This window comes from Silurus aristotelis (genome assembly GCF_946808225.1).
Source record: "Silurus aristotelis genome assembly, chromosome: 1".
NCBI classification, from domain to species: domain Eukaryota; kingdom Metazoa; phylum Chordata; class Actinopteri; order Siluriformes; family Siluridae; genus Silurus; species Silurus aristotelis.
In genome coordinates, this window is record NC_139574.1 from 27,666,642 (window position 1) to 27,809,900 (window position 143,259).

Consider the following 143,259-nt stretch of genomic DNA (forward strand, 5'->3'; position numbering starts at 1 on the left):
GGAGTTGTTCAGGTTTTTTAATGTGATTAAATCATTACATACCACAACAGCAGTTGTAATAGCAAAAGCAACCAGATTTATAATAACTTTACATTTATTTTTTAAAAGCTGTTTTTTTAATAACTACTACTTCTTCTTTCGGCTGCTCCCATTAGGGGTCGTCACAGCGGATCATCCGTCTCCATACCCCCCTCTTCTCTACATTTGCCTTTTTCAAACCAACTACCTGCATGTCCTCTCTCACCACATCCATAACCCTCCTCCTTGGCCTTCCTCTTTTCCTCCTTCCTGGCAGCTCCATCCTCAGCATCCCTCCTGTGCACATGTCCAAACCATCTAAATCTCTCCTCCCTCACCTTGTCTCCAAAAAGTCCTACATACAGTATGCACTGTCCCTCTAATAAACTCATTTCTAATCCTGTCAATCTTTGTCACTCTCAACGAAAACCTCAACATCTTCAGCTCTGCTACCTCCAGCTCCACCTCCTGTCTTTTACTCAATGCCACTGTCTCTAAACCATACATCATCACAGACAAATCAACAAATTTCAAGTAGGGTTTTCATGTGTCTTGTTCTGAGGAGAGGTTTCTCCACTGTAAAACACAACTCAGTGGAGTGTTGTAGTGATGGTCACCTTCTGCAAATTTCAACATTCTCCACACATGGTCTCCGTAGCTCAATCGGAATGACCATTTTGTTTCTTGGTCAGGTTTCTTACCAAGGTGTTTCTCCTCTGATTGCTCAGTTTTGCCAGGCGGCACAGCGGAGGGTCCTGATTGTTCCAAACTTCTTCTTTGTAAGAATTATGGCGGTCACTGTGCTCTCGAGCCCCTTCAATTCAGCATTTATTTTTGTTTTCTAAAACTGTTCCTCAATACAATCCTGTCTTTGAGCTTAAAAGGCAAATTCTTTAGGCTTCTTGCTTGGTTTTTAGCTTCGATATGAATTTTCAGCTGTTAGATCTTATATAGAGAGGTGTGTGTTTTTAAATCATGTCCACTCACTCTGATCCAGAAAACCTGAGCTAAATCTGGTTTTAAAGTATTTTATTATAAAACTGCAACATAATAAAATGTTGGGGGGAAATGGAAGGTCTGGATATATTCTAAACACACTGCTTCCATTAATACACTGTTTTTAAATGGTAAGTACCAAGAGACTTTGCTCTAAAAAAAAAATAAAAAATGTATTGCCATTTCCAAAATATCAAGAATATAAAAAAATATTATATTATGTTTAATATTTGAATGATTCAAATATTTAATTATCATGAGCATTTTAAATACAGTCCTGTTTTCAGTTCTCAAATATTCCAATGCCGGATTCCAGAGCTGCAATGATCCTGAGCAGGATAAAGCAGTTATTGAAGACAGTGATGATAAATAAGTATTTCCAGTGCAGGTATCAATTTATATTACAGGTCACACAAACCATCATTATTCAGGAGAAGCTGGTGCACTTACAATAAGGTGACAATATTGAAACACCGAACGAAACACTGGTAAGCAGTTAATGTTTGCAAATAACCACTGTAAATATAAAAATGTGATTTTATATACTAAAATAGTTCTTGTAACTTTACAGAAACATGCATGCAATAATGTACAACCCTTTGCCGTGTCACATTAGTGCCTGAGCAATTTCTCTTCAGTATCTCTTTCTATTCTATTCAACATTCTCTTCGAAACGTCTCGCTCTGCGCCTCCCTCCTCCTGTCCTGACGTGTCAATCCAATCAGGGTTGAAAAGGTCACAGTTACCCTACATTTATCTGGATGAGGAATCCTTTGATGCGCTTGTGGGCCGAACATCCTGTAGCTCTACTCATAAACACCCCAAGGGGGACAATAGAGCCGGGGGGGGGGGGGGGGAAGAGGGGTTTGGAGAGAGACAGCCTGTGGCCTTTCCAGCCAGAGCACGCTCAGAGAGAGAGATAGAATGAGAGAGGATGACGGGAGGGAGGAGAGGGTGTGGGGTTATGGTCACTATTCCGTCTCTGATCTCTCAGGCTGACAATGGGAGGAGGGCTTGACACCTCGCTCTCCATAAAAGCAGGTATCTCCTTCCCAGTCCTGAGGCAGGGGGAAGGAGAAAGAGAAATGGAAAGCCCCTGACAATTACTTGTTGTCTGAGTGCTTACTGTTAGAACCACAAGCACTTGTGAACAACCGTGAATCCTCTTCACCCCTCCTAGATTCACTGCTGACCACCTATTTGTTACCCTCTGGAAATCTACATGATGACAAGCCTTGCGTATCTGATTGTGGGTTTGGACTTGCAATGTAAATTCCATCATTGGCTGCAATCACTAATATAATTCTTTGAAATGTATGCATTAAGATACATAGACTGGTTTAAAAGGGGAAATGTGTGTAAAAATACAGTGCATTAACATTTTTCAATGAAATCTACGTGCCAATATTTACAACTTTGCCCACAATATGATGTGTTAGGAAAATAATTGCATGCTTTCACAGACCTAAAAAGCTGTATAAGTCGGTCATGCTGTATTGTAAAGCTGTATCTTCTCAATTCACCTAAACTACCAAAATATATCAGGAAACTTTTGTAGATAGTTGCATAAATCCTTTCAGTGGCCAGTTTTCACTTTTTTTTTTTTTTTTTTTTTTTTTTTTTTTTTAACCAGTTAGTCAAGAAACACTTTGCCCTGCTAGTGATATTAACTTAGCAGATATGACAATATGGAGCAAATTGCAAGGCTGCATTTCAGTGCTGAATTGTGCATTAATAGAAAACAAAATGTGCCGACCAGTTTTTTTGTTTTATCCCTGATGAGTAATTAACCCTCTAACAAGCTGTGTAGAAGTGGATTGCTGAAATGAAAGACATATGGTGAAAATCAAGAAAAACAATCGCAGGCAAATGTCGAAAGTGGACAGTTGCATAAACACAAACGAGCAACACGGTCCACACATATCCGGCTAAAAAAGGACAGTAAATGAAATGATATTTACACAAGTTTTGATGTACGAATATCATCTCTTGGTTTAAAGAAAGTTACAAATGTTTTCTGAAATAATCAGCTGAAATCCAGATAATAATAATATACAAACAAGCTGTTTCGATATATAGCAAATTAATTACTTATACACAGCCGTACGTTTTCTTGAAATCAAGAAAACCAATCGAATTACAATTTGCATTTTTATTAAAATAAAAAAAAAAATTTATTGGATGTTTTATAAGAATATTAGATGTTAGGATATTCCAGCACCCTAAAAAAACTAGATACAGTAGTTTTGTCTCTGCAGGTTATATTACAGCCAGACCACTACTTAATAACATACAAATAAATGAGATATATATATATATATCTCATTTATTTGTATGTCACCACACTGAATGAACTAAAAGAAAAAATTATGAGTTAAAACAACTAAATTGTGTTCTGAAACACAATTTTATATATATATATATATATATATATATATATATATATATATATATATATATATATATATATATATATATATATATATATTTGGTGTATGTGTAAAAGTGTATACATCAGACTTGGGTTGAGGTTCACACTGTGCAGCCTGAAGTGCTCATAAAGTATCAGCTGTTCTTTACTAAACTCTAAACAGCCAGTGGATGCTGAGACATATATCTGTTTTATTCTTTTCTCTTTTTCTCTTTCTGTGTCTCTTTGAAGCTCTCCTCTCATTGTATTTTAGGGGCCGTCTCCATTTGTTGCCCTCTGAAGTATCCAGAGCTCATGTGGTGCATCCCTGCGGCTTTACGACCACAGCCACTGACCGCTTGTTTATCTAGAAGCCCTTCAATCGCTCTGATTCAAAAAAAAGACTGGACTATTTGTCTCAAGTCAAGACGAGCATACAGGTATAGACGGGACGGGTCTCCCACACACACACACACACACACACACACACACACACACACACACACACACACACACACACACACACACACACACACACACACTATCCAAAACCCTATAATGAATTGGCATCATATTCAGGGTCTATTCTCAACACATACATTTTCACCACAGCAACTACTTACAGTAAAATCACATAGATTATATGATGTGATTATGTGAATAATATATAATGCATGTGAAAATCATGTTCAAATGAATTTTCCCAAATGAATTGCATGTCCTGGACATGTGACATCATGTAAACAATATGGGATGTGTGGAAAATATATTCAAATAAAAAAATATATTATATTAAATATAATCTAAATTGAAAAATAAATCCTCCTTATATATAAAAAATACATAATAATGACAAATAAAGAAATCAAGTCAAGTCAGGTCAATAAGCTTTTATTGTCATTTAAACCATATATATCTGACGCAGTACACAGTAAAATGAAACAACATTCCTCCAAAACCCTGATGCTACATACCACAACAATCACAGAAACAGAAAACACAGGGCTAAGGACTAGTAAGTGTCCTCGCCACATAAAGTGCATGTGTGCAACCTGGTGCAAACAGTGCAAAGACAACACACAAAATAGCTCTGCCAGTAAACCTGTTGTAACGAGACAAAGTGAACAGTAGCAAAAACATAAACAAAATGTTGTGCAAGAAGAGCAAATAGCAGCAATCCAGGAGAGATGTGCGAAAACAGCATGTGAACAGTTTATGGTAATGAAGTGATGTAATGTGAGTGGAAATCACATGAAAATCAGATTCAAAAATCCATGTGTAAATTTTATGTGACTCAGGTGATGTGACATCATTATGTAATGATTAATAATAATAATAATAATAATAATAATAATAATAATAATAATAATAATAATAATAATATGTAGAAGATTTAATAACCAATTTGCTAGTGTAATTTCTCTCACTCTCTTTTAACAAGTAGGCCAGCAATACAATGATACGCTCATTTATTCATCCCTTCCTCCATCTTTATTTTACCCTTCCATCCATTCATATCTGCATCCATCCCAACAACCATCCTTTTCTTTGTCCATCCATCCATCCATCCATCCATCCAAACTTTTCTTTACCCATTCATCTATTCGACCATCCTTTTCTGTACTAATCCGTCCATCCACACGTCCCTTTTCTCTCTTCCTAACCCTGTCCACACATTTCCCCTCCATCATTCTCTCTCTCTCTCTCTCTCTCTCTCTCTCTCCCGCCCCACTCTTCTCTCTGCCCAATCATGGACGAGCACAAAGTGACGTCAAGGCGGACCGCCGAAAGCGCCTCAAAAGCGGCTCGCGCACACTTCAGTGTTGTGATGGCAGTGCGCGCGGAGCGGAGTGAGTCCGAAACTAGTAATCACGGAAACAGAGTGAAGTCCTACAGGAACCCAAACCGGGATTATTCATCACTCACGTCTCGATGTTTATAGCGTAGAAGTGTTTCAGGTTTAGCGGGTGTAGCTTTTAGAGTCTCCTGTTAACGCGCGCGCTCAACCACACACACACACACACACATCACACACACACACACCTACGATCTGTGATTCTGCGCGAGCCTAAAAGCAGAAGCCCGAGATGAAGTTCATCGCTGCGCTTCTCCCTCTTTATCTCCATCTCACAGCTCTGAAGGTGAGTACAGCAGCAACGTGCTGCACTGGAACATCTCCAACATCCTGCTTTTCCAGCATTACTTCTGCTTACCAATACAGTGTGTTCTGTTACATGATCTCTGCAATGTCAAAGGCTTTCTATAACATTACATGTATAACTGTAACACTTAAAAAAAATAATCAATAGTCTAAAAAAGTTTTTAAATGGGTACAATAAAAGGGGTTTGTACTCATTTGTACGACTTTATCACATCTGGTCATTATTAAGTACACGGTTTGTATGCTGTAAAAGAATTCTTGATGGATCTCATTTAGCTGTGTAACTATTGTAGATGTACACTTGTAGCACAATCGCAATTACAAATCATTTCATACAACCCCATTTACAGAAATATCATTTCATATTATTGTATTATCATGGCATGATATATATATATATATATATATATATATATATATATATATATATATATATATATATATATATATATATATATATATATATGATTTGTGTATAGATAGTCAAAACCGGACAATAATATATGCTACATCAATGTGATTTTTCCTTTCAAACTATAGGAATATACCAGCAACAATAAATTAGCTATAAAACTAATGCTGTTTTGTTAAAGAAATCTGCTGTTAAATGCTGGTCTTTGTATTATTATTATTTTTTTTTTTTTTACACACCTCTCATTTCTATCCTTTTGTGCCATATTGTTCCCAGAATTCTGTATACATTCTCTCTCTATTCCCTGTATCAAAACATGGCATTCTGGAGAACTTTGAGAACAGGGAGAAAAAAAAAAAAGCTATGATCTAATCGGGTTGTTATGCTCGCTATCTTCAAAGGAGGACTCTGTTCTTGTGCTCGTGCGAGCTTTTTGTTTTAGGCATGAAATCGCTGTAAGGCAGATGCGGGTCATTCGGTGCATAGAAACAGTGTGAGGAATGAGGACAGTGCCACATCTGTCCCTTAAGTCAGCACATGGTGAAAAGGCAACCACAGCATAAGCACGGCTGGTTCTGTGTATGTGTATGTGTGTGTGTGTGTGTGTGTGTGTGTGTAGAGTGTGCAGAGTGTAGTAATTATCCTCATTTTCTCCTGGTCTGTGGATGGCAAGAGGGGGGGAGTTTGTAGTTTGGTAATTTGACTTTCCGTTTTGCTGCATGGCTTTGGTATGTGTATGTGTGGTTCCTCAAAATCCCCTCCCCTTCCTCAAACAGCCTCCTTTGAGGCGATTTTTTTGGGTCCTTAACTTCTACCTGGCAGGTCTGTAAATCAGGAGCTTGAAGTTTTATTGGAGAGAGAGAGAGAGAAAGAGAGACAGAGAGACAGAGAGAGAGAGAGAGAGATCAGCAGGGTAATTCATTGGGGTCCAAATAGGATGATCCATTTGTGGGAACACGTGTCACATTTTCACATTGCTACAAAATACTTTATATCATTTATGAGACTGGTGCAGTATCTACTTCTTTTCAGTTCGTACATGCAGATTTTTTCCCCTTTTATTACACATTGAGGATACTTTTGTACCACTAGTTTAGATTTAATTATCAGTGTGTATGTTAAAAAAAAAAGATCCCATGGATTTTGGTACATTTGACTTGATTTCTTATTTGAGAAAAGTTCACACGTCTGCAGTTCGGCTGCTGTTGAAGGTTTGTGACAGACATCTGGGTGTGAAGCTGTGGCAATAAATCCCATTTTCTGACTGAGCTGCAGTCTCATGTGCCCTTTGAAGTGTGTCTTTCAGTCCTGTCATTAATCCCTTACACACACTCCACATGCGCCCATACATCAAGTCCAGTCAGCAGCGTGTGTGTGTGTATGTGAGAGTCAGTGTGTGTGAGAATGAGTGAGTGACCAGGACAGCCGCAGAGCAGAGCTCGCTGATCTTTGGTGGTCCTTCTTTGGCAAACTGGTGGAAACAGGAACCTCTTAAGCTAGTGCTGAACAACTGTGCTCTCTCTAGGGGCCCTATCCTGTGTCCCTCGGAGCGTAGGATAAAATCTTTGTTGAGAGACTTCAGGATCAAAGGCGTGAGCCCGATTCATGCTAACTGACTTCTTTCGTATGCGACGTTTCCACCTCATCGAATCCGCTCGCAGACCCTGTGGTCGTTCCGACGATGTTTACCCGTCTGGAGTTTATTCAGTGTTTGATTTAAGTCGGAGTGTTTGGAGACAGTTAGTGCCAGCATAGTTTATAGAGTAGGCAACATTTAATGCCATATTAGGAAATTAAAAAGGGAAAATGTCCTTAATTGCCTAATATGGCATTCAGTGTGACCGAAAACAGCTTGTGCCGCTTCTCTCGCACGCTTCTCTCACACTATTCGTTTTGAAATAAATATAACACGGTTCCTTTATAACCCACCAATAGAACACTAACAATTGTACTATTGCAAAACCTTTCAAATGGCCATATACATAGTATATTCCTTTCTTTGATATTCTGTTTTGAAAGAGAGTTAAGCACAAAACAGAGGTTTAAGGATTTATTCTAAACGCATGTCTGTTTAATACCATACTGTGAAGTTCATATCCTGTTATTACAGCTCTCGTTCCCTCCATCAAGTTGAATCAGCATTGCGTCTTTTATGAACCGTAATGCCAGCTTAATACAGTCTGCCAGGATGATTATGGAATGAATGCTCAGCCAAGGCTGTAGACTGGAACTAGTTTTAGCCTGTGGGTATAGCTTTGTGCGTGTGTGAGTGTGTGTTCACGTTTCGACAGGTCAGTACACGCGGCCCAGAGATCAGAGAGAGCGAGAGAGACATCAGAGAGGTTGTTGAGGTTTTGCTCCCCCCCCTGCTTTGCAGGAGGTTGCTTGTTAGACATCTGTTTGCTCTTGTCAGCTCCCTGGAGGGCAAAAAAGGCCAGTCTGCCTTAAACCTAGCACACGTTTCAAGCACAGCAGTACCGACCTTTTCTCACACATCTGCAGTACTGCAACAGGGGGACACATCAAAGGGCACACACTCACATGCTAGACTCGCTTCGTCTGTCCGCACCCTGTCCTCAGGACTGCAGCCGTGTCCCCTCCCCGCTGCCGCATTTTCCTTCTTGGAGCACATGCGAGGACAGCTGTGGTATTTCTGCTCATATCTACGTCCTGTGCATTCATCCTCCTCTTGCCCTTTCCTCTGATTAATTTTCTCAGGTCTCTTTTGTTCCATTTGCATTCACACCCATGTGTGTAATGTTCCAGAGTGGCAGAACGGCCTTACCCTCCTCCCAGAACCCCCCCCCCCCCCCCTCTCTGCTGTTTTAATATCTTCTTTCCATTGTGTGTGGCTGTGTTTGATTAAAGCCAGTCACAGCTGTTAGACAGTAAGACACACTGGAGACATACCGCAGGGTTCAGGACCACTCAGGATCAGGGTCGGTCGCCAATCACTACAGACCAGAACCAACACTTTGGGGGGATTAGAAACAGTACACTTATATTTACAGTTAGTCACTTGGCAGATGCTTTTATCCAGAATGGCTTATAAGAGCAAGGCTGAGCGGTTGAAGGATAGTGGTGTTTCTCGAAGGCTTTTATTGGTTGTCTGACCGCTAACATAGCTCTCGTTTTCACTATGAGGGGGGGGGGGGGGTCGTTTGTACTTATGTGCCATGTTTTCTACTCGATGTCCTGAAAATGTAGCGTATTGAAAAGTGGGCTGATTTATTGTAAAGTAAATCGTTTCTTGCCTGACAGACCAGTGAGAAGTTTGAAGAAAGAGGTTCTAGTGTAATGTTAAAAGCCTCACACCAAAAGGTTATCTGATCCCCTGTGTTCTCCTCATCTGTCTTTTGAGGCGACTGTTGATCCTCTCATTTGCATTGCTAATGAATCATTGTTTTCAACACAGCCCCCGTTTTAACCTGCTAGACCACTCAGAACCACTGATATTCTTGTGCTACAGAACAGTCATGTAACAACTTCAAATAATTGTGGGTTTTTTTTGTTGGTATTATTATATTTTTCTAGGTTTTTCTTACACAGTTTTTCATGTTTTTATAGCACCAGTGCACTATTACATATTCCTTGAACATGTAACTCATGATACTTGGTAATAAAGATGAATCTGATTTTATAGTAGCGCTGTCATTAGTGCTGCTCTCCTTTACTATGAGAAACGTATCATTTGTCATTCAGCAGTGTGTATGTGTGTGTTTCTGTTTGTGCAGGTGGTGGAAGGTGATGTGTGTGCTAGCGGGAAGTTTACGTCTTCGGGTGAGTGCTGCAGTCTGTGTCCCGCGGGCACAGGAGTGGCGTCCAATTGTGAACAAGAAGACACCAAATGCCAGCCATGCCATGAGGGTGAGTGTTTCAGATACAGCTCCGACATCACGTGTGGGCAACAGTTATTTCCTAGAAGCCATTTATGTTCTGGTTTTTACAAAATCAACCCTTTTTGTATTTACTGACTCATTTTATTGAGCTGTTTAGTCACTTAAAATTTGTGAGGTTTCAGCTGGATTTGCAGTCATGTGCAGTCTGATTCCTCAGCCAGCAGGACTGTTACATTTCCAACATGATTTGATTGAGTATGTTTACATTTTCTTGAAAAGTAATTGTGTGTTAATACGTTTTATAACGAGAGAAAAAAAAATCCAAAGCTTTTTTCTCGTTTACATCATTTGGCAGACGCCCCCGTTCGGAGCGACTTACAATTATCTGTGGGTTAAGACCCTGGCTCAGGGGCCCAGCAGTGGAAGCTTGGTGGAATTTGAACTCGTGACCTTCCAATCGGAAATCCAACTTCTTAACCACTGGGCTACCACTTCCCTTTTTGCATAGTTCATGGCTAAAATTCAGCCAAAGAGCTTTTCTTTTCTTTTTAAACCAATGTATGCATATTAACAGTAATGTAGTGAAAAGTTTAGAATGTGGACTAAAAGTGAACCATTTGAGAGTTTCTTTGCCTTTGAATACATAGAATGACATGTTCCGACATGCCTAGTGCATGTATGTACTCAGTATAGGCTGTGAGGTGGTGCACAAAAACATTGAATTGAATTACTTTATTACAGTTCAAATCAGGAAACCTTTACTTTAAACTCTACATCTCGGAATAACCTGGCGTTCCATACTACCCCGAAGTGAACACATACATTTTGTTGAAGTTTGTTTGGAGAAATCGTGGATATAAAAGCAGTGTCCTTAAAAGGGTATAAAGCTCATGAGACTGAAACCTTGAAATTGTATAAATGATTCATGTTTAGTTCTCATAGATCAGTTAGTACATAAATACATTCATATACAAGTACTTTTGCTGAAGACATATTAAAGCAGAGTGTTTATACATTTGCACAAGTACTTCATCCATAGCGGAATGCTGTGAAAATATAAGCATGTGTTGTAAAAGCCGCTCCACATCTTAATCCTGTGTGTGTGTGTGTGTGTGTGTGTGTGTGTGTGTGTGTGTGTGTGTGTGTGTGTGCAGATATATTTGTAGGAATTAAGATGTCAGTAGAAGCTCATTCTTTAATCTCATTGTCCCTCCCTCATACACAGGTGTGACGTTCTCAGGCTTTGAAGGACTGTCAGGATGCCAGCCTTGTTCTCAATGCCCTTTAGGCATCCCCCAGCTGGCACACTGCACCGTCACCCAAGACACACATTGTGACTGCGGAAAGGATTTCTTCCTGTGGAAGCGATCGAACGAAACCGACTCAGTCTGTGCCCCGTGTGCCGCTTGTGGGCGTGGAGAGGGTGTAGTGCGAGCGTGCGGCCCAGCAGGAAACACGGTGTGCCAGCCGTGCGGTCCAGGCACCTTTTCAGAGGACAAAAGTTACAGCCAGGCCTGCATGCCATGCTCCCTGTGCAGCGAGGACGAGGTGGAAATCCGGTCGTGTCAGCCCGAATCAGACACACTTTGCATGGGTTGGTACACGACTCTGAAACTCTGATCTGTAGCATTTAATGTTCAGTTTTGATGTCACAATCCTGTCAGTAAATTTAGTTAAATAGAGCACCAATACCAATTACAACTAGAACAAAATTCTCAATAAAACACAAAAATACAGAAGAAACGTCTGTCTATTAAACGGTATAAAATAGCGGGAGCTAGGTAAATAATCACTTGATGAAAATGCATATTATTACCCAAACCAAAGCAACAATAGGCTGCTGTGTGTGTGTGTGTGTGTGTGTGTGTGTGTGTGTGTGTGGTCCGTGTGTGCTCGCTTGTGGATAAACACAACGCTGCTCACAGGCGTTACAGAATATCCAGCTCTTCCACTTGATATAGTTTCTGCTCTAATTTGCCACACGCATCGTTTATTTTATTCTATTTGAATTTGGTTGCTTTTGGTCAGCCGAACTCCTATTCGCGTGTGGAGTCGGTAACACAGGCCAGGCCTCTAAATATAACACAATACAATTTAACAACATAGACACATATAGACATGTATGTGTGTGTGTGTGTGTGTGTGTGTGTGTGTGTGTGTGTGTGTGTGTGTTAGTTATATAATGAACATGTGGCAAGCAGCAGCAGCACTGAGAGAGAGAGAGGCATTTTCTTCTCATATTAACTATCAGTGGTGTGTATAAGCCTGAATCAGGAGCAGGAAGAACGAGGAAAACAGGGTTAATAAACCTGTCACTGTGATGCAGTACCTTCATTATGTTTATGCATGTAAAGGTAATGCAGGAATGCAGCAGGTTTTGCTACAGATCTGACACCTACACCAACCGCCTCAGTTTGAAACGTGTGAGATTTGTTAAGTCGGTTAACAGGTTTCGAGGCAGCTGGATAGCGGGTCATGACCCACACTGACTGCTGGAGGGCTGCTTAAGACACAGCATGAGACAAAACACTCAGCCTGAACAGGGCAAGGCTACAATGTTTGATCTGCATTCAGTGATCCCACAAGGGTGTGTGTGTGTGTGTGTGTGTGTGTGTGAAATATTAATTTGGTTGGAGGGGATTTCCGCTATGGCAGGACTGTGAAGCTTCACTGAGTGATATTTGTGTTGTGTTGCATGCCTGTTCCTTCCTTACATTTCAGCGTACAACCTGGTACTCCAGTCGTGCCTGGCACGCAGGCGGGCTCTGACCATGTGTTGCTCACATTCTTATCTTGTGTGTGTGTGTGTGTGTGTGTGTGTGTGTGTGTGTGTGTGTGTGTGTGTGTGTGTGTGTGTGTGTGTGTGTGTGTGTGTGTGTGTGTGTGTGTGTGTGTGTGTGTGTGTGTGTGTGTGTGTGTGGTGAAAGCGTCATCTTGCTCCTCTTAATGTGGCTGTTGGAATTCTGCATAGATTCCATCCCTCTTGCGACCAGATGTTGTTCCCCGTCACTATTAATAAAGGTTATTAAGTATTTTAAAGCAACGGGGTACAGTGACGATATTTCGGATCGTCATGCGCGAAACATTTCTAAACAAACAGATTTATTTTCCCTTTTGTGAATCCTAATTAAGGTGTGGAGAGTTTACAGATGTGAAAAAAATCCTGTGTCGAAACTGAATACATATGAATGATGCGGATTCTTTGCCTGCAGATCAAAACCTGCACATCTTTTCGAGGAACGGATCCGAGGGCCCGTGGGAGTTTCCACGCCGACCCGCTGTGTCGGACGAGGAGCGTGAAAAGAAGAATAGAATTGTGACAGGATCGGAAGCTCCAGACCTTAACTCTCAAGACCATCAAGGAGGCAACAACATCCTGATCTACGTGTCTGTGCTGGCAGCCGTGGTGCTGGGACTCCTGATCTACGTCGCCTACAAGTGGTGAGAAATCCGACTGCTTTATTTTTGGAAAAAATGATATATGTGTCAATGAAATGTGCCAGTCTTACTGATACACTATGTGGACAAAAGTATTGGGCCACCTGACTTATCTAGCCATCCTTTTTTTTTTTATTTCCTGAACTGATACCACTGGATGTTTTAAATCTTCCTTTCCTTAGACATAACAATGTGTAGCAATTGTACACAAAGCAAGCTGCATGAAGATATGGTGGGTTGGAGTGGAAGATCTTCAGTGGCCTGCTATAGAATTCAGACATAAACCCTGTTGAACACCTTTGGGATGCTATAGAACGTCTCACCCAACATCAGCACCTGACTTTACTAACATCCTTGTGGCTGAATGAGCACGAATCTCCACAACCACACTCCAAAATCTAGTAGAACATCTTCCCAGAGGAGTGGAGGGAATTATTATAACAGCAAACTGGGAATAAATGCAGAACGAGGATAGTCAGGTGTCCATGAAGAACTCTTACTTGACTGTATTTCTATAGCACTTGCTTGTTTACCCACAGGCAGCTGTTTTATCCGACCCCAAAAGCCTGATGGGTATTAAACTGCTTAATGATTATAAGCTAATAAATATGTCTGTGTGTATTAGCTGGAAATCTTTCCAGCAGAAGCGGGCTCTGGGGAAAGCCCGTGCTGCAGAGCTGAACAACGTGGTGGAGGGCGAGAAGCTACACAGCGACAGCGGCGTGTTCCTCGACTCTCACAGCCTGCAGGAGAGCCAGCCGAGCAAAGGTAAGCACAGCAGTCTCACCTCCACGTGCTCTACACTGTTACCACTGCTACAGTACGTCCAGGCCGAATGCCAAACCAACACTGTCGTCTCCACTGCAGGCAGCAAGCAGAACGTGCGTTACGCGAACCTGCCCCCTCACAGGCAGGACGAGGTGGAGAAGCTCCTGGCTGAGGGTGGAAGCCGGAGCTGGAGGCAGCTGGCCAGCGTGCTGGGGTACGAGCAGGAAAAGGTGGACATGTTCGGCCGTGGCGAGGACCCCGTCCACACACTGCTGACTGACTGGGGGCTACAAGACGGCTCCACACTCGAGCTGCTCTCCAGCGCACTGACCAACATCGAGCGCCAGGACGTAGCCAAAGCACTCAGTTCCCCCAGTCAAGGAATCAGCATGGTCTGATCTGTTCATTTCACATGGACAACAATTGACCCGAATGAGGAAAAGAGCACAGCACTCGTTTCTGCATTACAGAAAAAAAGACTTTAGCTTCCAAAAAGAAGGAAAAGAACTGTATCCTGCTTGTTTTATAATCATTATAAGTGCCTTTTTGCTCATTTCTGCAGCGCTTTCCACCAAGATTGGATGCTCTGCTCATCTTCCGTTAAAGACGGTTTTGGTATTTATGTGCAGAAGACGGACTTCCATTTCAGAGTATTGACAAGCCGAAACAAAACACGGTACCTCTGTAACAGGAGGGGAGAAAAAGAATCTGTGGTTCAGATGGTTTTGGTTACTGCCTGCAGGTCGTGTTTTCCTGCTGTTTTCCACTCACTCCTGCAGGAGAGAAACTTATTCTTCTGGGGAAAATAAAATGCCCTTAGTTTTTACTAACGAAGGCATTCAGACTCATCGAATCCCGAGTCACACGAGCACACCATCAGGAGCAATGCGTGTTTTATAGGGATGAGGTGTGCTGTGTGGTAGCAGGAACTGATCATAAAGCACTGTTTCCGTGTGTGTGTGTAAAACAGTTCATCAGCATCTACAACTTGAGGGAGCAACATCATGCGACTTTGTGTTTTGTTTGTCCTGTCAATTATGAAAACATTTAGTCTTCTTTGTCTTTTAATAAAAAATAAATAAAACATTTTTAATAACCACCCGTGTGAGCACAGAATGGGAGTATTTGTTTTTTCTTTTCTAAGCATTAAAAGATTTATTTAGCACCGAAGGTAACAGGAAATAAATCACTTTACATAACGAGTTAAGGTTTACATCATAAAGTCTTTACAGTGGAAAATGGCAGGTTATTTTTTTATTATTTATTAGAATGCGAGTATTTTAATGACAACCTTTTTATTGATCGTGACAACGTGAGTTCCACAGGCAGGACTGTCAGAGAAGTGAAGTACAGGATGAAGGAAAAGAATATATGACGAGGTCATGTGTGCGATACGTTCAGCGTTCCAACCCTGCAATGTTTTATTCCTCATATACCGTAACATCCTGCTAATAATTCGTTTTTGATCTTTATCACTTATACTACAGCAGCTATAAACAGCTCTCCCATTACCGGGACAACAAATGTACATTTCGATGCCTTTATCCAGAGCAACTTACATCGATATCATTTATACGAATCATCACTTGAGGGTTAAAGGTCATGCTCCATGGCCCAGCAGTGAAGCATGGATTTGAACTCACAACCTTTTGATCAGAAGTCCAGCATCCTAATCGCTGAGCGACCATTTCCTTCAAATCATTGCTGAAGATTATCCTGTGGTGCAAAACCTCCTGGATTTTTACAAACAGCTGATACGGAAAACTTTTCTATAAGCATTAAATTTATATCGCTGTACAAATGACACTGTAGGGGAACGTTAAAACCTCTACAACCGTAATCACAATTACAACCAAGCACAGAAACCATGAACCTGAACCTTCATTTTAGTCTGATTTGGAGTGAAAGTGCTTTGTGAGGAACTGTGATAAGACACACACAGCCAGTGTTGGGCAGTAACGCAGTTACTTTTAACAGTAACTAATACTGTAACGCGTTACTTTAAAAAAATAAAGTAACTCCGTTACCGTTTGTTGCGTTACCCGTTACTTTTTTAAATGAATTAATTTGGGCTGAAGTGTAGACTACAGTCTAACCTACTTACAGCAGCGTCGCATTGTAGGATTGGTGGATGAACCACTGTAAACACGAAGAAGATGCACTGTGGGCGTGTCTCCGTTTATTCATGTCTGTGCGGCAGTAATGTCGAGTCGAGGCGAGAGCAAGACGAGTTTCTCAAAGTGGAAATATGCTCATTATTTCACTTTAGTTGAGCAAAAAGACAAAAACTTTTAAGTCAAATGTAAGCTGTGTCTTTCTGGTTCGAAGCTCGTATCTACTGCGATAAACAGCAACTCCAATCTGTTGAAACACCTCCAGGACCTCCATGCCTGAGGAGCTAGTAGCTAGAAGCTAACCCAGTGTTCTACATTGTGGAAAGTTTTCATACTTCAGCTGTGAAAGGAACATTTTAAAGACACAACACAACAGCAGAAGCCACTTTAGTTTTTGATTGTGAATATATTATTCAGCTTGTTTTGTTATTTATTTCAGAAATCCTTGTGATATATTCCGGTTGTGTTGGTCTGACTTTAATAAAATAGTGTTTAAAAATGACTGTGTATAAGTCAGTTTTGTGTTTGTAGACCATAACACATAAAAGGGCATTAATGGGAACATTAAAGAAGGTTCTTCAAAAAAGTTACTAAAAAGTTACTTTTAACAGTAACGCGTTGGTGTAAGTAATCAACAAAGTAACTAAGTTACTTTTTAAATGACGTAACGAGTAACTGCACAACACTGCACTGCACACAGCACTGGTATAGGAGCTGCAGGTAGCTGCCACTCACTGGAGTTAAAAAGGGAGAGGTGGCAAGAACGAAACACTCGTGAATACAAAAAATACCTTTAAGTCATCTGAAACACGTGGAATTTATGTGTTATGATCTAATAATACCAAGATACCTTATAACAATAAAAAACCCACTAAGCGTATGTAGTGAAGCACGGTGGTGGCAGAATCATGGTACAGCGCAAGCTTCTCTTCAACCTTTCCTTCAGAGATTTCATCAGGTTATTATTGCTGAGTCAGTACGCTATGAGCGCTCACTAGGTCGTGTACACATTAGCGTGTGTTTCCAGAAAAGCTGCGCTCTAGAGATGGAGCAGGAGTGCTGCAGGCCCAGCTGGGGCCGAGGATCTGGTACTTTTATGCAGCGTTTTAGCTCCTAGCATCGACCCCCCCAACACCCACCCACTCGCAAATCTGTTAATGATTTCTTAGGCCGCTCTGTTAAGCAGGACGTGAGAAGCGCCTGAGCTTTGGGTGCCTTTGCATGCTTCTACATTCTCCAGATGGATCTGCTTAACTGCGGTCTGGAGCAGTACTGAAGGAATGCCCGGCACTGGAAGAGAAGAAGAAATGAAGAGGAAAGAGAGAGGGGGGAGAGGGAGGGGGGGTTGTTCACTGTTAAGAAGACAGAGAAGTAAAGTTAGCTGTATTCATCCAGTCTCATAGTGAATCACTTTGATTCTAGAGTTACTCGAGCCATACATCTGCTGTGTTCCTGCACACTCTATAGTGCAGCTTTAGGAAGCTCTAGGCTTGAAAGCGCTCTGAGCGTTACGGTGCCGCTCGACACGTTCGTATAAAACGCGACAGGCGGCTAGGGCGCGAGTGCTCAGAGAGACCGCAAGTGCTTATTTTTACAAAACAGTTTATTTTAAAATGTTCTTTACACTCAGTATGACAATGTGCTTGCACAGTACTTACAGTGGAGCGGGGCTCCGTTTTATACATAAAAAAATGTCTTTCAATAGAGAAAGAAATAAAAAGGGAGGGGAAAATAAATGAACAACAACAAGAAAAAAAAATTAAAATAATAATACACCACCCACACACCCCATTAAACCCAACACAGAGCTGTGGGAAAGAATCCTGGTTGCTATGGGAGCACTAGAGCTGCTGGCTGGACTGAGGACTGACCATATTAGTTAGTTTGGTATTCACATATTTACACAATAAACCACAAGCTCCACAGTCCGATTACAATGTCTCTGATTATTTAAAGGATTTCAAAAAACTATTTCTCAATATATTCACATATAAAGCAATATAATACATGTCGGGGGGGGAGGAGGAGAGAATTAATGCAACTTAAAAAGACGTGAGAGGATTTCATGATGTCGTTATTGTACAAGAACCCTGATGAGCTTTACCGCGGGGAAGAAGAAAAAAAAAAAAAAAGGAAAAAAAAAGGAAAAAAGGTCATACGCCTGGAAAGCTTCACATTGAACCGTCTTGAATCTTAGTAAAAGAGCACTAGTTAATGAGAGTTAATGTAAAACAGCGAGAAACAAGTTGATAAAACAACAAATGCTACATGTCTCTGCTGTGAGGAGAGTAAAAGTGGCCAAGAGTGGCTTAGAGTGAGTGGGTACATTAACGAACGTCCTTCACACGACAATTCTCTAAAAAGGTTTGTTTTTTTAAAAAAAATGCAGCTAAACGAAATGATCCCGAGATCCTGCGCAGTAAAGCCACACGCGACGCTCCGGGGCGAAGATGGGCGCAAACCTCTGATAGCCTGAGCCCCCTCCTCCCCTCCCCCACCAGAAAAGAAAATAAATAAAAAGTCGTCACACACTTCATCGTTCCAGCTCTTCCTGACAGGCTCGGCTTCTCCTTCGTCTGGAAGTCTTGATTAACAGCTGGTAATGAAATGCCTGTCTCCTTCGATAAGGGCCGCTGACACAAGCCACCGCTGACCGAGACTTTTCAAAACACGAACCAGGGCAACGCTCGCAGGCAGATAACGGAGGAAATGGAATGAGCTCTCGGGTTCCATGTTCTCCCCGGAGCTGCAGCGCGTCCTGCGAGTGAACGTGACGCTGTAATGCGGAGGTCGACGCGGAGAAGACGGAAAGCGTAAAAATGATATACGGGGGAGAAAAGTCTGTGTAGCACCCTATTTGTGCGTTTTCTGCACGTTTATCTGCTTGCTGGCTGTGAGAATTTTGTATGTTTTTTTTCCTTTCTTTTTTTTCGGCATGATTATCTTGTCTCCGTGCAGGGGCAGAACTTTCAGAGCAGCAGTAAAGGACAAGGTCAGAGTGTTAGTATAAAAAAAATCCAACAAACAAACAAAACAAAACACCACCAGATGGACTCTGAGGCTCCAGAGATGCCGGCGCGGGTGAGGGGGAAGGAGCCTACTCCAGTTCGGTGTCCTCTTTAGGCCTGTAAATAGTTCCAAACTTCTGCATGTATTTCTTAATGTATTCCTTGGTCTTGTGTTTAACGTTCTCGTTGCACTCCAGGTCCTCGGGGTTTTTGCAGGATTTGAGCTCCTTGTTCATTACTCCATGAGTCAACTGTAAACAAACACACACACACACACACAAAAAAGTTTTTAAAAACAAGGAAAAAATCACAAGTATTTATGAATATAACAGTTTATCTATCAGGGTACGAGTGTGCAGACGTAGCACGAGATATCCACAGTATGAAGATGCTCAAAATCTTATGCGCATGACAAACTTGGAGAGCTTCAGATTGATGATCCTAATCAAATGTTCAAATGACACCAGCCACGTTTACACGTACACTGTTTTGCCATTCCGATTCGAAAGATTCGGTGGATATGAGACGTTATCTAATCCGATGTGGTGTTTGCGTGTGCTGGCACTTTCCAACCGAATGACTCTGTGGCATGCGCACATTAGCCCATGTCCTGTTTGCCGCCTTTTATTCCTGTCAACATGGAGTTCCATTATTTCAGAATAATGAAAAAAAGGATGCAGGAAGCTGTGTTTTTGGTGGCTGTGCGTCAATACGTGTGGATGGAGGTCCGCAGTAAGGACCGGGGGGGGAGCAGGTTGCATTGCTGGAATTGAAACTAAACTTTCGAATGAATCGCTTGTTTTTCACACAGGTGCAGGGATTTATGGTCCCTGAAGAAGAAACCGTCAGAAATCCAATTCCGCCAATTATGCATTTCGCGGTTGTTTTATACAAACCCGGAAGTCGTGTTGCGGCAAATCATGTGTTCACAAGAGCACAGTAAAAAAATAGTGTGTGTACATCTTCTGCAAGTAATCGGTTTAAAGCGTTTACATGGCGGAATTTTATATTTCGTTCGAGTTAAAGAAAGGTTTATCTCACCCCTCTCAAACTGATCACAACTTTATACGGTTTGGGCATTTTTATTCCGATTGAGGTGTTTACACTGTGCCACCTGCAGGGTTTGGACCTCGTTTCTAAATAGTGTGTAAACCTTCCAATGCAAAATGTGGGCTTCATCAAAGTAATTACTTAGATTGATGTGTATATTTACATGCGGCTATGACCACACACACACACACACACACACACACACACACACACACACACACACACACACACACACACACACACACACACACACACACACACACACACACACACACACACACACAAAGACCTGGCGATGGAAAACAAGCATTCCTGATCAAACATATTCCACGTGTGGCTTTTACATAAGCGCTTGTTTAATAACGGGTCTGAACTGGTAAATGAAAAACATTAAACTGATCAAAAGTCTACGTTTTCCTACAACTTTCCTACGTACCCAACCAGGGTGTGAATACAAAAATACTTTTTCTGTATGAAAACTATTTTAGTCTTTTAGTAGTGGCAGGATTTCCTATGCAGCAGCATTGCCAAAAGCATGCCTCATTAAAAGCATCTTAAAAAAAAATAATAGAAGTAATGAAATTTATTTGAATTTAAAAAAGATTTTTTTTGTAGACACCCCAACAAATGTAAATGTATGTATTACCTTTAATTAAATGAAATTTAAAAAAAATCTTTACACGTGTAATTATCATGGAGATTCAACAGACATTCATATACAGTGACTTGAAGAAAGATAAACAAATATATATATATATATATATATAAAAAAGCACTTGTTTATTTCAGAAAATAGCAAACGGAACAAAACAAAAACAAACTTTCAAACTGAACTCCTCCTTACCTTCCTGGCGAGGTGTTTAAAATCCTCAGTGTTGCTGATGCGGCCCATTTTGCAGTCAGGCTTTCGAAATGGATTAAGGCATTGTACAATAAACTGTGACATCTAGGTATAAACAGGATGAAGCAGAAAGGTAAGTGAACGAGAAGAAAATGGAGAATACACTTCTGTAAGCATGAGTGTGTGTAGTATACCTCTTTGCGGAAGACCTCTTTGCTTTTCTTTGCAAGTTCGCTGGACGTGTCTGCTTCAGCTGTCTTGGTGGAAAACTGTTAACATATATCGAGGTGTTATATTTTACGATGTGTCCAATTATTTCTTCAGGGCAAATATCTTATAACTACAGACAGATGGGGTTTTGTTAGGATAAAAAAAAAGAAAAAAGAAAGAAAGTAAAATAAAGATTTTTTTGGAAAGCAGATCTAAAACAATAAGTAGAGCCAGAAGGAGCAAACATCTTCAATCTTTACTGCACAGCAGTCTGTAAGGAAAAAGGGTATGACAGATGTGGCATGACAAACCCCCAAAGGCCTTCATAAACAATTCCTAAAGTTTCTAAATGCTACCATAGATGCAGGCTGCAAAGGAAAACCAGTGCTTGGGGGCTCAGAGTAGAGCAGTTCAAACACGTATCCCTTTGCATAACAAAAAGTGCTGTCTCTCTCTGGGGACAGGTTCCAGCTGCTGTCTATTACACTGTGAAGCATCTTCAATTTACCACAGAGCTCAGACAAACCTCAAATGCTGTAGAGAACTCCAGAACAATGCAGGCAATTTTTCGGACCGTTCCCATTTAAAGAAACATGAGCTTTGGCGAGCCGTGAGTGAGAACAAGATCTTGTTCTAACCTTTGATGGATTTTCATCGTATGTTGGTGTCCCCAAGTCCATCTCAGCCTCATGCTCCACAGGGGCCTCTTCACCAACTCCGTCCCAGCTAGGAGGATCCCACTGAGTTTGCCTAATATACACAAGCAAAGTTTGTGATATCTTACACCCTTTATAAAAGAGATTTATTAAGCACTTGACTGAAAAAAAATAATATAATTACCGTGTGGAACACTTTAAACCTCGCTGCACCTCAGAATCCAATCTGATTTATATTAATGATGCTATACCATGATATTATTTCCATAGTCTACATTATGCCTGCTAATTATTTACATTTACAGCATTTGGCAACATTTTATACTTCATAATATACAACTGAGCAGCTATGGGGTTAAGGGCCTTGCACAGGGGCCCAGGAATGGCAGCTTGGTATGACTGGGATTTGAATTTGTGTCCTTTTGAGCCAAAGCTCGATGCCTTAACCACTAAGCTACCACCTCCTCTAATGAGAACAAATGCTACTTAAGTATTCATATTTACATATTCACAGGAAAAAGCCACTTTTGTAATGATGAGATCTAATGGCATGATCAAGCCATTGTCAAATTTTAGCATTAGTCAATAACCCCTAATAAACATCTCATTAATTCACTAATAACTGCTCCAACCTATTTAATACACCAAACAACTTCATATACTTATTTGTTCGAGAACACTGTTGATCTCAGTCCAACACGGAACACGGCATCAAAGATTCTCACTATCAAAAAGATTAGTGATTGAATTTGTTTTTTTTGTTTTTTTTTATCTGTAAATGAATGGTACTTTAGGCATGAATATTAGCAATCAGGATATCTTCACATCAGGTACACATCAGGTATATAAGGGGTACTACACAAGTTCTACAATGTCACCATGTTTACGAAAGAAACAAGCCCAACGAAAGTTATTTTCCCATAAAGACTATATCTAAGAAACTGAAGTATATTCTAACGATTGCTGTACTGTCAATACACAAGTAAGATACAAGACTTACACAACATATCAAAGAGTTATTTGGGACACAGAGTAAGATCTCGCTAGCAGAATTTTATACCTGGTGACTATATGATAGTAGTAGATCTTGCCCTCGGGATCCCGCGCCACCTTCCAGCTGGGAGGCAGGACAATGGTTTTAGGTTTGGGAGGTGAAGGAGGTGGAAGGTCCATGATGTTGTTGGGAACAATCATTTCCTGTAGGTAGGGGAGTTAGGAGTGGAATTACAATATTTGAACGGAAAAAAACAAAAACAGTGATTTCAGAGTATCAGTGTAAATCTTTTCTGTCCTTAACAGTGAACTGGGTCTTTTATTTGAAATATCGAGATCAATTTGAACATGTTCCAATGTGGCAAAACACATTCCTAAAACAAAATCAGCAAAAACAAATTACACTTTCTTTAAAAAGGTGCTATTTAATCCACATTTTAAAGAAATAAACTTCATGACAATTCAAAACTACTAGAAGCTTTTGTTCCTGTGTGGATATGTAAAAAAAAAAAAAAAAAAAAAAAAAAAAAAGGCCCAACAGCCCCCTCTAGTGGCGTTGTAGCCTTCATTACCTACCTGCTGTACAGTCTGCGATGTGACTATGGTGGTTACTGTGCCACCTTGCTGGACCACCACCCCCTGCTGGTGACCAGCATAGACCTGTTGCCCATGTAGGTAGCCAGTGGCTGGCTCTGTATACGTCTGCAGTGACACACGGACATGAGACAATTAGCAGAAGAAGTATTAGTACATACAATATGCCACCTTTTTTCAATTCTGCAAGGGCATGTTGTAGTTATATTATATTATGTATGAGTAAGATTTCCTGAATAAATAAGCTATATGCTAGTTAAGTGTCAAGTTTCCTACCTGAATGACAGGAGTGTTGTTCTGTGGGTAACCTGCAGGAATGCTGTAGATCGCCTGGCATGGCTGACCTTGGTAATAGATGGCAGTCTGTGGCTGGGCTGCGTTTGAGTACTGCTGAGCAGGCTGCACGGTCACTGCCTGCTGCGTATTGGGATCCCAAAGGGTTGCATAGCCTTGCTGGCCCTGCACTTGGGCGCCAGCTGTCTGAGCAGGAACCGACAGGACAGTGACGCCAGGGTCCTGAGCTGGCGCGGCTGGCTGGACAAACTGCTGTGGTTGGGCAGACGATGCCAACTCCAGGGTAGCAGGAACATGTGCCAGGGTTGTGGCTGAGCTAGCCGGAGTGGTGCTGGGAGACTGAGAAGCCAGAGTCAGGTCAGCTGCCAAAGTCTGATCAAAAGCAACTGTGCCAGCTGCAGTCACACACATAGGGTCTATGGGTGGTGTAGGTAATAGTACCTTGCCCGCATTGGGGTTAGATGGGTCAACATAGGTCTGAATAGGGTAGCCTGGTGGATAGTTCATGAAGCTTGGGCTTGCAGGATACACAAGCGGATTGAATGCTAGTCGTTGAAGCTGCTGCTGCTGCTGCTGTTGCTGCTGCTGCTGCTGCTGCTGCTGCTGCTGCTGCTGCTGCTGTTTCTGGGCTTCTCGTTGAGCCACCTCCTGCTCAAAGAGCTTCCGTCGCTCTTCTGTCGAAAGCTTGGTACGAGCCTCTTTGGTACGAGATTTTTTACTACTGCTGGATGAATCATAGCTTTGAAATAAAGCCACACGGTTAGGCACATGATATAATTGAGGAACTATATAGTGGTAGTGTCAACGTGTACTATGCATCTCACCGGTCTTCGTTTCTACGACTGCTCCTTTCATAAGGAGATGGGTACGGGGGAGAGGCAGAGCCTCGACGACGACGCCTTTCGCCGCTACGCAGCAACGAATCTTTTTCTCTGTCCCAGTCTCGCTCTCGCTCTCTCTCCCGGTCCCAGTCCCGCTCTCTCTCCCTGTCCCGCTCCCTCTCACGGCTGCTAGAGGATGTGCGAGGTGTCAGCATCGCTTCCCTGTCCCGACTACGGTCTGTTTATCAGAATTGAGAACGATTTGCATATGAAATAACAAAAAAAAAAAAACATATTACATGTCCAGGGATAAACTGGTTAAAAAAAATAAAATTACAACACAGTTCAATACATACGCTAAACAATACAGTTACATAAAATTCACATACCATTTGATTCTTTCTCTACCTGACTCTTCTTAGGGATCCTGTACACCTCCTGATTGATTGATTGACGAAAAATTATTATAATCGTTTTTTCCAATTATATTACCAACAACATTTAAATATCATTAAAAATAATGTACTAGTTATTGGCTTTTTTTTATGTAATCTTGCCTTCAGGTCTTTCCAGCTGTCAAGTAAGCGAGTAGCCATCTCACTGATGTCAGCAGCTCCAATTTGAGGCTCTTGGCTTCGTTCACTTTCCACATCAGAAACAGCCTCCTCCTCATCCTGGGAAGGTGTGCCCACCACAGTGCCCTCTGTTGCCACTATTCCCAGTGACAGCACCTCTGCTGTGCCAACCGCTGATACTGAAGCACTGCCCTCCAGAGTAACAACACGATCAGTAGCTGATGGGTCCTCTGCAGAGCTGGTGCCAGAATTAGGTGGAATGTTGTCAGAGTTGAGAGGTGCAGATTCTGGGTTAACTGTAGACTCAGCAGATGTGGTTTCAATTCCATCTGAAGGCATGTTGACATCAAGGGGTTCTGTAGGCACACTGCCGATGATTGAAGGAGCCATGATGTTAGCAACCGAAGGCACGATGCTCTCAATCTCAGAAGTCGTCTCAGAGCTGGGAGTGTTTTCATCAGGAGGATGCATAGAAGGGCTAGTGTCTTCTTCAGCTATGACAGGGGCAGGATCATGAGCTTGCTCTATGGCAGGTGTCTGTTCTTGACTTTTCATTTCAGTAGGCTTAGCTTCACAGTGCTCCTCCATGACAGCAGACAGGTTCTCATCTGTCTTGCTAGTTGGTTGCTCTGCAGAGTCCTCCACAGGTTCCTCTGCTTCCGTTTGATCCTGCTTAACATCCTCCTTTATCATCTCCTGTTTCGCTTCACTACTCTCCACAGCACCCAAAGCTTCCTGTTTAACTAGTGGCTCTGGGGTTACAGTCAGTTCCTCATTTGTCTCACTTTTTTCTGCTGTGCCCATTGTGACCTCCTGCAAGGGCTCCTCCTCCACCTCCTCCTCCTCTTCATCTTCCTCCTCTTTACCATCAGAGACCTTGCTTCCTTCTGAAAGAGCACTGTCCAGGCTGTTCTCGCTGATGATCTTTAGTCTGCGGTAGACAGCACGTTTTGGTGTGTCTCCGTCCAGCTCTGGTACAGTTTTGGCAGGGGGGCCGTCAGGGGTGTGTGGGAGAGGTGTGTGGGCTCGGGAGGTGCTCTCACTAGAGTAACCGTCTTGCTCTGTAGACTGGCCAAGTGGATGGCTCTGGGCCCAGCGCTGGATGAATTGGAGCACACGGCTCTCTTCCAGCATGTTCTTAGTAGAAATGGGCAGCACTGCCAGTGCCTTCATTATCTGTGCGGAGATACAGCAGGACAGTACAATAAGGAAGGATTCAGTTGTTATTTTACTGTAGTGTAGACAGTAAAAGCGTGTGCACTAAATATCGACTGCAACTAAATGTTTAATCAGAAATGGCCAAATATAAAAATCTACACACAAAAAACTAATGTAATATGTAGTAAAGTCAAAGATTTTGAGTATAACAAAACCACCACCCATTACAAATCATATCAATAAAATGCGAAGTTGAAGACCATGAAGAAAATCCTTTTCGGAGCTGGTTGTGCGGATGTGTATGTATGTACTCCGTGCACATTTACCTCCATCTGCAGTTTGATGTTATTAACAGAGTTGCTTTTGGCTTCAGATAAATCAACCATGAATATCCACAACAATGAGAGACCATGATGATCCAAAAACTGCTTGAGGCATGAAGAGTTTGAAGTGTTCTACAAACATAAAACATGGAAAATTAATATGAAATTGAGCTAATACATCATCATCATCTATTAAATCCTTTTACTAATATAAAATCGCAATTATGTTTTCAATGTGGGACCTACCTGAATGAGTTTTACGCAAGTCAGCCTCTGCTCCATAGTTTCCACACGCACCATAAGTCTGCAGAGTGAAACCACTTGTTTCTCATCACTCAGACCTTCCCCGTTCTCTAACAGAGCCTCCAGCTCTTCATCCACCTGTAACATGGGGAGCCAAACACACACAATGAGTTCTAAGGGCAAATAAATAAATAATAACCAACTGGTTACATTAGCAATGGAATGTTGTGAAAAGAGCCCAAATGTTGTCTGCAGAGCTTTAAGTTCATTTCCATTATAGCAGTGGAATTCACGTGTCAAATTTCCTTCAGCGCATATCATTTCCCGAATGGTATCGATGGACCAAAAGTGGCACTTAAAGTCTCAGAGCAATTAACATGTTCCTAGGTACACATCTGACCCAAATCAGCCCAGTATACTTTTCTCAATACTCCGGTCATTGATGCTGCATTGACTGCAGCGATCATCCAGATAAGAGAAAGTGTGTGTTTGTTTGTGCTACACACAAATAAAGCACTATAGGCTGCCATGATGAGATATTGTTAGGTTCATCTTGTTCCTGCTCTTAGATAGCTTGTACATTGTTAGGGCCGAAGCCACTTACTGTAGTCAGTGCACTGACTGCTTCTTTCTTCCGAGACCGCTCCCTTTGCTTTTTGCCTACTGCTGCCCGTACGCTAACACGATTCTCACCCCCCAGGAAGCCGCGACAACTTGGTGCTCCACAGTAGCATTTCTGTGCCTCTTTCCTGGGAGATGAAGATAAACATAATTCACAATATTAACGATACTTGAATCCTGTAAGAGACTGAACTAAAATGTATTGAAGGAAAATGAGGCAAATTTACCCATATCTTTGGAACTGGTAATCAAATGTGAGTTCTGTCCCAGCTTGCACAGCTTTGGTGGTAAAGAAACCAACCCTGAGCTGACCATTCACAGTCCACTGTTGGAGAGACAACAAACGGTTTATTAAAAACAAACAAACAAACAAAACAACAACAAAAAGGTCCTGCTTGAACAATGAGAACTTCCAGACACCATGGAAATTAGCCCTCAATAGCACTGACCTTCTGAGTTTCACAGTTGGGCTCACAGCTGTGGTTCATAAACCTTGAGCAATTGCCTTTCAATGTGGCATCAATGATCTATAAATGAAAAAGAGTACTTTAGGCAATTTCTAAATGACGGCGATTAAATGATTGAATCGAATGCTGCTGTTGGCGCATGTTTGTGTTTGACCAAAGGGTACAGGTTCACCTCATTGTTCTTCAAAGCCATGAAGTAGTAGTGGACGTTCTTGCTGCGAGCGTACTCTTTTACCCGTGACTTGAACTCCCTGTGATCCAGAACCTCTCCGCAATACTCCAACACAAATGTGTTCCTGGATTCAATCAACTTAAATTAAAATCTGTCTCTCAATAATCTCTGAATAATGTCCTTTATGATATTGGGCTCATTTGCACTTGGTACTCACGACTGTAAGTCTCTGGCAGCCCGCAAACCCCAGCCTTTGCTTTCAGTTAGAATGACTTCAAAATCTGCGTGCTGCTTCATCTGAAAGCGCCGGTTTGAGCAGTATACTCCATTTAAGCACCGTGATGAGCTTATAAAAAAAAAAAGAGAGGAAAAAAAACACTTCAGTATTGTGAATACTACAGTATTGCAGTGATACAGTTTTGTTTTACAGTTGTAATGTTAATTGATAAGCCACGTTAAAGCTAAGCAATTGTGCACAAGGCTTAAGCAAAACGATCGAATATGAGGTCACATACCATTCGATCATCAGCAGGCGATTCAAACAATCTTCTCCGCACGCCATAACTCCCTGTGCCCGCTCCTCTCTGGAAAGGACCGCGCACTCACACTGCATTCGCTTAATATCTCGATGCGACTTATTCTTCTTGCTATTTTTAACAGAGATTTGATGGATTGTTAGTAGGGCTCCACGATTTGGAAAAAAGAAATTTCATGTTGCGATTATTGTGGTCAATACTGTAATATGCGATTGCGATGTAACAATAGTATCGTGAGTCCAATTGATTGTCATCAAGGAAATTGCACACAGATCAGTGATAATGCTGAAATGTGTTTTTGTAAAACTGTAAAAGGTTTTCAAAAATAATACTTTTTTTTTTTTTTTTTTTTTTTTTTTTACAAAATTTAATAACAAAGTACGGCTAAATTAAATAAAAACAATAAACAAAAACATATAAACCACCTTCACAAAAATAAGATATTTGAAACATTTTGTCCAAACAAACAAAAGTAAGATACAGTATACGTCTACACACTTGAATTGAGGCATTTTTGCATTCAATATTACTAAAGGTGTTTAACCTTTTTGTTATGGATGATTGCTAAAGATTTGTATGGTGTGGGAGTGGAGAAATGTGGTGGGAGGGCAGAGCCATGGAGGGGTGACGATAGGAAACTTGCCCATGGTTCCAAAGGGATAGAAACAGTCCTGTTTATGCAGGATGTACCAGAGACCAGAGAGAGAGAGAGAGACCAGAGAGAGATATATATACATATATACACATACACACACCGGTCGTAGCTGATGGGGATCTGTGTGGGAAAGGGAAGGTTGCCAGGTAAAGGCGCGCCAATCCGCGAGTGTGCACGGGTTACACATTTTGGAGTTGAGGAAAGACGTGCGTTACCGTGAGTGGGCGTGAGTACGAGAAAAGGAAAGTGGCGAGTCAAAAGTGAATGAAAAGTAAATAAATAGTCTCTTTCTTCCGTCCCGGAACCAGTGAGATCTGTTAGATTTTACTGATCACCAAGTGATGGTGATTGCCATATAACAGAGTTATAACCAGTTCAGTGTCGGTTTGCTCGCCATCCATCTTCACCCGGTCTCCGCTCTGCACACCAAAAATTCACGTGACCGCACACGGCTTACGTGCGCTGCCTAAACGGAGACTGTCTGGTCTTTTTTTGTTTTGTTAGCGGCGCGGAAAAATCTGCAAACCTTTCTCAGAAAGTGTGTCTCCACACGTGCGCTTACATATTTTATTAAATCGCAGCGTTTGGCATCATATAATCGCACAAGCTGACATCGCGATTGCAATGCGATTAATCGTGCAGCACTGGTTGTTAGTTATTTTAAACATGAATGTCCTAAAATGGCTTTTAATCGCCTTACTGACGAAAAGCAGTATTTTAGCAATAACCAGATAAACAAACATTCCATGCACAACAATTTTGTTCTTATAAGTAAGCCTTAAGCCTGAATGTAAGTTTTAACCTAGCTTTGGATTAATTATATACACAGAGAGAGAGAGAGAGAGAGAGAGAGAGAGAGAGAGAGAGAGAGAGAGAGAGAGAGCTTGATTTAACAGATACAGGAACAGATAGATTTGACTGATCACATGACTTGACTTGCTATTAAACAACCTTTCATAAATTTGGATTTCTTTTCCCAATGTTATATTCTGATCGTTATAAATATGAATATGATTTAAAAAATGTAATCAGGAAGAGATACTGACCGTTCTGTCAGGTAGACGTTTTCCTCAATAAGGTCGAAATAAGGAGGCATCTTTTTTTGCTTAGCTTTATCCTTCCAATTACCAGGATCGAAAAATTCTTTCAGACTAAGCAGTGGACGTTGTTCTTCTTGCTGCGAGGAAACCTTGGTCTCTTTTGTGTCCTTGCTCCGCTCATGCTCCTCTAAGCATTCTCGCTTACAAGAAAGACCTGCTTCAGCCTCATTGTCTGATTCTGACTCCAAGTCTGGCCTTCTTTTCTTGGGTGGGCCTCTACCTCGATGAGGCTTTTGGCTGCTTTCCCTTGGTGGCTCTGAGATTATCTGGCTCTCAGCAGTGGCTGTTACAAAGCTGCAATTGCTGCTTATCTCATTGGCTTGAACAAATGCAGATGACCCTGGAGGTTTTCTAGATTGTACTCCACCATCAAGTCCAAATGCTTTTCCCTCGTAATCTTCCTCTTGGTCATTAGTTAAAGAGTCAGGGTGGATCTGGTACACCGACTCATGACAAGGAGAAGGCACAAGTGTATTGCCCGGCATGCTTTTATTAAAGACGCTAGCCTGGGTCCAGTAACCACCATCTTGTCTGGCAAATGTACTTTCTATATGGGGTGGGTGTTGAGTGCTGTGGCTGCTGTCTGGCTGCTGAAATGTGCTGCTGGGCTGCTCGGTCTGGCTGAAATCACAAATCAGGTTCAAACCATTTTGGGGCCTGAGATTATCTGTGCAAATAAACTCTACAAATTGTTCCTGTCCGCCCTTTCTTCCATGCCAACTGTCTGGATTGTCCTGATACTGGGGACACCCTGATTCAGCCTCTCTCAAAATATAGCTTGGTACTTGGTCAGTTCGGACACAAGTCTTTGGTCTTTCTTTGACAGTGCAGTTTCGGTCTGCATGACCCAGTGTTGTGGTTGCCTCAGATTGGCTAGTGCTGTCGACCAAATCGCTCTGGGACTGGTAGGGCGTGTGCCCAGAAGGCAGACATTTATTCTCAGCAACTGACAAGAGATCATGTTTGCTTCCTTCGAGTGAACGTTCCAAAGGCTTAACTGGAGTCTTAAAAATACCGGGAATTTCATTGTTAATGCTTATACTCAACTCATCTGGCTGACAAGTTAGCTGTCCAGAGAGAGTTGATGAGCTAGTCGGTGGTGTTGGCCGGTCAGTTGTCTCATGGGTTATAGTAGAATTCTTTGGCACAACCACCACAGAGTGTAACCGCTTCAGACTGACCTGTCCATCATCTGAATCAGAGTCCGAGTCATCAGTTTCACTCTCCTCACTGTGGCTTTTACCATCACAGTTGAACGAAAAAGACTTTTGAGTCAAAGGCTTATACGCGTCATCACTGTTTAATTGATCAGAACTGGCATATGTCGGATCAACATGAATAACAGGATCTGGACTGCAGCTACGATTCAGAGGACCTTGATTTGCCACGGACCTGTCAGCTATATGTTCAGTACCTTCATCATCGGTTTGTTGTGCATCAGCAGCAAATGGCTGCTCAGAATCTTGCATGATTTCTCGCTCAGGCTTTGTTGTTGCCTCGTTCGTCCACTCGACCGGAATTCCCTCTTCCTTTGAGCAGTTTTCTTCATGGAAAGCGTCATTGGTAAATTCAATTTTCTTAACTGAAATAACCTTTTTCACATAGGAAGTCTCATTGTTAACCTTTTGGGAGGACTGATTTCCTGAAGTGTCTTGACCAACAATATCCCAGCGTGACTTTTTACCTTGGGCACCCTTATGTTTTATAACTGCAGCATGAGTCTGTACAGGTTTGATATCTGCCTGCTCACTAACTTTTTCAGAGGTTTCGACATTCACCGGTAGGGGACCGACTTCATTAATAAAAAACAACTGGGAAACAAATTTAGTGTTCGGTTTCAAGCATTCTCCAGGTGGTAATTCTTTCACAGAAAGAGTGTCTGGCAATGAACCTAATGAATCCTGACTGGGGCTGTAGCCTGGAAATGGTGGCTCAATTAAGCTAGAGGAATCAATAGTTTTGAAAAAGGTACCAACATTTGCCACGTTAGTCGGTGCCTCTTTCACGATCTCCACTTTATTTTGAACTGTAATGTCGGTCTGCTTTGCAAGCGGATCATCCGCTAAAGAAATGTCCTTGTGCGTAATGTGGATTTTACTACCATTCTCTTCACTGGCAGCTGGACCCTTTTCTTTGAGATCAGAATCTTGCAACTCAACATGACTTCTCAGACTGTCCTTTAGGATAACTTGCTGTTGTTGAGAGGAATTATTTGTTAATTTAGACTGCCTGCTTTCTTCATATTGGGAACGAACATCCACCTTGCTGAATTCTCCCTGAGACTTGTTTTTGTCAGAACCCAAGTGTGGAAGTTTAGCATTAATATTTACTTTCGCTAACAATTGTCCATCTGCTCCAACACTACTCGACTTTGAATCTGAATGACTTGTTTTTTTATCAGATAACCTAGGAGACCGGTCTGAGTTTAGAAATTGCATTTTTATTTTGTGCTCATCATCAGAGTCTGAACTCCCGCTTGTTTTTTGGACCTTTTTCTCAGATCTTAATACGTTATTCGAATTGGGTGTTTTACCGTGTATCTCCGATTTCGAATGGGAATTGGAGTTTTTATGACTGCCTTTAGTCTCTGGAGAACTCCTTTTACTTGGCTCAGTGCAACTAGTTCTCCCAGATCTCTCTATTCTTGAGTACTGTGTTCTTTTGTCAGATTCTGACAAATGAGGAGAAGACTTTGAGTCGGATTTTGAGTCTCTGTAGGATTTTGAATGAGAGGACGTCTTCGGATCTCTTTGTGAGCTAGAGTATGTGGAGGATCGGCTTGAATCGCTGCCTCGAGTCCTGAGCTTCCTGAGGTCATCTTCAGAGTCGGAGCTGTCCCGCGATCTGCCATCACCTCGGGAGCGTGACCTCCTCCGTTCGCGTGAATTTCTGTGGGCTCTCCTTTCAGAATCATGATAATGTGACCTATCTGTCCTTGACTGCCTTTCATTTCTTGATCTCTCAGATCTGGAGTATGAAGAACTTGTCCGAGAACTTCGGGATCTAGACCGTGACCGACTCCTGGTCCTCCTTCGATCAGAACGAGAAGATCGTGAGTAGGTGTGTCTAGAGTCTCTCTCCAATTTACTTCGGCTAGACCCTTTTTCATCCTTCTCCTCTCTCTTATCTGATCTGGATTTGTCAGATACGTCACTTTTGGAGCCCGAGCACTTCTTAACAGAAACACTCTGACTATCAGACTTCGCCACATTCTTGGAATCACTAGACTTCAGGTTAGAAGATATCCGAACAGACTCACCATCAAAGTCAGAACCTGGCAGAGTATTGTCTGACTGGTGGACATTTTTGCTGTGTTCAGGCTCAGAAATGTTTTCCTTACACTCGTTCCCAATATGGCAGGAATCGCTTGGTCCCTTAAGGCGAGTGTTTAATTTCTCCTGAGCGCTTTCCTCTCTGTTAACTTTTTCTATACAGTCAGGGACAGAGTTTTGTTGGAGGGGAGCCCCAGGGGGTTCACCTTCAATTCTTGTTGAAGATCTAATTAAAACTTCGGTCTCTGAGATGGCATCATTTAAAAAAGCACTGACTGTGGGCTGTTCTTCAACAACAGACATACTCAAAATCTGTTTCTTAAAATGCATCATGTCATGTTTCGCTTTGCAGGTGAGGGGTACTGGGGACTCTGTGGGCACAACAGGGGGTTCAATTTGCTCATTCTTGCTTTCAGCACTTTGTTCTGTTGTAAGGTCTGCAGGGGGCAAATTTGTAGACTGCACTGCAGGAGAAATTTCATTTGCCGCTTTCTCTGGACTTTGTGGGACAAGGAACACTTTCTGGCGTGGCTTCTTAGTCTGGGTGAAGCTGAATGAGACCTTCTGTCGACCCTGTTTCTCAAGATTCACTTTAGACTGGAGATGGTTTGTTAAAACAACTCTAGGAGCAAGGCCTCTAAATATGACTTGCTGTGAGGTGTTTTCAACCTTGATCTGGGAATGAACAAAAGAGCACAATAAATTCAATAATCAGAACATCATACGCATTTATAAGGACAGAGAAAGCTTCACAACAGAAGATCCAGAAGAAAACTTGCATACCGAACCATCAATTGTGTTTTCCCTGAAGTCATCATCAGCAGCAGGTCATAAAAAAGAAAAAAAAAAAAAAGGATATTTTAATTAATATTTATGGAAAGACATTTTATAATATTAAATAGAATATTAACAATATATACATATTTAATAGATAATATTTCAATTAAAAAACTAGTTTAAAATTATATATATATATATATAAAAAAAGGTACACATTCTCCAAATAGACCAATTCCCAACAAATGGAGTGCAATAGTGTAACGTTCAACCAAATATCTAATTATTCCATTCAAGGAAATAGAACATTTTTTAATATGGCAGTGTAAAAAGAAAGAGAAAAAGAAAAACACGCTGTTAATCACCCTACACGACTGATTGCTAGCTACTAACTTCCTATAGTAAAAAAGCAAAGAAACTACTGCCTTCAGTTCCTAGTCCTAGTACCTATTACCAGAATGAACATGAGGCGAGCCTTCTGCAATCATGTTGTGAACAACAAAATAGACTATAACAAATTTTCTACTGAAATGTGTAAAACAATATTTCTATTTCAATTGTAGCTCACTTCCATTGAGAAAATAACACGTTTCACTATTCAACCAATAGGAATAGTGTACTTTTAGCAGTTTTGCGCTGCATTTTTAAGCAGCAGAATGTTATAAATAGATTCATACGGATATCAAGTTTGTCCTTTTGTAACATCTATGCTCCACTAAGCTACCATTTCAATTCACCTTCCTCTTCACAAGACTGTAAAACACTGGGGGGAAAAACAGTAGATCAGTAACTTTACAGAATCATCACCAGGGTCATTTACTGCATTAGGGCCATGATTTCTTTTCTTTAGTCGGCCTTAATGCATTTAACTACATAACTACCTCATCACGCATCAGGTTCAATTGATTTTACTGTCATTTCTGGACTATAAAGCGCACCCATATATAAGCTGCACCCACTGAATTTTACAAATATTTTTATTTTGAACATAAATAAGCCGCACCTGTCTATAAGCCTCAGGTGTCTACACTGAAACTAATGTACTTTACACAGGCTTTAACGAAAGAAACGTTACACACGGTGTAACGGGTGAAATATGTTGCGCTTCATTTAGGAGCATAGGGCGCATTTTGGGAATAGCCTGCCACTGCATTTTTTCCGGTATTACTGCGTGTTCAAGACGAGGATTATGTCCTTATTATTTTCTGATGCTCATTTCTAAGTTTCTTTGACTAACCAGTAAACGCTGTTGCCAAGAAAAAAAAAAAATAAAGCACGAGTTTTTTGGAAACCTGTCTGTGCTTATATGATTTCTGCAACTGAAGTTAGTGAGCTCTCCCTTCACCCAGACTCAACGCGCAACAACGGCTTGTATCTAAACAGTAGCCGACCAAGAAAGTCATTGTTCACTGTCTTCCTCCTTCCTTTCACAACTATTTCTCTCGGGAGTTTATCTTTTGGCATCGCCGTGCGTTTAAAAAAAAACGTTTTTTCCCCCCGATGCCATGCAGCTCAGAACACAGGTGATAATAAATCACCTGTGTTCAGTTGCAGTTTTTTCATTCCCGTTCGAAAATTTCATTGGTCGAATGTTATGGGGTTCAGTTTTTTGGCTTGAAGTTTGTGAAACCGGGAAAACCCCAGGAAAAATTAATAAATAAGCCGCTTCGTTGTTTAAGCCGCGGGGTTCAAGACGTGGGGAAAAAGTAGTGGCTTATAGTGCGAAAAATACGGTAACTTGTACACACTGATCAGGCATAACATTATGACCAACTGCCTAAATGTCTACTGCCTAAGTCCTGACCCTTTGAGCATTAACACCTTAACGCTTTTCCCGCAATTTGTGCTACAGGAACTCATATTTTGGATCGGACCACATGGGTAAGCCTTCACTCCTCACATGCATGAATGACTCGGCCGCCCAGGACCCTGACGCCGGTTCACCACTGTTCCTTCCTTGGAGCACTTTTGATAGATTATTACCACTGCAGACTGGGAACATCCCACAAAATCCCCCAGTTTCGGAGATGCTCTGCCCCAGTCATCTAGACGTCTAAAATTTGGCACATTTTTCCTGCTTCTTACACGTCAACTTTAAGAACAAAATGTTGCTGCCTAATATACCATATACTACTAGGTACCATAATGTTATAATGTAATGCCTAGGCTTTTATTTGCCTGATAGATTAGCTACTGTGTTCCTTTTTTACATACTTGCATGAAATTACAGACACTACAAACAGAACCACTCCCTTCAAACCTGAGCTTGCAAACTCCTTTCAGATCTGTGGGTAACACTGATGAATTTATTTCTATCGTACAATGGTCTGGTTATGGCACACAAATGTAACTTTTAACCTGAAAACAGGAATATCACTTCTTGTTAAGAACTAAATAAGGATCTCAAGGCAAAAACTAGGTTACATGACCCACAGAGAATCATTTATTTCCCGTGACCTTCATAAGCGCCCTAACAATGGCAGCTGTAATAAAAAAATTAGTTATTACTTATTAAACTATAATGCATGAACCAATTATGCTGTTTGATAGACAAGCATCTTTGAAAGAAAAAAGAAAAAGGCAGCCATTCGAGTTTAACTTGTGTGCACATTAAAGAAGAAGAAGAAAAAAACTAAAGCGTTTAAATGAAAGCCTTTTATAAACACACACACACATGCGGTCTAATGTCTACATGGATGATTATTTTTGCTGAAGCTGCTCACAGAAAAACACATTGGCTCTCCACAAAGACGGCCGAGGCTATAAAAGATCCCGAACACCCTGAAACTGAGTTACAGTATAGTTTCCCAGGGTCATACAGTTTTCCAAGACGGATTCCTCTCGGAACAGACCTCGCAAGGGTCAATCAATGAAGTTGAGTCCTGGTGGTGATAGATTCCAGCATGTACTGTGACATTCTGAAGCAGAACATGACACCCCCATTAAGAAACTGGGCCAAATGGGTGTTTTCCAACATAATAATGACCCCAAACACATCGCCAAGATAACAACTGCCTTGCTGAGGACGCTGAAGGTGATTGAGTATCCAAACCCTATTGAGCACCTGTGGGGCATCGTTAAGCGGAAGGTGAAGAAGCGCCATGTGTCTAACATCCAGCAGCTCCATGATGTCACAAAGAGGATCCCAGCAACAACCTGTGCAGCTCTGGTGAATTCCATACCCAGGAGGCTTAAGGCAGTTCTGGATAACAATAGTGCTCACACAAAATATTGACACTTTGGACAAAGTTTTACATGTTTACTTAGGGTGTACTCACTTTACTCATGTACACACGGTTATTTTGACAATAATGGCTGTATGCTGAGTTAGTTTCAGAGGACAGTAAATCGGTACTGTTATAGAAGCTGCACATTGAAATCTCTAAAAATCAGTGGCGGGTGGTCAGGGCCAGCAAAGCCTTCTCTGCTGACCTAAACACCATCAGAAGCACTGACCTACATTTACATCCTAAATTCTAATATTGGCTCCATGAAATTGTATTAATTTATTCCCAACAGTTTATTCTCTTCATTTCGTAGCGTTTCTTTTGGCTGCACTGACTCCAGTACGTGTATGTTAGATTTCTTTGTCCAATCACATTTCAGCGTCTATATGCTGCCATGTCGTTCTAATCTGGCAAGGGCCTTCAGAATCAGTAGTGCTGGCCGATGTACTGTAACCTATATTAGCAATGGGTCTGTTTCTTTAACTAATCAGATTTCATATTCGCCTTACAGGGCAGCTAGCTGGCCCAGAAGAGCTTCAGCATTTTTCCGTCCTCTGATTGGTTGGTCAGAGGGGAAACTGTTACAGCCAAGTTCAACTGGCAAAACACGTTTGCAAACATTAATACATCGGAGTTAGAATATTTTACACCCACAATGGCTGACAGAGAAACAGAAATTGACTTAGTCTCGGACATACTTAAAAATCCATATCGAAGGTGGACTTTTCCAGAAAAGCTAGACATCGTGAGGAGAGATCAGCCAAAACCAACGCTAGCTAGCTTGTCTCAGCCCAGGAAAGGGTTTGTTCGCCACTTCCAGACCAGTGAATACAAGCGGAACCACTGGATTACAGCCTCTGAGGAACGGTGCAAATTATGAGTCTGCATCTCTGGTGAGGTTTTTTTTTTATTTACATTTTAATATTTTTGGCATGTTGTTAGACACATATCGATTCTGAACTGCTCCAGATAATGTAGATGGCACAGTTGTGATTGTAGTATAAAGGTTTGGCGTCTTAACTGGGTTTCTTGTTTTAGTTAAATGGTTTTCACCCTCCATATGTGAAATGCTTCTCTCTCTGTAATGCCACGTGTTGTTATATTGCGTTTTTTTATAGTATGGATGGTTTCTAAAATTGCAACGTGATCGTGGTGGTATTAATAGGTGGATTAAGTCAAGTAAGTCCCAAGGCCCAGGTACCAAATGCACACCACTGCTAAAAACCTATCCAAGTTTAATTTCTATAGTATTGTCCCTTGAGAACATGTAATTGAATGGTTGCTGAAATGTGAGGGGTGTACTTACTTTTGTGAGGTACTGTATATACACGAGTGAGGTGCCAATTTGCAAAGACAAATAATACCATTCTTTAAAGTTCAGGTCAAATTCATTCATATTGTTGGCAGAATACAAATTTTGATGAAAAGATGCAAAAAACAAACAAACAAAAAAACCAAAACAACACACTGCTCCATTAAAGGTTTGCAACAGCATTGAGCAACTTACATAAATCTTACATGGAAAAAAAGACTGGAAAAATTAGGACTTCCTAAAGCTCGCTTTCCAGTCAAACTGAACCATCGAAAGAGAAGGGCCTTTGAAAATAAGATATCCAGGGACCCAATAGTCAGTCGAACAAAGCTCTAAAGATCATGCATGAAGATGAGAGAAACTTGCAGAAGGTCAAAAAAATAAATAAAATAAAATCACATGGATTTAGCTTTGACATTTTGGGATATGGAGTGGAGTTTTTCCTCACTGCACCCACCTGACATAAATGTTTGCATCATAATAAAAAAAATGGGTTTAATTTGCAGCCCTCAGAGGTGCTAATAATTACAGCTTCAGAAACTTGACAATACAATGTCTGACCCTGTGTGAGAAAGTATCTCTAGTCACACTGGGATCTAAGCCCATCTTTAAAACAATGAATCACCAATGAGATCTTTGAGAAAGACAACAAAACCTGTCTGCCTTTGAAGGTGTGTACAGGAAGAAGAAGAAAGAAAAAGAATAAAAAGAAATAAAATAAAAGTTGCCACAGATCTTTTCTTTTTTTTTTTTTTCAAGAATAGAGATTATGCAGCTTATGAAAACAGGTGACAACAGTTGAAAATTTAGCTTTGTATTATTTATACTTATCTGCCCAGTCATCTAAAATCCTTTGCTGATGAAGGACTAATCTGTGTGTGGAGCTGGTACAAAATTTCACTCCAGCCTCGCTAAACACTTACATGCACTAACTTCCGATAATCCGGGGGTCATGATAACCTGATCGTCTATTAAAACCAGGAAACACGTAACATGAAATGAAAAGGCAGCATTCTCGCCAGTCAGAAACAACACACAAGTTTACCCTCGATCATAGTTGCTTAGTGACACGTGTGGAGCTTACCTGAGTTCAGGATTCAGCAGTGCATCCATTTTGAGGCAGGCCGAGCGAGGAGCACCTTGATGGAAGCTCCCTCACTGGGATAAAGCAGCTCAGAGAAGCACGCTCTCTGATGTAATGCAAAACCTGCCGAGAAGCAACAACAACAGACATGACTCTTCGGTTGCGTGCTACTCTCTTCTCCCTATTCTGATGAGCTCCCTAGACTGGGGTGCTGATTTGTTTGCACCTCAATGTGTATGATATATTTTTTTTTAACTTGTGCACTAAAAAGTTGAGGTTGTTAGTCTCCCTGATGAGCTAATTAGGTTATGGCAAGAGCGAACTTGTCTGTGTGGTGTGTCTAATACTTGGGTCAGGAGAACAACTGTGACACTGTCAGAAACGTGCAAGATAAAACACAATGAAGAAAAAAATCTGCTAGTGTTAATGGGAAGATGGAGAGCTGCGTGACGCCAAAAAGAAAACCAAATTAATATGCAAATTTTTGCCCTGACTCTGAAAATCAAGGGTAAACACGTCTCAGGAGAACTGCACGAGTCTTAGCTAGACATTTGCAAAAAAAAAAAAAAAACGAGCGTTACTACGTGCTGGTGAAATCCTACAACACTGATCAAATGGTTTTTTTTTTGGGGGGGGGGCTTTCTTTTTAAACCGGGTGCAAAGCAGTAGGTTACCTGTCCTTGGTCAAAGAGGGTACCTTTTGTCTCAGAGAGCAAAAGCCTTACATGTGCAGAAAACGATGGCAGACCCTCAACATAACGCACACTCGATCGATGCAACAACACAAAGGCCAATAACACACACACACACACAAACCCTTTTTGGCTGTAGAGAATAGGTGCCCGTGTAATATGCATGTTCAATGTTACACGTTTGAATCTCGAATAAATTTGTGCAGAAACAATCCTAATCGTGCAAATGATTTCGAGTCAGCCCATGCTAACCTCCTATCGATTCTCTTTGCTCGCTGGAAGCAAAACGAGCGGACAGAAACGTGTGAGTTGAATATGGCAGCCTGCGAGAATAACCCCAATAAAACGGCTGCACAGGAAGCAGGCGTGGGGGGAAGGCTGTGAAATTTACACCGCAGATACAGAGGCCTAGTGGCGAGGCCTCTGTGTCCGTCCGTCCGTGTTATCGGGACAGTCATACACCAGATCTGTTTCGGCTCATTCACTGATTGACACGGTTGTGAATGAGGTTATCTGATAGAGGTTTCGGACACATAGTGGGTTATAGTTTAGTTTAGCATATACGCTGCGATTGACCAGTTAGACATGAGGTTAACAAATGCTACAAAAAGTCGGCTAGTTCACTACTAGTTGTAAGGTGTATGTTTTTTTTTAAAAACATCTTACAAGTGATCATTGATTGTTTTAGGTCTAAATATAACAGGAGAGTGATTTCTGGGATTTAGAGACTGCTAAACCAATTGAACAGGAGACGGATTTCTGATTAAACCAGGCGGATAACTAGAACCAGTTAGCTCGGGGGGAAGAATCAGTAGCGGTTTAGCTAGCAAGCTTTGCTGTAGATGTTTGTGTATAAAGTTGGGCAAATTGATTAAATGCGATGCAAACACGGAGAAAATACTCACTTCGGGCTCTGGTCTAGTTCAGGTAAATCCCCCATCGTCAACACCAAGAGAGGCAGGAATCTCTTTGGGCTGTTTGATAAACATCCACCATGAAACGTCAAATCCACACGGACGGGATAGCCAGCTTAGCCTCCAACGAGCTAGCCGGCTAACACTCCTCAAAAACAGCTCGTCCCACGGATTCAGTAGATGCGCTTCGGGATTTTTAGGTGAGCTTCAAGCGAATTTTCGAGACAGGTTAATCCAAATGGAGTCCATGAAGAGAGCCGAGGTTTGCTTCTGGTGCACTTTCTCAGCACCGTCGAGCATGTCGTGGAAAGCAGACTCCTTTTTGCTTCATGGTCTAGTGAAGACGGCCAGGGCAAACTCACACACACACACTCACTCACGCTCCTGACTCGATACAATGCACCGGTTTGGACTCCTCCTCCTCTTCAGCTGCATTCACAGAGAACACCATCACACTGATCAGCACACTTCAAGTCGAGCGCTTAAAAGGCGGTTATAAGCAGTCACAGCAGGCCCTGGATCGGGTTCGAACCGCCGACTGGTCGTGGGTTTGTTACACGGAATGAAATGAAACACGGATTTGGTTAGCTGCGACAGCTAGCACCGTTTAAGGTACATACAGACTCTCTACATTATTCAGATATGTAGCTGTTTTGTTATTGATTTAGTTCAACACACATTTGTCATTGATTAGGCGTGTTATAATGCTGTATAACTTCCTAACGCCTGGTCAGAAGTATGTCTGCTGTAGTGCTGCAAGTTGGCCAGTGTGGGAATCAGCTTGGCCTGGACTGGTGGAAGCTCATCACACAAAAGTCAAAACAGCACAAGAAAAGGTAACTACCTCAATTACAAACAAAACATATCGTTTAATGGCACTTTTAAAGACGATATGGTCCTTTTTTTTTTTTTTTTTTTTTTATAGATGTCCTTTTAGTTTCAGGAATGGTGAACTAGCAGCAGTGTGTGTTGACACTGAGCCCAAAGTCCTCAGAAAAGCTTACAAGTTTGTCAAAAAGAAGTAAATAATCATCACAAAGACAAAAAACATTTTCTTTAATGTTATTGGAAGAATTTCAGTATTTCTGTCCTCCAGAGTGATCCATCCATCCAACATTATAGAGGGAAAAGGTGGACGTGGAGGAAACTGGGCCTATGGTCAGTCCAGAGTGCTGCTCAGTCCTTAACAATGCAGATACACTTTTTATAGTTCATGGTACATATAATGAACATATGTTATATACGCCTAATTATACTATATTAAAGGAATAAAGCACGATTATTTAGAAGGGGCAGATTTATTTTAAGTTTTGTCCTGACAAACGTAACAGTTTAAAATGACAAAAAAAAATTCAGCATTTACACCAGATAAAGACAATAAAAACGTAATTTTGCAAAGTTTTTAATGACGATAACAATAAACTATTATAATATGTGATCTGACGCATGGCCATATTAAAAATAGGCATGTGTACTTTAATTATGGTGAATTTTTTTTTGTTGTGTTTCTCAAAAAACAAAGTGACCTGAGCTGTCGATGTATTAAACAAGTTACCATGGAGGACGAGGTGAAACTGAGAATGCTTTACTCCAGCAAACAATGGAGTCAGTGCGTCGAGAGGCAGAGAGACAAGATTACTACGGTGGAACTGTGCTCCTGCACAGTCTGAGTGGAGGCACAGGGTTCGGTGAGCAGCGTGGCCCTGCAGTTAATCTATAATCACTTCATATCTAATTACACTCTTTAGTGTGGAAAAGACATTTATTCGATAGAGAAGACGAATGAAATCGATTGATTTGCTCAAAATAGAAAGTATATATTATTTTCACCGGTACGGACTGGCAGGTTTTGGTTCACGACTGTGTGAGGATATTCGTGAGGAGTTTCCTGTGGGTCATATCCTGACCGTGTCCGTGGTCCCTCATCAAAGTGGAGAGAGCCCGCTCCAGCACTACAACACTTTATTGAGTCTAGCAGCACTACACAGGTCTTACAAATCTTAATTTCAACGATCTGCTCTCTAAAAATCGAATTTTATTTTTTCAGTTTTGCGTAATTACGTTTTCCATAACTTGCAGGTCAACCGACGGCATACTTCTGTTTCATAATGACCATGTATTAAGTCAGGCTTTCAACAGAAATCACATGCAGGGTTCGGCGCTGTCTCCTGTGGTTTTCCACAAAGCACACTTTCAGCAATGAATGCACACATAACCTCGTGCATGGCCGGACTCTTGATGTCACTGAGGTCTTTGACTACAGGCAGGTAAATGTGATTCTGTGGAAAAATCGTGCTATTGAGCATAACTAATTATAACTGTTTTTATCTGACCTTATTAAGGCCTAAGATCCGATCCTTTCTTTCAATTTAGTACATTTTTAATTGTTTATAGTACCATTAATAATCCATTTGGTTTGGGATTGTGCATGTGGGTGTGATGGTTTGGGATTGTGCATATGGGTGTGATGGTTTGGGATTGTGCATATGGGTGTGATGGTTTGGGATTGTGCATATGGGTGTGATGGTTTGGGATTGTGCATATGGGTGTGATGGTTAGGTCTCCACAAACTTCTGTTTTTTTGTTTGTTTTGTTTTTAAAAGTGAACAAGGTTTGGGAATAGAACCATGGGAGTTGGTGAGGTCTGTATGTCCTGTTCCTACAGCCAAACTACTCTACACTGCCCAAGCTTCTGCAAGGTAAATTGTGGATAGTTCAGAAGGCTAATTCTGTTTGAATATTTTGAGATTTTTGTGTCATTGGATATTTTACTTGTGTATTAATGAAGTTTGTACATTGCTAATAACATTGCTTGTATCTCCTTATGACTCTCTCTAGTGAAACAACACACTGGGACACGTTAGTCAGTGAAACACTTCGGAATCTACCTCAGTTTACCTCAGATGGAAAACCTGTATCCTTTAATAGGCATTACATTGGGGGAAATCATTATTTGATCCCCTGCTGATTTTTTGAGTTTACCCCTTACAAAGAAATGAACTGTCTAGAATTTTTATGGTAGGTTTATTTTAAGAGAGAGAGAGAGACAGAATATCCAAAAAATATCAGGTTATAAATTAATTTGTATTTGATAGAGTTAAATAAGTATTTGATCCTGTACCAACCAGCAAGAATTCTGACTCCCACAGAGCCAAATTAGTCCTGTACCTTTAGGAAAGTACTCGTTATATCTATAAAAGACACCAGTTCCAGCATCTAAAAAACTTTCTTTTCGGCTTCTCCCGTTAGGGGTCGCCACAGCGGATCCTCCGCACGTTTGATTTGGCACATGTTTTACGCTGGATGCCCTTCCTAACGCAACCCTCCCCAATTTATCCGGGCTTGGGACCGGCACTAAGAGTGGCTGGGGATGGTTCCCTGACCGGGAATCGAACCCGGGTCGCAGCGGTGGGAGCGCTGCATCTTAACCACTAGACCACCAGGGGACCTTACACCAGTTCCAGCATCAACCTCTTCAATTCAAACCTCTACACCACCGTGGGAACGAAAAAAGAGCTGTCAAAAGACATCAGGGACAAGATTATAGACCTGCACAAGGCTGGAATGAGCTACAAGACCATCAGATTGTTGTCTTGACCTTATGTTTTTGTTTATTGTCATGCTGGAAGACACGTCCAGGCCAGGAGGTTCTCATCCAAGATTCTACAGTGCATGGACCCGTTCATGTGGTGAAGTCTTCCTGTACCCGTAGCAGAGAAACAGCCCCAAAGCAGAATGTTTCCTCCTCCATGTTTGACAGTGGTGATGGTGTTATTGGGGTCATATTCAGCATTTCTCTGCCTCCAAACACTGCGAGTCGAGTTGATGCCAAAAAGCTCAATTTTGGTCTCATCTGTCTACATCACATTCTCCCAGCCATTAATTTGGTGAGATTTTGCATGGAGCTCCAGAGCGAGGGCGATTTGACTTATCTTGTATTTTTTCCATTCTCAAATTATAGTGATAACAGTGGTCTCTTTCTCACCAAGCTTCATGCTGATGGTCTTGTAGCCCATTCCAGCCTTGTGCAAGTCTACAATCTTGTCCCTGACAGCTCTTTGGTTGTTCCAATAGTGGTGGAGAGGTTTGAATGAAAGGGGTAGGGGTAAGTGGATATAAGGAGTTCTTTCTTAAAGGTACAGGACTAATTTGGGTGTGTGGTGGTCAGAATTCTTGCTGGTTGGTAGGGGATCAAATACTTATTTCACTCGATCAAATACAAATTAATTTATATATAATTTTTTTTTCCTACTATATATTTTTTTTAAATAAACCTACCATAAATATTCTTGACTGTTTGTTTTATTTTGTAGGGGGTAAATGTACAAAATCAGCAGGGGACTCAAATAATTTCCCCCACTGCAGGTAAATCGGGATCGTTTGCACGTTTGGTGAAATCACAACGCTTATATCAAGATTGAAGTAAAACAAGTATTTAGGGCCTTCGAAATTGTCTGAGAGTACTGAAGATTATTCACAGACCGTCAAAGTGTTAACCACTGAAAACTGGTGTTATTGTGTATACACATCTTTCTGTTATTGAGTCAGCTAAAAAATACATTTTATTATTTACATTTTTATTTTTTATTTGTACATTTTATTTGTTTCACATTCATTTGGTCCCCTGATGGTCTAGTGGTTAAGATGCAGCGCTCTCACCGCTGCGACCCGGGTTCGATTCCCGGTCAGGGAACCATCCCCAGCCACTCTTAGTGCCGGTCCCAAGCCCGGATAAATTGGGGAGGGTTGCGTTAGGAAGGGCATCCAGCGTAAAACATGTGCCAAATCAAACGTGCGGAGGATCCGCTGTGGCGACCCCTAACGGGAGAAGCCGAAAAGAAAGTTATTTGTTTCACATTCATTTCTAAAGCTATACAGGATTAGGAAAATGCTACAGTTAGCTAATTTCATAAGAAGTTATGTGGTTTATGCTGTGCTTTGCTTTGCTTTTGTTGCATGCATCAGTAAATCAAATAGAATACAATTAGAGTCCCAAATTGTGTAATCAATAATTTATCTAAAGAAATATAACCATTATAGTTTGATATATTATATAGTACATATTTATACATATACACAAGTCCATACATATTTATTATGGCTGTTATTGTGACTGATCCTGCAGCAGTGACTGGGCTCAGTGATACTGTGGTGTAACTGCTAATTCTGCAAACACATCAAGTGAAAACAGTACTAATTTGTTTACCTCCTACCCAATATTAGCCTACACCCCTATTTCACACCCAGTACTAGAGTTGAAATTCCTGTTCTTGTTCCCGGTATAGGGTTACTTGCGAAACTAAGTCTCATTATTTTTGTGCGTGGGTTATTCCTTATTGCTGAGTGCAGTATTCTAGTCGTGCTGTGCTGGCAGTTGCACGTGGCAACCAGGACAACACTTTTATCCTTTCAAATGTCTTGCAGAAGTTACAGCAAGGACATAGATGTGTCCCATGGAATCCTTTTCCTGTTGACCACTGGACTGGTGAGCTATCATGTGCTTGGTTTGGCAAAAAACAGTCATTTGTCACAATTTTAGTGTTAGCAATTGTGTAAAAATGCTTTTGTATTGTATTAAAGGACACAAAGGCATACTCAAGACGTGTAACTTATTTTTCTTATTTTCCAGATCCCCGAAATGAGGCTCATGTGTCCTTGTCCACCCGTACACTCACTATGTTCCAACCACAGCAGTGTCACGAGGTTATTAGGCCATGTAGTTCAACGTGCCACAGAGATGTTAAGTGCACGAGCTTATCTACACTGGTACGAGCGTTATGGAATAGGGATGGAAGATTTTCAGCAGGCATTAAATACAATTTCCGGTTTAATTGAGGAGTACGAGTTTCAGTGATGCTTAGAACAGTCACTGAATTATGATACGTTTAAATGCATAGATGGTATATTTGGGTTTTAAAAAGTCTTCACATGCTAGCAAGTTCAAGGCCTTGAAGGTATCTTTAGCTGCATCTGCTGGTGAAACAATATAATCTGTGATATACAGTTTAGACATGGTCCGGTATTAATTGTTGAAACCATTCATAACACAAAAATAAAAATTGAATAAAGAAAATTTAAAGGTGCAAAAGAAAAAGAATCAAAGGTTTTAAAAAATGCATACTTCAAATCACATTTCTTCCTGAAAGTGCATTACTTTGCTACAACACAGTCTGTTGTGTTATTCCACTTACACCACAACGATTTGCCAACTATTACAGAGGGATGCATTCCTTGAGGTGCTCCTAATAAAATGAATGATTAATGTATTAAGATGTTCCTGATTAAAGTGAGCAGTTAGCATATAGAACAAATCCTGTTAAAATGAAATGGTTAATGTATCTGTGTATACAGTGCACAGGCCCATTTGTTTACCCTGTAATGATAGAACATACACAAGACAAAATATACAACCAATTACAGAAATGGTTGTATATGTTGTCTTGTGTATGTTGTATCATTACAGGTTAAACCAATGGGCCTGTGCACTGTATACACAGATACATTAACCATTTCATTAACCTTGCTTTTGAATTTGCTCAAGCGTAAAGTAAGTAAAAAGCCAACGTACTGATCTACAAGAACTATATTTTAATCATTTATGCAAATTAATTGGTCTATTGCATAAATGTGTGTAATGTACATGCTTTTGCACATCATACATATTTTAGGAGCTAATTGTCTATTGTTACAGCAGGCACACACATCATTCAAACTCACAAAACTGCAGGGTAATGGTCATTTAACACAGTTTATGTATTCACTTTAAATTAGCATGTTATTCAGAGAAAAAGTGAGGTAAAAAAGTAAGTTTCTGCAAACATAAAATCTTCTTCTTCTTTCGGCTGCTCCCATTAGGGGTCGCCACAGCGGATCATCTGTCTCCATACCACCCTGTCCTCTACATCTGCCTCTTTCACACCAACTACCTGCATGTCTTCCCTCACCACATCCATGAACCTCCTCCTTGGCCTTCCTCTTTTCCTCCTACCTGGTGGCTCCATCTTCAGCATTTTTCTACCAATATAATTCATGTCCCTTCTCAGCACATGTCCAAACCATCTCAATCTCGCCTCCCTCACCTTGTCACCAAAACATCCTACATGTGCTGTCCCTCTAATAAACTCATTTCTAATCTTGTCCATCCTCATCACTCCCAACGAAAACCTTAACATCTTCAGCTCTGCTACCTCCAGCTCCACCTCCTGTCTTTTACTCAATGCCACTGTCTCTAATCCATTCAACATCGCAGGTCTCACCACAGTCCTATAAACTTTCCCTTTCATTCTTGCAGATACTCTACTATCACAAATCACTCCTGTCACTCTTCTCCACCCACTCCACCCTGCCTGCACTCTTTTCTTTACATCTCTAACACACTCTCCATTACTTTGCACTGTTGACCCCAGGTACCTGAACTCCTCCACCTTCTCCACCTCTTCTCCCTGCAACCGCATCACTCCACTGCCCTCCCTCTCATTCACACACATGTACTCTGTCTTACTCCTACTGACTTTCATTCCCCTTCTCTCAAGCGCATATCTCCACCTCTCCAGGCTCTTCTCAACCTGCTCTCTACTCTCACTACAAATCACAATATCATCTGCAAACATCATAGTCCAGGGAGACTCCTGTCTGACCTCGTCCGTCAACCTGTCCATCACCACTGCAAACAGGAAAGGGCTCAGGGCCGATCCTTGATGCAGTTCAACCTGAACCAGTCTGTCGTACCTACTGCACACTTCACTGCCGTCACACTGTCCTCATACATGTCCTGCACCACCCTTACATACTTCTCTGACACACCCGACTTCCTCATACAATACCACAACTCCTCTCTCGGCACCCTGTCGTACGCTTTCTCTAAATCCAGAGAAGGTTACTGCAGGTCTGCACATCTCCCTTATGATTAAAGATCGGTACCAGCACACTCCTTCTCCATTCCTCAGGCATCCTCTCCCCTTCCAGAATCCTGTTAAACAATCTGGTTAAAAACTCCACTGCCATCTCTCCTAAACATCTCCACGCTTCTACCGGTATGTCATTTGGTCCAACCGACTTTCTATTCTTCATCCTCTTAATCGCTGCTCTCACTTCCTCCTTACTAATCCTATCTACATCCTGCTTCACCAACTCCACATCCTCCAACCTTCTCTCTCTCTCTGATTTTCCTCATTCATCAGCTGCTCAAAATACTCCCTCCATCTTCTCAACACACTCTCCTCATTAGTCAACACATTTTCCTCTCCATCCTTTATTGCTCTAACTTGCAGTACATCCTTCCCAGCTCGGTCCCTCTGCCTGGCCAATCGGTATAAATCCTTTTCTCCTTCCTTAGTGTCCAACCTCTTATACAGCTCCTCATATGCCTTTTCCTTGGCTTTTGCCACATCCCTTTTTACCTGCTGCCGCATCTCCTTGTACTCCTGCCTACTTTTCTCATCACTCTGTCGATCCCACTTCTGTTTTGCCAACCTCTTTCCCCTAATGCTCTCCTGCACTTCCTCATTCCACCACCACGTCTCCTTGTCTTGCTTTCTATTTCCAGATGTCACACCAAGTACTTTTCTAGCTGCCTCCCTCATCACTTCTGCAGTAGTTGCCCAATCATCCGGCACCTCTTCACCACCACCAAGCCCCTGTCTGACCTCTTCCCTGAACCTCACACTACACTCTTCCTCCTTCAATTTCCACCATCTTATTCTTCTTTCAATCCTTACTTTCCTCCTCTTCTTCTTCGCCTCCAAAACCATCCTACAGACCACCATCCGATGCTGTCTAGCTACACTGTCCCCCGCCAACACCTTACAGTCTCCAATCTCCTTCAGGTTGCATCTCCTACACAGAACATAATCCACCTGTGTGCACCTTCCTCCACTCGTATACGTCACCCTATGATCCTCCTTCTTCTTAAAATACGTGTTCACCACTGCCATTTCCATCCTTTTAGCAAAATCTACCACCATCTGCCCTTCCACATTCCTCTCCTTAAAACCATACCTACCCATCACCTCCTCATCACCTCCTCATCACCTCTGTTCCCTTCACCTACATGCCCATTAAAGTCTGCCCCAATCACCAATCGTTCTTTCCTAGGTACACCATCTACCACTTCATCTAATTCACTCCAGAATCTTTCCTTCTCCTCCATCTCCCAGCCAACTTGTGGAGCATAGACACTGATGACATTTATCATCATCCCTTCAACCTCCACCCTTACGATCATCACCCTATCAGAAACTCTCTTCACCTCCACTACACTCTTACTGTACTCTTCCTTCAGAATCACCCCTACACCATTTCTCTTTCCATCCACACCATGATAAAACAGTTTAAACCCACCTCCAATGTTCCTGGCCTTTCTCCCTTTCCACTTGGTCTCCTGAACACACAGCATATCTACTTTTCTCCTCTCCATCATATCAGCTACCTCTCTCCCTTTACCCGTCATAGTACCAACATTTAAAGTACCAACCCGAACCTCTACTCTCCTACACTGCTCCTTTTCCTGCCGTCTCTGTAGATGTCTTCCTCCTCTCCTTCTCCTCCTTCGGCCAACAGTAGCCCAATTTCCACCCGTACACTGTCGGCTAACGATACCTGTGGCGGTCGTTGTTAACCCGGGCCTCGACCGATCCGGTATGAAATTCTCATTTGTGATCCGCATATTTGATTTGGCACATGTTTTACGCTGGATGCCCTTCCTAACGCAACCCTCCCCATTTACCCGGGCTTGGGACCGGCACTAAGAGTGCACTGGCTTGTGCCCCCCTAATGGCTGGGTTGCAAACATAAAATACTATTATAAAATAAAACAGGAGTAGTGCTACACTTCATACCAGAATGCTTAAACTATAAAAACGTAAACTTATAAAGGGCTTCAAACAACCTTTGTTTGATCATTTATTTATATATATATATATATAGAATGAATACGGTTTTATTTGACCCCCTTTTTGTAGTCTCATGGTAATGAAACATTTTCTTTGAAAATAAATAAATAATATAAAAAAAAAAAAAAAATATATATATATATATATATATATATATATATATATATATATATATATATATATATATATATATATATAACATGACTTTGATGAGGAATTCACAGAATATATGCATGTATGCTTTTTAGTATCAAACATGAACCAATGTCATACAAGAGACAAGATTTCAGTAAGAACATGTAAAATGACTGTTTTTGAGGATCACCAGAAACTTCAGTTTGATTTTAATTGTATAGTGCTTTTTATAATAGATCTTGTCCCAAAGCAGTGTTACAGAATGAAATAGATTTATATTTATAGGCAGCATTGGGCAAAGATACATCAAAATAAAATACCAAATATCTTTGTGTTTCAAAATAAAATACAAAATACAGCAACCACACTATGTATCAAAATAAATGACTATTTTTGTATTTTAAAAATAATAAAAAATACTTTTACAAGAAAGCATGAAATTTCAATTGGCGTATTTAGTCAATCCCTTCACCATAACTCTGACTCAGCTGATTAAGTAAACAATGTTTGATAGCAACAGCTTTTCTCTGACCGAGTCACACAATAAATAAATATTCACATACATAATCCCTGTGATCTCCCAGATGAAGGTTACTTGGTGTTTGGTAAAAAAAGGGCTACTTTGCATCAGCAACACTGACTTACTGACAAACAAGTCATTCATAAGAACTGATGGCAGCAGTGTTCATAGCAACTAGTTTCTAACTAATTAATCATTTGATTGTTAATCATAAATATAATAATATATGATGTGTCAGGCAGTCATTCATGCAATGGTTTACAATACAATATTCGGCAATCAAATATTTATTTATCAATCAATGGACACCTGTTTGGAAGCTGGCAGCCTGCACGTTTCTTACCTCCACCACCTTCCTCCATATGGATCAATTTTCTGTTCTGATCTCAACAAGTCTGGGTGAAGTACTGAGTAGGCACCGATCAGAGGCCCCATTTTTATGTCTTCATGTAGACTTTTTACAAAAGTATTATACAGTATTTTAACAATACCAAACACAGGTATTTTGATACAAAATATGAAGCTATTTTCATCAACCCTATCAAACACAAATGACAAAATACTATGTTATACTTGAAAAATGCATATTTGAACCCTATCCTCATCTTGACAATGAGTTTCCTTTCGTCATAGTTCCATCACAGTTTAGTTTATCAAATGTTCCCGAAGGACTCTTGAATGCAAAAGTGTTCATGACAAGTGGAGTTTTAACTCATAGTACCAGACTGTTTACAATTTTAAATAAATGCTTTGCGGGTTTGAAAACGTATTTTATTAGTTTACTTGTAAATCTCTTGCATTTCAGCCATCACTGTGTTGTTGCCCTCCGTGCTGTAGATGGCGGTGTGTGCAGAAGCTCCGTTCCTGTGACTAACGCAGAGCAAGAAGACGCTCCTCTCGCTATCTCGCTGCTGGGCGGATTGATACTCTGACACGTTTTCTTGTCAGGAAAAAGACTGAACTGCTAAAATTAGAAGTCTAATACTCTGGTTAAGAGTACACCAGTGGTTTAATAAGATAAATAAGTCGCTGGTCCTGTTGCAGCTTGTGTAAGTGATCCGGTATTGCGCTTCTGATTATGCGTCTATGATTTGTATGTGCGTCATCATGGCGGCCATGTCGAGCATCGTTCTGGTGTGAAGCAATTACTTCTGCTTGCAAAGTACCTAGAAGAATTCGGATTGCGATCTTGTTGTTGCGGTTTTCCTGGTGTGTTGTGTTTTACATCCCGTCTGAGGTTTTAGCCGCCGTGTCTTGTAAAAGTCTTATGGAAGCTGCTAATGCTATGGAGTTTGTACACACACTTCGATCTGGTTTGGTCATTCACAGGTTGAAGACAAGTGTCTTATACAGGCTTTATTCCGGCCTGTATTCCCTGGATAGCCTCTGGATTTACCTCAGTCCTGAGAAGGATAAAACAGTTATTGAAGATGAATGAATGTCTAATTTTTTTTTCTTCACTTTATCTCTGTGTCTACCTCGAGGATATTCCCTTCTTGGTTATTGCACCAGATAATGTCTCAGGCCTTGGGATATCTTGCTGAAGTGAGATGCTATTTGAAAAGTGGGATTTGTTTTTGAATTCAAAGGTAAGTCTGATGTGGTGGAAATGGCATCATGAAATAACTGAATTCTTCAATGGAAACTTGACCGGTTATGTGCTTTGGAGAACCACTGAAGTCTCGGACATGGTGAAATGGGTGAGTGGGATTTTTGTGGAATGTCAGTCTTTGTATTCAGTTTCACTTGTAGCAGGACAAGCACAGTGTCGTGGTGTGGTGCTATCTGAATGAACTTTGACAGAATGATGTGATTGGTGTGGTTGTGCTATAACACAAGGAACAGTGTAGTATTGTTGACGGATTATTGGGTGGTGTATTGATCATGAGGAAATCGCAAGGTATGAATGCCGGATGAAACATTTTCTTTTTTTTGAGAATTGGAGTGCTGGGTTTTTTTTTTGTGGAACACAAGACAACACGATAAACCTGTTACGAAGAACAGGAAATCAGTTGCGTAGTAACACGTGATCGGCGCTATTATTTTTTTGTGTGCAATATGTTAAATCACTCTGGGGTTCATTATTATGCGTTGGTTTTTGGAAAATGGAAGAGCTTGAATATTGTGACATGGTGGATGATGGCCAAGATGGAGATAACACTATCGTGTACTTTTGTCTGCAGGTGCTGTTGTGTGTGCCATCATGGCAGTGGTCATCCGCTTACAGGGACTTAGAATCACAGCTGGTTCAGAGGACATTCGCAATTTCTTCACTGGCCTTAAAATCCCCGATGGTGGGGTTCATATAATTGGCGGCGAACTCGGGGAAGCGTTCATAATTTTTGCATCCGATGAAGATGCAAGACGGGCGATGAGTCGCTCAGGAGGATGCATTAAAGGCTCTCCTGTCAACTTGCTTTTAAGTAGCAGGTCAGAGATGCAGAAGGTCCTCGAGGAAAGCACAAGAAAATCTGAAACGGTTAACAGGAGAAATTACAAGGAGTGTGTCAAAAGACCAGGAGTCAAAGGAGGACCCCCGTCACCAAACGAGGACATTCAAGTAGATATGCGAAGAGGAGATAATCAAAACATGGGAATTAGACCTCTTCTAGCTTTTCCTAATGACTCTCGGACTCAGAGGAAAGAAAGAACTAAAGATAGCATCTACTTGTACTTGTCTGGAATGCCATTCTCAGCAGCGAAGGAGGATGTTCGTGTCTTTTTTGAAGGTTTGCAAATCGATGACCTAATTTTCATGCGAAACAATTATGGAATGTTTAATGGTTGTTGTTTGGTCAAGTTCAGAACAAGAGAGGATACCATTGAAGGTCTGAAGAAGGATCGGGAATACATTGGGCCACGGTACATCAGAGTAATGCCGGCTTCGGAGCATCAGTGGGTCAAATCAGGGGGTTCAGTTAATCCAGAAGAGACAAGTCCGAGAAGACACGTCTCATCGCGCTCAAAATCTCGCTCTCCTATTCGCCATCGGTCTCATTCCCCTTCCAATGAAGAGTTTGGTGTGTTGTATGAAAACCTCTCATATTCAGTTGAAAAGCGAGATATAAAAGCCTTACTCCATCCCGTGTCTTTGACAGACGACCAGATCAGTATTGTTGTTGATAACCATAGTAACAGGAGCAAATCAGCTATTGTGGTGTTCAAGAATCTAAAGGATTATTGTTCTGGCCTGGCTCACCATAAGGAGACCTTTTTGCACAGTGTTATTTATGCGTCTCCGGTCTCCAAAGAAAAGATTGCCACTATATTTGAGTCTACTCAGTACCCAAGAAAAGACCACAGAAGTTCCAGCAAATCATCTGAGCATTCACAAAAGAGTGTGTATGACTCTGAAAGACGATGCATATATGTTCGCAACCTGCCTTTCGATGTCCGGAAAGTAGAGATCATGGACTTCTTCCATGGATTCCAGCTTGCAGAAGACAGGCTTTTCCTGCTCCATGATGAGCGAGGTGCTGGACTTGGGGAGGCGTTAGTGGTTTTTCAGACAGAAACGGAGGCAATGATGGCCCAGTCTCTGAACGGGCGAAGGTTTCTTGGATCGGAGGTCATGCTGAAATGCATCACCTTGACTCAGATGCAAGAATTTGGTATTGAAAACAGCAGCAAACCCCAGAAGAAATCTCCGAGCAAATCGCCAAGATACAGCGGTGAGCAGAATTTCCTTAATGACGGAATGTATCAGGACAATTATGACATGATGCCAGATACCCAACACTATGGTCCTGGAAAAAGTGGTCTATTGGATGATTTTGAAAACCCAGATGCTTTTGGACAGGGGCCCTGTGCTCCTGACGTACAACAGTATGGACCATCTGACCAACAATTTAATCAGCCTACTTGCGTCCGGTTTCTAAATCTACCATCTAAGATAAGGGATGATGAAATCTATGACTTCTGCTACGGGTACAGAGTAATTCCAGGGTCGGTCTCATTGCAGTATAATAGGTTTGGAGCACCTACAGGTACTGCAACTGTTGTGTTTGAAAGCCACAGTGAGGCAGTCACTGCTGTCCAAGAATTAAATGGAAGACCCATTGGTACAAGGAAAATTAATGTTGTGTTTGTGTAAAATTAGAGACTCTGGGCATTTTATCAGACACTTAATTGCAACGATTTGTTTTGTTTTATTATTATTATTTTTTTTTTCAGAAACATTTTAGAAAAGGTTATAGTTATGCTGATATATGTGCTACTGTTTTTAGTTATTGGTGTTTAAAATCAACGTTTTTCATTCAACATTCTCATAGAAAATTTTGTTCACATGTAAATGTGTGTCATGATTGATATTGACTGTTAAGCCACTATATTATTAATTTAAAATGCTTACATGGTATTTTTTAAATTTTTTTGTTACTCGATGCATAAAAACAGTAGCTCAACATTTCCTAGTGTGATTGGTAGGTTGTGTGCATTATATGGTAATGATTTATTTCATTTCCCCAGGCAACAAAGTGTGTGTAAGAGTGTAAAAGCCAAATACAAAAACGAAGTACAAAGCCCAACTGGGGTGATGAACATCCTTTAAATTGGGTTGAAAAACAAATATGACAACGTTCTGGTGGAATTCACTGAACCTACTAATGGATAAGCATTTTATGAGCGTGCTTGAATGGCCATCTCAAACAGGGACAGGTACGGAGAGTGTGGAATCTTCAACACTCAAATGTATTTATACGTACACCCACTGATCACTATACTGTAATGTGATAAGTTGCAAAAGCCCTTGCTCATTCATGCTGTTGTTTTTACTCAACCAGTCGTACGGCATTGGTGCAGTCGAAACAGCCGCGGATGCATTTTTTGCAATGTTATTCAGAGGTTATACAAAATGGTATAAAAACAAAGAGCAAATGTTTTGCAGATTGAATGCGGTGGGCAGAAAAAAATTTTCGGAACAGACATACGGTTAAACCTTGGATTTTAAATGAACTACACCACTTGAAAAAAGACGTAAGGCTTTTGACCCACATCTATGTGAATTTATATTCATATATATATATATATATATATATATATATATATATATATATATATATATATATACACACGTACGTACGTACATACATACATACAGTGCACTGGTGTGAAATGATGGGATGAATGAGCAGGGGTTCAGGGTCGTCGTTTTAAGAGCCTGGTGATTGTAGTTAGACAGATGTACACAAGATTTACCAAGTATCTTTGCTAGGACTCACACAGGAGTAAAACATGTTTAAACACTGGATAAACTTAATTCAACGGCCTCCTGATCTAATCCCTGGAGTGTCGGGGGGACCTGTACATGACCAGCATCTTCATCAGAGCCCTGAGAGAGCCACTGTTTTTTTTTTAGTGCCAAAGATGCAGTCACATGGGTTCACGGCATTTACTTTTGATTTGAATACATCCCCCCATATTCATGGGGTATAAGCGTGCATTTATGTTCGGTTTTGTTACATTTAAGATCATTTACTACTGTATGTATAATGCACTCATTTACTAATATTATTGGTTTGGTTTTTTATTGTTAACACACCCATTTTTATGTTGCTGTTTTTTTTTTTAATACAAGTGCAATGGCATAGTTTTTATATTGCTGCAGCTCAGTATTATTAAAATGCATGAAAATGTTTTAATGAAGCAAATACAGTGCAACCTCAATACTCGTGGAGGTTTTGTTCCAGGACCTCCCTAGTTCTAGGAGTAACAAAAAACTGCGGTTTTGCTCGCCCAGTAACGCAATATTAAATCAATTTTAATGGGTGTACAGTGTAATGTACCGTATTGTGAACTCAACAAAAATTGTGAATTGTCAAAAAATGTTTTATTTACTACTTTAAATGAAATATTACAATAATAAAAGTACAAACTTTGTTTTGAAATGTTACTCTGAACTTTCGATTTCTCGCAATCTATCATATTTTTTCTCGAGTTACTCTCAGTCCAGTTCCAAATGAAAAGTCGTGAACTGTCGAGGTCGCGAGTATCGAGGTTCCACTGTAAATGGTCTGGGAATGATATGGATGGTGACCCTCAAATGGTGGCGTAAAACTCTGGATGTGTTATTCTTTTTTTTTTTTTCTTTTTTTTTCCAGACATTGTTTCTTATCTAGTGTGCCTGTTTTTTTGTTGGTTTTTTTTTATCAATCAAAAGAATAAAAACAGTCACTCAAAGCCCATGTTGTGTACAAATCAATGTGTGCAAGGTACAGGAAACCCAAATAAAATAACAGGAGTTTAAATTTTTTCAATAAAGATTTTATAGACATTTGCCAGCTGTTAAGCAAGTTCACACACACATTTGTATATGTATTTATTTTTTTAAATCTTTTTTTGGAGAATATAAAAAAATGTTAACAAAATGTGTGTATGGCACAATATATGTAGATAAATTTAAGCTTTATATATTACAATATATGTAGATTGTATGTGCAATGATACAGAAATGATATGTATCTATTATATACAGTTAGATAGAAGATAATCTGGTATATGCTGAAAATTTACAATTACATACAGTAATTATATGTTTACTACATTTATTATAAAATATAGTTATACATAAATTTAAGCAGAATGATTCCTGGTAGCTGGTAGTGAACCATCAGTGTCGTAGTGGTGCAGTGTAGAGTTTAATGGGGTCATGGTTGGTGGAAAACTACAGGCCCTGAACCTGCTGGTTCTGGTGCGAATGTTCCTGCATCTCCTTCTGGATGGACGGTGGCGTTGTGAGTGGGATTTGAGTGTCTTGGTGATGTATGTTCTGTGTATACATCTACTGTGATGAAGGTGCAGGTAGATACATGAGGTGGTTTCTGTACACACACTATGGAGCTGCCATACCACACTGTGAGGATGGAGTTGCGTATTGTGCTATTCAGATAATAATATATATTTTTAGCACACGGTGCAGATTTTTAAAAACTATTTAATTACGTGTAAATGCATGTCTACCACCTAGGTTTGCTTTTCAGTCTACTGACTAACCAAAATGGCGGACCAGTGAATGGAGTCTTGCTCGTGACGTCACAGTCCGAGTCCCTGTAATGATGATGCACTTGGGTATGGAAGGGGGAATCATTTGAAATTAATAATATATAAAAATATAAAATCTCTCAAAATAAATGTATTATCTAGAGCGCACTAAAATAAAATAACAAAGACAACGGAAAACGACGTAAAAATATAAGCAGGAGCGTTGAGGCAGAGATTCTTCATTTTTTTATTTGATTTTAAACACATACTTGCTCATTTTAATACAAACAGTACCATGATTTTCTACATAATTAAAACAAAGTAATAAAACTTGTATAAAAATGAATTCTCAATTACGAATCACGGATCATCTTTAGGGATTGATGTGCTCCGAGGTCATTTTCCGGGGCTATGTCCTAAACAGCATTCTGTTCCCTATGTAGTGTGCTCAAATGGTAGCCGGAACACCCTCAGTTAGAGAGCGGTTTAGGATGATCCCGGATGCTGAGCCCGGATTGGTTCACAAACCGTCCTGATCAGAGTGTGAGAGGCGCTGCACCGACCTGCATCTCTACATACTTACGTAGAACCGCACTGTGTAGTGCAGGAGATCTCACAGAGAGAAAGAGAGAGACATAGCACTGTTTCTCACGTTGGAGCAATTCCTCACGTAAGACACCGACGTCAAGTTTTTACTGTAACTGTTTTTTCTCGACAGTGTGTATTGTTTGGTAATATGGTGAGGTTACATTTGAAAGAACTTTGTGAAAATGTTCAGTGGTGGCCGTTTGCTCCATCAGCCATGAACACGACCTGGGCTGCAAACTTTTTTTTTTTTAATGATCTGGACATTGTTTTATCTCTTTGACAACAAAAACATGTTTTTTCTGTGTAGTAGATCTTGTATCTACTGAAATGTCATACATTTTTTTAAATACTTGCATAAATCAAATAATATTAGTGTGTGTTTATGTTTTAAATGGCAGCCAGAGGAGCTCTTGCATCAGACAGCAGTGAACTAAACCTTAACAAACAGTGTTAAACCTGTTTACTTACTTTATTCATGATATATTTTGGATTAAACTTAACCAAACTATATCATCTATATGAGAGAGAGAGAGAGAGAGAGAGAGAGAGAGAGAGAGAGAGAGAGACAGAAAGACATAATATAATATATATATATATATGTGTGTACTGATCAGTATTGTCATTATGACCGCATGCCTAATATTGTGTTGATCCTCCTTTTGCTGCCAAAACAGTCCAGACTGTTCGAGCATTACCGACATTAACCTCTTCAGCAATTTGAGCTACAAAGGCTCGTCTGTTGAATCAGATCACACGGTCCAGCCTTCACTCCCTACGTGCATCCATGAAGCCACCCAGGACCCTGTCGCTGGTTCACCACTGTTCCTTTCTTGGGCCACTTTTGATAGATACTGACCACTGCAGACTGGGAACATCCTTCAAGAGCTGCAGTTTTGGAGATGCTCTGACTCGTCTAGACATCACAATTTGGCCTCGGTCAAACTCGCCCAATTCCATTCTCTTGCCCATTTTTCCTGCTTCTAACACATCAATTTTGAGGACAAAATTTTCACATGCTGTCTAATATTTCCCACCCAACCAACAGGTGCCATGATGAAGAGATAATCAGTGTTGTTCACTTCACTGGTCACGATGTTATAATGTCATAATGTTATGCCTGATCATTTTATACACACACACACACACACACACACACACACACACGATATTGACCAGGAAATTGTCTCCAGTCTACAGTAAACCAACATTGCAATTTACATACAGGTACTACACATCAGTGCTTGACTGAAACAAGACATAGACTAATATACGTTTACAACTTAATGACTAAAGCAGAGAAGACAGTACACATTGGCAGACAGACAGTGACAGTGCAGTGATTGTCCAGTTAAATAAGCATATTGCACATGGGTATGATATTTCAAAAGACTAATTTGCCTAATCATGTTGTGGAATGTTTGCAGACTAAATTTCAATTATCAGTCACTTGTTTTTTCACAGCAGTCCCCATTTATTTTCCGTAATACAAATACAATAAAATGAAAACAATAAGGGACGCAAAGTCTTAGTCATGAAGTTTGTCCCCTGGAAGGAAAACATTTTTCGACACTACACCATTATTCGTTATTTATTTATAGGGTAGTTTACGAATCTTAATTCATAAACATTTCATTTTATCAGAATAATGGAGGGGTCCACAAGGAGGATGCGAAATCTAAAGCCAGCAAGGCCACTGCGCAGACTAAACTGTAATCAAGGTAACATCGATTCACTGTTCTCTCTGCACCACGCTACCAGTTTTTAAGTATTTTCTAACATGTTGCAGTGGACATTACTGTATGCCTTTTTTCTAAAGCGTGTGCTGTTTATGTGTGCAGTAGTCCAGACAAATGTAGAAGCTGAGCCTGTGAAGATGGGAACAGAAAACCCAGTAAGGCTGTGTTTTTGTATCGCATACTGTAAAATGTTCATTACAGTGTCGGGTTCTTTTCATTCATATCCGGTTTCCCTGGTTACTTTTTGCTAAATGAAACTGTTTTCTTTTTTGTTTCTTTGTTTGCTTCTTTGTTTGTTTCAGCTAAACCACATAATAATAGAGAATTGTAATGAAATTCTTAAGCTCTCAAGCCAAAGTCTAGCACCTGCCAAATCAGGTAGGAGTCAGTTTTCAGATATTCACTCATTATTATTTTATTAAAAGAAACAGCAGGGTGTGCTGTTCTATAGAAAAGCAGTCTACTCAAAAATAGATTTTTTCACTCACATCATTTCATTTTATTCCTAACAATTTCTTTCATACCACAGCAGTCTGCCAATGAATACTATTTTTAAATGTTTCGTAAACAGCTTGTTGTATCTTCTATCCTTTTATAGTTACATTTATATATTTACCCAGTTAGACTTGTGATGTCATAGCCACTATAAACATTAATTCATCCACCAGGATTTCCGTTTTATTCTCTTGCGATCAACAGGCCAAACAAAGACACAGCTTGGCATCTTATCAAGAAACTAGCACAAAGTCCTCTGTCCTGAATACTTTCACACAGTGGAAACCTTACTGTTACAGTGCAATATTAATACGCCTTAATGGAGACCTGTTAGTTGAATTACAGCCAGCACTCTCGCTCAAGCTGATGTGATAAGCCAATCAGAATCAAGAATTTGACAGAGCTGTAATATAATGAAATACAAGATATGAAGCAAAACCTGCATTATTCTAAAAGGTTACCAAATTGTGATTGTTAAATGATTCAGGTTTAATTGTAGTTTAATACTGAATGAGGTTTTACTTTCACTATGGTAACAACACTGTCGGCTGAAAAGCCCGATTTCCCTGTTTTGATTCAATGATATTATTAAGAGTAAAGCGGTGCTCTTGTTCTTGATAGAGAGAATATCATACAGCAGGGACTTCTTGATCAGCTTAGCAAATTCACCAATGGCAAAGAAAAGACCGGATTATCTACCATCTCACCCAGTAGTTCTGTTTAAAGGGGTAGGTTGCTGTTTATGGAATACTGTTTGAATGTCTATTATATTATTACATGTTTTATACACACACATTGTATAATATACACATGTTACTGTTCCTGTATTTCATTTTATTTATTCACAGAGGGAACCAGACATGCACAAGTTGTTGGGGGAAGCTGAGCTGAAGGGGACCTGTAAGTACATTTATATGAATTCCAGCATGTTCACCTTTTTTTTGTAAAATCAGATAAACAGTATGCAGGAAAAACATGTAACATAGAATATTTAAATAGAAGGAACATAAACATAGGACAGAAAGGCAGTCTAAAGACAGTCTAAAACTTGACAGCAGAAAGTGCTAAGAAGCATGTAGGTGCCACATTCACATTTACCCTTATCCAGATGAACGTACAGAAAGTATTGAAGTTCTTTCTTTGAATAAATACAATCCTTTATTATAATTTTTTTTAAATTGCTCATTTAAGTACTCAAAGATCAGGTAGGTTGGGGAAATGCCTTTCTATAAATATAAAATTTCATATTAGATTTTAAAGACATGCAGGGGGACTGTTACATAGATTTGAGACCCTGATTACAATTTGGTAGACATTTTGTCGTCTACTCTGGATCAGCTAGCAGACCTAGACTAGATTTGCTAAGAGTTCTAGCATTCATTTATACATTGCCATTGAAAGTAGGCTAATATTCAGGTAATATGAGCTGTGCACATTAAAAAAAACAGATTACAAAATCATGCAAATCATGAATTATTATCTGTGTCAGAAAACGATGGACTTGATCCAATTTTGTAATTCAAGTTTTTATTCTTTTCATCCAGTACATGACAATACATGTATCAATACTGCTTGCAAGGCCAGAAATATTACAGTGGTTGAACTTAACAGAAGTAGATGTATTAACAAATGGTCAGAGAAAATAAATAAATGAAAATTACATTGATAATAATAATAATGAAAAAAAAAAAATAATATATATATATATTTAATTATTAATATATATATATAAAATTATTGTTCCACATGTAAAGACAGCGTCACAAAGGACCAAAAATCTTCCCAAACAGGAATATCCACCGGGACCCCTGCTTTGTTCTTATTATGTAGTTTGCAAAGCAAACGTTCGTATGAAGCTGTCTTGGTCATTATGTTGACCCATTCTTTTAACTCTGGGGTTTCTGGAGTTTTCCAGTGTTTCAGGATGACTCTGGCCGTCACAGAGACCACTTGATCCAATTTTGGATACTCTTCTTAGATGGAGAAAACTATATTTAACCAACATACTGTGTAAAAATCCTGCCATGTTCCCAAAACGATTATAAAAGTTGTATGACACCCAGGACATAACATCAGCCAAATATACCTGGAGTGCAGAAAACTTTCACCAGAGCTGCACAGGTTGTTTCTGGGATTCTCCCCCTTCTGCTTAAGGATGCCCCACAGGTGCTCAATAGGGTTCAATTCTGGAGACTCCATCACCCTCAGCTTCCTCAGCAAAGCAGTTGTCATCCTGGACACGATCTGAGCCAAACAAGTTTATCTGGTCTCATCAGACCACAGGACATGACTCCAGTAATTCATGCTCTTGGACAGGTTCTCTTCTGCAAAATGTTTGTGGGTTTTCTTGTGAACCAGCTTCAGGGGAGGTTTCCTTCTGGGATGACTGCTATGCAAACTGACTTGCTGCAGTGTGTGGCGTACGGTGTGAGCACTGACAAGCAGATCTTCTGCTTCTTCTAAAGCAATGCTGCAGCACTCATGCATCTGTTTTTTAAAGCCAGATTCTGCACCTGACACACAGCACCAGGGCTCTACTTCTTAGATGGACCCTTGCGAGGTCTGTTCCGAGAGGAACCCGTCTTGGAAAACCTCTGTATGACCCTGGCCACTGTGCTTTAACTCAGTTTCAGGGTGTTACGGATCTTCTTTTAGCCTCAGCCATCTTTGTGAAGAGCAACAATTCTGATTCTCAAATCCTCATAGAGTTACCATGAGGTTCCATATTGAACATCCAGTGGTCAGTATGAGAGACTTGTACTCAAAACAATTTGAACTGCTCAAATTTGTATGGTCCTGTCAAGCAGACAAAAACATAAACATGATAAATAAGACATGTGGCTTTGCATGGTTACATCATGTACAGCTGTTATCACTTAGGGTGTACTCACTTTTGTTGCCAGATATTTTCACAATAATGTTGTATAGAGAAGCCGAAAGAAAGTTTATGTTGTATATCAGTCAGGAATATATCTGGGATGACATTACTATGTGCACTTAATAATTGTTTAGAATTTGTTCTCCTCTTTCTTCTGTGTAGACACTCAAAATAAGGTGGCGTTTGTGTCCTGGTAGCCTGAAGAATGATTCCTGTCTGCTGGAGTTTCAACAGATTGAACCAACTTTAACATAATAACTAAGAAGCAATGAGAATTTCGACTCTGAAAAGCTTTACAGGATTGCATGTCATTTTGGAAATGGGGCAAGTTCAGAACTTTGAAAGGAATTTTTGTAACATGGAGTTTACGTTTTGACCTTTGACCGTTTAATTTGAGCATTTAGACCAAATCCAACGGTTTCTAATTTCAGTGTAAAATGCGTGTGGACTTTAATTCTTACTTACTAACAAACACTACAATGACTTTGTGTGACACTTTTTTGTTCTTTTTTTTTGTTTTTTTTTTTAAGTGAGATACGAACAGAGTTTTATATTTAGTAACTAGCATGGTGTTGTGCTGCACTTTGTCTCTAAAGAGACTGTACCACTGGGGTCTACATTGTACAAAGTTTACATGATTCCTTATAAGACTAAACTTCCTGCACATATTTATTTGCCAAAATAGACAATGATGCTAATATGTCAGTGTGCCTAACTGTAAATAAGGGGGTTGGGGTGTGTGTGTGTGTGTGTGTGTGTGTGTGTGTGTGTGTGTGTGTGTGTGTGTGTGTGTGTGTGTGTGACATGGTAGACCATGGTATTTTTCAGTTTTCCAAAGTCAATGCACTCCTTTTACTGTTAGTGTGAAAGATTTTTAAGATTTCTACATGTCGTGTTTTGTAAATATTTTTGTGTGTTTTGGTGAAACCAAGTTCACAACTGTGAAAAAAACAAATACAAGTCTAATCCAAGAAAGTGTTTACTTGTTCAATTATTCCACTTTGACTTGGTATAGATGGAAATCTAGATGACTTTTATTTCATTCCAGTGATTGTAAATGGTGTGCTTTATGCAAGAACCTTATTCTTGGTCATGATTTGGTTACATATTTAGACATCTGACCATCACACCCATGTGTCCCAAACTGTTTCAGAAAGTATGAAAAAGCGCATACTTGTAAAGAATGTCTCGAATAAGGGAAGATCAACAAACACAAGGCATTAAATCCAACTGCCTAATAGTGTGTGTGTGTGTGTGTGTGTGTGTGTGTGTGTTGACACATCTAAACAAAAAAGTGTTAAACAACCCAGAATGTTTTATACAGTGGTGTGAAAAAGTCCTGATTTCTTATATTTTTTTGCATGTTTGTCATACTTTAATGTTTCAGTTCAAACTAATTGAAATATTAGTAAGATAACACAAGTGAACACATGCAGTTTTTAAATGAAGGTTTTTATTATTGAGGAAAACCAAAATTCAAAACTACATGGCCCTGTGTGTAAAACTGTGGTTTATCACACCTGAGTTGAATTTCTCTTGCCACTTCCAGGCCTGATTACTGCTACACCTGTTCACAATCAAGAAATCTCTTAAATAGGACCTGCCTGGCAAAGTGAAGTAGACCAGAAGCTGCTCAAAAGCTAAACATCATGCTGAGAGCCAAAGAAATTCAGAAACAAAGGAGAAAATAATTGAGAACTATCAGTCTTAAAAATGTTATAAAGCTGTTTTTTTTATTTTTTTATATAGCTTTGAGACTCCAGAGAACCACAGTGAGAGCTGTTATTCACACCACTGTATTTTAGAATTTCTAAAGTAGCTACATTATTCTTTGATGAGAGCTTGGGGGTCATTGTGTGGGGGTGCTAAAGAATTGATAATATAAAACATTCTGGGTTATTTAACACTTTTCTTTCGCTACATAATTCCATCTGTTGTTTTATAGTTTGGATGTCCTCAATGTTAATGTACAATTTTAATGAAAAATAAATGTGTGTGTGTGTATACTGTATACACTTACAGTAATTCAGTATAACAGCACTGCATCACAGAAAGGAATCTCATACAGAGAGCATGGCACAAGTCAAAAAGTCCACTTTTCTGCTGCAGTGTCCAGATACATCATCTCTCGCTAAAACAGCAACACTAACCTCGTAAAACCCCCAGGTTTTCTGTGCATTTTTTCTGTACATTATGGTTTTCCCTGGGGAATTGTTATTAAGACAAATTGTGGCGTTGTGTAAATTCTTTAGAATTTTAGCTTGTGTAGATTTTACACTACCAGTGCTGATTTCTGAAGGCCTGACTTCATGTGTAGAAAATTAAAACATCAATTTCCTTTTCCTGTTTGCTACAGTCTGTTGCTGACACAGGCACACATGTTGCTGCCATTTAAAATTTTATTTATTAATTTTTATTTGGTTAATGTTTTCTATTAATAATTAGCAGAGGGATGTTGGTTTGTGCTGATTCTCCAGGGGCACCAAACATTTTTCTGTGAGAACCACATCATTTTTCCTTTCTTTGGAGAGGGACATGTTTTAAAGACAGTTGGTTTGAAAGGGGCAGATGCAGTATGGAGACGGATGATCTGCTGTGGCGACCCCTAATGGGAGCAGCCAAAATATTTTTTTTTAATGGATACTCGATAAAAACCAAAACAAACCTAATACTCCATATAAAATAATACTGAACTGTATTACTGTGTGTATATATATATATATATATATATATATATATATATATATATATATATATATATATATATATATATATATACAGTAATACACTATATATATATATATAATGGATTTTTGCCGATAGTTACAGCTATAAACTATCGATGCTTCGAACTCTATTAATAACATTTTAGTTTGAAGGCCAACATTCAAAATCAAACACAGATTTCCCAGATATGGGGTTGAGCTGTATTCAGCCCGTAGTTTGGGGACCCCTGGTATAGTCTGAGTTCCACATTGCGATCTTGGGTGAGCAAAAACTGAGCGCCGCGCATGCGCAGAGCACCAAAAAGCTGACGAGTCCATTGTTTTCCTGTAGGGGGGTGTATTAATATTAGGTTTATACATATTATGTGTCGTTAGATTTGTTCGATTATTATTATTGTGGTAGTTGTTATTGCTATTTTTTTGGAATTAATGTGATATGTACATGTTTATATAGAAGCATATATAAACTTATAAATTCTACTTACCTGCTGATGTGGCTTTGGTTGAGACAAGGGGCGGAGCTTGGTTTTTAAAGGCGAGCCGCTACCCAGTTGCCAGGACAACGAGTGTCACGCAATTGAGAAATTGAGCAAATTGTAACAAATCTATAATTCCGTGAGAATTTTCGTAAAAATTGTAGGTTTATAGGTATAAACTTTTATTATTACTTTTTCTATTGGTTTGGGGTTATTTTTTGTGTAATATTAGAGGTCAAAGTGATGTAGTGATGGGTGAAGATATAGTGAAGGGTCGTTCATGAATGATTCTTTAATCGAGTCTTTAATGTGATTCATTCGTTCGATTCTTCTACCGAGTCACTAAAATTATCCGATCTTCCCGTCACTCGAATGCTGTTTGAGCAGACAGACATTAATTCAACTGTTCAATAAAATCATACCTGTGTGTGTGTGTGTGTGTGTGAGAGAGAGAGAGAGAGAGAGAGAGAGAGAGACATTATTCCTTTGACCATAGCCTCACTTCTGATTGTGTCTTGTCATCTTGTGGTTCTGGTCCTCAGCACTGTTCTGCTGTCCCTCTGTGTCTCCCTGTGTGTCTTTTTAGAGGACAAGGAGAAAAAATGCCTTCTGAGAGAAGTGAGGAGAGAAAAGGAGATCAGTGTGAGAGGTAAACATTAATGTCACACTCGGCTGTTATTCAGTTAAACAGTGTAGGAGAAACAGAAGCTGGACCAGATTTTTAAATAAAGATACAATAGTCATTTTGAAGCAGTAATAGAACTATGAAATAGTAACAAAATCCTATACATAAATCCCCATTTCAAAAAATTATAACAGCCCCAAGTATTAAAATATTAAGTTTAAAATTGTCCCTACAACAAATCATTGGTCAGGAAATCAGCAGGAATTAAAACAAACCCCAAACAGGTGATGTAACAGTATGGTTTTATTTTTTATGTATTGATTTTTATGTTTAAGCCACGTGTGTAACTTACATTGAGATTTTAACTTAACAAAATATATAGCTTTTAAAAGTTGTAACAACTATATATTATTATAAGTTAGCAGTGATGTTAGTATGGGACAAAACCACTTTTCACTTGAGTAAAAAAAAGGCACCAGAGTCACTAAGCACATCCACATATTTCAAAATAAAGATATTTTATGGTATAATTCAATGAGTTACAGCTACACTGCTTTTTTCACTTAGTGGATTTTCATTGATTTCTTTACCAATAGATCCATATGTGTTAACAATCTTCATTTGAAGTCGATGAAACAGGACATACTGTACCATCTCAACTTGGATACAGCAACTCATGACTTCCAAAAACAGTTTGGGGATGTTAAAGTAAGTTAATCAATGATCCGGTTGTATTGCACTACACCAGGGGTCACCAACCTTATCGAAACTGAGATCTACTTCTTGGGTACCATTAATGTGAAGGGCTACCAGTTTGATACACACAGTTTTCAGTTTGATCTGAAATAACAAATTTGCTCAATTTACCTTTTATTATATGTTATTATTAATAATTATTGATATTCATCTATGTGAAGACACTGATCATGTTAATGATATCTCATAATAATTATTAACACTGGTTTAACAAAGTAGGAAACAGCTATTTTTTAGAAAAGGCCTGCGGGCTACTCATGTGGTCCTTGCGGGCACCACGTTGGTGACCCCTGCACTACACTATAATGTCGCCTAATTGTATAGGGTGTCAAGTTGAAACATCTTGGGGTTAGTATTAGTGACAGAAAAGACTTGCACAATAAACAATCTTCATTTTGTTTTTTACTGGAAGTTTGTGTGTGTTGGGGGAAGTCAATTGAGGATGAAGTTTTTCATCGAGTACATTGCTAAAGAGCTGGGGCTTGAAGATCCAAAAGGAGAGTACCCGAACCTTTGTGAGGGAACCGATCGCTATGCCATGTACAAAGTAGGACCTGTGCTATCTGTTAGTGTAAGTAACCAAAGAATACTTTTTTAAAGAGATTTTTTTCTGTTGATCTGAGTTGTTCCTTGTTGGAGAGTTTTTTTGTGTGTTTTAGCATGGCATTGGTGTTCCTTCAACCGCAATATTGTTACACGAGCTTATCAAACTCCTCTATCACGCTCACTGCACTGACGTCACTATGGTGCGCATTGGGACCTCTGGTGGAATAGGTATGTTTTTATAACACACAGTTTCTCTTAACAAAGATGGAAAAGGCACAACAGGTTGGCTCTGGCCAGCATGTCTGCCAATGTACGTAATAATAATAATAATAATAATAATAATAATAATAATAATAATAATAATAATAATTAACCTATTAAAATTTAGTGAAAGACAGAATATTTCCAAAAATATTGAAAAAGTTATAAATATTTGGTTGCATATAGAATATGGGTGTGCACACCCATAGACTAAGACTTTGTTGTAGCACATTATTTTATTACACCATTTACATCTTTTTGGGGAAGAGCCTATCAGCGTGGCACGTTTTGACTTGGCGAAATTTTTTTTTACTCACAATTTTCTCGACTTTCGTTGAAGCCCCAATTCTTGCTGGAGAAAAGCCCTAAAGCATGATACTACCATCACTATTTTGTACGGTGGATATGGTTTTTTTTTAGGTGAGGTGCTTCTTTTGCCTCAGAGATAACATTTTGTATACATATTATCAGACCATAAGGATGTGCAGAACAATGCAACCATGTTATTGTAAGTTTTTTATATATTTTTTATATTTATATAAAATGTTCTGATTCTTTTTATAATTTCACATTAAGGGTAAGAAAGGTTCAGACATTATCTTATTATTGTATTTATATGTGTATGTTGACTGTAGAATACCCTACTAATTCTAGATTTATGCATCAACAGTAACAAAATTACTAATTACATACAGGTGTGTAATTAGTTGGTAATTATTAGACAATAAATAGGATGAGTGATGATGAATGAACTGGAATCTGGTTTGTGTTCTCAGGTCTACAGCCAGGTACAGTTGTGATCACTAAAGAAGCAGTGGATGCCACGTTCTTGCCCCGCTTTGAGCAGGTGGTCCTAGGTAAGGCAGTGGTGAGGAGCACGGAGCTGGACATTGAGCTGGCAGAGGAGCTGCTACAATGTGGCCTGGTAGATTTTGAGACCGTCATTGGGAACACCATGTGCACCATGGACTTCTATGAAGGTATTATGTGTGTGTATATATATAGTGAGGAAAAGAAGTATTTGAACACCCTGCTATTTTGCAAGTTCTCCCACTTAGAAATCATGGAGGGGTCTGAAATTGTCATCGTAGGTGCATGTCCACTGTGAGAGACATAATCTAAAAAAGAAAAATCCAGAAATCACAATGTATGATTTTTTAACTATTTATTTGTATGATACAGCTGCAAATAAGTATTTGAACACCTGAGAAAGTCAATGTTAATATTTGGTACAGTAGCCTTTGTTTCCAATTACAGAGGTCAAACGTTTCCTGTAGTTTTTCACCAGGTTTGCACACACTGCAGGAGGGATTTTGGCCCACTCCTCCACACAGATCTTCTCTAGAACAGTCAGGTTTCTGGCCTGTCGCTGAGAAACACGGAGTTTAAGCTCCCTCCAAAGATTCTCTATTGGGTTTAGGTCTGGAGACTGGCTAGGACACGCCAGAACCTTGATATGCTTCTTACAGAGCCACTCCTTGGTTATCCTGGCTGTGTGCTTCGGGTCATTGTCATGTTGGAAGACCCAGCCTCGACCCATCTTCAATGCTCTAACTGAGGGAAGGAGGTTGTTCCCCAAAATCTCTCAATACATGGCCCCGGTCATCCTCTCTTTAATACAGTGCAGTCGCCCTGTCCCATGTGCAGAAAAACACCCCCAAAGCATGATGCTACCACCCCCATGCTTCACAGTAGGGATGGTGTTCTTGGGATGGTAGTCATCATTCTTCTTCCTCCAAACACGTTTAGTGGAATTTTGACTCAAAAGTTCTATTTTGGTCTCATCTGGCCACATGACTTTCTTCCATGACTCCTCTGGATCATCCAAATAGTCATTGGCAAACTTTAGACGTGCCTGGACATGTGCTGGTTTAAGCAGGGGAACCTTCCGTGCCATGCATGATTTCAAACCATGACGTCTTAGTGTATTACCAATAGTAACCTTGGAAACGGTGGTCCCAGCTCTTTTCAGGTCATTGACCAGCTCCTCCCGTGTAGTTCTGGGCTTATTTCTCACCTTCCTTAGGATCATTAAGACCCCACGAGGTGAGATCTTGCATGGAGCTCCAGTCCGAGGGAGATTGACAGTCATGTTTAGCTTCTTCCATTTTCTAATGATTGCTCCAACAGTGTACCTTTTTTCACCAAGCTGTTTGGCAATTTCCCCGTAGCCCTTTCCAGCCTTGTGGAGGTGTACAATTTTGTCTCTAGTGTCTTTGGACAGCTCTTTGGTCTTGGCCATGTTAGTAGTTGGATTCTTACTGATTGTATGGGGTGGACAGGTGTCTTTATGCAGCTAACGACCTCAAACAGGTGCATCTAATTTAGGATAATAAATGTAGTGGAGGTGGACATTTTAAAGGCAGACTAACAGGTCTTTGAGGGTCAGAATTCTAGCTGATAGACAGGTGTTCAAATACTTATTTGCAGCTGTATCATACAAATAAATATTTAAAAAATCATATATTGTGATTTCTGGATTTTTATTTTTTAAATTATGTCTCTCACAGTGGACATGCACCTACAATGACAATTTCAGACCCCTCCATGATTTCTAAGTGGGAGAACTTGCAAAATAGCAGAGTGTTCAAATACTTATTTTTCTCACTGTATATATATTTTATTGCACAATGTATTGCAATTATATCAGTTTGAACAGTTGTTTATTGGCTGTCTCACTCACTGCTCCCACTTGCTGGTGTTGATGCAGGACAAGCTCGTTTGGACGGGGCTTTCTGTTCATACACCGAAGAGGAAAAACAAAACTACCTGTCTGAGGCGTATGCAGCAGGAGTCCGCAACATTGAGATGGAATCTACAGTTTTTGCTGCCATGTGCAAACTCAGTAATATACGAGGTAGAACTTTCGCCTTAAAACTGAACATTTTTCTTTATTGGATTGTCTGAAAATAGTTATATGTGACATACAGTTATTGCAGTTTCAGATAACAGGAATCATTCTTTCTTTAGTCGAAAGTTTCTTTAATTTTGTATTTATCCTTTAATAGTTAGATTATAGAGATAAAAAAAATTACTAAAAGTATGTACAACCAACTATATGGAAAAAATTTAATAAAAAAACCCTTTAGGTTTTACCTTATACATAAAACTCAGGTGTCACGCGGCGAACACGGAGGCGGAGGCAGAAGTAGAAGCCGGCGTCTTTATTAAATGAAGAAGGCAGAGCCAAAACAAAACACCCGCAGAGCGGGATAAAACTGGCAAAAGCCAGTTCCTTGGGTAATATCCGCGGTGAGGCGTGGAGGAAGCGCAACGCGGAGGCAGCGACGGAGAGGCGTCGGAAATCCGAGGTGCGCTGGGGAAGAAAGCCGTCACTGTGGGGAAAGCGGGGAATCCGGGAACAGAAGGTGCGTAGCGGGAAAGGCTGACGCGGAGAAACACCACCGGGAACCTGCACAGACACACACACGAGCATAACCACGTACATGTAATAACCGACCACCCGTGTGTGTGTGTGAGGGAGTTTTATAGGTGGCCTGGGATTGATCCCAGGTGTTCGGGATGAGCCCGATTGCACTGAGCCTCGTGCGGGCGGGGCATGCACGAGAACCGGAGCGAGGTGCGGCCGGGAATCCAGGGTTATGACAGCCTCCGCAGGGGGCGTGGCAGGGGAATTCCTGACACCCCCCCCCCCCCCCCCCCGAAGGGGCGGCACCGGACGCCCACAACCCATGGAACGCCCGGAGGGCCGGGGCACTCGGAGGAGGGCCTTCCCGATCGTCCAGGGCCTGAAGGGACCCGGCTGGAACCGCTCTGGAGCCGGGGAAAGCCAGGGAGGACCCGAGGCGGAGCGACCACCCCTGAGGAGAGCCGGAAGGGGAACACGGACACAGCAGGACCCAGGACCGGAACACTTCCCAACGCTGCGGCCAGTAACAGAGCAAAACCCCTGGCGTCAACCGGAGACGGAGAGACGTCACCTACGGGGACCAGGAGCGGTGTACATTCCAGCACCGCGGCCCGAAGCGGAGCGAAACCCCCGGCGTCGACTGAAGACGGAGAGACGTCTCCTACGAGGGCCAGGAGCTGCACGAGGCACTCAGGGGAGGCTGGAGGCAGAGCAACGCCCTCAGTGGAAGCCGGAGGCGGAGGAATGCCTTCGGCAGAGACTGGATGGAGGAGGACGTCCACCACGAAGACCTGGGGCTGACCGACGACATCCAGGAGGGCCGGGAACGGAGCCCTGTCCACCATGGAGACCTGGACGCCGACTTCGGCGAGGACCGGAGGCTGAGCGACGACCACCCTGATGTCCTGGAACGGGACGACGTTGCTCCGGATGGTCTGGTTAGGCGCTCTCTCTCCCACGGAGACCTGTAAGGGAGAGACAACCCTGGTGACTGCCGGAAGCGGGGTAGAGCAGTTTGCGGGGCTTACCGGAAACGGAGCCCCGTTCTCGTCGAAAGCCGGAGGCTGAGTGAAGCCCCTGGCGGACCGCCGAGGCGGAGCCACCTCCACGGCGGGGAACCGGAACTGGACGGTGCCTTCGGTGCCGACTGGAGGTTGGAGGACGTCCCCGGCAGAGTCAGGAGGCCGAGCGACGCCCTTGAAGGCCCCCTGGAGCGCCCTATCCTCCTCTGAGGAATCTGAAGGCCTGGCGTCACCGTCAGAGGGACCGGGAGGACCGACGTCACCTCCAGCGAGTCTGTAGGGCGAAACGTCGCCGTGGGAGGAGCTCGGGAGCGGGACGTCGCCATGGGAGGAGCTCGGGAGCGGGTTGTCGCCGTGGGAGGAGCTCGGGAGCGGGTCGTCGCCGTGGGAGGAGCTCGGGAGAGGGACCTGGTTCTCTAAGTGCTCCTGGTGCGAGCCGTCACCTTCTGGGAGACTGTAGGGCGAGCCGTCGCCTCCGGAGGAAGCCAGGGGCAGTGGTTCGACATCCCTTTCGCAGTCTCGGAGCTGAGTTGAGAGCTCTGGGGATCCTTTGAGTGAAGCGGGGCTCTGAGAGGTAGCATCGCCTTTAGGGAGACCGTGGGGTGAGCCGTCGCCTTCGGTGGAGCCCAGAGGCATCGGGACGACTCCCCCGTTGCAGTCTCGTAGGTGAGCTGTGTACTCCGAGATCCCATTGGAAGAAGAGGTGTTCTTCTTGGGATACTGGCGCGGAACCGAACGCTTTTGGAGATTCTGAAATGGAGCTTGACTTTCTCGAAGTTCTGGGACGAACCCGAGCTCTCGGGGACTCTCTGGAGCGGAACCGGGCTCTCGGGGACTCTCTGGGACAGAGAGGAGCACACTGGGTCGCGCAGGGACAGAGAGGAGCACACTGGGTCGCGCAGGGACAGAGAGGAGCACACTGGCGGAGCCTGGAACTGGGCGTGGCTCCCTGGCGGTGCCTGGAACTGGGCTTGGCTCCCTGGCGGTGCCTGGAACTGGGCGTGGCTCCCTGGCGGTGCCTGGAACTGGGCGTGGCTCCCTGGTGGTGCCTGGAACAGGGCGTGGCTCTCTGGCGGTGCCTGGAACAGGGCGTGGCTCTCGTCAGGGACCGGGAGCGAAGAGGAGCTCGAGGGGTCGTTCGGAGGCGGAGAGGAGCTCGGCAGAAGGTCCTGGGACGGAACCGAGCTCGCGGGGTCGCTCAGGGACGGAGAGGAGCTCGTGGGGTCGCTCGGAGGCGGAGCGGAGCTCTCTGGGTCGCTCGGAGGCGGAGAGGAGCTCTCGGGAGAAGCCTGGAGCGGAGAGGAGCTCTCGGGAGGAGCCTGGAGCGGAGAGGAGCTCTCGGGAGGAGCCTGGAGCGGAGAGGAGCTCTCGGGAGGAGCCTGGAGCTGGGCCGAGCTATCCGGCGGGACCTGGAGCTGGGCCGAGCTCCCGGGACGGGCCTGGAGCTGGGCCGAGCTCCCGGGACGGGCCTGGAGCGGAGCCGAGCTCTCTGGACGGGCCTGGAGCGGAGCCGAGCTCTCTGGAAGGGCCTGGGGCGGAGCCGAGCTCTCCTCTGGGATCTGGAGCGGAACTGGGCCTTCCCGGAGATTCTGGAGCAGGACGGAGAGCTCCTGGAGGTCCTGAAGCGGAACAGAGCCGTTTTGGATGGCCTGGGGCACGGCGGAGATCCCCTGGAGAACCTGAGGTGGAGCGGAGCTTTCCTGGAGGTCTCGAAGCAGGGCGGAGGTCTCTATGAGACTCAGGGGCGGAACGGTGCTCTTGGAGGTGGAGGTGAGGAGATGGAGATCAGCCGTGACCATCCCGAGTTCCCTGGTGAGAAGCTGGAGGAACCGGGTGCACGAGCCGAACTCACCACCATTAGCATCCCACAGCTCTACAGCGATTGAGAGCGATTTCCCCGTTAGAAGAGACGTGACCCACGCGACCCTTGCTCTCTCCGTCGGGAAACGGGACGGATTCGTCTCCATATACTTTCTAACGCTCCGTACAAATTCGCCCCATTCATGTCTGTTGCCCGAGAAGCGGTTTGGGAGATCCGTGACGTCATCGGAGAGGTGTGGCGCCGCCGAACATGACCGCGAGCCGGCCCGAGCTTCCGGGTTTTCCTGGAGGCGGGGCTTGGCTGCTTCGGCATCACGGCCGAGCGAACCCGCCCACCGAGGTGCGATTCGCGCCGGGAACACGGCGTTAGTCCGATCATGTCCCCTCCTCCTTCTTTGTTTCTCTTTCGTTTTAGTCCTTTTCGTTAGGTCGGTTATTCTGTCACGCGGCGAACACGGAGGCGGAGGCAGAAGTAGAAGCTGGCGTCTTTATTAAATGAAGAAGGCAGAGCCAAAACAAAACACCCGCAGAGCGGGATAAAACCGGCAAAAGGCAGTTCCTTGGGTAATATCCGCGGTGAGGCGTGGAGGAAGCGCAACGCGGAGGCAGCGACGGAGAGGCGTCGGAAATCCGAGGTGCGCTGGGGAAGAAAGCCGTCACCGTGTGGAAAGCGGGGAATCCGGGAACAGAAGGTGCGTAGCGGGAAAGGCTGACGCGGAGAAACACCACCGGGAACCTGCACAGACACACACACGAGCATAACCACGTACATGTAATAACCGACCACCCGTGTGTGTGTGTGTGAGGGAGTTTTATAGGTGGCCTGGGATTGATCCCAGGTGTTCGGGATGAGCCCGATTGCACTGAGCCTCGTGCGGGCGGGGCATGCACGAGAACCGGAGCGAGGTGCGGCCGGGAATCCGGGGTTATGACAGCCTCCGCAGGGGGCGTGGCAGGGGAATTCCTGACATCAGGGTACATAAAGAAGGTGCTGCTGTTTAAACAGTATTAAGTTTTACATATAACGTGTCGTAAATTTTTTTGGTGTTTTTTTTTTTTTTCATAATTGTGAACCAAATAATTTAATTCATAATGTTTCACCACAATCAAAGTTATTATATACAATATTGATCCCATATATATTAAGAAATTTTCGTTGCTTAGATAAATTGAATCTTTTTACTTCAACCAGATGCATCAAAAATAGCCCTAATAGTATTGTGTATATATTTGAATATATAATATATATAGTAAAAAAAAAAAAAAAACATCTAAAACGCATGTTATGTAACAGTGACCCATTAACATTAAGGAACCTGATATACATGCACTAATAGCTAAGAGGAGATAAATATACCTGGATCCCACACTCCTGAGCAAAACTTTTAAATGGTCTCAACAACAAATGATTCGTCCTGAAAGCTTTTGCGCAACTATTTGTTCATTTAAATTGGCAGCAGCAAACAGGGAAATTCTCTTTTTCTAGTACGCAAAGGTAAAATCATGAAAATTCAACACAGCATTGCATTATCATTGAATGGAACAACATCAACTCACAGTAAAAAACTCTTCATCCACAAGGTTTAAACATTTGATGAACAGAAAAAGAAAGAAGAAATGCTCTTAGATACTGTTACTTTAGTTAAACTTTTTTTCTCTTAAGAATAAAGCTTAACATTTTGTCAGCTTTTTTCCCCAGGTGTGTAAACAATGTGTGTGTGTATATACAGTACAGAGTTTGGACACACCTTCTCATTCAAAGAGTTTTCTTTATTTTCATGACTATGAAAATTGTAGATTCACACTGAAGGCATCAAAACTATGAATTAACACATGTGGAATTATATATGGAATTATATACATAACAAAAAAGTGTGAAACAACTGAAAAATGTCATATTCTAGGTTTTTCAAAGTAGCCACCTTTTGCTTTGATTAGTGCTTTACACACTCTTGGTATTCTCTTGATGAGCTTCAAGAGGTAGTCACCTGAAATGGTCTTCCAACAGTCTTGAAGGAGTTCCCCGAGAGATGTTTGGCACTTTTTGGCCCTTTTGCCTTCACTCTGCGGTCCAGCTCACCCCTAAACCATCTCGATTGGGTTCAGGTCCGGTGACTGTGTAGGCCAGGTCATCTGGCGCAGCACCCCATCACTCTCCTTCTTGGTCAAATAGCCCTTGATGCCTTCAGTGTGACTCTACAATTTTTATAGTCATAAAAATAAAGAAAACTCTTTTAATGAGAAGGTGTGTCCAAACTTTTGGTCTGTACTGTGTATATATATATATATATAATTATTATTATTTATAATTATTATTATTTATTTTTTTTAATAACCCATGCATACCTGTAATCTCGTTTCATCTTGTTTCACAGCGGCTGTGGTGTGTGTGACCCTCCTGGACCGCCAGAAAGGAGACCAACTGACCAGTTCTCATGATGTAATGGTCAACTACCAGCAAAGACCACAGATCCTAGTTGGCCATTACATCAAGAAGAAGCTGAATGCCTTGAAGAGTACTTGAATTTCTAATACAAAACCAAAGTTTGAGAGATCTACTTTCCGGGTAAAATCACATAAGATTTTACTATATGAATTATAGGTTTATTTTTGCTGGTAGTTACAGCAGAATCAAAACTTTGGTTTTGGTCACTGATTAATTAATGCTAAAGGTGTGTCCATTAATAAAGTCATATGTCCACAAAAGTGTGTGATGATTTACTTTATAAAGCAAATTTTAAAATGGTTTACTTAGTTCCCTGCGTGATCCTGACTGGAGTAATTTTTTTAATCTTCATTTCTGTGTTATTGATTCGAGTAAGGTCAGCTATTGTAAAAAGATTTTTTATTAGTATTAGTATTAGTATTGTTGTTCAGATGGGATCTGATTTTTAAGTTTAATTAAATGTTGTTTTTGAAATGTTCATATAAATAAGTTAAACATACATTTATATCCAGATTTCCTTAAAACCACTTTGTGATTATACCTTCTTATGCAACTAGAATAGAATTAAATTACATAAAATAATGTAGGTGTAGGCCTCTTGGGGTATGTCACGCTAAAATGTAGGAATTCAACTCAAACCAGTATTTAAAACATTATTACTGTATATAGTATATATTTAGACAAATTTATTCTACAGTTAAATAGGTTTGTGGTTGTAAAAAATTTTTTCCTGGTATACAAGGATGATATTTATGTGTGCAATTAATATTTATATATTATTTGTTCTCCTCTGTCTTCTTTTTAGAGACACAAAATAAGGTGATGCTTTTATGTAGCCCGAATAATAATTTCTCTCGATACTGAAGTTTCAACAGATTTTGGCATTTAGACCAAATCCAGTAGTTTCTTATTTCAGTGTAAAGTGTGTGTTGACTTTAATTCTTACTAAAGAACGCTACAATGACACAATTTTTTTATATGAACAGGATTTTGAATTTAGGAATACAGCTGTATTGTATATGGTGTTGTGCTGCACTTTGTCTCTGAGGAGACTGTACCCCTGGGGTCTACATTATACAAGAATAAACTTCCTGCATATATTTACTGTATTTGCCAGAATGGACAATGATGAGAATGTCAGTGTACCTAACTGTAAATAAGGGGGGAAGTAAGGTTAAATTCTGTGTAAGCATTTTGAGATGTCATTTAGAAAATGTTACTTTTCAGTTATCTAAGTTACCATCATGCACTCCTTTAACCCAGTTTGTTTGAAAGATTTCTAATATTTCTATGTATTGTGTTTTGTAAATGTTTTTGTGTGTTTTGGTGAAACCAAGTTCACAACTGTGTTGTTGTTTACAAAAACAAATACAAGTCTAATCCAACAAATTGTTTACTTGTGCAATTATTTATCTTTGACTTGGTATGGAGGGAAATCTAGATTTTAGATCTAGACAGTTTTAATTCCATGATTGTAAATGGTGTGCTCCACAATCGAAACTTATTCTAGGTCATGAATTGTTTACAATAGGATATTTCTTTTTATGGTACATTCCAAACAAATGACTATCATAGTTGCACCGCGTTACTCTTTTTTGTCAAGCTAATGCTAATGTTATAATAATGCACTTTTTTTTTCTTAAACCTCAATAATAATACATTTTTGTAGTTCTGATGCTCATGTATTATGGACACCATTCAATCATTTCGTTCAACATTACAATATTAAGTTACTGCCCTAAAAAGTAACTAATTACGTTACTTAGTTACTTTTTATAGAAAGTAACGCGTTGTATTACTTTTGCGTTACTTTTGCGTTACTTGTATCTCTTTCAGGCCTTACAGGTGTAACAGGTGTAATATAGATAATTGCCATTAAGAAATCAGTTATATTAGGGCAAAAGACATGTCAAACATTTAAAATGCTTAATAACTTCTTAGAGAACAATAAGATGATCGATTACATTTTGACCACAAGGCTGAACACTTTCCAGTCGCACTTCTGTACACTGCTTTATACTCTGCCTTCGCCGTCAGGAATGTAACTATCGTTCGTGTATATAAGGTTAAGGGTGTGGGCTGCACACCGGTAAAGTGAAGGGAGAACATACCTTTCGCTGTCATCTCATAAAACATCGTGCATTTCTGTAAATATGACCTCGTCCTCGTCTACATCATTCTCTGCTTCATCATCAGCTTGAAACATTCTGAACGCTTTTACAAAGTTTACGCTATTATTAGTGACCGTGGCAGTTTATCTTCCCACAAAGATCAAATGAGCTGTGAATTTGCTCTCTATCTCCGCTGCGATGGCATCATACATGTGTCTCCCACTGAAAACTTTTATTCTGAGCAGTCCATAGAGCTGCAGATGTCGGCAAACGTTTTCTATATTTCTGTCTCCATTTCCATATTTTTATTTTTTTTAAGTGGTATTTTTTGCAGTTGACAAGAGCTTTTCACCAACACACTTAACCATTATTCCTTTCTCCTTTTCCTCGACTATTTCAAAATAATAAGAATACTTCCATCACAGTAATGTAATGCACTGGTTTGCCATCTCTGCTTCTGACCAGCTTCTGTTCCCGCAGCTCGCACGTATGAGTGCGCGATTCTACGTGACTACCTTCATTTTAATTCAGTATTGATTTTTTTATGCAAAATAATTTAACTGAAAAGTAACTCGCATTGCTTTAAAAAAAAAAAAGTAACTCAGATATTAATGTGTAAATTAAAAAAGTAACACGCTACTTTACTCGTTACTTCAGAAAAGTAATATTATTAGGTAACGCACGTTACTTGTAACGCGTTACCCCCAACACTGGTGGTGGCCATCTGGACCAGCAAGCCCTTCTCTGCTGGCCTAATCACTATTCAAATCACTGACTTACATTTTGATAATTTTTTTCCAATAAATATGTGTTACATTATTCCCAATAGTCTATTCAGGGGCGGAGTTTCTATAGTCATATTTTAGCTATCATAAATTAAAAGGGTCAAAGAAATTTGCCTTTAGGTCTTTAGACCAACACCTGTAGCTCCAAATACATGAGGATAAAGCTGTTGCTTTAACCAATCAGATTTCGACTTAGTGACACCCGGGCCATCTAGCAGCGTACCATAACGTTAGCATTTTTTTTTAACATCCTCTGATTGGATTGTCAGAGCATGCACTAGCCATCTTCATTAAACTACACAAACAAATATATTCATGTGGCTTTATAAGCTGTTTTTTCATTTGAAAATGTCAAACAGAGAGGAAGAAATGTATTTGGTCATCGATATAATTACAAGGCCATTTTCAATACAGACTTAAAAAAAAGCTGAACATTGTGATGTAAGGTCAACTAAAACAGTTGCTAAGCTTTTTCAAGAAACATTTATACTTTTCTTTCCTGTAGAAGTTTCACAAAACTACTCAAGAGATTCTCAAAAGAATCGTACTCCTTGGTTTTTTTTCGTGGTAGGAAAAAAACAAAAAGATATTACAGAAATGCACAAAAACCTGGGGTGGACTTTATTCTTGTCATTTTATGAGGTTAATATTGTTGCTTCTTTATTTTCATTCCTTCTCACTGCATGAGATACCTCTCTGTGATGCAGCGCTCTGTTATACTGTGTTTCTGTATAATATCGATGTTTTCTATAGCTGTGGCAGCATAATAATGCCATAAAGAGGTGGATTTATTAAAGCAGGACACCAATAAAGGCCTAGGTGTGAAATGCATGGCTCAACCACTATATTCATTTATTTAAATATTTAAGTAGCTTTAATGTTATAGCTAATTGGTTTGGATATTTGTATGAATAAATTTATTATTACAGTCTGATTGCTAATTAGAGTCTGAGAGATGTGTCGTTTATCTTTGAACATTTCTATAACAACATTTAATTCATGTTTCAGTACACTCACAGTCCCATAAAATCTGTTGTCCTATCCGCCATGTTTTTGTTAACATCTGGTAAATAATAAACAGCTAGAAATGTACTTGGTGTGACATCTGGAAATAGAAAGCAAGACAAGGAGACGTGGTGGTGGAATGAGGAAGTGCAGGAGAGCGTAAGGAGATAGAGGTTGGCAAAACCGAATTGGGATCGACAGAGTGATGTGAAAAGTAGGCATGAGTACAAGGAGATGCGGCAGCAGGTAAAGATGGATGTGGCGAAAAGCCAAGGAAAAGGCATATGAGGAGCTTAATGAGAGGTTGGACACTAAGGAAAAAGAAAATGATTTTTACCGATTGGCCAGGCAGAGGGACCGAGCTGGGAAGGATGTGCTGCAAGTTAGAGCAATAAAGGATGGAGATGGAAATGTGTTGACTAGTGAGGAGAGTGTGTTGAGAAGATGAAGGAAGTATTTTGAGCAGCTGATGAACAATATCACCATAACGTATTAATTATGCCTGGTGCACACAGTTATCATGTATGTCCTCTGACAAACCATCAACCAACATGGATTACCAACAATGTGACTTGAAAAAAGTGGGTGGCACTGAGGATAAGTGTGAGTATACCAGTCACTGGAGCAGCTGCAGAGAAGAGCTTTTCAAAGCTCAAACTAATTAAAACCTACTTGAGTTCTATCATGGCCCAAGAGAGTCTCAGCAAACTTGCTGTCATCAGCATCAATAATGATGTTTCTCAGAATTTGTGGTTTGATGCAATCGTTGATGACTTTGCTGCAACGGAATCCAGATTTGTAAACTGCTCTGTAATACAGTACATATAATAGAGATTGCACTTTGTTGTTGGATGATTCTTCTAGTGACAGTTAGACAAATTAGTTTATTTATCATCACAATTGATTTATTACCTATTTATGTTAATGTCTAGCAGTATTTATGTTGTGTTATATGATAGTAAAGGTTTAAAAAAATCTGCATTTTGTAATATTTTTTTTGTGGTGTTTAGGGGAAATCTAAAATCTCACTATAGGCACTTTGTGTGTGTGTGTGTGTGTGTGTGTGTGTGTGTGTGTGTGTTTGTGCGTGCGTGCGTGTGTGTGTGTGTGTGTGTGTGTGTGTGTGGCTGTCATTGCACTGGTTGGCCGCTGTATTTCGTGTGGCGCTAGCAGCCCTGGGTTCCGCACTTCCTTACTGAGGGCTGCGGCGCGGTCACGTACTCCAATGTTACAGCCGGATGTTATGGGCTCCATCTAAATCATCACACTGCTCCCTCCCTATACACTTCAACTACTCAGAGTTTAATACACTGCCTGCCCGCACCCTATCAAGTGCACTACATGTACAGCAATGAGTCGTTTGGGATTCAGCCACAATCTAAATACTGTAACACCGGCAAAGAACCGAAAGCCCCGGGAGCCCTTTAGTTTATTTGGGAACAGCGAGGAAAAGGAGCATCACTTAGAGAGGAAATCGCGTCCAGCTTGAGACATTCTCCAGAAAGGTAAAAGTGTTTGAATGATGTGTGAGCAGACAGACATTTATTCACCTGTTCAATAGAATCATTGATCAGAGAGAGAGAGAGAGAGAGAGAGAGAGAGAGAGAGAGAGAGAGAGAGAGAGAGAGAGGGGTGATTCCTCTGACCATGACCTTACTACTGATTGTGTCTTGACATCTTGTGGTTCTGGTCCTCATCACTGTCCTGCCGTCCCTTCGTGTCTCCCTGTGTGTCTTTTTAGAGGACAGGAAGAAAACATGCCTTCAGATGTGAGTGAGGGGAGAAAGAGAGATCAGTGTGAAAGGTAAATATTAATGTCACACTCAGCTGTGTTTTTTCTTTGTCTTCTTTCAGTCTCAGTTATTTCAGTCTTCCATTAAAAACGTGAACAGACGATCCTGTACAATAATCCTCATTTATAAACTGATAATGACTTCTTATTGTAAAATCTTGAGCTTTTAATTGTCTTGGCAACAAATCATTGTCCAGGAAATCAGCGGGAATGAAACTAAAAGGTGACATAGTACAAAAAAAACATTTCCTACTTTATTTATTTGAACCTTTAAGCCTTGTGTGTAACTTACAATCAGCTTTATACAGAATAATGAGTCATTTAGTGCTAATGGCATTTCTCCAGTTGATGAGTAATAATGGAAAATCTGAGAAACATCATCATTAACTCAGTTTTACTTTTGGGTAAGAAGACGATTTACAGTGTTTCGAGCGTTTTTCCTCTAAACAGTTCCCTGTGGCAAACGTAAAAGAGGAAACAATGGCACAGGAGGGTCTTAAGAGTGCATATGGTTCATTCAGATTTGTGATCTAAGCAGTGATTTATTATTAAGACAGTTAAAAGGGTAATAGTATGGGATGGGCCAGTGTAGGACTTATTGACCTGAGGTCAGTGTTAATCACAGGAAAAGAAAAAAAAAAAAACGCTCCTATTTTTGTTCACTGGTGTTCTTTGTTCAGCTGTTCAGATGACATGACTGCAAATCCTGTTTAGATATCTGGCTTTTACTGTATAAACACTTTCATAGTTGTTTTTACATTTTTTGATCTTAAAAGACATAAAGGAAAAATCAGTCTTGAGCGCTTTTTTTTTTTTTTTTTTGGAATTGACGTGATCCTTAGTGCAGGCAGTAATTTATTTTGACATCATGTTGGCCAGTCTATACTACGTGCAGAGGTTTTCTACATTACCCACAATTATGATAGTGCTGCCTTACACTTCTATGCAAAAAAGAACCCAAAATGTCACTAAACACGTCACACATATGTCAATGTATGTTTTTTTTATTGATTTCTTTACCAATAGATCCATATGTGTTAACAATCCTCATTTGAAGTCGATGAAAGAGGACATACTGTACCATCTCAACTTGGATACAGCAACTCATGACTTTCAAAAACAGTTTGGGGATGTTAAAGTAAGTTAATCAATGATCCGGTTGTATTGCACCACACTATACTGTTGCGTAATTGTATAGGGTGTGCCTTAGGTTGAATCATCTTGGAGATTTTAGTGATAAAAAAAAACTTGTACAATAAACAAACTATATTGTTTTTTCTTGAAAGTTTGTGTGTGTTGGGGGAAGTCCATGGAGGATGAAGTCTTTCATCGAGTACATTGCTAAAGAGCTGGGGCTTGAAGATCCAAACGGAGAGTACCCGAACCTCTGTGAGGGAACCGATCGCTATGCCATGTACAAAGTAGGACCTGTGCTATCTGTTAGTGTAAGTAACCAAAGAATACAGACTTCAGAATCTGATGCTTGTAGTGTTACTTTAACACAATGATGTTCTGTTGATCTGAGTTGTTCCTCATTGTAGAGTTTAATGTCTGTGTTTTAGCATGGAATGGGCATTCCCTCAATCTCAATAATGTTGCACGAGCTTATCAAACTCCTCTTTCACGCTCACTGCACTGACGTCACTATCGTGCGCATTGGGACCTCTGGTGGAATAGGTATTATACTTTTATGACAAGTTCTCTTAACAAAACCAGAAAAGACACAACTGTACAATACCCTACTAGATTTTCAAAGAATCATTAAAGAATCATAAAAATATGAGTGATGATGAATGAACTGGAATCTGGTTTGTGTTCTCAGGTCTGCAGCCAGGTACAGTTGTGGTCACTAAAGAAGCAGTGGATGCCACGTTCTTGCCCCACTTTGAGCAGGTGATCCTGGGTAAGACAGTGGTGAGGGGCACGGAGCTGGACATTGAACTGGCAGAGGAGCTGCTACAATGTGGCAAAGAGCTGGCAGAGTTTGAGACCGTCTTAGGGAACACCATGTGCACCATGGACTTCTATGAAGGTATTATGTCTGGCAGCAATATATATATATATATATATATATATATATATATATATATATATATATATATATATAGATATAGATATAGATATAGATATATATAGTGTTATTACACTATTATATCAGTTTGAACAGTTGTTTATTGGCTGTCTCACTCACTGCTCCCACTTGCTGGTGTTGATGCAGGACAAGCTCGTTTGGACGGGGCTTTCTGTTCATACACCGAAGAGGAAAAACAAAACTACCTGTCTGAGGCGTACGCAGCAGGAGTCCGCAACATTGAGATGGAATCTTCCGTTTTTGCTGCCATGTGTAAACTCAGTAATATACGAGGTAGAACTTTCGCCTTAAATCTCATTTACGTTTTTCTTTATATAACCGTTTTCAGACATTTGAAATTGGAATTTCTTTTAAAAAGACAGAAATAACAACATAAATGTCAGAATTGTTACATCTTTAATATGATCTTCCAACAAGCTAAAATATTTAATAAATGGGAACATTTATATAAAAAAAAAAAAAAAAAAAAAAAACCACCACCCTGATTACATAAGTCTGCACAACCTTTCACAATAGGGGCTCTAACTGATTCTTAGAGTTGAACAGCCACAATTAAAATTAGACCTGTAGGTTTAATGGAATTAACATTTCATCATTTAAAGTGATTCTGAGTAATGCCAGATAAAGATCAGCTGTTGCTGTTGTAGTATTTGTCACACACAAGAGCCACACACAAGAGATCCCCTCACAATTTGAAGGAACTTGAACTTTTCGCAAAGAAGACCGAGATCAAATTTCAAAGACTCGATGTGTAAAGTTATTTACACTTATATAAGACTTATTCACAGACATGATGCCATAATAAAGGCAAAAGTATTTGTTGGGAGGGGTGTTCAGAATTATGCAATAGCCAATAATAAAATAGATTTTCGATCTGGATTATTTTTAGTGTAAGATCACAAAAGTCTGACATTTGTGTTGTCTTTCGTTTATTTTTTTTATCTGCAATTTTGTGAGTGTGTAGACTTTTTATATCCGCTGTGCAGGACATACAGAATTTTGCTGTTAAAGCTAACAGGAAGCATTCTTGCTGTGGTTAAAGGTTTTGTTTACATTCGTAGGACTCACTAAATATTTATAGATTATCGAAACTGAATAGACGTACAACCAGCTATGAACACCACCATTCAAAAAAAGAAACACAAGACTCTTCTTTTCTTCATTCTAAAAAACTGCTCATCCACAAGGATTAAACATTTAAAGAACAGAGTAGGAAATGCTCTTCAATACTCTAACTTTTTTATCCCTTATGAACATTCAACGTCTAATACTTTTGCCATTTGTGGTATTTTTCTCAGGAGTGTAAAAAGTAAACAATATAATAAATTATTTTAGTTTTAAAAATAACCCATGCATACCTGTAATCTCGTTTCATCTTGTTTTACAGCGGCTGTGGTGTGTGTGACCCTCTTAAACCGGCAGAAAGGAGACCAACTGACCAGTTCTCATGATGTAATGGTCAACTACCAGCAAAGACCACAGATCCTAGTTGGCCATTACATCAAAAAGAAGCTGAATGCCTTCAAGAGTACTTAAATTTCTAATACAAAACCAAAGTTTTAGAGACTTCCTCATATTCCTTATATACGGTATAGGATTTTTTTTTACAGTATGAATTATACACTTGAATTTGCAATAGTTACACCGTAACCATATATAAACTTTAATATTTAAATACTTCACACGATACTGTTATTTGCAATAATTTATGAAATAAAAAGCACTGCTATTATAAAAGGTTAAAAGTGAGTTGTTTCATGAACAGCAATTGTGTACTGAACCGTAAAACCTCAAATATTCTACAGCAGCCAGGAGAAATAACACTATCTGCCACAGTCCCCATATCTATACCAACACTTAACTGTGCTAACTCAGACTATTGTTGTCCTCTGAAAAGCACATGGACGCAGATCCTTTCTCTTAATGTCTGATAATTGGGTTTTCTTGTCTTGGTCACTGATTTATGGAGAAGGTGTCATTATTTCCACAAACAGTGTGACGAGATATTTACAATGCAGATTTTTTTTAATCATTTACTTGGCTCACTGGTGACCCCTGTTGGAGCAAACATTTTTTTTAAAACTGCATCATGTCAAAATGGGTCAATTGTAGTCGATACTCAGGAATATAATCGTACAAAACGATCTACATTTCTGCATTATTGATTCAGATGAAAGGCAGCTATTGCCCACACGGTGTTAGGGTGATTCCATAAAGTTCGCAATTTTCCTTCTATTGTACAAAATTATAATCTTAGGTGCAAATAAACGTGCAATCTGCCCTGTGATGGACTATCATCCCAACCCAAGGTGTGCTCCAACACTTTGTTCACAGTTTTCCCTTCTCTGGATAAACTGTGGCACTGAGCAACATAAAACCATTAATAAAAATGAATGAGTCACTTCACAACTGATTCAACCAATACAATTAAGCAACATTTCTTCCTGAGTTAAAATGAGTGCTGGAAAAACACTAAAAGATGCTGGATGGGGTGTTTAGAAACTTAAATTGCTGAATCAGTAATATCTTTGATGATATGTAGAAATAACCCAAGCTTTATCCAGAAAAAAAACAAAACAAGCTTTAACCAGAAATCGTATCTTTGCTTATTGATTGAACTGAACTGTTTAATAGTACATAGTACTCCACACCATACATAAAATAAACTCCATACATCACCATGCCCACCCTACAGATTTCTGTGACTCCCTGCTTGGAAACAAAGGGGGTGTTAGGTTTGATTAGCTGGTTCCATGAGCAATGTGTTCAAATCAACAAAGACCAGGAACTAGTTAAGCAACAATAATCTCTTAATTGTTACAACAAACAAATCAGAACTTGCATTTAACTTTTTATGTCTCTAGGCTCTTTTTTGTTTATATACCCTTAATCAACTCCATTTGCTTCCTCTTGTCCTTTGCCCTGTTGATGGCCATCCTGAACAGCCGGCAGTATAGCTCCACCGCAGCTGGAGTGTCATCGTTGCCCGGCACTGGATACGTAATGAGGCTTGGATCACAGTCCGAGTCGATGATACCCACTGTAGGAATGTTGACTTTGGCGGCATCGCGTACACCCGTGTGAGTCTGGAAGACACTGTTTTGTGTACAGAGGAAGATGATGAGGTCAGGTAGGCGCACTCCAGTGGCATTGGTGAGCACACCACCCTGCCAGTAGCGGGCGTGTGCGTATTCGCTGCATTGTTTCGCCGTGGATTCAATGAGGTGTGCGAACTGGCGACGTCGGCTTACGAAGAGCACGATTCCACCACGGTAAGCCACGTGTGCTGTGAAGTTCAGAGCCTGCTTTAGGTGGGATGCCGTCTGCTCCAGGTCAATGATGTCCATGTCCAGGCGGCTACCAAACAGATAGGGCTCCATCAGTCTGCAGACAGACAGACAGACAGAGAGAGAGCGAGAGAGAGGGAGAGAGAGAGAGAGAGAGAGAGAGAGAGAGAGAGAGAGAGAGAGAGGACAATGAGACACTGTGGCTAGATGATTAGTCTCAAGAATTTTATATAAACTTAGTTAAATGAGGAATGATCATTGGAATAAAAGAACAAAATCTTTGAGCTCTACCTGTGCCTGCAGCCTTTCTTGTGGCCAAGGTGGACTCGGGCCTCAAACAGGTCCTTTATATTAAAGAGCTCGGACACGCTAAAAAAGTCAGTCTGCGTCAAAGGAAAGTTCATGATCTTATCATTAACATCTGTGAGAAAAAGACCAGGAACAAGAGTTAAGCAGCACATTATCACTGTATGTGTGAACACTTTCAGTTTTTTTTAAGAATCTCTTAAAGAAGTCCAACAATAATGTTGATTATTTACAACCCACCCAAACATTGACTGTCCTTTTTCGTTACTGCCATTCAGAAATGTGGCAGCAAATACTTTGTTATTTAATATAGATGCATCACAATTATTTGATTACGATTAAACTTTGTTACATTTATGTAAAGAATCTTTGTAAGTGTTAGCGAGTTTTCTAACACAAGAGTGTGTTCCAGTCAGATTTTCTGGTTTCATTGTAAAAACCACAAGCTGTTTGTGTTTGAGAAAAAAACCAAGTTTTGTGTTACTTTCTGTTAATGTATGTTAATTTGTATAATGCAGCACGTTAGTCCTGGGGGAATGATGTTTCATTGAACAGGTGGTTTGGTTGGAATAATAAAATCCTACTTGACGTATTTCTGTTTCTGTTGTAAAACCACAAGCTGTATTTAATAATTAACAAGTAGGTGAGAAAACACCTGTTTATCACTTGCATAATGGATATGAAAAATTAAAAAGGTACATGTTTTGGGAAAATATGTAAACATTAAAAGGTATCTAAATGCTTAAGAAACATGGTGTGTCACTGTCAAACTGCTGGTGGTATAAGTAGAATAAAACCCTCCTCTACACACTGTACGGTGTGGTAATGCGACACCCCTCACTGATGCTGATGTTTGTTTCCTACAAAGCCACACCCAGTCATGTGGTATCTCCTTAATGATCACAGTTCTAGTCAATAACCGGAAATGATGCAAATGTTTGAATCCATGAGCTCCAGGTCATACCAGCATCCTCGATGGGGAAAGTAGGTGTGGGTGCAGCAGCAGTGGTGAATGTGCGACTGTTGCAGGAAATCACAGCTCCACCAAGCCGATCACTCCGAGTCACACCACGGATCACTGATCACACAAAACCAACACATCATTCAAGAATTAATACACCGGAAGTGATAAGAGTCTGATGTGCACGAGTATTCCACTGTGGTAAACACGTTAGATCGTGTATAATAAAATAACACCCTAAACATGAAAACTCAATAAATGTCTCAGCACTCGCCTACTTCAACATTTCTCCATATACGTGGAGGACGTGTACTGAGTCTCTCCGACTAGCAGGGAAACACGCAGAAAGCTTAGCCGGTCATTAGCAAGAATACGTCACTCTCTATATATAAACAAGCAAATATAATACACCCTACACACACACATTATATAAAAAATTAAACATGCGTGCATCTGATTCTAACACGCACCACTAAGTATCATAGTTAAATCCCTGAGAAATGTGTTTAAATAAACATTTCACCTTTAGTCAGTATCCCAGCAGCCATGCTCACGATTTCCGCCACGTGTCTCCTCCCACTGAAGGTCAAGCCGACATGGATCCTGGGTAATGATGTAATAATTATATATATATATATATATATATATATATATATATATATATATATATATATATATATATATATATATATATATATATATATATATAAAAAGCCTCACACGGACTACAAGTACGAATATACGGTTATGCATACGGAATACATAGATACAGGCAACATCTGACTGATGTTAAGCTTCAATATTTGGACCTTCATTCGTTGAACACAAAGCTTCATGTTCACTGACCGTCTACTCATCGAAATATTCACCATAATCCACATGTGCTTGTTCTTTTCATTGCTCAGTTTCTGGGGAGTGTCCACTATACCATAGTGTCCCCAGGAAAAGAGCTGCTGGAGAACAATGGTGGAAAAACAGACAGAAAGAGCTCAGGGGTGAACCACGCTTCCTTAAACTCACTGCACCACTTTGATCTATCTATCCCCTGAAATGAAAAATATATAAAGCTGTAGAATATGGAGAAATACAATAAAAAATTAAGACAATGAAATAAAAAAAAAATAGAACACATAGAATAAGATAGAATAAAAAAAGAGAAGACGGTAATGAAATAGATTAGAATAGAATAGAGCAGTAAAGCGCTGAATAGAATTGAAATGAAGTAGAATAGTATAGAATAGAATAGAATAGAATAGAATAGAATAGAATAGAGTAGAGTAGAGTAGAATAGAATAGAATAGAATAGAATAGAATAGAATAGAATGGAGTAGAATAGAATAGGAGAAGTAAATAGAAGAATTGAATAGGAATTAAATAGACCCATATAAATAGGATAATATCGATCGAAATACATGATCAACCAATGCTTCTGCAAAACATAAAGCAAAACAGAATTATATGATATAGGACAGAATAGAATAGTGCAGAACAGAGTAACATAATCTGAGTAGAATAGAATGTGAATGTAGAATAGAAAAGAATTAAAATAAAACAGAATGGATCAGAACTGAATACAATAGAATAGATCTATTCAGAAATGAGCATGATAGAACAAAGCAAAATGAACAGAATAGAATAAAATAGAATGAAACACAGCAAAATAGAATGTTATCAACCAATGCTATTGAATAAAGCAAAACAAAATTAAATTATATAAAACACAATAGAATATAGTGTTAGTGATAGTTAGCATCGAAGAGACGTAAATAAAGCAGAAAAAAAGATTGCAGAACAGAGTCTAATAAATCTGAGTAGAATAAAATGTGAATATAGAATAGAAAATAACAAAATAAAACAGAATGGATCAGAACTGGATACAATAAACTAGATCAATGCAGAAATGAGCATGAAAGAATAAAGCAAAATGAAAAAAAAAATGAATAGAATAGAATAGAATAAAATAGCTTTTTTTTTTGCAGTGTGTGATTAACCTTCAGTGTTACAGTTCAGTGAGACATTTCAGTGTTGTCAGTACAGCACTGTCAGACTGTAGAGAGAGTGTGAGAGAGCAGTAGATACATGCTGAGATATCCACAGGAGTAGCTCTGATCATGTTTCCTGCACTGTCTATGAGAAGTGGAGTAATCCTTCAGTGTTGCACTGCTCCACTGGATCCATGACAAAGCACTATTGAGTCTGTTGTGTGCTTTCATTGAGATCAGACTACATAGTATAGTGTTTTCGGAAAAGGTCCTGAAGTAATTATGTATCTTTGTATGATATGATTTATTGGCTTGGTTGCTGGTTACTGACAACCTGAAAATACTGATCATGACATATGGATGACTCAGGCTGTGATGCAACATAATTACGGGGAGGGAGATTTACCTCAGAGAGCACATGATTCCAAATGTCCTTATGCTGCCACTATAAAGTATATCTGCCTTCTAATGCAGGTGTCACATTTCAGTCCTTGGTCAAGAGTGTCTAAATTGTTCTGGTGCGTATCATATATGACATATAGCCCCTAATGATGGCCAGGCTCTACTGTATATGGAAAAAAATATTTGTGGCCCAGCAATCTGATTCTGTTGTTTTTTCTATTAAATGAAATAACTGATGGGCACAATGCTGTAAAGGAAGGTGTCCCTCTCAGGGCGTATTCCCTCCTCACTTCTAATGTCCATGTGTATGAGGATATCCTCTGAATCTATCACTATGTGACAATAAACAGCTTCTGAATGCGTGTCAGAGTAATTAAGTTTAGCACAGAGGCTAAATCCTGTCTGAATCGAAATATTTTGCTGTGTGTGCTTTCTCATGTGTTCCTACTGTTCCTATTGGTTTCCTTTATGTTCCCTGCTTTATTCCAACCATAATAATAATTAGATTCAATTTGCCAAACCAGGGATCTTCTATCGTTGGCCACTGTGGCAGCAGGCTTCCATTCTACCCAAACAGACGACACACTTTGCAGTTTATTAGAGACCAAGATGAGCTGATTAAAACAGTCAAATCATCTCCTGCTTGGTTTGAAAAACGCTGGATTTGTGGAAGAACAATGGGCTGGACAGAACTACTTCTAAGTGTGTTGAATGTGTGTGCACAGTGCCCTGTGATAAACTGGCATCTTATTATGGGTGTGTCCTCATATTTCATATTTCATTGTTTCAGAGTGATTGTAGACCAATGGGAATTGATTAATCCAGTGGAATCAGGTTGGAATGACAACCTGCAGCCACCTATGATTGAAGAACCCAGATTAAAATGCCCCTTATGAGTGTATATATGTGTGCGTGCATGTGTGTGTGTGTGTGTGTGTGTGTGTGTGTGTGTGTGTGTATGTGTGTGTGTGTGTGTGCATTTCCACCCTGTCCTATTCAGGGTGTGTCCTTTTGATTATTGTGCCCACGGATTTGGCTTTGGATCTGCTGCGACCATTGATAATGCAGTATATATATCTTTATTAAATGTTATAAAAAAAAAGAGGGTCAAAAAATGTTGAACTGGGCACTGAGAGAGATGATGCATTCCTGGGTATTTTGATTGACATTGCTCTGTGGCAACAGCAGGAAGGGAACATCTGTAAGATCATTTCTGTGAGCTGTGTAAGCTATTCGCTTAAACGCCTGCCCTCTTTTTTCTACGTAAAGTGGCAACGGCCAATCTGCTCTCGCGTGGAGATGCTGATCAGTGAACCGCTCCCACTGCTTATTAGTGCTGTCTCCCTCTGCACGAGCGCATTGTGCTCTGCTGATTCAGTGCCTTACGCATCTTCTTAACGCCGCCGGCACAGACCGCAACGCCTGAACCCTTCACCCCAAAACCACCACAATGGACAAAATCGCCGTCGGTAAGTGTGCTCACATTTTGATCATCTATTCATCCTATTCATCCTCAATTTGTCGGGATGCCTGAATCCAAGATTGAATCCAAATCCCATGCACACAGAATTATATAACGCACGGATTTACAATGACAATACTATTCTATTAAATACAGTCGCATTAATTAATTCTGTTGTGCAATTCTGATTTTACTACCTAAAAAACACCCTTAAGCTAGAACAAAAAATATTTTTGGAAATGATTTGAAAGAAAAAATTACAATCCAAGACAAATGAACTAATTACAATATATATATATATATATATATATATATATATATATATATATATATATATATATATACACACACACACACACGATATTTTATCCGTTTCTGCGTGTAGAATGGCGCACCTGCCTCGGCTCTCTCTCCAGCATAATGCAGAAAGACCCCACCCAAGACACCCGGCATCTTCTCTTCTACAACTGCTCCCCCTCAACAGCAAAAATAACTCTTTCCAAAAAAAAAAAAAATACAGCTTTATAACCAAACATTCACTTATCCATGCTTTTCTATTATATTTGAAACGCGTCGTTTTTCTTCCTATTCCTAAATGCGTTATAATAGATGTATGGGTTATCCGCCTGGGATTGTATATATGCTCGATGGCCTTTTGAAAGCTTTATGTGTTAAACGTTTGGCTGTGAATCAGATCACACGCCCCGTCTAGATCATGGATACACACAAATATACAGAGGAACTCCTGATTTATGGTATTGATTCACAGATTTATTGATATGCACAAGTATAAGTGATAGCTTTTGTGTTTGTGTTGTATACCTATGTGATTTATGAAAGGGCTCCTGATTTATTTATGGACTGACATTTTTTATTAACATCATTGCAATTCTTTAATTCAACCACAACAAAAGAATATGCTAAAAATGTAAAAAAAAGCATTATTAAAAAGCATTAAAAAGGTGAAATATCGTTATTTGCTTTGGCTAAGCCGCCGATGGGTTGATCATCAGGTTTTATTGAAAGCTTAGCTGTAAATGGGTGGGTCTGTGTTTTATGACCTACAGCAGCAGTACAGGCCTAAACATCAAAATATGCTGTCTTATTACTATACTGAATGTAAATACAGGTCTAATTTACAATATATTTATAGACTTGGGCTTGTTCGTAGCAGGAAGCCAAGCAGTCCACAGATTGGGAGGCTGGCCAGCCCTGCAGTAATGGAACACTGCACATGGTGGCATTTGCTGGTCCATGTGAATTGTTATCTACGCTCTGTGGACACTAGTGGACATCTGCACACAGGGGACCATGTGTCTGCTCCTTTGTCTTGTTGGTCCTGTGAACTGGGCTTGGTCATAATGGAAAAAGACAAGCTTTAGCATGGGATGGCTGATGGCTCAGAAACCACAGGCTATCTCCACCTAACTCTTGTCTCACTGCTGCATAAAATATATTCTAGCTTTGTTCTGTTCCCCTAGATAATGGAGTTTGGAGGATGTGCCTGCAATTTGTAAAACTCTACAGATGACAGGAAATGACCAGCATCATTAGCCTGTCCTGCATATTTCATGAGACTCAGAGCTCCGGCCTCAAAATGTTCATAATCCAGACATTAGCTGAGCCACCTGTGCTTTAAGGCTTTGTAAAGACTTAAATGTGCACGTGGTGAAGGAGGGTGCACTTTGCGCTTGGTAAAGAGCTTCATATTACAGTTCGAAATTAACTCAATTAACTGAACTATCTGGAATGTATCAGGTGGTGTGTGGGGGAACATCGCTGTAATACTGCAAAGCTTACATCCTGTACTTAAAGTGGATTTTAAAACGCATGTTATAGCTGTAATGATGTAACACCTGCTAACAAAAAAGCTCACTAATATAGAACTGAATGTGTAAATAATGAGATAACAATGGATGCTCAGAAATAAACAAGTAAAAAAAACACTTGTGCGACCGTGTATTTTGTAAAACTTTGCACTTCAGGGTGCTTAATTTATTGCTCTTTTTTTCACAGCATACAAAGAAAAGATGAAGGAGCTGTCCATGTTCTCGCTCATATGCTCCTGTTTTAACTCGAGGCCACAGAAAAACCTGGACGCCAAGAAAGACTGTAAGATATACTAATTATATTGGCTCAGATATATGTTTACTTAAGTATTTAACTTGATAATTCATATTTTAATCATGTTTAATTGGATCTTAATTGGATACCTCACAATGAGGAATTCAATGGGCCTTTATATTATTTTTATTATTATTATTATTATTATTATTATTATTATTATTATTATTATTATTAGTAGTAGTAGTAGTAGTAGTAATAGTAAAAGCCAATTAAGACAAAATAACTTTTTTAAACCATAGTTAATATTTCAGTTGTTTCACATATGGTTTTCATGCAGACATGGAGGTGAAGCCCATAAACAAACGGGCTTCGGGTCAGGCCTTTGAGTTGATCCTGAAGCCCCCTTCCCCTGTGTCAGATGTGGCACATAGTATTGTAACTCCTCCCAAAAAGAGGAACATCTCTCTGGATGACATTCAGAAGAAACTGGAAGCTGCAGAAGACCGCAGGAAAGTGAGTGTTTTCAATTCTGGTGGCACAAATGACTTGGAATGAATACTGATTAGTTTCTACTGTACATTCTGGTGTGAAATCAAAGAAGAAGTGTGATGAATGTGCTAAACCCAGTTTGTTTCATGTACTCACTAGCTTGTCATTTGTTTGCATTGATATAGAATGCCTGCTTATATTTGGCTTCTCTCCCCAGTCTCAAGAAGCACAGGTTCTGAGAGCTCTGGCTGAGAAACGGGATCATGAGCGTGACGTGCTGTTCAAAGCCATGGAGGAGAACAACAACTTTAGCAGAATGGCAGAGGAAAAGCTCATTATGAAAATGGAGCAAAACAACGAGAACCGCAGGGCTTACCTGGCGGCCATGTTGGAACGCCTGCATGAGAAGGTAGAACATGACACTCACACCATGTGACCAGTTTAAACGAGTTCTTTTAGTTTCAAATTGATGAACATGTTAAAATGAGGCTACAACATCCTCAGAATCTATAGAGAGTTAGATTTTAAAATCAAACTCACATGTGATTCTTGCTCTATAGTGTGAGTGTATGAAAGCTGCTAGTCACCTGTGGGATTCAGGGAACGACAGGGACGTCTGTAGTCTGTAGCTTGTAGTCTTTGGATTGCATGCTTACAAATAATGTATTTGGAATGAAAAGATGAACAGAAAAAGAAAATATTTAAACAAATAAAGCTGTACTATTAGTTCTATTTATATGGCACCTGATTAAGGCTTTGAGGAGAGAACCTTTTATTAATCCTACTTTTCTACTTTCCTACTTTTTGCAATCAGGCAAGGTATAAATCTTGCCGAAGAAAGGAAGCACACATTCATTCCTATACACTATACGATTCAATTTTACATTTAGACTTAATTACACTTGTTAGGAAATGTCACTGGTAGACAGAAACAGAAAATAATAACTCCCATGCCACCTCTATTGAAAAAAACAAACAAACTCATTTGGTATAAGACATGCCCACTTTAGGTTTAAATCTCAATGTAGATACAGATCTTTAGACCCCTGAACATATATTGCAGTATGTACCAATTATTTTATTTTGTAATCAGGTAATTATATTTCTTTGCTGTAATTATGTGACTGTCACTTTTTTGTGCTTCTCTCAGGAGCAACACGCCGCTGTGGTCCGCAGAAACAAGGAGCTGAAAGAAGAGATCACAGCGTGAAAGCATCCTGTCCTCACCTTTCCTCACTCCGCTCATCAGCTTTCTTATCCTCCTCTTACACACACACACACACACACACACACACACACACACACACACACACACACACACACACACACAGTCAGTACCTAGCAAGTAACATTTAATTGTCTTGCTTGATTTCATAGCTTATGACAGATTATTTTGTAAATATAATCATATAACTTTTAGATTAAACTACAACAAAAAGAGATATCATTTGTTTATTTAAGCATTTTGAAGATTCTGGAATAAGTGATGGTTAGTCTCGTTGTGACAAATGCAAACAAAGACACACTGGGGCACTCCCAGCATCCACACATGCACTCGAACACATACTCACACACACACACACACACACACTCACACATACACATACACACAGATGCACATAAATATACAACAAACCGTACAGTGTATTTATGCTTATATACAATATAATCATGACATTGCACTTCCATCTACTGAATGAAGCAGCCTTGTTCAAGCTTAACACATTCTTCATCTGCAGCAACACATCCTGAGCCACCTTCTGGACTTAATAGTAAATGCAAAATGTTTAGTCTTCTTACATGCCCTTTTTATATAACTCATAAGAGCATGTTTTTTCTCACCTTGACTTCTTCTTCTAACGTTGGCTTTTATTTTTCCGAACACGAACGCAGTGAGTGATTTTTGTTTCCAGCAGGACACTTCATGAGATGTCAAATGCCATATTATTCCGCTATATATTCTGCTAACGTAAATATTGTAAAATCAAATTTCATCTGCTTACATCCAGCCATTGCGGAGGAGTGACTAATCATTTGTGTAAATCTGAATGAGTGTTTGTGTGCGTGTATGTATGAGTGTGTGTGTGTGTCCATGTTACAGTGGCTAAGCTTCTGTGACCATTCTCTGTGGAAGTGAGGTGGAAACAGAATATGCATTGAATGTTTTTTTTGTCTTTTCTTTTCTTTCTTTCTTTTTTAAATTTAATGATTTCCTCAAAAAATATGCCTGCCTGCATCTTCTGCTGTGTAAATTGTGTTTTCCCTTCATTTCGCTGTGTGCAAAATTTGGTGAATAAAGATTTGGGGTTCTGTGAACATGCTGTGGATGAATTTGTTTGTGGATAGATTATTGACAGGTAGTAAGACATAGCAATTGTGACATGTTCAAATGATCTGCTATACTGTACAAACAGTGTAGATATTTATGGTGTCCCTTTCTGAACACATTTAACAAATTCCTGCTCCTGCAGTGTATGATGACTTGAGTGCTGTGAGACATTCAAGACACTGATTACACAGACTGTAGAACACACTGTGCTATACAATGGCCACTCATATATTTAGAATCGTTTTGATAATTCCAGACTTACAGTCCTCACTCTCATAATTACTTCACTATTAGCATGAGCATTATTCTAATGACTGAACAATTCATTACGGTAAAAGGTAAGTTAAAACATACTTCCATACTCAATAGATCATGGCAAGTTCTAGAAACTGAATGGTCAGAAATTGTGGATTCATTTTCAATATCTGGCAATGAACGGTTTACAGGAACAGATGGCTGCATGATGATTGATATTAATACTATAGTTATTATATGTGTTATTGTGTGTGGTGGATCTGTGTGTAATTTGTATTGTGGAAAAACATTTGTTTGTGAGGAGTTGTCAGCTTTTTTGGAAGGCGATCCAAAATGTTTTACAACATTAATTTATAAATTAGTATGTGGAAATACAAGAAGATTAAACATTTCAGAGGCAACATTAACTGCTGCCGGCTTACCTACCTACTGTACCTACCTATCTATCTATCTATCTATCTATCTATCTATCTATCTATCTATCTATCTATCTATCTATCTATCTATCTATCTATCTATCTATCTATCTATCTATCTATCTATCTATCTATCTATCTATCTATCTATCTATCTATCTATCTATCTATCTATCTAATCTGTTAGATTTACTTTCCACTTCTGCACTGTAAAGGAAAATGTAGAGTTGTTTCAGCTCACCTGAACACAAACTCTAGATTGAGGCATACAATCTATTTACCATGGTGGATAATGAGCCCATCTTCTGTAACCATTTGCATGGAGCTGATGCTTGTGTCACATTGCAACTGCAATCACATGACTGAGGATATGCAATGATCAGTAGATGTTCATGGCTTAATCCATGTAAGAACATGCCAAAGCCAAACCAAGTGTGCATAATAATGAACACTTGTGCTACAAGAGCATTTTCAGTACAATTATTCAGCGAAGCCTGGAATTGTACTGTCTAGAATTTAAATGTCCCAGCCTGACAGAACATAATTTGCAAACACTGCTCACATGTAATTAGGGTTAGATTTAACATTCATTCATTCATTCATTTTCTTCCGCTTATCCGTAATTCGGGTCGCGGGGGCAGGAGTCTAAGCAGGCCCCCGCCTTCGACTGCTGCCCAATCCTCACAGCACCGTCCCTTACGGTCCCTCCTGCAGGTGGTGAGCCCACGGGAAGGCGGCCCCACGTCACTCCGACGTCACGGACCTTGATATTTCCCTCGTAAGGGACCCCCGGAGCATAGAGGGTTAAGGGCCTTGCTCAAGGGCCCAAGAGACTTGACATTTACTCAGAGGTGCAGCTTCCCCACCTTTGGTTGAACAACAAACAGAACTTTGATCTATAACAAGATGTAAATGAAACATTACTATGGCATAAAGCTGATATTAATTTGATGATTTAACACAAATGTACTATGCTTTATAGTGAAATGTATAGTATAATGTATAATATTTTTCAATGTAGTTGATTAAAAAGTTACATTTTTGATTTTGAAATGTAGTGATGTTAAAGTAAAAGTCGCAAATTAAGTGCAGAAGCGAATTACATTTACTTTATTACTGTCCACCACTGCTTTTTTATTTTATTAATCAAATTAAAGAATCAATTAAATTCTAATTCAATTGATTAAATAAAAAATAGAAAATCTAATTAAATAGTTTACATTTGTTAATAGACTTAGACTTTAGACTTAGACATACTTTATTGATCCAGTGAGGGAAATTATTGTGTTACAGCAGCAGCAGGTTACACAAACAGAAGTGGTGGACAAAACAACAACAAAAACAACACAAAAAAAGCAGAATGTAAGTAAATAATTTACTTAAACTTAAACTTAAATACAGGTGTACATGTAAGTATGTGTGTGTTTGTGTGTTTTACATTTAATGTTTTCTAAAGTTATGTTCTCCTTAACTGTTTTTCTTATTTCAGCATACTTTAACAAACGTCTTCATTCCTTCAATCCTTCATTTACTTCCTTGATATGGGGAATTGTCAGAAATTGCCAGGTGGTGATGACAGGATGTGGAGGCAATTCTGTGCATGTGCAAAACAAAATGGACTATAAATTGTATTTCCGGTACTGAGTGAATAGCCACAGTGACACTGTGCTTAATCTAATTAATTATTTATACCTCTGGCATTGTTTTTTTTTTTTTGTTTTTAAGTTTAGTAATAATAAAGAAAGAGTAACACTGCCTTCCCGTGGGCTCACCACCTGCAGGAGGGACCGTAAGGGACGGTGCTGTGAGGATTGGGCAGCAGTCGAAGGCGGGGGCCTGCTTAGACTGCTGCCCCCGCGACCCGAATTACGGATAAGCGGGAGAAAATGAATGAATGAATGAGTAACACTGCACTCAAGTGTGAGGTGGAGACTAAACAAACTTGCATTTTACCACTTAATACGTTTGTGAGGGCACTCAGCTTTTAACCATGCTCCGTGCGTAAAAGGATTGGATTCAGTTTACATGTGCACTGAACCTAAAGCCCTGTACCAAGTTTGGACACGAATACGTGTATCTTTACACTCCTAAAACAAATGTTTACATAATTGGGTTTCTAATATAATTCCATTTTATGAAGTCAAAATCAGAGTGTGAGCATGTAGAGCATTCCTTCCTTTAAATGCAAACTATGGCATTGCTTAGACCGAACAGTGGGAAGTATAATTGTCAGACCAACTGTTTATCTGCCATGAAGAAAGGCACATGGGCCTAATTTCCCCTGTTTAAACAGAGCCTGGGCTAGACATCAGCATGAAAACCAAGACATGTTGGTCACCCAGTCAATACTGTGACATTTTTTCTTTAAGGCACATCTCCTTCTCATGGGTCTTGTGGCTTTTGCATGGGTTTTTAGAACATTTGCAGTCCAGGATGTCTGGGCAGTTGGTTTCTACTTGTGTCTCCATTGCACCATTTCCATGTTCTGTATAAAAGTTTATATCAGTAATGCTGCATCAAGCACATCAAGCACATTTTTGTTAAGTCCTAATGACCTAAATGTCCTCTTCCAATATTTGGCATACTATATTCAGCTGCTTTATAGTACTCTAGGAAGTGAAGGGCTAAAATAGGGCAGTAGTCACAGTGATTCTATGAATCCTGGTTAACAACCAGAATTTTCAGTCTTTTGGAACCAGTGCCCACTCAATAAAATATTTCCAGGAACAGATGGCTGCATTATGATTTATTATTATTATTCCAAAAACTGCTTCATGCAACACATGTCTATGTTTTAAGATCTAAAATCCTATTCTATTCTATTCTATTCTATTCTATTCTATTCTATTCTATTCTATTCTATTCTATTCTATTCTATTCTATTCAGCCACACTCTAACACCCTGAGAGTGTGTAAGTAAGTGACACAACACTAAATGGGTTTAGCTTAGACTTTACCTGAGACAGATGCATGATCCCTGTTATGATGTTATTTATATACATTATATATTATGCATATCTGTATATTAGAATTTGTGTCATGTTGTTGTACAAAATATATTTCAGTTTGTGTGTATATCAGTACGTGGGTGGGCTGGGGTGGGATGGTAACGTGTCTGCAGGTGTGTTGTGCAGATAATGGCTCATTTATTATCCTCTTGCACAAAGCAATTATTCGCATTTGGCCCGAATGGGATCGCAGACGCTTGTTAACAGTAGCATAAAAAAAGGTGAATACAATCTTCAGTTTACATTTTAGCAGATGTTTTTGAGAGCCTTGTACAAGCAGGTGATTCATGCCTCACAAATATTTGGGCAATATATAAGTACCAGTAATGTGTAAACCAAGAGCTATTGTGTAGTAAACGTGTAGTTGTCAGAGTGACACAGATTAAGTTTATATCTGTGCAGGTTAAAAACAAACAACACCAGTTCTGATATAACACAAGCAAAAAGAACAAATGAGAAATAAAGGAGCAGTCCAAAAAGATCATTCTTTTTTCTTACAAAGGATTAGCCTGGAGAGGAGATTATCAGCACTCATCCTCAAACATATACCATAAGATATTAAACTGAGTGAATGAGAGACATCACTTTACATTATGTTGCAAGTGAAGGCAGTGGTTCTCTGGAGGTAGAGGTTATGGGATGACTGATACTAAACTACACTATATGAAAAGTAATTAATACTTAAAAAAAAAGTTATTAAAATGTAAAGTTTTATGTGTTTTTAAATTAAAGCAAAAGCTAAATTGATAAGCATGGCCAAGAATGGCAATTCTTTCATCTGAGAAATAATTGACAATGTAAATCCACAAGGAGCCACCAGTTTTCTGTAAATCAGTTCAAATAGCATCTATCTCTAGATCTCTAGATCTATCTATCTATATGAATCATGGGTTAGACATTTAACACTAAATGTAACTTAGACAAAAACCCAAAACAAATATTTACCTTTAAATGTCATGCTGAATCAGACAGATAAACCAATCGTGGTTATTATTCATATTTCCCTCAATTCCTCTGCATTTCCACTGTATGACAATTCATGTACAATTAATACTACAAATATATAACATCATAAAATATAGTGTACCACTTTGCTAATCATAAAATATTAAGCATTATTCATACTCAGGTACTGAGACTGGGTGGTGTAATTTTACCATTATATTTTGCATTAATAATTAGGTTTGAAACGTTTGAGCGAGGAACTTAATCATTACATTTTATGTTGTAATGGCAGACCTCTGAGCAGGTTTTTGCGAGTTTCTTACACACCACAGATGCAGGCTGGTGTACGAAGCTAACAATGAGCAGGTAGAAGGCAACAAGAAGTACAGTATAGTTAACGTGGATGAAACAGAGGGAGTCAGTGATGTAAACATGACATTCCTGATCACCTGATCATCAACATCTTTTCTCTGCTTGTGTTCTATATAGTAGATGTTCAGCCTGGATACATTCATTAAGTAACAAAATTTTTAATTAGTATTTTGTATTAATATATTAATTTGGGCTGTCAAAATTAACACACTAATAAAGCGTTAACGCAAATTCATTTTAATTGCACCAAGTTTTTAAACGTGTGATTAATGCAGCGCGCATTTTTGGTTTGACCATTTATATTAAATAAATATAAACAAATGAAATTTGTAAACATTAAATGTAAAAGAGGCGAAATTAAAACCTTCAGTGCAACACACATTTATTCGTCACATTTATCCGTCCCTTCTTTACTCAGATATAAAAATAATATTTTTTAATCAGTTAACATGTGTTTTACTGATGCGCCAAGTTTCAAATCAGCACCAAAAACCGCCATGATGCAGACAATTAACCCTCTGAGGGCCCCGGCGCGTTTTGAGCCATTTTTTCCCTTATAACGCCAAAATGAACTTAAATTACTCTATCTTTTTTAAAAGTACAGATAAAAGCAACATATCGTTCGAACATGTCTTCTTCTTCTTCTTTCGGCTGCTCCCATTAGGGGTCGCCACAGCGGATCATCCGTCTCCATACCACCCTGTCCTCTATATCTGCCTCTTTTACACCAACTACCTGCATGTCTTCCCTCACCACATCCATGAACCTCCTCCTTGGCCTTCCTCTTTTCCTCCTACCTGGTGGCTCCATCTTCAGCATTTTTCTAATAATATAATTCATGTCCCTTCTCTGCACATGTCCAAACCATCTCAATCTCGCCTCCCTCACCTTGTCACCAAAACATCCTACATGTGCTGTCCCTCTAATAAACTCATTTCTAATCTTGTCCATCCTCGTCACTCCCAACGAAAACCTCAACATCTTCAGCTCTGCTACCTCCAGCTCCACCTCCTGTTTTTTACTCAATGCCACTGTCTCTAATTCATACAACATCGCAGGTCTCACCACAGTCCTATAAACTTTCCCTTTCATTCTTGCAGATACTCTTCTATCACAAATCACTCCTGTCACTCTTCTCCACCCACTCCACCCTGCCTGCACTCTTTTCTTTACTTCCCTAACACACTCTCCATTACTTTGCACTGTTGACCCCAGGTACCTGAACTCCTCCACCTTCTCCACCTCTTCTCCCTGCAACCGCATCACTCCACTGCCCTCCCTCTCATTCACACACATGTACTCTGTCTTACTCCTACTGACTTTCATTCCCCTTCTCTCCAGCGCATATCTCCACCTCTCCAGGCTCTTCTCAACCTGCTCTCTACTCTCACCACAAATCACAATATCATCTGCAAACATCATAGTCCAGGGAGACTCCTGTCTGACCTCGTCCGTCAACCTGTCCATCACCACTGCAAACAGGAAAGGGCTCAGGGCCGATCCTTGATGCAGTCCAACCTTCACCCTGAACCAGTCTGTCGTACCTACTGCACACTTTACTGCCGTCACACTGTCCTTATACATGTCCTGCACCACCCTCACATACTTCTCTGACACACCTGACTTCCTCATACAATACCACAACTCCTCTCTCGGCACCCTGTCGTACGCTTTCTCTAAATCCACAAATACACAATGCAGCTCCTTCTGTCCTTCTCTATACTTCTCCATCAACATCCTCAAAGCAAATAAGGCATCTGTGGTGCTCTTCCTCGGCATGAAACCATACTGTTGCTCACAGATGGTCACCTCTTCTCTCAGCCTGGCTTCCACTACTCTTTCCCAGAACTTCATGGTGTGACTGATCAACTTAATTCCCCTGTAGTTACTGCAGGTCTGCACATCTCCCTTATGCTTAAAGATCGGTACCAGCACACTCCTTCTCCATTCCTCAGGCATCCTCTCCCCTTCCAGAATCCTGTTAAACAATCTGGTTAAAAACTCCACTGCCATCTCTCCTAAACATCTCCACGCTTCTACCGGTATGTCATCTGGTCCAACCGACTTTCCATTCTTCATCCTCTTAATCGCTGCTCTCACTTCCTCCTTACTAATCCTATCTACATCCTGCTTCACCATCTCCACATCATCCAACCTTTTCTCTCTCTGATTTTCCTCATTCATCAGCTGCTCAAAATACTCCCTCCATCTTCTCAACACACTCTCCTCACTAGTCAACACATTTCCCTCTCCATCCTTTATTGCTCTAACTTGCAGTACATCCTTCCCAGCTCGGTCCCTCTGCTTGGCCAATCGGTATAAATCCTTTTCTCCTTCCTTAGTGTCCAACCTCTTATACAGTTCCTCATATGCCTTTTCCTTGGCTTTCGCCACATCCCTTTTAACCTGCTGCCGCATCTCCTTGTACTCCTGCCTACTCTTCTCATCACTCTGTCGATCCCACTTCTGTTTTGCCAACCTCTTTCCCCTAATGCTCTCCTGCACTTCCTCATTCCACCACCACGTCTCCTTGTCTTGCTTTCTATTTCCAGATGTCACACCAAGTACTTTTCTAGCTGCCTCCCTTATCACTCCTGCAGTAGTTGCCCAATCATCCGGCACCTCTTCACCACCACCAAGCCCCTGTCTGACCTCTTCCCTGAACCTCACACTACACTCTTCCTTCTTCAGTTTCCACCATCTTATTCTTCTTTCAAACCTTACTTTCCTCCTCTTCTGCTTCGCCTCCAAAACCATCCTACAGACCACCATCCGATGCTGTCTAGCTACACTGTCCCCCGCCAACACCTTACAGTCTCCAATCTCCTTCAGGTTGCATCTCCTACACAGAAGATAATCCACCTGTGTGCACCTTCCTCCACTCTTATACGTCACCCTATGATCCTCCTTCTTCTTAAAATACGTGTTCACCACTGCCATTTCCATCCTTTTAGCAAAATCATCTGCCCTTCCACATTCCTCTCCTTAAAACCATACCTACCCATCACCTCCTCATCACCTCTGTTCCCTTCACCTACATGCCCATTAAAGTCTGCCCCAATCACCAATCGTTCTTTCCTAGGTACACCATCTACCACTTCATCTAATTCACTCCAGAATCTTTCTTTCTCCTCCATCTCACAGCCAACTTGTGGAGCATAGGCACTGATGACATTTATCATCATCCCTTCAACTTCCACCTTCACGATCATCACCCTATCAGAAACTCTCTTCACCTCCACTACACTCTTACTGTACGCTTCCTTCAGAATCACCCCTACACCATTTCTCTTCCCATCCACACCATGATAAAACAGTTTAAACCCACCTCTAATGTTCCTGGCCTTACTTCCTTTCCACTTGGTCTCCTGAACACACAACACATCTACTTTTCTCCTCTCCATCATATCAGCTATCTCTCTCCCTTTACCCGTCATAGTACCAACATTTAAAGTACCAACCCGAACCTCTACTCTCCTACACTGCTCCTTTTTCTGCCGTCTCTGTAGACGCCTTCCTCCTCTCCTTCTCCTCCTTCGGCCAACAGTAGCCCAATTTCCACCGGTACCCTGTCGGCTAACGATACCTGTGGCGGTCGTTGTTAACCCGGGCCTCGACCGATCCGGTATGAAATTCTCATTTGTGATCCGCATATTTGATTTGGCACATGTTTTACGCTGGATGCCCTTCCTAACGCAACCCTCCCCATTTACCCGGGCTTGGGACCGGCACTAAGAGTGCACTGGCTTGTGCCCCCCTAATGGCTGGGTTTCGTTCGAACATGTAAAGGATCTATTTTTATTAGTATACACTCATAATAACAACAAAACGCAAAACAGACAGGGGGCGCTCTCTGCCGTCTCTGTCTTCTCTCTATACAAACACATAAATAAAACAACCTGAATCTCAGTGAATATTTGCCATTATACATAATAAATATATAAATAGAAAGCTTAAAATATTGACTTTTAAATGAACGAAAAAGATATTCCCTTAAAAATATTCTCTGAATCTGTATCCCGTATGAATGTTAGAAGAGGTACAGATTCTCCGGTATCACCCCATTAATCGTCCGTGTGGAAACAGCAAATGTTCAGTTGGTCTTCTGATGATTTATGAATTTTAAACACCATAATTACATATACCATATAAAAGAATTGAACACTAAAGCTCTCTTTAGTAATGTAATGTTAACTTTAGTGCAACAGCTGAGTTTGGCTTGCATTCTAGGAAGAGCAGTTAGGAAGATGTTTTCAGACACAGAAAAAGGAGAATAATCAAGAAATGTAGGACAGTTTTTTAAAAGTAAGTGAAAGCAATAAACTTGTGGGACTGAGGAAGGAAAGAAAAAGGTTTCTTGTGTAGGAACAGTGCCACCTACTGGACTTATAACAATTGACAGTTCACAAATCACACACAAATTTCAAAAGCCCATATATGATATGATAAATAGCCGTGATTGAATTGTAAGATTCAAAAACAGAAAAACTGATCAAAGATGCAGAGTTGTAGATTCAACATATTTTGTCCAGTGCCGATTGTGTTGAATGGCCTGAAAGGCAGAATAACTGTGAGGCAGGGTGGGGCACGGTAGTGTTGCTGCTTCACAGTTCTAGGGTCTCTGGTTTAATCCAGAGCTCAGGTTACTCTCTAGGCTTTGTATGTTCTCCTCTTGTGTGGTTTTCATTTGCAGTCAGCATATATTACTATAGCATCAGAAAACTATTTAAGATGCAACATTCGAAAACACTATGAAATCCTATTTTTGCTGCACAAAATTAGATAAACTCAGAAAAAACACAATAAACACTCCTGGCAAAAAACAAAAAAAAAGGCCAAGCCATAGAGGCTATATATTTCAATGGTTTTATAACATATTTTTGGCCAGTAAATTAGCAAGAACCTAAAAAATACATAACTTGGTAAGTAACTTAGCCAGCTACAGGAGGTCTCAGAGGTGCAACTGTTTTAATTCTTGGTCATTTTATGATCAATTATATGTTATTAAGACCTTCATAAAAAGCTTCATATGTTGATTTTTATCAATAAAGTTGTGTGGATATAACCCTCCGAGCCCTACTCAGTAACCGGAGTCACCTGTTTTGAAGAACTATCAGAACCTTTCCGGAGCAATGCTTTTTTGTTTATAAGCAATATCAATAATAATAAAACAGTTAAAACTGACAAAATACCTAACATTAAGCACAATAAATACGTAATAATTAATAGCAGCAGTATTATGCATAGAACAGAACCAACAGTGGTTAAAATGATAATTATGGAAAAAATAGGAATCAATAGCTTGAAGATAAATTTCTTTATCCTTTAATTCCATTAGAATTAAATAATAGAGTGACTGCAAAAACAGCTCTTGTGTCTTGTTGGCTTAGAAGTGTGTCCTCGTATACTGGGCAACCTAAACACTCAACACACCAGTGTGCTATAGTGGTACACTGGTACAGTAATCACAATACAAACAATTGTTGTCTTTGTCTACAAATTAAATGCCCACTCTTCTGCAACAGTCAGAGAATCACATCCTTAACTGCCTATCTATTCTTTTTATCTATAACAGTACCTGAACACAGCTAGATTTTCAATACATTGTCTATTACATTGTTTTTTTAATTATAGCTTGCAAAGGTTTAATTTGTTAAGATGGACTGCAAACAGAAATAGTTAATGGGTGAATATACATGCATGTCAAATATCATTGCTAATTCTTATCTATATTTGGAAAATGTTTAGATGATATAAGTGTGGTGCCAGCCAAATATGCTGATCTAGCATACTTAGTAAAATTCCTGTAATCGGGATTAAAGCTATATTCTCTCAGCAGGACTGCTGTACACTGTTTGAGATATGCAGTGTATTAATCCCGCTTCATGTCCTACAGTCATGCCCACTGTGTGTCATAAATCAAACCATAATGTTAATGCAGAATTATAAAGTGCACAGTACAGTTACATAGCTTTAACCCCAGAACTGGTACAAGTCTTTTGTCATTTGCTTAAAAGGTTTTCTCAAATCCCTGCATTTAGTTTAATTCTTATGAATGTCATAATGATGTACAGCATCTTTTTTTAAATAACTAATACTAGTAAAGATTCTATGCATATTTTTCATGTGTTCATCTGGGTTTCATTCAGTTTTCTTGTTTCCTCTCACCTTTTAAGGAACAAAATTGACATTATGGCATGGTGTGTGCGTACATGTGCAGTTCAGTTCTTAAGAAAAGAAGTAATAATCTTTTGAAACTTAGTTTCATAATACAGTATGACACGACTACTGATTTCTGTTCCTATTTCCACACACACACACACACACACACACACACACACACACACACACACACACACACACACACACATATACACCTCCCTTTTAAGAAATCTAGTGCCAATGAAAAGTTTCCACCTTTGGGGGTTGTCCGTATGTGCCTATACATGTCTTTCTCTTTTAATTCTCTAATTCAGGCTCCCAGTGTTCAAATCAGTATTCGAATACCAAAGTATACCAAAAAGTATTGATTCTCACATACTTAAAAAGCAGTGTAAACATGGAACAGTTTATTGGTACATGGAAATTGACTGCTAGCGAGAATTTTGATGAATACCTGAAGGCTGTTGGTGAGTATTTTTTGTTTATATATATATATATACATTTTCACATATTCACATATTTTTCAATAGTATACAATACTATTGCACATATTTCCTTTGTGATTTATTTGCACCAAGATGAATTAAAATAAGTTTGGATTTGCAGGCATTGGGTTTGCATCCAGGCAAATCGCTAATTTAGCCAAACCCAGTCTGTTATTCAGTGTCGATGATCAGGGGCTCATATTGATGAAAACCACAACTACCTTCAAGACAGTGGAAATAAAATTCCGGTTGGATGAAGAATTTGATGAGCTCACCGCAGATGACAGGAAGGCGAAAGTAAATGCAACAAACATTTGTGTCATACTTTTTTACAACCAGATATCTTCTTTAAATAAACATTTCATTTCAGACTGTTATGAGAATAGTGGATGGTAAGCTCATTCAAACACAGACCTGGGAAGGCAAGAGCACAATAATTGAAAGAGAAGTTCAGGGCGGAAAGTTGTTAGTGGTGAGTAATTTGAGGTTAATGTTTCCTTTACTGTCATATGCCCTTCTTTACGAAATGCAGAATGGCAAGTTGTGTGTGTGTGGTATGTGTGTGTGTGTGTGTGTGTGTGTGTGTGTGTGTGTGTGTGTGTGTGCAATCCTTTTTTTTTTTTAGAAATGCATAATGGATGATGTGGTGTCTATGAGGACGTATGAGAGAAATGAGTGACCCACCCACTTTTACAGACCTGCTGAAAAGTCAATACCTGGATCCTAAATGGCTACGGAATCCAAATTACTGTACACATAAAGTATAAAAGCTTTTACACTCCATGCCAAGCACTCAGCATCCTAGGAGGGAGCCAAGTGGATTTCAGCTTCACTTTCAAAGACCTGTTCTTTTTTAGGTTGTTAATTAAAACAATGATCTCAGTGATGAAAACAAGCAGTATGTCAATAAAATTTTATAAAATATGCATGATATTTGATCATAGATGATTTATTAAAGAAATTCATACACAACAGAGAGCAAAGAAATATTTTCTTTTTTTTTTAATGCATCAGCGCATTTGTTGCTGTGCCTCAGTTCATAGAACCAAAAAAAAATGTATATAACATCAACTAAAGCTAGAGCGTTACTTATCATTTTATTATGCATTAGAACCAATAATGTAAATAATATATCTTTATGTCACGTTTTCATAAAGAGCCTGTAAGAAGTGCAGGGGACCAGGGACTTGTCATAAGGAAGTGTGAGACAGAATAAATTCAGCCTAAATAGAGACTTTGGTATAAAATACCAAAAACAAAGCAATAAACAAGCAAGCTTTCACTAAAAGATGTCATAGAATCTGCCAAATACTCACACTGTAAGAAAGTGAAGATTTTTAAAATAACATCACATCTCAAAGTGTTTCATTTATTGTATATTATAGAGCAATATGCCAAGTTTGCCCTTCTCCTTTTAACCTTGCATCATTACATTTACATGGTACATTACATGTTGTGAAACATCTATTAAACAAGTTAGTTCATGTTATTGCATACTTTCTTTCCCTGATACAGCTAAAAAACCTGCAGCTTGTCATAATTCTGGGAATTCAGAAACGAGTCCTGGAGACATTCCCCATGGTGGAAAACTTACAGACACTTAATGAGTTTAAGCCTAATTTAATTATACCGTTTTCTTTATTAAAGGACACACATTTATAACACATTTATACACTTACTCTTACTTACACTTAGACGCTTACTCTGTTGGAGATATCCTACCATATAGGTTCCTGTGAATAATGTTGTCAGAGTTGCTGTTACTGAAAACTAATATAATAACTCTTCTGACCAATCAGGTTTGAGAATTCAACAGTTCTTTAGTATAAATCGAAAATAATCAAATATTATATGTAATATAAGCAAATATTACTAAACATGATTGTTATTCAACATTATTTGTATGTTTTTCACTTGTTAAATCATATATTCATTTATTAAATCATTTCCCAAATTCTCACGATTGTTGGATTGTTGTAATCAGCAAAACTAAAAACCACTTGTCTTTTATTTTAAGTCTGGGAACTTTCAGTGGCAAGATTTTTGCAGTCCAATCAATGCAAAAGGATATCATCTGACCACTAAGTACTTCTTCCCAAGTAAGCATGTGATGTCTTAATCTTTAGCAATCTTTTCCAGAATTTCCCATTGAATTAACAATCCTTAATACCCCTGGATTACAGTTGATTTGACCCACTTGAGGGGGGTTACTGGGAATGCTTTGTAAATTTGACCTCTTAGGGTCAAATATATTTCACCTCCCATGCAGTTATAGTCTTTATTTCATTATTATTAAAAAATACATTTTAATAAGGTTTCTGCTGTTTGAGTTTCTTCAAGTTGACTGTTTGGGCTTTCCTATACTTTAAGCAAGAAACACCAAGATTTCACTAAATAATTCCACCATTTATCAAGGACAAATATTTGGGTCTATTAATGAGACTTTAAATCATACTGTGGTTTAACCAGTTGCTAATGGTCATGTGACACAATTTCACACGGCTTTATGAAAAATGCACTGAATGTTCTGGCAATCGAATCGTAATTAGTTACGAATTTAATTTCAAACATTTAAATATATTGTAATTTTATGATATTTATATGATCTAAATATAATATAGATACTGGTTCCACATTGTTGGTATGGAATAATAAATTCAGATTTATACATGTGATTATAATTTAGTAGCTGTGTTGGATCAAGTCAAGTCAAGAAGCTTTTTTTGTAATTTCTACCATATATAGCTGATGCAGTACACAGCGAAATGAGATGACGTTCCTCCAGAACCCTGGTGCTACATAAAAAAAAACATAAGCAACGTAACAGAAAACACAGAGCTAAGGACTAGTTAATGGGTGGCCAACCCGCGGCTCTCGAGCCGCATGCGGCTCTTTGCCTGGTTTCATGCGGCTCTTACGTTCATATCGAAGTTTGTGTTTGGGTTTTTATTAATGTGCGTGTTCGCTTCGCTTGAGTTCAATGCGGTGTTTTTAAGACTTAAATGATCTTGCCCCTACTGGGAAACTTTGCGGTATTTTCATCTCACGCACATGCACATTTGACGAAAATACCGTAATGAACTCAAGCAAAGCGAACACGCACATTAAAAAAACACAAACACAAACTTCGATATGCAAATTGTTTACTTAAATTTTTTGTAAACAATTTGTGTCAAGTTCGCTCTCAAAATGGCAGGAAAAAAATGCACAGCAAAACGAAAATATGAAGATGAACACAGTACGTTTTTAACAGAGTGGGAGAGTTTATATTTTTTTGTTGAACGTAATGACAAGTCATTCTGCCTTATGTCAAAGTTTCAAATCTTCAGTGCCACTTCAGCTCACTCCATGCTAACATCGACCAGGAATTTCCAAAAGGGACTGAACTTCACAAACACAAGTTGGTCACTTTTAAAAGTCAGGCAGAAAAGCAGATACAGTTATAACTGGTTTGGAACATTACACAAGCTAAAAAGCCATACAATGAAGGGGAGTTCATTAAAAAATCCCTCAGTGACGTTGTTGAAATCTTGTCTTCCACTAAGAAACATGCATAGTAAAAGAAAAACGCTATTGTAAATTATTATATTTTTGTTTGTGGACTTGGTTGAACTGAGAGTTTGTGTGTGTGAGACAGTGCACACAATGTTGTTGAAAATGACTGGCCTGTGGTCTTAGTACTGTAGGAGTCAATTTCTGTCATTATCATGTTGGTGTGTGACATTTACAATAAATCTGGCTGAGCAGAGGGGTGTGTGTGTGTGTGTGTGTGTGTGTGTGAGAGATAGAGGAAGGGATGGGTGATGTTCGTGTGTGCCCATGTGTATGATGTGGCTCTTTGCGGTAACACAGTAAAAAATGTGTCTCTTGGTCTCTTGACTGGTTGGCCACCCCTGGACTAGTAAATGTCCTCACCACATAAAGTGCAACGTGTGCAACCTGGTGCAAAAGTGCAAGACAGACAGTGCAAAGACAACACAAGAGAGTGTAGGACAAATACACAAAACACAAGATAGCGCTGCCAGTAAAACCTGCTGTATATTATACAGTACAGTGTGCAGAGAGAACTGAGCACAGGAGTGTACTTGTAAGTAAACAAAATGTAAACAAAAGGGTTTGTGCAAAACAACAACTGCAGCAGTCTAAAGGATGTGCAAAAACAGCATGTAAACAGCATGAAAACTTCTTCTTCTTCTTTCGGCTGCTCCCATTAGGGGTCGCCACAGCGGATCATCCGTCTCCATACCACCCTGTCCTCTACATCTGCCTCTTTTACACCAACTACCTGCATGTCTTCCCTCACCACATCCATAAACCTTCTCCTTGGCCTTCCTCTTTTCCTCCTACCTGGTGGCTCCATCCTCAGCATTCTTCTACCAATATAATTCATGTCCCTCCTCTGCACATGTCCAAACCATCTCAATCTCACCTCCCTCAACTTGTCACCTAAACATCCTACATGCGCTGTCCCTCTAATAAACTAATTTCTAATCTTATCCATCCTCGTCACTCTCAACGAAAACCTCAACATCTTCAGCTCTGCTACCTCCAGCTCCACCTCCTGTCTTTTACTCAATGCCACTGTCTCTAATCCATACAACATCGCAGGTCTCACCACAGTCCTATAAACTTTCCCTTTCATTTTTGCAGATACCCTACTATCACAAATCACTCCTGTCACTCTTCTCCACCCACTCCACCCTGCCTGCACTCTTTTCTTCACTTCTCTAACACACTCACCATTACTTTGCACTGTTGACCCCAGGTACCTGAATTCCTCCACCTTCTCCAGCTCTTCTCCCTGCAACCGCACAACTCCACTGCCCTCCCTCTCATTCACACACATGTATTCTGTCTTACTCCTACTGAGTTTCATTCCCCTTCTCTCCAGCGCATATCTCCACCTCTCCAGGCTCTTCTCAACCTGCTCCCTACTCTCACAACAAATCACAATATCATCCGCAAACATCATAGTCCAGGGAGACTCCTGTCTGACCTCGTCCGTCAACCTGTCCATCACCACTGCAAACAGGAAAGGGCTCAGGGCCGTGAAGTGTGCCTACTGCACACTTCACTGTCGTCACACTGTCCTCATACATGTCCTGCACCACCCTCACATACTTCTCTGACACACCTGACTTCCTCATACAATACCACAACTCCCCTCTTGGCACCCTGTCATACGCCTTCTCTAAATCCACAAATACACAATGCAATTCCTTCTGTCCTTCTCTATACTTCTCCATCAACATTCTTAAAGCAAATAAGGCATCTGTGGTGCTCTTCCTCGGCATGAAACCATACTGTTGCTCACAGATGGTCACCTCTTCTCTCAGCCTGGCTTCCACTACTCTTTCCCATAACTATGTATGTTACTATGTACTAGGTATGTCATCTGGTCCAACCGACTTTCCACTCTTCATCCTCTTAATCGCTGCTCTCACTTCCTCCTTACTAATCCTTTCCACTTCCTGCTTCACCATCTCCACATCATCCAACCTTCTCTCTCTCTGATTTTCCTCATTCATCAGCTGCTCAAAATACTCCCTCCACCTTCTCAACACACTCTCCTCACTAGTCAACACATTTCCCTCTCCATCCTTTACTGCTCTAACTTGCAGTACATCCTTCCCAGCTCGGTCCCTCTGCCTGGCCAATCGGTACAAATCCTTTTCTCCTTTCTTACTGTCCAACCTCTCATACAGCTCCTCATATGCCTTTTCCTTGGCTTTCGCCACATCCCTCTTAACCTGCTGCCGCATCTCCTTGTACTCCTGCCTACTTTTCTCATCACTCTGTCTATCCCACTTCTGTTTTGCCAACCTCTTTCTCCTTATGCTCTCCTGCACTTCCTCATTCCACATTCTTTCCTAGGTACACCATCTACCACTTCATCTAATTCACTCCAGAATCTTTCCTTCTCCTCCATCTCACAACCAGCTTGTGGAGCATAGGCACTGATGACATTTATCATCATCCCTTCAACTTCCACCTTCACGATCATCCCCCTTTTAGAAACTCTCTTCACCTGCACTACACTCTTACTGTACTCTTCCTTCAGAATCACCCCTACACCATTTCTCTTTCCATCCACACCATGATAAAACAGTTTAAATCCACCTCCAATGTTCCTGGCCTTGCTCCCTTTCCACCTGGTCTCCTGAACACACAGCATATCTACTTTTCTCCTCTCCATCATATCAGCTACCTCTCTCCCTTTACCCGTCATAGTACCAACATTTAAAGTACCAACCCGAACCTCCACTCTCCTACACTGCTCCTTTCCCTGCCGTCTCTGTAGACGTCTTCCTCCTCTCCTTCTCCTCCTTCGGCCAACAGTAGCCCAATTTCCACCGGTACCCTGTCGGCTAACGATACCTGTGGCGGTCGTTGTTAACCCGGGCCTCGACCGATCCGGTATGAAATTCTCATTTGTGATCCGCATATTTGATTTGGCACATGTTTTACGCTGGATGCCCTTCCTAACGCAACCATCCCCATTTACCCCGGGCTTGGGACCGGCACTAAGAGTGCACTGGCTTGTGCATCCATAATGGCTGGGTTGTAAACAGCATGAAAACAGTTTATAATAATAAAGTAATGTAATATGGGTGTGCTGAAGACATGGATGTGTGAAGTGAGTACGATTGTGAGTTGAGTCCGGGTTGTACAGATCAGTTACACAGCTGAGTGTGTGTGGGTGAATTTCAGTTCAAGTCTGTGTTGAGAAGCCTGATGGCTTGAGGGAAAAAACTGTTGTACAATCTGGATGTGTGTTAGATTTTTATCATGCCCAAACGAAACTTAATTCTTGGAGAGGTTTTCCATACGACCTGCTATGCCCGTAGTGCCTTTCTGATATCAGGGAAGAAGAAATACACAGCACACAGAATGCACGTTCTTCTTCTTCTGTTTATTGCAGACACAGAACGTATATATACACATACAGAGAAAAGAAACCTGACCTAGTTGTTTCCTGTTTAGACAAGAGGATATACTAGCTAGGAGATGTGTGAGCCCAGATAAGACTCCCTTACCTTACAGACTAACATCGTAAATATTCTATAGACACTGAACAGACAAAGTGATGTGTGTGAGATAGTGTGAAAACCCTCTTAACACTAACAATGGCCACTTTAATTCATTTATGATTTAGCATCACACACCAAAACATAGGATGTTCATCCTAGGAACAGAATCGGTGACAAACTGCAAATGAAAAGATAAAGACAAACAAAAACATACAGATTTCATTTCATTCTGTCCCTACATGCATATAATCCTTCATCATCACCACTCCAATTGAGGCCCTTATGGCCTGTCTTATCATCGTCATCAAACATGGCAACATACAAAGCACAATTCCAACAATCAATACAAGAATCATTCCTAAAACAAAATAGTGTTCAACACTCGTAAACAAACTCTTAATCTTCTCAAAAAACTTTGTTCAGCAGTTGTTTTACGTTCTCCAAGACAAAGAAAAATTTGGAGTCTAGTTACAACTATGCACATATAGTTATAGAATTAAGACCTAGAGCAGGTATCAGGGTAAGCTAAACTAAACAGTCAAGTGAGTCAGATCTTCACCCCGGAGGTGGCCCCCTTTCTACTATAAAGAAAGGATCTTTCCGTGGGCTCTCAACTGTTTCAGCCCTGAATACTCACTTAGGCTGGCTTCTTAGGCCAACAGACCAATTAGTGCATAGAATAAGTGGGTGTTGTTTTGATCCTGCTTGCGTGTATCCACTGTGGCTGATAATCAGTCAGAACTTCAGTTTTGGTTGCAGCTGGAACAGTCACTGGACCCAGATACTTCGGCTCAACGACCTTGGTAGGCTTCAGACTTTTTATCAGGACCTGCTGATTAGGCACAAAAGGGTGTGTTGGCTTATCTGTGGGCAGAGGAAAAGTTAGTGAGACATCAGCACTGATAGAATTTAATTTCTCAACCAGGGCAGAAACGTAGTTCTGTTTGTTCTCTCTACCACTCCAGCTGACTGTGGGTGATAGGGAATATTAAAATACTAAGCTTTTAGCCAAACGTTGTGTTACCTTCGAAGCAAAAGGTGTGCCGTTATCACTTTCAATCACACTAGGAATACCAAACCTAGAGATGATCTCTTTTGTTAATATTTTGACAACCGTTTTAGCATTCTCTGTCGCACATGCAAATGCTTCTGGCCACTTACTGAATCTGTCAACTATAACCAACATGTATCTCAAATTTCCTACAGGTGGCATATGTGTTACTATGGCCACTTTGGCAGGGAGTTGAACAGCTTTTAAAAAGTCACCTATGAGATTAAAATGTTTCAGCAAATCATGCACAACACCATAAGCATACTGAGAATCAGTGTATACAGTCACTACTTTACCTTCAGACAACTGACATGCTCTTGTAAGTGTGACCAACTCTGCAGCTTATGCTGATGTGTATGGTAATGATTTAGATTCAACTATTACATCAGGTAATCTTACAACCGCATATCCACATAAATACACATCATCAGAATGTTTTGAACATGAACATCTACATATAGACAATCCCCCTCTTCCAGGGCCGTATCTAAAAGATCGGGCCTACAAGAGGTCTCTTGTTCAATGTGTTCAAGGCAATCATGTGCATCGTCAGATCGCAGAGCTTCTACAGATGAATGCGGCTGAGAAGAGGCTTAATAGTTACGTTTTCCGTTGCCAAGAGTGTGGTTTCATAACCAGATCTACGTTGTGCTGTCATATGTTGTGTAAAATAGCTGTTACCCGATGTGAGGTGTACAGTATCAAAGGATGTGACAGCACCGTTTTCTCAGCATCCCGGACCATCAGAGTCGCAGCAGCCACTGCACGCAAGCACGAAGGCAACCCTTGTACTATGTTGTCTAAAGATTTGGAAGGATACACAACAGGGCGATATCTGTCACCGTGTTCCTGGGCTAGGATCCCTGCAGCCGTACCACCACGTTCGTGCACATAGAGGTAAAAAGGCTTGGCATAATTCGGAAGACCTAGATCTGGAGCAGACTGTATAGCCTTCTTGAGGGCAGCAAAACTGTCAGTCATTTCATGAGTCCACAAAATGAGATGTGATGTAGGAGCTTTGTGATCAATAGCACTACGCAAAACTTTATCATGCTGTGCGCAATCAGGGATCCATGCTTGGCAGTAGTTCACCAGTCCCAAGAAGCTCTGCATCTGTTTTACAGTCTGGGGTCTTGAAAACCTAGTCACCAGCTGTACTCGGTCCTGCTATATCTTACGTTGGCCTTCTGAAATCACATGGCCCAGATATGAGACCTTTCTCTTTACCCACTGTAGTTTCTGGTGTGAAGCTTTAAATCCAGCCTGAGCCAGGACATTGCAGACGACCACTGATGCCGTGTGGCAGTCCTGCTCAGTCAGTCCTGTGACGAGGATGTCATCTGCGTATTGAAGGATGCAGGTTGTTTCTGGCAGGTGGATATCAGCCAAAGTTCTGTGCACTACAGCGGAGAATACGGCTGGCGAGTCAACAAAACCCTGAGGAAGACGTGTCCAGGTGAATTGACGTCCTCTATAGGTAAACGCAAAAAGCATCTGCGTCTCTGAGTAAAATCAATCACAGTAAAATATCTGTGAGTCACTGGTATAGAGTTAACAATGGTAACTAAATCGGGAACCAAAGGAGCTAACGGAATAACTAATTTATTAATCTCACATAAATCTTGTGTTAGCCTCCAACATTTCTTATCTGCCTTCAAGACGGGATTAATCGGTGTTTATACGGTGAATGTGTCTCGATCAAAACACCTTGTGACAATAAATTGTCAATAACTGGAGCAATGCCAACATTCTTCTCTTTCGACAATGGATATTGTTTAACAAAAATCGGACGGTGTGCTTTTAATGAGTGCATGATACGGTTTTACCTAGATTAAACCTGCCTCATCTTTGAGAGAGGCCCATAATTTAGGGTTAACTTCACCTAAATTTGGTTCATCAGGCAGGACCTCTGTGGCTCGGTTGAGAGCATGAGGACAGAAGAAAAAGAGAGTAAAACATTGGTTTCAAAAAACAGAATTTCCATTCCCATTTTGTGCATCATATCTCTTCCTAAAAGGTTTAAAGGCGAGTTTGAAATTATTGTAAAGCTATGATAAAAATTTGTACCAGTCGGTGTCACTACAGGCAAAAGGTGAGTTACAGGACATGAAATTGGAAATCTATCTTTTCCCTAAAAGATGAACTTCCCCTTTTTCCAAGGACCTCCTCCTTGAGTTCTGTGCTGAGGCTGGAATGCACCACTTCCTGTTGCAGTGCAGAGCATAACGGGTTAACAAAACCTGGAGCATAGTAAAAACCTCTAGCAGCATCTAAATCTCTAGGAAAATGTATCTAGATGTGACACAATTTCACTCCATAATGCCAAATGATCTAAATAAGGATTAGTTCAATAACCGGCACAATTCCTATACATAAAATCTTTGGGATTTTCTTCCGCAATAAGCGAGAAATGTCATGACCCGTCTTCTTTACACAGAACAAAGAACAGACACACAACACTTAACACTCAGACAATACACACAACACATAACACTTAGACAATACAGCTGCGCTAGGCACCAGGGGGATCGCAGTCTACAAAAAAAGTAATCCAGTCTCTCCGATTGAAAGTTAGGAGAAAAAAATTGACTATAAAGCCAAAACAAGGTTGAAGTCTTTAGAAAAATTTTTAAGTCTTTTCAAAAACTTTTTTTTTTTTTGTTTTTTGTTTTAAACAATAAATTTTTCATTTATCTATTTTTTTCGGGCATATAAATCATCGTGGATTCTTTTGGATACTTCAGACAATATCACCTATATTAGACAGACCGTAAAAAACGTCTTCTAATCTTGCATCTTACATCTAAGGTGAGGAAACCAATGTCGCGACGAAATCATCCCACCAAAGGAAATTATCATTAATTAAACAATTAATGCATAACCAAGACACGAAAACATATGCAGCCCTATTGGCTGGCATATGGGACAATCCCCGCAAACGAGGAAGTATCTTAAAACTTACCTTGATGCGTGATTTCCCTTTTTGGATATTGCCGAAAGTATCCCACTTCTGACACCAAAACTGTTAGATTTTTACCGTGTCACGGCACACAGAATGCATGTTCTTCTTCTTCTGTTTATTGCAGACACAGAACGTATATATACACATACAGAGAAAAGAAACCTGACCTAGTTGTTTCCTGTTTAGACAAGAGGATATACTAGCCGGAGATGTGTGAGCCCAGATAAGACTCCCTGTTTACCTTACAGACTAACATCGTAAATATTCTATAGACACTGAACAGACAAAGTAATGTGTGTGAGATAGTGTGAAAACCCTCTTAACACTAACAGTGTGACAACCCAAATGCTTTGGAATTGTTTCCCTGATGGCAGGAGGGTGAAGTGTGTGTGTGAGGGGTGTGTGGGGTCGTCCACAATGCTGTTGGGATGCACATTGGGAAAGCACATTTCGGCCGCCTGTATCCGGGATCTTGTCCTTTCGGTCATGACCCAGAGCTCATGACCATAGGTGAGAGTAGGAACGTAGATTGACCGGTAAATCGAGAGTTTCGCCTTGCGGCTCAGCTCTTTCTTCACCACGACAGACCGGTACATCGACCGCATTACTGCAGAAGCTGCACCGATCCGTCTGTCAATCTCCCGTTCCACCCTTCCCTCACTCGTGAACAAAACCCCAAGATACTTAAACTCCTCCACTTGCGGCAGGAAATCCCCACCAACCTGAAGTGGGCAAGCCACCCTTTTCCGACTGAGGACCATGGCCTCGGATTTGGAGGTGCTGATTCTCATCCCAGCCGCTTCACACTCGGCTGCAAACCGTCCCAGTGCATGCTTAAGGTCCTGGTCTGATGAAGCCAATACGACAACATCATCTGCAAAGAGCAAAGACGAAATCGTGTCGTCACCAAACCGGACACCCTCCGACCCCTGGCTGCGCCTAGAAATTCTGTCCATAAAAATTATGAACAGAACCGGTGACAAAGGGCAGCCCTGCCGGAGTCCAACATGCACCAGGAACAAGTCTGACTTACTGCCGGCAATGCGAACCAAGCTCCTGCTTCGATCGTACAAGGACCGGACAGCCCTTAGTAAAGGGCCCCCGACCCCATACTCCCGGAGCACCCTCCACAGGCCGCCGCGAGGGACACAGTCGAATGCCTTTTCCAAATCCACAAAACACATGTGGACTGGTTGGGCAAACTCCCATGAACCCTCCAGCACCCTGTAGAGGGTATAGAGCTGGTCCAGTGTTCCACGGCCTGGACGAAAACCACATTGTTCCTCCTGAATCCGAGGTTCTACTATCGGCCGTATTCCGATTTTCTCAGCCGTCCTTACTATCCTCTGTAGGTGCAGTTCCCAAACCAGGCAGTGATGCATTTGCTCAGGATGCTCTTAATGGTCCCTCTGTAGAAAATGGTCAGGATGGGGGAAGGAGATGATCTTTCCTCAGCCTTCTCAGCCAGATGAACACCAAGGAATTTAATGCTCTTGATGATCTCCACGGAGGATCCATTGATGATCAGTGGCAAATGGTCGCTCTGTGTTCTTGTGAAGTCAACAACTATCTCTTTAGTTTTGTCAATATTCAGAGACAGGTTTTTGGCTCTACACCAGGCTGTTGACTGTTTCACCTCCTGTCAGCCCTGAGGGGCGCCAGAAAACATGTCCCAGTCAGTGCATTCAAAGCAGTCCTGTAGAGCAGACATGAATCCTGCTGGCCAGATTTTCACCTGTTTTCGAGCTGGTATTGAACGCCTGTTGAGTGGTCTGTATGCTGGGATCAGCATAACAGAGATGTGGTCTGAGTAACCGAGGTGGGGGCGGGGCTTCGCCCTGTATGCGACTGGGATGTTTGTGTAAACAACATGTGGTAAACAACATTTCGCCCTCTGATTGCAAAGTCCACATTCTGGTGAAATTTAAGGGGCACAGTCCTGAGATTTGCATGGTTAAAATCTCCGGCGACAATAAACAATCCGTCAGGGTGTGTGTTCTGAAGTTCGCAATTGGTCCCCTAGAGTACACTGAGCACTTCCTTAGTGTTAGCTCTAGGTGGAATGTACACTTCGAGCACAATAGCGGTGGTGAAATCCCGGGGTAAATAAAAAGGTCTACATCTCACAACCATGGCTGGATGGATAAATGAATGAGTGAACAGAAGTAAGAAAATATGGATATGTATACATCAATATTAAAATGATACTGTTTGATTCATCATGAACAGATGCACAGATGAAAAGAACAGTTTTAACAAATGTATTCATTCATTCATTCATTCATTATCTTTATCTTGTTCAGGATCATGGTATTTCTGAAGTCTCTCTGGGGATTAATAATAGGATTAGAGCTTTGATTGGACATCAGTGCACAGCACCATGAACAGGTTTAGTTTAACACACCCGGTAACAAGGTTTATATTACAAACCAATACATTACCATAGTAAATTTTGGCAAATAAAAAATCTGGTATATTTCCAAGATCAGGGCCTTCCATTCTTGGCAAGACATGTAGTGAATTCATAAATGAAATATTTATTAGTGTAGCCAAACATGTCTTAGTTCACTTAACACCATAATACCATCTAACACCAACATTTTAAATATATGCAACAAAAGCAGAGAAGATGAACAGTAGAGACAGTGATCATTCTGTCTTGCAATTATAAACATGACTTATTCTGACAGCACCGATATAAACTACCCTGATTTTACAGCAGAAAGTTTTTACTCTACTGCAGTGTTCTTTTGGCAGTCTGTTTATTACAATTTAAAGGGGGCAGGCCTTTTAACTTGTCACGTGTACATTATAGCAGTATATAGGACCTTTCAATCAGTAACCCAGCTCATGAACCACTGAGCTACCACTTCCCCATAAAATTTAGATTTACTTAGGATTAAATTTAATCATTAACAAAGTGCTGCCCTCTAGTGTGCTCTTTATGCACCAACATACTTTAAGTTGCTAAATTTTAGTCATTGAAATGTTTTGCATTATTAAAGTTTAAACTTGTGGAAAAGATGGGCTCTGCTAACCTATAAGTGGATTTAGAATCAGAATTAGAATCAGAAAGTGCTTTATTGGCAAGTACGTTTGCACTTACAAGGAATTTGTTTTGGTGCACAAATCTTCCAGTTGCACATTTTTCAAAGTAAAAAAATGGCAATAAAAAAGCTAAATAAATAATAAGAATAAATTGAATTGCAAATTTTTTTATAAAGAAAATAAACAAAGAGTATTATTGCACAAAAAAGTACAGATTTAGATTAGTAAAAAGTGGTATTGCACATATTCATTCATTCATTTATTTTCTCCCGCTCATCCGTAATCCGGGTCGCGGGGGCAGCAGTCTAAGCAGGCCCCCGCCTTCGACTGCTGCCCAATCCTCACAGCACCGTCCCTTACGGTCCCCCCTGCAGGTGGTGAGCCCACGGGAAGGCAGCCCCACGTCACTCCGACATCACGGACCTTGATATTTCCCTCGTAAGGGACCCCCGGAGCATAGAGAGTTAAGGGCCTTGCTCAAGGGCCCAAGAGTGGCAGCTTGGCGATACCGGGGCTTGAACCCCAGACCTTCCGCTCGGCAACCCAGCGCCTTAACCGCTGGAGCCACCACTCCCCCCCTGGTATTGCACATATGTTTTTTTTTTTTATTTTTTTTTTTATTTGCATAATGCGAAGAACATTTCAGTTTTCATGAGTTTGATTGCCTGGGAGAAGAAACTTTTTTTGTGCCTGGCTGTCTTAGTGAATGGTGCTCTGTAGCGTTGGCCAGATGGCAAAAGTAAAAAAAAATAATGGCTTGGATGTGAGGGATCCAGAGTGATTTTCTAAGCCCTTTATCTCACTCTGGATGTATACAGTTCCTGTACAGTGGCAGGGGAGCACCAGTAATCCTTTCAGCTGCTTTTGACATGCAGCACCTACCTGAACATTCTTGCAAACCAAGTACATCCCTTCACTGCAAAGGTATACCCTCTATATGCCTCCTTAAATGAATAATGTGTCAAGCCACTTTGCAAAAACTGCTCAGGAACTGTTTAAGGAACATGACAAATAGTTGAAGGTGTACTCTAGATCTGATTTAGCATCTGTGGGATGTACTGGACAAACAAGCCAGATCTATGGATACCAATTTACAATAGGATCTTATGCTATCCTCTTGCATTTCTACTTGGCTTTGAATAACTAATAAAATGAACAGAGGTGGGAAGCAGTGAAGTACAAATACTTCGTTACTGTACTTAAGTAGATTTCTCTGGTATCAGTAATTTACTTCACTATTTATTTTTTGGACAACTTTTTACTTTCACTCATTAAATTTTTTACACAAATATCTGCACTTTCTTGTTTTTTCTTCTCGTTGCATGTTGTTTTCACTCATTTCATGTCATCACACAGCTTTTTCAATCTACCACTGGTATATCATTTCCTGGCTCTCTCGCACCTGAGACGTAATCTATGAAGCCAACAATGAGAAGGCAGAAGGCAGAAGTACAGTTTGGCTAATGTGGATGAGACAGAGGGAGTCAGCGATGTAAACATGACTGAGAACAGAGACATTCCTAATGGAAATACTCAAATCACAATCAAAGATCACAATTCTCCTCCTGGTGGTTGAAGCATACTTCACCCAAAGCTACTGGCTTGTATACACAGAATTTTATTCGTTATGTTCATGGTGGCTGATTATGAATATGGGTGTTCCAAAGAAAGTGCTTGGTGAGTGTATATTTAATGGCTCCAGGGATCCTGGTTTGATATTGAGTTCAGGTTACTGTGTGTGGTGTTTTCTCAACAAAAAAAAATCCAGTAGGCAGATCCATCCAGGGTTTATTCCCATCTTTTACCCAGTGTTACCAGTAAGAATTTTTGAAAAACATTTACTCAAGATGGTGATATGGATAAAAATTAACCAAACTGATATATACTGATAACACTTAAATGATGACTTTGCAAAACAAGAGAGAGAGAGAGAGAGAGAGAGAGAGAGAGAGAGAGAGAGAGAGAGAGAGAGAGAGAACACCCACTAACAGAGCTGAGCTAGGCAGATATTCCTTATTTATACAAATTCAAAATAAATTCTAGATGAGAGACGCCTAAACTGGTCCATGTCATATACTGTATAAGGATAAAAGTGAAAAAATTTTACTTTAAAAAACCTTAATAAAAAAAAGGACCAGCTTCATGTCACTTATTGGAAGCCACTGAATACTCGTATTAAACACTCTACTGTACAATAAACTGGATTGTTTCTCATTATACTATAAGTTACACTGAACTTTGTAAATAAATCTGCATTGGTTAAGCAGATTACAGAGTCATGTTTTCTATTTATTTGTTTTATTTTTAAATTATGAGATCATAAATGATAGGGACCGGTGCTGAGAGGAATGGGCAGCAGTCCAAGGCGGGGGCCTTGACAGCCCGATCCCTGGACACGGAGAAGTGTCTGGGGAATCTGCTTAGACTGCTGCCCCCGCGACCCGAATTACGGATAAGCGGGAGAAGATGAAATGATGATGAAATAAATTATAGGAAATATGGCAACTTGTAGTGTAATATAATACACTTTGTTATGAAGCAACATTTATTTTCATCCCACGGCCCTCAGTCAAGTTGAATTTTGGCCCTTCATTGAAATAAGGTATGGCACCTATGTTCTAGACTCCCCCAAAAATACAATTCAAAATTAAGCCCTCAAAAACCAAGAACTAAACCAAGAAAACAGCCCCCCTCTGTTAGCTGGCTTTAAAACTCACAAACCCACCAACACCCACCACTCAGACCAGCATAACTAAACCAAACCAAGATCTGTAGTAAAATTTAGATTACTGAGAAACTGATATTAAAAACCAAAGTAATATTAGAAAACGCTAACAAATCTGAAAACAATATAACAAATCACACAGTAATATTCATTTTCTTTTCTTTCCTTTCCTTTTTATTTTATTTTATTTATTCTAACTATTCTTTTTAAACCTATAGTTTTTTATATTGTTATTATAGTTATATTACAGTATATATTATTATTATTATTATCATTATTATATACTATATGATATACAGAATTATTATAGTTTATTGTTGTTTATTTATTTCTGTTGTTATTTGTCTGTATGTTCTATGCTTAGGCAATACTAATGTCCATTATGGTCATGCCAATAACATGGAGTCATGGTGTGTTCTATGTGGTGGATGTTCAGACTGTATACATTTATTAAGTAACAAAAATTCAAAGTCGTTTTGTATTAATATATTAATTAGGGCAGTCAAGAATAACGTGTTGACGCAAATTGATTTTAACGGCACTCATTTTATTAAGGCGTGATTAATGCAGCGCGCATTTCTGTTTGACCATTTTTATTAAAAATATAAATTAATATAAAAGAAGCGAAATTAAAATCTTCAGTGCAACACACGTTTATTCACAACGTCCTTTATTTACTCAATTAGAAAAAAAAACTCCACTGAAAAATTCTTTTGAATCAGTAAACACGTGTTTTATTGATGCCCCATGTCACAAATCAGTACCAAAATCCGCCATGACAATTAACCCTTTGGAGCCGACAAATACACCAGTGCATTTTGTGGCATTTTTTCCTCAAAACGAATTTAAATTACTGTCTTTTGTGATCGTACAGATAAGAGCAATACATCATTTTAATCTGTAAAGGGTCTACTTTTATCTGTACACACCTATAATAACAACGCTGTGATTTTGTAAAATAAAAGAAAACACACAGGGGGCGCTCTCTGCCGTCTCTGTCATCTCTCGTCACAAACACATACGTAAAACAACCTGAATCTCAGAGAATACTTGCCTCACAGACATAATAAATACATGAATAAGAAGCTTGAAATGTCTTCTTTTAAAAACCAAAATTCACATCGAACACAAATATTCTCTGATTCTGTAATCCGGATGACAGTTAGAAGAGGTGCAGTTTCTCCGGTATCACCTTATTAACCGTTCGTGTGGAAACATAGCAAAGGTTCTTTTTGGTGTCCTGATGATTTACATAATTTAAAACACAATAATTACTTTAAAACATTTGCAATAATAGTTTATCTTTATGCTTTATATTGACTATGTTTTCATTTATGATAAACCATGGGCGTACATTTCATTTAACAGTAGGGCTGGGGGAACAATAAATATAAAATTTCTCGTGAGCAATTTTTGAAGGGGGACACAAATAATACAGTCAAATTGTACTTACAGTATAAACACTGTCCCCACAGTGAAAAACTTTATTTCTATCATTATTATTGTAGCATGGATACTGCGTCAATTACAATGATAATTCAAAGTGCTTTACATAAATGAAGTAAAACTATCATAAAAAAAATCACAACAATAAAAACTAGGAATTAAAAAAAGGTTTAACATTTTATTTACAAATTAAGACACTTAAGAACAGAATAGAAATTGATTTATAAAAATACAGTGGGGTCAGTTCAGACGTAGCACAGTGCTCATTTAGAAAATGCACAGATAAACAATATGCTAATTGTGGCCGTTAATGTTAAATTAACATTATACCAAGTCTTCCCAAATAAAACACTGCATGGGAAATGCCTTTGGTGTGTTAGTGTCAGTGCACTATGCTACAAGCTATTGTAAACAAGCTAACGTTCACTAGATAAGTCATATTTTAATCGCTAATATAGCAGATTCATGGAAAATTACATCGGTAATCAAAGCATTTTTGCCGCAACTAATTTATGAATAAGTCTCCATCAACTACATTAAAGAGAATCGCTTTATTTAAAGTGAATAAAATCCCCTAGTTAATGGAGTTGAACATTAATTGAGCCGCAGACACACACCTGACTCGTGTGTGTAGAGTAGGTGAGATGAACTGGGAAAGCAGGCAGTGGGTCAAACCAGTGTGAGGAAGGGGAGGGGGGAACTCAACTGTTTCTAAATGCATTTTTGCGGGTTTTTTCTACTTACACAATTATTTAGGTATACATACATATATTTTTTCACAATAGACAGTGCGATATTTTTTACATTTTTTTGGGGGCAATCTTGGGATGGGGGGGACATATCCCCTCCGTCCCCCCCGGGATTTACGCCCATGATAGCTAGCTAGCTAGCTAGATAGAAACAGCCAGACAGACAGACAGAGAGCGGTGGCGCTGCAGGGACTTGTATTTTGGCGGAAGGTTAAACACACAGTGAAGCTGGCCGCTTGTTGCAGCTTCACCCGCATTTGAGCTCGTTTACAACAAAGAGCGGAGCAGGGAGGCGTTTCTTCTTCTTCTCTTTTCTTTACTGTATGTTTGTGTGTGTTGGAGATTAAACCGGACCGGATTGATGACTGACACATTAGCGGAGTTGTTCCGGATCAGCAGGACCCTCCGAATCGCACCTTTTTTTTCCTGATCATCGGGTAAACCACAGCCACACACACACACACACACACACACACTCCTCTCTCAGGTTACAGCTTTCCGTTGCGTTAGACGCGTTATGTTTTGTGTGTGTGTGTGTGTGTGTGTGTGTGTGTGTGTGTCTGTGTCTGTGTCTGTGTCTGTGTCTGTCTGTCTGTGTGTGTGTGTGTGTGTCTGTCTGTGTGTGTGTGTGTGTCTGTCTTTCACTCTCATACACTCCCTGTGCGATTTACTGACAAATACAAAGTTAGCATACAGGACAGCACTCCTACTCTCTCTTTTGCTTTCGCTCACACACACACACACACACACACACACACACACACACACACACACACACACACACACACACACACTGTTAGTGCTGTTAGTAAACACGTCGCCTAGCGGGCTAACGCGGTGCCATGCTAGCCCAGGCAGGTATCAGATCCGGGCAGGTTGGTGTCGGTTTTCCGCAGTTAACCCACTTCTTGGTCTGGTTGGACCCCAGGGATGGAGCTCGATGGTGAGAGGAGCGGTGGAAGAGTGTGTGCTGGTGGATCAGCGTGTCTCTCAGCTATGTGCGTGACCCCATTCTAGAAAACGGCCAAGATGTCCGGAGTAAACGTCAGTGTTCATGATCACCGCTGGGTTTTGCTTAGTAACGCTAGCTAGCTGCTGTACACACAGGCAGGCCGGCGCCTCGGCCCAGGAACCTGCTGGATCGTGTTGAACATCAGCATGCTTCCTGGTTGAACACTTGAAGATGATTGTCGTCACAGGAGGAATCTCAGCGCCTTCAGTGATCTGAACATCGCTTCGACCAGACGAGCTGGATAGAGAAACAGCCTGATCAGTGTGTTCCACCTCTCGTTTCTTCTGTTAGAGGTTCACGACGTGGACGTGAACGTTGCGTGAGTTATTGTGTGTGTGTGTGTGTGTGTGTGTGTTTCCTGCGCGCTTGACGGCCGGTACCAGTGCTGTGTTGTTGACCAAGGTGTGGTTGCTATACCGATCTTCTCACCTGGCATGCTAAAAAGCAGAGCTTGTGTACACACACACACACACACACACACACACACACACACACACACACACACACACACACACACACACACACACACACAGAATCCAGACTCTTCTAGGAAATGGAACCAGTTTGTCTCTAAACAGCAGTGAAGACAGACAGCTGGAGGACACCACACTGCCTCTATGGGCTTCAGACATTTTCAGGTTTTCTCCAGCTTTGTGTCTCTGCCGGCTGAGGTGAACAATGACCCCGGCAGTCCTACAAATGCGACCCCAGCTACCAGCTGCCAAAACACATGCCCAGCAGGTCAGACTGGTAGACTGTCTTCACCAGCTGGTGGATGGAAACCATTTCTGAGCTGCCCACTGCAGAAATCTTTAGAGATTGTCTGAGATCTTTCCTCCACACAACTTTTACGCTGTCAGTGTCAGTATAATGTTGTAAGCTGAAAGAGTGAGTGGCTGTGTGGAAGCGCTATGCTCTCAGCCCCCGAAAGAAGACCTGTTACTTGGATGTTAATGCTGTTTAACTAAAATTCGGATTGTTCATTGCCAGCGATAGTGTGGTGCTCGTTGCGTTTGATGTATCCAACAGATTTATGTGCCTGTGCTTACAGCAGACTTAGCAAAGAAACATTTCCAACAGTAGCTGAATACACAGCCGGTGGGTTTTCGGTGGAGTCCTGTGCAGCAATACTGAGGCTACTGGCATATGATTTTAGGAAGAGTTGTGAAATTGTTTGAGAGACACCACCAGACACGAAAGCAATCAGAGAGATTACGATAAAAATGACTGTAATGGATAGAAATGCCTTTTTCTTTTGATCAGTATTTTGAAAAAATTTCAGCAGTGAGGTCGCAGTCTTATCATACACTCTGACTAATCATGAGACCATAACAGCTTTAGTTATGTGGATAATTTGGTGTGATTGCTAATTGGCCTTCCGATTTGCGAGATTGTATCATAACACCCCTGTAACACTCCTGATCACCAACACACACTCCGATCGTCATATTTAGCAGCCTCTCTCTTTCACACTGTGTTTAGTGGCGACTGACACGAAAAAACTGTGTGTGTGTGTGTGTTAGTTGCTGCTCTGCTTGTTTTGCTGTGCGTCTGATCAGCGATGATTGTACTGTCTGCATCTCTAGCGCCTCCATGTCTGTATTGCGTCTGCCTCACTTTGGATAAACAAGCAAATCTATATTTCCTATAGCCATATATTTTGTGCCTAATTATTATTTTTTTTGCAATAGTTGTCCCCTGATTATTTTGCATGCAAAAAGATTGTGTTTTTTAGAGTGAATCAACCTTGACCTTTAGTGGAAGAAGTGTTCATTACAGGATCATAGCTGACCAGATGTAGGTTAGGTTTTTGTCCCTTTTCAGCAAAGCAGTAACTCAATCAGTGGTTGATAATGTTCACCTCACTCAGGTGTGAGAGCTAAGGAATCAAAACAGCCAAAATTGCAAAATCGGTGGGTTTGGAGTTCAGCAAATAAAAACAAAGCAGTCGATGTGATTACAAACCGGCAACAGTGAAAGCCATACAACATTCAACTACAGTCTCTAACTGCATACCTAATAAAGTGGCCAATAAGTGACTACAGTGACACTCCTGAACTCCATGCACTTACATTTTTAGTGTCCTGAAAACCAGATAAACCACAAAGGTATGTGGACACCCGAGTATAGTATTCATATAAACATCCTATTCCATATTTAGTCCCCATTTGCTGTTATAATAACTTCCACAATTCTGGGCAGATGTTCTACTAGATTTTGGAGTGCGTTTGTGTAGATTTGTGCTCATTCAGCCACGAGTGTGTTCGTAAATGCAGGTACTGATGTAGGGTGAGGAGACCTGGACGTTTTGTACGGTCAGCGTTTTTATTTACTGCAGCCCAGAATTCAATTGATATATGTATAATAATAATAATCGGATGTTTGAATTATGTGTAGACTAAATCTTTTAGTCGGGACACTCGTTTCTGCCTCCCTTAGAAGCAACTTTATGATGGGTTTTGATCGCGTATGCTATTTTTTGACAAAATCCTTTCACAAGTTTTTAATCCTAAGGTAACTGATGAGTAATAAAATGGGGAAAAAAACAACCATAAAATAACTGGTAGATGTTCAGGAAGATGTTGAAACATTAACCTGTTAAAAAATAGTATGAATAAATTGTAAAGGAAGAAAAAAAAATCAAGGACTTAATAAATACTAGAATATTTCCTCTATTATAAAATGACACTTGATGCCTCACTTATGTATTATTATAAACCAAGGGGTTTGCATTGAGGAAACAGAGGTGGAGGGAGAAGTGAGGCAGCTGTTTGCAGTCTTCTTTTAAATTAGTTTAAGATCACAGGATGTTAAGTAATACAAATCTGAATATTATGGCAAGCTGATTTTGAAGTTTTTCTGATTTAAAATCTTAACTTAGCAGCTTTTTTTGAAAGTAGGTTTTCCCTCTAAAAGGTTCATCTCAATTCATGTCCTTAATGGAATTTTATTCGCTACAAACTCTGCTAAGCGAAAACACGTGCTTTTGTATCTGTGTTCCTGTAAGTTTCTCATAGAATGCAATCGAAATAATTCGTTAAATGCTTAATCAGTGCAATCTGTGAACTTTTTAGTTCAACTTTATGAGCTCAAATGTTGCATCCATAAATCTGGAATATCCTTTTCGCAAATAACAGCTCCGTAGAAGACGAGATCTGTACGCTTTATATTTACCCAAAAATGGTCTTGTTTGTCTTGTGGGTGGATGTGAGTTGTAACCTCTCAGGCTAAAAGCAGGATTGAGCATCAGCTGACTGGTCACAGTGTGGACAGATGGTACGAGTAGGGGTATAACTGAATCCTGCCCCTCTAACAGAACCTGCTCCCAGTGGGTTGAGGGCAGTTGGCAGAGGGAGCCGGAAGCCCCTAGTGCTCCTGAAGGAAAAGAGTGTCTCGTCTCTCTGGCTCCTGTGGTGCATGAGTCAGTATAATGATGGAGATTGTTCACTTCTAAAACATGTGGTTTTATAATGTAATACTAATTCCTTCACTGGCTTAGGCCAAATGCTCACTATACAACTTTTAGAAACTCTCCGAGCTGCTCGCACTACAAGAATTGTGATCAGGAGTTCGGTGGCTGTGTATCTGTCACCGTAAAAGCGGTCATGTGACTTTGTAAGGAAGCATGAAAAAGAAGGTTTTACAGAGTAAGTGAGAATTTAGTTCTGCCAAGAGGACATGCGTTATTGTAAATCTGTATTTGTTACAGAAGTATTTTTATTGTGTTTAAATCTTGTCTTTGTCCTCAGACTCGCGTATCTGCTGCGCTTGACATTAGATGAATTAGAGTTTTTTTTTTTTTTTTTTTTTTTTTTTTTTTTTTTTTTTTTTTTTTGGACTCTTGTTTGCATTTCGGAGCTGTTCTTGCTCGTCTTTGAGGACTTCACTACTGACAATGATGCTTGAAAATATTGAAGCCTTCACACTCGTTCTCAGAACAAGAACAATTCACACTGTGCAGAGAGTAATCATAAAACTTTGTTCAATTTAGTTCAACATTGGGTCAGAAGTCATGTAGTGTGTACTGGGTTTTAAAAAAGGAATATACATTTACCATGGAAGCATCTGTGTTCGTACAGCTTTGTCACTTGTGTGATTACGGAAGTACATCAGTTGCCATTACAAAGACAAATATATTTTATGTCTAATCCTCCGAAGCCATGTTTATCCATCGGTTTTGCATTCTATTCATGCGGGTGCCTCCCTAATTGTTACAGTTAACTGTAGAGTACAGCAGGGAAAACCGGTTATTTTACTGCATTATGCCCATGTGCTCTGCACTTTGTTCTTTTGCCATCCTGCTCTGCCAGTGGGGTGCTATCATGCCATCATCAGCGAGCAGATTATTCGTTTGGCACAAAAGAACCGCTTCCAGGAAATGCAATGCTTCATGCTACGAGGCTCTGTACTCTCTCAGCGCTCGGATGTATACAGTTTAATACAAATTTAATGATCTGAAAGTGCAGATTCGTTTTTTTTTTACGGGCCGGGCGTTGTGCTGCGTCACAAATATTTAATTAGCGTAAAAAGTTAAAGCGTCCAGGTGCGTTTAACGTCAATAGCTGCGTAAACTAGCTCAATGGTTAAAGCACTTCTGTCCTGCAAGTAGAGGAAAATGCATCAAGTAGGACATGCTCAGCATCTGCTGCTGTCAGGCCCCTCATGTGGCTGAGCATGTGACTGTGTTTTTGTGAATACTGCTGGGCCTCAGTGGGGAGAACTAACTCTTCATTTTCGAACAGAAGAAAGAGACAAAGTCTGTGTGGACATGTTAGGCCTTGTTTGTGCCGATAATTTACTGGATTACACCGAGGTTCTATGAGAAAACAAAAAAAGGGAAATCTGGAGTGGGGTTTTTCTCCTCCTTTCCTGGTAATCGTTCGGCCGGATAATGATTTGGCTTGTAAGCATGTAAAAATGTAGGCTAGTTAAAACTGGATACGGGACCGCACTGCTGTTTCCATTCTCAGCATTCATGTATAATAGGAACATTTTTATCTTCCTGATGTTTCCAGGAGACACGCGATGCCGGATCCACAGCCTAAGTAGTGCTGAGTGAAGAGAACAGAGAGCTGGGAGCTGAACGATGGGGAATATAGCGACCAAGTTTCGAAAGGCGCTGATTAACGGAGACGAGGTGCTCGCCTATCAGCTCTACGAGGGTAACCCACAGTTTAAAGAGTCACTGGACCCCAACACCTCATACGGAGAGCCTTACCAACATAATACTCCGCTCCACTACGCTGCTAGGCATGCAATGACACGGATACTCAGGTACTCATAAGATTGCTTTATATTAAGATTACTTTTTAGTAGGTTTACTGGTTCCATTAAAGCTTTTGGCAGAATTTTGTTTTGCACTGTATCGTTGAATAACTGTTCATACTGTTGTATTAATAATACCACAGTACCTGCTACATTGCAGAACAGTGTATTGGGGCATTGTTAATAGAACTGGTTTATATTATATCATCATATTTTCCCAACAATCCGAGAGAGAGGTCTTGTTACGGACATCAATGTTTATATATATATAATATATATTTTTTTATTGTTTTTCCCAACATATTTTTCTAATTGTTCCGAAAAAAAAGTGTGAGCCCATTTCCCAAAGGCCTGATTTTGTTTATCGTTTTATAAAATTAAACTACTTTAAAATCAGAATGTGATTTGACCAGTGTGGAAATTTCTGGATTTGTGTCGTTACTCTAGATTTATTATAGTTTTTTTTTCCCCTATTATGATCAACGTATTTGAAACCGCTTATTATCCAGACGGTGTTTTCAGCTTTACATGCTTGTGTACAGGTGCACCAGGATGCATGCTATAGTAGTAGGATTTGCTTATGCTCTTAGCCAGGTGTTGATGGCTCAACTGTAAGAAGGTTTGAAGGAACTACCGATGTTCCTGGTCGCATCCATTTATCTAAACCTGTACTGCTTTGAGTGTTGATTCTTGCCTGCTTTACTACTTGGTTGACGGTTCATCAGTGCGCTACAAAGAAATAAAATAAAGTCACAGAAAAGTTTCTTACAGCATTTTTGGACATGACCTCATCTAGCGGAAGAACTAGAGAGTTAGCGATTCTGCCTCACCCAGCCCAAGTTGCAGGATGTAATGGTTGTCATTCTGTAGTACAATGGACTCAGCAGGAGGGTGGGGTGGGGCGGGGGGACGTCAATGTCTGTGTCACAGGATGTTTTTGCATTGTGAAATATGCAACTCTGTGAGTTCAACAGGATAATTATCTGTCCAAGTGCTTTCACCTAAAATGGTCATGTAGGAGACTCATTTCACTTGGATTGTGTTTGTCTGCTGCATAAAAACGAAACTAAATGCCATACTTGAAAATCACACAGGGATGTACCATGTAAGCAAAACATCTGTTCAGTGTAAACTGGCCTTCTGTCCGCTCCACATCAACTGCATGGAGTCAGTGCTTTCGGTGCTATTTCCCCCATGAGGAATGAGAGAGTGTTGAGCAAGCTGAAATTAAAGTGGAATAGTAAACAAAACTGCATATTTGGTTTAATCCACTTGGTATAATAAGTAGCAGTACTGTACAGAGTATTTGCTGTGTAACTCCAGGCTGTACAGTTCTACGATTTAAATACCAGATAAAGATTCATATACCAGAAGAGTGGGAGTGTTGTTTGATGGGTTTATGGAGATTAGCCTTGAGTAATATGTGCAAATTAAAAATTATTTGGACCGCAAAATGGAAGAGTCCACTCTTCTATGAGTTCTGTGTCTCATCTGGGTTTCTGCGATGGATTCTATAGGCTTCAGTGACATTATTTGTCAGATATTGCAAATTTTATATCTTTTATATCTCAGTTTAAAATTAAATATTTTAATTATCTCATGGACAAGAATATATCAAACGGTCCTTATATCAAGGGAGCAATTGTTTCATAGCATATTATACATGTTCAAGCTGATACTGAGACTTATTCTTACTAATGTGCACAGGAAGAGGAGATTGCTGTTGGGATTACTGGAATTCTTGAGAATGTTAAGTGCTTTTGTTAATGGAAGGAATAATTTGATATTTTAACATGTGCATAAGCTCCAGTTTAACAAGTTAAATAAGTTCATAAGTTCCATTGAATATTTCAGGAAACCTTTCCAATGTATATTACTACAACTAGAACCCCCCCAAAACTGTTACCACATATTTTGAATCACACAATTGCATAGGATGTCTTTGGAACGGCAGCATTTATTTTTCCCTTCACTTGCACTAGGAGACTCACACCAGCATGACGATGCCCATGTGGACAAAGCCAGCTCTATGAATATATGGTGTACGCGCGTTGGAGTCTAAGATCGTGATTGGTCTGCTATAGAGCTCTGACCTCAACTCTACTAAACACCTTCCGGATAAATTGGACCACTGACTACATCAGTACTTGTCATTAAGTCAAGTCAAGTTTATTTCTATAGCACTTTTCACAACAGACGTCTCAAAGCAACTTTACAGAAATTAAAAGTTAAGGTGAACGATGTGTATTTATCCCTGATGAGCAGCCATGGTGACTGTGGCAAGGAAAAACTCCCTTAGATGTTAAGAGTAAGAAAACTTGAGAGGAACCAGACTCAAAAGGGGAACCCATCCTCATTTGGGTGACATCAAGAGTGTGATTATAGTCTTTAAACAATACAGAACACTGGAGAGTGAAAACTAACATGAGCACTGGAGTGTAAGACGTTCTACAGTCTTTTACAGTCATGTGAGATTATAGAACCAGGAGCTACTGAGCAACTCATAAAATAGCTCAACATTTGTGATCATCATAGATCCAACTCCAGCTTCTCCATGCCAGAGCCTTTAAACACTCAAAGAGGTCTAATGTCCAAACTTCACATGAGGTGGAATCCAAATGGTGCTTGTACATCTCTAGATGGTTTGGGAGGTTCGTGGGGTCGGCACCTTCTTCTTTAAAGGTCCACAATCTTCATTACTAATGCTCTTGAGGCTGAACGAGTACAAATCTAACCTCAAATTTAGTGGAGGTTAATGTAAACTGAAAATAGGGAGTAAATGTAGAATGAGAGAGGCGAAAAAAACGCATAGGGATCTTATGGTCAGGTGTCCACAAACTTTTTTCTACAGTTTTTTTTTTGGACATGCTCAAAACTCCATTGGTTTCCAGCTCATAAAAGTGTAATTGTACGTTCTGTTCTTAACTTTGAAATGTTGTGTTCCAGTTGTGGATTTTTGAAAATTTTCTTGTCTTTTTCTTCTTTTTTTTTCCACTTATGCAAAGTGGCCTTTGCTTTTTTTCTGACCCTATCAGTACAAGTTGTTCTTATTTTCTCATTATATTTGACAAAAGTTGATTTAAAATGGATGCTTAGGGTCAATTGGTCTGAAGTGGATATCAATTAAGCTGGCTGTCCCCTGTATGATTCAATCACATTGTCACATTTCAGTTCTATTTGAAGAGCAAGTTTAACAATGGACATTGCCCTGAAGCAGCTTTACAGGAATAAAAAGATTATGAATTTACATTTTAGCATAATAAGTCCCTATACGTTTATCCCTAATGAGCAATCCACTGGTGAGACAAGGACAAACTCCCTGAGATGGTTTGAAGATAGTATGATGGAACTGTTCACTGTAGTTTCATCATTGTTTAGGTCATCATCTGTTCACTAATAGGTGATTGAATGCGAAACTGTTCAAACCAGTTACAGCCCCAAAACATTGTATCAGATTGTTTTTATTATTTACAGTCCAAATTTATATTCATAGTTCTTGAGTTTAATCCTCCACAGTTATCTCATGGATCTTTAGGCTGTTCATGTGTAACTATTTTCAGCTGAGTGGTCTCTAGTTGACTACTCCATCCAGAAGTAGGGTATTAGGCAGGTCTGGAAAGAAGAAGAAATTGTAATGTCATTGATATAAAAAAAAAAAATGCATGTAAATGACATAATGAAAAGCATTTGTTGCCATCTGACTTCCAGGTTTTGACATTGTCAGAAATGTTTTAATTTCAGACTGTGACCTCAGCAGGGACACTTGTTTAACAGCCAATAGGAAGAATGAAATATCCTTATTACCTCAGACTTACTTTGAAGATTGCTTTTGTTTGTGACCCCATTTTCTGCACCAGTCTGAATTGCTCTGATTGATTCCATGAGCGTGACATACTCGTTTTCTTTAAATCGCTAGTCTATTTTTAGAGGATCTTCCTTGTATAATCAGTCATGGAGAGCACATGTTCTTGCATGGTCTTTTATGGAAACAGAGCAAGACTAATTTTTATCTATCTTAATAGAGAGGGTTTATTTCATCCATTTTCCCCGACCTGCTTCTCATCATTCTTTTCTTGCTCAGGTCCTTCCTCTTTAGCAAGGATGGCAACCCTAACAAGCGCAACATACATAACGAGACTGCGCTGCACGTGCTTTGCATGGGGCCACACATCCTGATGGCAGAGGGGACGCTCCAGCCGCGCCTGGCACGGCCCTACGAGGATGAGCGTCGCCGTGCCGACTGCCTCCAGATGATCCTCAAGTGGACCGGTGCCAAGCTGGACCGTGGCGAATACGAGAGCGCTGATGTCAGTGCCACCGATAACAAGAAAAACACATCACTGCACTATGCAGCTGCCTCAGGGATGAAGACGTGTGTGGAGGTGAGCATGTTCTTTAAACGTTTTGCAGATCTTTAGTGTTTCTACGTGTGGGTCATAAACATACCGTCACGCACAATGCCTTTAACAGATAAATGTCTTCACAGTTACTCGTAAAGCGTGATGCAGACCTGTTTGCTGAAAACGACAATAAGGAGACACCATGTGACTGTGCAGAGAAGCAGCATCATAAAGAGTTAGCACTAAGTCTGGAGTCTCAGATGGTCTTCTCAACCGACCCTAACGCTGAGGACATCGAGGCGGAATACGCCGCCCTTGATCGCAGGGAGGTACGAAAAATGCGAAATGCCCAGATTTTGTATTTCGTTTTTTTTTTTTTTTTGGGAGCTGTCATGAAATACACTTCAGATTCAAAGGCAGTAATTGGTGGAGGTGCTGATTTAGGATGTAGAACACCCGTCTGAATGATTAATCTGTCTCTGATTGTGTCTCAGTTTTACGAGGGCTTGCGGGTCCAGGACCTGAGGAGGCTGAAGGACATGTTGATAGTGGAGACAGCAGACATGCTGCAGGCTCCTCTCTTCACTGCAGAGGCTCTCCTCAGGGCACATGGTATGCATGGCATAGTCACACTAAAATATCTGTTGGAATCATTTCCTTCTGGCCACGATCATTCACGGGAGGATGGAAAACGTTAAACTATTTAAACACAACAGCCACTGGAATCTGAACCCTGGAATCCCCTGAAAACTGAATTCCTCTGCTTTTTGTCACATTTGATGTGTAGCACTAATCCAGATCATGTATGTTATTAACAATTGAAGTTAAAGGTTGAAAGTTAAAGTAACTCTAGTGCCAGTTTTTTTTTTTTTTTTTTTATTATTATCTCCAGTTATATGTTCAGGCCAATTGAAGTCCTTGTTCTAGATGAGTTGTGCCCATGGGGAAACAGCCTGCGTTCTGCTTGCTATTATTACAAGTGTGTCCTCTTTGGATTTTGCTAGCACAGGTTAAAATATGGGGTCTCGCCTTCTTAGAATGTGCAAAAATAAATCTGTAAAAAAGGTAGACAATGTGTGTTAGTACCACTTATACATGAGCATTACATTATACATAATATTTGCTATAATATATACATAGAAGGTTTGGATAAACTTGAAAATATTTAGTTGTACGATGATTTTATACCGCATAGGCTATACGTAACATTACGTGGTAAATTAATTGGTAAACATTTTTTTAACATAATGAATTTGAGTTTGTTTGCAATTAACAAGCATTTGTTGTTGAGAGACACACAGTATATCTGTATACAGTTTGGATGTTTTGCTAACCCGTGGACTTGATATTAATCTATTGGACGTTGTTATTGTGCACTTCTTAGTGATATGTGAAGCGCAAATAGTAAAATTCTATAACGTTTGTCCGTATATTTTATATTATTACCTCCACATGTTTTGTTTATTGTTCTACACGTATACTTTATTCGAGATCATGTGCTATATTTAAGATTATTTGCTCACATATTAGTAACATGTAAGATACATCTAAAAAGCAAAATCTTCCTACACTTCCCCTTCCTGCTATTACATTTTAAACCAGAGTCTTTTTTTTCTGCTGGTATTGGTATTGGTATTGGTAACTGTATTAATTGTAAACATAAATACACTTCTAGTGGCTCGGCTAAAAACTTTAACTTTAGTTTAGAAAGTACATCAACGGTTGGTACATGACATACTAAGCTTGAACATGATGGCTAAGCAAATTTTATATAACCGCTCTGTCAAAAAGTTATATGACTGGACTTTGTGCTTCCCTTGTTAAAACTTGCACATTAAGGAGATCCTCATTAGAAATTGTGATGCATGTGCCCTGCTTTGAGGCCTGTTAGGGCCCC

General features: G+C 40.2%; 11 protein-coding genes across 18 annotated transcripts in view; 9 read left to right on the forward strand and 2 right to left on the reverse strand.

Annotated features, from left to right (window-relative positions):
- Positions 1-5,216: 5,216 nt before the first annotated feature.
- nradd (neurotrophin receptor associated death domain) lies at positions 5,217-15,141 on the forward strand. The gene is made up of 6 exons (XM_083554463.1): positions 5,217-5,565; positions 9,732-9,864; positions 11,062-11,430; positions 13,049-13,277; positions 13,900-14,042; positions 14,142-15,141. The coding sequence occupies exons 1-6, from the start codon at positions 5,512-5,514 to the stop codon at positions 14,438-14,440; spliced, it is 1,227 nt and encodes a 408-aa protein (XP_083410589.1). The 5' UTR covers positions 5,217-5,511; the 3' UTR covers positions 14,441-15,141.
- A 2,600-nt stretch (positions 15,142-17,741) lies between these two features.
- setd2 (SET domain containing 2, histone lysine methyltransferase) lies at positions 17,742-42,182 on the reverse strand. 2 transcript variants are annotated; one of them, XM_083553960.1, is made up of 23 exons: positions 41,743-42,182; positions 40,146-40,268; positions 34,529-34,550; positions 30,420-34,420; positions 28,698-28,829; positions 28,400-28,528; positions 28,183-28,306; positions 27,993-28,070; positions 27,771-27,868; positions 27,527-27,671; positions 26,926-27,060; positions 26,683-26,811; positions 25,181-26,374; positions 25,013-25,061; positions 24,627-24,861; positions 24,244-24,541; positions 23,785-24,141; positions 23,491-23,616; positions 22,982-23,118; positions 21,904-22,015; positions 21,250-21,324; positions 21,059-21,160; positions 18,522-19,415 (listed from the first exon to the last, which is right to left on the reverse strand). In XM_083553960.1, exons 2-23 carry the CDS (start codon positions 40,172-40,174, stop codon positions 19,254-19,256), a joined length of 7,869 nt encoding a protein of 2,622 aa, XP_083410086.1. In that variant the 5' UTR covers positions 40,175-40,268; positions 41,743-42,182; the 3' UTR covers positions 18,522-19,253. The 2 variants fall into 2 exon arrangements, with proteins under 2 accessions (XP_083410085.1, XP_083410086.1); XM_083553959.1 differs by having other exon boundaries at positions 17,742-19,415; positions 23,785-24,541.
- A 50-nt stretch (positions 42,183-42,232) lies between these two features.
- On the forward strand, positions 42,233-47,810 carry LOC310733282 (uncharacterized protein). The gene is given in 13 exon segments (XM_083554409.1): positions 42,233-42,363; positions 42,486-42,587; positions 42,677-42,772; positions 42,848-42,909; positions 43,302-43,439; positions 43,598-43,739; positions 43,831-43,874; positions 43,877-44,018; positions 44,355-44,450; positions 44,590-44,665; positions 47,101-47,236; positions 47,381-47,426; positions 47,428-47,810. Coding segments are annotated over 12 exon segments (1,254 nt in total). The 5' UTR covers positions 42,233-42,363; positions 42,486-42,489; the 3' UTR covers positions 47,606-47,810.
- A 5,346-nt stretch (positions 47,811-53,156) lies between these two features.
- rbm12bb (RNA binding motif protein 12Bb) lies at positions 53,157-56,805 on the forward strand. Its single transcript, XM_083554317.1, has 2 exons — positions 53,157-53,345; positions 54,480-56,805. Exon 2 carries the CDS (start codon positions 54,500-54,502, stop codon positions 56,387-56,389), a length of 1,890 nt encoding a protein of 629 aa, XP_083410443.1. The 5' UTR covers positions 53,157-53,345; positions 54,480-54,499; the 3' UTR covers positions 56,390-56,805.
- A 3,003-nt stretch (positions 56,806-59,808) lies between these two features.
- gra (granulito) lies at positions 59,809-65,706 on the forward strand. Its single transcript, XM_083554606.1, has 7 exons — positions 59,809-59,944; positions 61,504-61,580; positions 61,701-61,753; positions 61,901-61,976; positions 62,715-62,821; positions 62,942-62,993; positions 65,134-65,706. Exons 2-7 carry the CDS (start codon positions 61,508-61,510, stop codon positions 65,166-65,168), a joined length of 396 nt encoding a protein of 131 aa, XP_083410732.1. The 5' UTR covers positions 59,809-59,944; positions 61,504-61,507; the 3' UTR covers positions 65,169-65,706.
- Positions 65,707-68,679: 2,973 nt separating this feature from the next.
- Positions 68,680-79,217, forward strand: LOC310733340 (uridine phosphorylase 1-like). The gene is made up of 7 exons (XM_083554546.1): positions 68,680-68,822; positions 69,395-69,506; positions 69,967-70,125; positions 70,214-70,328; positions 71,138-71,341; positions 73,072-73,218; positions 78,950-79,217. Exons 1-7 carry the CDS (start codon positions 68,776-68,778, stop codon positions 79,096-79,098), a joined length of 933 nt encoding a protein of 310 aa, XP_083410672.1. The 5' UTR covers positions 68,680-68,775; the 3' UTR covers positions 79,099-79,217.
- A 5,074-nt stretch (positions 79,218-84,291) lies between these two features.
- upp1 (uridine phosphorylase 1) lies at positions 84,292-88,550 on the forward strand. The gene is made up of 8 exons (XM_083554531.1): positions 84,292-84,426; positions 84,665-84,725; positions 85,740-85,851; positions 86,000-86,158; positions 86,276-86,390; positions 86,536-86,745; positions 86,932-87,078; positions 88,193-88,550. The coding sequence occupies exons 2-8, from the start codon at positions 84,679-84,681 to the stop codon at positions 88,339-88,341; spliced, it is 939 nt and encodes a 312-aa protein (XP_083410657.1). The 5' UTR covers positions 84,292-84,426; positions 84,665-84,678; the 3' UTR covers positions 88,342-88,550.
- Positions 88,551-89,399: 849 nt separating this feature from the next.
- mrps2 (mitochondrial ribosomal protein S2) lies at positions 89,400-91,962 on the reverse strand. Its single transcript, XM_083554561.1, has 4 exons — positions 91,883-91,962; positions 91,363-91,476; positions 90,384-90,513; positions 89,400-90,189 (listed from the first exon to the last, which is right to left on the reverse strand). The coding sequence occupies exons 1-4, from the start codon at positions 91,905-91,907 to the stop codon at positions 89,682-89,684; spliced, it is 777 nt and encodes a 258-aa protein (XP_083410687.1). The 5' UTR covers positions 91,908-91,962; the 3' UTR covers positions 89,400-89,681.
- A 2,775-nt stretch (positions 91,963-94,737) lies between these two features.
- On the forward strand, positions 94,738-100,077 carry stmn2a (stathmin 2a). The gene is made up of 5 exons (XM_083562099.1): positions 94,738-95,212; positions 97,222-97,317; positions 97,610-97,785; positions 97,979-98,170; positions 98,912-100,077. The coding sequence occupies exons 1-5, from the start codon at positions 95,194-95,196 to the stop codon at positions 98,969-98,971; spliced, it is 543 nt and encodes a 180-aa protein (XP_083418225.1). The 5' UTR covers positions 94,738-95,193; the 3' UTR covers positions 98,972-100,077.
- An 11,475-nt stretch (positions 100,078-111,552) lies between these two features.
- Positions 111,553-112,549, forward strand: fabp4b (fatty acid binding protein 4b). Its single transcript, XM_083554620.1, has 4 exons — positions 111,553-111,715; positions 111,855-112,030; positions 112,104-112,205; positions 112,359-112,549. The coding sequence occupies exons 1-4, from the start codon at positions 111,646-111,648 to the stop codon at positions 112,410-112,412; spliced, it is 402 nt and encodes a 133-aa protein (XP_083410746.1). The 5' UTR covers positions 111,553-111,645; the 3' UTR covers positions 112,413-112,549.
- An 18,330-nt stretch (positions 112,550-130,879) lies between these two features.
- ankib1b (ankyrin repeat and IBR domain containing 1b) overlaps positions 130,880-143,259 on the forward strand; it is a 27,059-nt gene continuing 14,679 nt past the window's right edge. For 2 of the 7 annotated variants that reach the window (XM_083554208.1, XM_083554211.1), the window contains exons 1-5: positions 130,880-131,182; positions 136,773-137,031; positions 141,104-141,404; positions 141,509-141,691; positions 141,857-141,974. In XM_083554208.1, coding sequence (XP_083410334.1) covers positions 136,844-137,031; positions 141,104-141,404; positions 141,509-141,691; positions 141,857-141,974 — 790 coding nt within the window. In that variant the 5' untranslated portion in view covers positions 130,880-131,182; positions 136,773-136,843. Of the gene's footprint in view, positions 131,183-131,347; positions 132,019-136,064; positions 136,661-136,772; positions 137,032-141,103; positions 141,405-141,508; positions 141,692-141,856; positions 141,975-143,259 lie in introns of those variants that run through there. The other 5 variants (XM_083554213.1, XM_083554209.1, XM_083554212.1 and 2 more) reach the window with 5 other exon arrangements.

Coding starts and splice junctions, on each gene's coding strand:
- rbm12bb (XM_083554317.1), top strand. CDS start 54,500: ATGGCAGTGGTCATCCGCTTACAGGGACTTAGAATCACAGCTGGTTCA.
- nradd (XM_083554463.1), top strand. CDS start 5,512: ATGAAGTTCATCGCTGCGCTTCTCCCTCTTTATCTCCATCTCACAGCT. Junction 5,566..9,731: donor TCCATCTCACAGCTCTGAAG/GTGAGTACAGCA, acceptor CTGTTTGTGCAG/GTGGTGGAAGGTGATGTGTG. Junction 9,865..11,061: donor ATGCCAGCCATGCCATGAGG/GTGAGTGTTTCA, acceptor CCTCATACACAG/GTGTGACGTTCTCAGGCTTT.
- mrps2 (XM_083554561.1), bottom strand. CDS start 91,907: ATGGCTGCTGGGATACTGACTAAAG. Junction 91,477..91,882: donor TGCTGGGATACTGACTAAAG/GTGAAATGTTTA, acceptor TTGTGTGATCAG/TGATCCGTGGTGTGACTCGG. Junction 90,190..90,383: donor AAGAAAGGCTGCAGGCACAG/GTAGAGCTCAAA, acceptor GTCTGTCTGCAG/ACTGATGGAGCCCTATCTGT.
- gra (XM_083554606.1), top strand. CDS start 61,508: ATGGAGGGGTCCACAAGGAGGATGCGAAATCTAAAGCCAGCAAGGCCA. Junction 62,822..62,941: donor CAGTAGTTCTGTTTAAAGGG/GTAGGTTGCTGT, acceptor ATTTATTCACAG/AGGGAACCAGACATGCACAA. Junction 62,994..65,133: donor AGCTGAGCTGAAGGGGACCT/GTAAGTACATTT, acceptor TCTTCTGTGTAG/ACACTCAAAATAAGGTGGCG.
- setd2 (XM_083553959.1), bottom strand. CDS start 40,174: ATGGATGCACTGCTGAATCCTGAACTCAG. Junction 25,062..25,180: donor ACAGCTGGAAAGACCTGAAG/GCAAGATTACAT, acceptor TCAATCAATCAG/GAGGTGTACAGGATCCCTAA. Junction 19,416..21,058: donor TTAAACACCTCGCCAGGAAG/GTAAGGAGGAGT, acceptor GTTTGTTTACAG/TTGACTCATGGAGTAATGAA.
- upp1 (XM_083554531.1), top strand. CDS start 84,679: ATGCCTTCAGATGTGAGTGAGGGGAGAAAGAGAGATCAGTGTGAAAG. Junction 86,159..86,275: donor GACCTGTGCTATCTGTTAGT/GTAAGTAACCAA, acceptor TCTGTGTTTTAG/CATGGAATGGGCATTCCCTC. Junction 86,746..86,931: donor CACCATGGACTTCTATGAAG/GTATTATGTCTG, acceptor GTGTTGATGCAG/GACAAGCTCGTTTGGACGGG.
- LOC310733340 (XM_083554546.1), top strand. CDS start 68,776: ATGCCTTCTGAGAGAAGTGAGGAGAGAAAAGGAGATCAGTGTGAGAG. Junction 70,329..71,137: donor TGGGACCTCTGGTGGAATAG/GTATGTTTTTAT, acceptor TTGTGTTCTCAG/GTCTACAGCCAGGTACAGTT. Junction 73,219..78,949: donor CAAACTCAGTAATATACGAG/GTAGAACTTTCG, acceptor CTTGTTTCACAG/CGGCTGTGGTGTGTGTGACC.
- fabp4b (XM_083554620.1), top strand. CDS start 111,646: ATGGAACAGTTTATTGGTACATGGAAATTGACTGCTAGCGAGAATTTT. Junction 111,716..111,854: donor TGAATACCTGAAGGCTGTTG/GTGAGTATTTTT, acceptor TTGGATTTGCAG/GCATTGGGTTTGCATCCAGG. Junction 112,031..112,103: donor CAGATGACAGGAAGGCGAAA/GTAAATGCAACA, acceptor ATTTCATTTCAG/ACTGTTATGAGAATAGTGGA.
- stmn2a (XM_083562099.1), top strand. Junction 97,318..97,609: donor CCTGGACGCCAAGAAAGACT/GTAAGATATACT, acceptor GTTTTCATGCAG/ACATGGAGGTGAAGCCCATA. Junction 98,171..98,911: donor TGGAACGCCTGCATGAGAAG/GTAGAACATGAC, acceptor TGCTTCTCTCAG/GAGCAACACGCCGCTGTGGT.